At 42.8% G+C, this 143,742-nt stretch overlaps 6 protein-coding genes and 1 pseudogene across 15 annotated transcripts; 3 read left to right on the top strand and 4 right to left on the bottom strand.

Moving 5' to 3' along the window:
* Positions 1–11,366: 11,366 nt before the first annotated feature.
* LOC123567972 (uncharacterized) lies at positions 11,367–11,982 on the bottom strand. Its single transcript, XM_045367816.2, has one exon. It carries the CDS (start codon positions 11,916–11,918, stop codon positions 11,592–11,594), a length of 327 nt encoding a protein of 108 aa, XP_045223751.2. The 5' UTR covers positions 11,919–11,982; the 3' UTR covers positions 11,367–11,591.
* Positions 11,983–15,601: 3,619 nt separating this feature from the next.
* LOC123567971 (small cysteine and glycine repeat-containing protein 3) lies at positions 15,602–15,939 on the top strand. The gene has a single exon (XM_045367815.2). It carries the CDS (start codon positions 15,602–15,604, stop codon positions 15,929–15,931), a length of 330 nt encoding a protein of 109 aa, XP_045223750.2. The 3' UTR covers positions 15,932–15,939.
* Positions 15,940–22,709: 6,770 nt separating this feature from the next.
* Positions 22,710–51,324, top strand: SLC19A3 (solute carrier family 19 member 3). 10 transcript variants are annotated; one of them, XM_074010378.1, is made up of 8 exons: positions 26,064–26,237; positions 26,645–26,782; positions 27,427–27,555; positions 34,299–34,450; positions 37,362–38,190; positions 40,399–40,591; positions 48,210–48,351; positions 48,958–51,324. In XM_074010378.1, exons 4-8 carry the CDS (start codon positions 34,301–34,303, stop codon positions 49,132–49,134), a joined length of 1,491 nt encoding a protein of 496 aa, XP_073866479.1. In that variant the 5' UTR covers positions 26,064–26,237; positions 26,645–26,782; positions 27,427–27,555; positions 34,299–34,300; the 3' UTR covers positions 49,135–51,324. The 10 variants fall into 10 exon arrangements, with proteins under 10 accessions (XP_015288394.3, XP_015288393.3, XP_005574560.3 ...); XM_015432908.4 differs by lacking the exons at positions 26,064–26,237; positions 27,427–27,555 and adding an exon at positions 22,710–22,764; XM_015432907.4 differs by lacking the exons at positions 26,064–26,237; positions 27,427–27,555 and adding an exon at positions 22,710–23,156.
* Positions 51,325–72,947: 21,623 nt separating this feature from the next.
* Positions 72,948–73,316, bottom strand: LOC123568084 (uncharacterized). The gene has a single exon (XM_045368448.2). The coding sequence runs from the start codon at positions 73,248–73,250 to the stop codon at positions 72,948–72,950; it is 303 nt and encodes a 100-aa protein (XP_045224383.2). The 5' UTR covers positions 73,251–73,316.
* A 20,670-nt stretch (positions 73,317–93,986) lies between these two features.
* On the top strand, positions 93,987–138,142 carry LOC102131891 (thiamine transporter 2). Its single transcript, XM_065526193.1, is given in 10 exon segments — positions 93,987–94,136; positions 97,364–97,804; positions 97,806–98,134; positions 98,504–98,542; positions 104,346–104,537; positions 113,695–113,835; positions 118,375–118,448; positions 136,207–136,284; positions 136,287–136,333; positions 136,335–138,142. Coding segments are annotated over 10 exon segments (1,623 nt in total). The 3' UTR covers positions 136,467–138,142.
* Positions 96,923–97,269, bottom strand: LOC102131513 (COP9 signalosome complex subunit 9 pseudogene; annotated as a pseudogene).
* A 5-nt stretch (positions 138,143–138,147) lies between the features above and the next one.
* On the bottom strand, positions 138,148–139,107 carry LOC123568083 (uncharacterized). Its single transcript, XM_045368447.2, has one exon. The coding sequence runs from the start codon at positions 139,037–139,039 to the stop codon at positions 138,737–138,739; it is 303 nt and encodes a 100-aa protein (XP_045224382.2). The 5' UTR covers positions 139,040–139,107; the 3' UTR covers positions 138,148–138,736.
* Between the last annotated feature and the right edge of the window lie 4,635 nt (positions 139,108–143,742).

Below are 143,742 nucleotides of genomic sequence, written 5' to 3'. Positions count from 1 at the left end.
GCCCCAAGGCTTAAAATAGTGCCCAACACATTGTAAGTATTCAATAGGTATCTTTTGAATTAAATAAATGCCTAGAACATTTAAGGATAGTCTTCATTTCTTTATAACCATGAGAGACTGAATCCAAAGCCAGGTAAAACTCTTGTGTTTCTGTTGATACTTCTCAGTTGTCACAGGTTAGACAAAACATTGTTTTTCTCTCTATTGGAATTCATCACACAGTCTTAGGATCTATTAGAAAAAAAAAACAAAAAAACAAAAACTTCTCGGCTGGGCACGGTGGCTCACTCCTGTAATCCCAGCACTTTGGGAGGCCGAGGAGGGCAGATCACCTGAGGTCGGGAGTTCGAGACCAGCCTGACCAACATGGAGAAACCCCGTCTCCACTAAAAGTACAAAATTAGCCAGGCATGGTGGCACATGCCTGTAACCCTAGCTACTTGGGAGGATGAGGCAGGAGAATCGTTTGAACCTCAGAGGCGGAGGTTGCGGTGAGCCAAGATCGCTCCATTGCACTCCAGCCTGGGCAACAAGAGGGAAACTCTGTCTCAAAAAAAAAAAAAAAAAAACAAAAAAACAAAGAAACAAAACAACAACAACAACAACAAAACCTTCTTGAAAGAATTAGTGAAAATCAGAATCAAAAGAAAAAAGGCCAGGCGCGGTGGTTCAAGCCTGTAATCCCAGCACTCTGAGAGGCCAAGGTGGGCAGATCACCTGAGGTCAGGAGTTTGAAACAAACCTGGCCAACATGGTGAAACCCTATCTCTACCAAAAAATACAAAAATTGGCTGGATGTGGTGGCACATGCCTGCAGTCCCAGCTACTCAGGAGGTTGAGGCGGGAGAATCCCTTGAACCCAGAAGGCGGAGACTGCAGTGAGCCAAGATCGTGCCACTGCACTCCAGCCTGGGAGACAGAGGGAGACTGTTTAAAAAAAAAAAAAAAAAAAAAAAAATTAGACCAGCTACTCGGGAAGCTGAGGCAGGAGAATCACTTGAACCCAGGAGGCAGAGGTTGCAGTGAGCCAAGATTGTGCCATTGTACTCCAGCCTGGGTGACAGAGTGAGACTCCATCTCAGAAAAATAGAAAGAAACAGAGTAGGCATTTCTGAATGTATTATCTTGCACATTATATTTCGCCTTAAAACACAAATATTCTCTTTTCTAGCTCCTTGGAATTTTTCATTCACCAGAAGAATTGCTTGATCATTAAACATTCCAAAAACAAATATTGTGCTATGTGAAATCCTAAAAATACAATTATGTAGGGCCTACTCCTAAGTCATCTGCCAAGGGTGAGATTTCTGTTTGCTGTTTATCTGTTAAATAATTGGGAAAAGCAACAAAGTTTACATTTGGTGGCTGGCCTGCTCTCGTGCCTCTCTGGCATTTAAGACCCATGGAGAGGCTCCAGGCTTAGGCCTGCCCACACACTAATGGAATGTGTATTTGGAATGATCCCCTTCAGTCCACCTGACTCTACCTGTCAGGCCTCCATTTCCTGCCCCAGCTAGCCTGTGGGCGTGAGTAAGTCAGTAGGGTAAGGTCCTTGCCTGACTATCTCCAGAGTTTAAGGTCTGCCCGGCTAATCTCTGTTCTCCAGACAACTCACAGAAGAGGCTCATGCTGTGGGGACCCTGCAGTCCCTCTTGGAACTTATACTGCAGGTTCTGATCAACAATGACCAGGCTCTGCAGCGGCTGCCTGTCCCCCGGGATGTCACTGTCCGTGGTTTTACAACTGGCACCTCTTTCATAAGCTGACTTTTTGAAAGCAGAAGAAAGGCTTAAGACACCCTCCCCTGATACACCTCTCACAGGTGCGGGGCTGTGAGGATTCCTCCTGCTCTCCGTTTTGGCTGCCCAGCGCCCCACTTGAGACATTCATGTAATGTCTATGATGCCCACGTTAGAGACAACAAGGACCAGACTCCCTCAATTGGTTCCTGCTCCTTCCAGACCTGTCTGCCCTGCTGTATGAGACGGCTGTTCTTTTTGTTTTATTTTGTTTCTTAACGTTTTGACACAGGGTCTTGCTCAGTCAGCCAGACTAGAGTGCAGTGGTGCAATCACAGTTCACTGCAACCTCAAGCTTCTTGGGTTCAAGTGCTTCTCCATCCTCAGCCTGCCAATAGCTGGGACTATAGGTCCATGCCACTAGGTTCAGCTACAGACGGCTGACTCCGGACTCTGTTTGGGGACCTTGTTTTTGTGCTCTTCTGTCTTTTTTTTTCAGACAGAATTTCGCTCTGCCGCCCACGCTGAAGTGCAGTGGCACAATCTTGGCTTACTACAACCTCTGCCTCCTGGGTTCAAGCAATTCTCATGCCTCAACCTCCCAAGTAGCTGGGATTACAGGCGTGCACCACCACACCTGGCTAATTGTTGTATTTTTAACAGAGACAGGGTTTCACCATGTTGACCAGGCTGGTCTCGAACTCCCGACATCAGGTGATCCACCCGCCTCAGCCTTCCAAAATGTTGGGAGTGTAGGCATGAGCCACCGCGCCCAGCCTGTAGTGTGCTTTTGACATCACAGCTAAGAAGTATTAATGACCTCAGTAACCCCCAACCAGGCAGAGCAGTGCTCCTAATTCTTCTACTTTCCTGGACCTCTGTGTCCTCCAACACACACACAGTAGCTTTGGGGTTGGGCTGGGGGATGTCAGGCAAAAACAGCAGCAGTGACAGCACACAATGGCTGCCCTCCTCTCTCTGTGGAATGCAGATGTCTGATTTTTCAATTGGCCAAAAACCTCAATGTCTCAGGGTGCCTGTAGGTTGAAAGTGAAGTAATTTGGGGGAAATATCAGGGGATTCTTGGGCTCAAGTTTGCTCGAGCCATAGGTTTCAGTAAGTAATTCACCCTAATCTTATTCTCTGCAAGTATTCAGCATTTATTTTTATTATCATTAATTATTATTATTTTCAGACAGAGTCTCACTCTGTTGCCCAGGCTGGAGTGCAGTGGCGTGATTTCTGCTCGCTGTAACCTCCACCTCCCAGATTCAAGTGATTCTTTTGCCTCAATCTCCTGAGTAGCTGGGACCACAGACACGCAATACCACACCTGGTTAATTTTTGTGTTTTTTTTTAGCAGAGACACGGTTTCACTATGTTGGCCAGGCTGGTCTCGAACTCCTGATCTCAGTAATCCACCCACCTCGTCCTCCCAAAGTGCTGGGATGACAGGTGTGAGCCACCTCACCCAGCATGTCTTCAGAATTCTTATAGGTCATGCCCAGAACATCTTTGCTCAGGGAATTAGACCACACCTACAACCATTGCTTAGATTCCCAGGGAAACAACCTAGACGGGACACCTACCTCAAAACACGTTCACAACAGAGCTGAGGGTTGTTCCAAAATGCACACTGTGGGTAGTAACAGCACTTTCCCAAACACCTCAGAAGGTGCCACATCTAGACATCAGCAGTTGCCTCTGCCTCTTTCCTGAGTCCACGTGTTGTCATGTCAGGTTATGGAAATTGACATAGAACATTGAAAAAGAAAAATGGGGAAAATCGAGTGGTTTTTCTCTCCTCTAAGTTTTTTTTCTGAATTTAGAATAATAAATATAAGTTCATTATAAACAATTTTAAAATACAGAAAAACATAAAGGAGAAAAGTAGTAGTGCCTGTAATAACCTCTTTTACCATTTTGTCGTATTTTCTTCCATTATTTTCCTATGCCTTTTAAAAATGGAGATGGGGTCTTGCTATGTTGTCCAGGCTGGTCTTCAACTCCTGAGCTCAAGCAATCCTCCTGTCTTGGCCTCCCAAAACGCTGGGATTACAGACATGAGCCACTTCACATTGCCCCATCATTTTTCTATGTTTTGTTTTTTCCCAATATTTTTATTTTGGAGAATCTTAAACCCACATAAAATGTGCAAGAATATTACAGTAAAATCCTGTATACCATTTACTTAAGTTAACCAGTAGTTAACATTTTGCCATACATTTCATTTTAGTTATCTCTGTTTAATTTAGTTTAATTTTATATTTTTGTAGAGATGAGGTCTGACTATGTTGCCCACACCGGTCTCGAACTCCTGGCCTCAATTCATCCACTTCAACCTCCCAAAGGATTGAGATTACAGGAGTGGGCCACTGCACCTAGCCTTCTCTCTCCCATTTGAATGAAAGCAAGCTGCAGAAGTGGCATTTTACCCCTACAAATTTTAGTAAGTGTCTCCCAAAAGGGAGAGTTTCCTGTAGAACTACAATACTATTATCACACTAAATTTCCCTAATTATCCCAAGAATGTCCTATAATTCAGAATTGCATTTTTAATAATTTTTCATGTTAGATCCAATCAAATATGTATGTTTATTGAACTTTAATCTAGAATGGTTTTCCAGCATTTTATTTTTGTCCTGGAGAGTTGTTTTGCAAAATAACCCTCAATCGAGATTTGGCTGGTTGTTTCCTCATGGTCAGGTTCTGGTTAAACATTTTTGCAGAAATATTACACAGTCGATGTGTTTTCCTCAGTGCGTCACAACAAGTGTGTGACGTTAATTGATCCCATTTCTAGTGATATTAAATTTTATCACCCAATTAACATGGTGTCCACCAGATTTAGCTGTTACTAATCTACTGTTTTTTCTTTTTTTTTTTTTTAATTAATTTTTTTTTCTTTGAGATGGCGTTTTGCTCTCGTCACTCAGGCTGGAGGGCAATGGTGCCATCTCAGCTCACTGCAACCTCTGCCTCCCAGGTTCAAGTGATTCTCCTGCCTCAGTCTCCCAAGTAGCTGGGATTACAGGCATGCGCCACCAGCCCAGCTAATTTTTATATTTTCAGTACAGAGGGGATTTCACCATGTTGGCTGGGCTGGTCTCGAACTCCTGACCTCAGGCGATCTGACCACCTCAGCCTCCCAGACCACTGGTTATACAGGCATGAGCCACAGCACTCGGCCTCTTTTTTTCTTTTAATTAATATAGACTATTTCCTTGATTTTTTAATTATTTATTTATTTGTTTATTTATTTAGTTTTTTGAAACAGAGTCTTGCTCTGTCGCACAGGCTAGAGTTCAATGGTGCAGTCTTGGCTCAGCCTCCCGAGTGGCTGGGATTACAGGCACGTGCCACAATGACCGGCTAATTTTTGTATTTTTAGTAGAGAGAGGGTTTCACCATGTTGGCCAGGCTGATCTTGAATTCCTGACCTCAGGTGATCTGCCCACCTTGGCCTCCCAAAGTGCTAGGATTACAGGCGTGAACCACCGCGCCTGGCTATTTCCTTGAATTTATATGGCAAAATTAAAAGCATTGTGAATCTATAATTTTGTATCCCGGTTTTAAACTTAACATTTAATCGTATACAATTACCCTCATTATTAAATATTTGGTTTTCAGAAACTGTTTCTTAATGACCACATAATCGCCAATTACATATATAACTTCTGTAAATTACCTCATATTCAGTACTAAGCTCCCTAAGCAATTAAACATTTAGCTAACCATCTGGAAAAATAAACTTGGATACCAACCACCACGACCACCACAACAACAAAATGACAAAACGGGTTTTTTTCCTTCTTTTTTCTTTTTCTATTGAGACAGGTTGTCACTCTGTCGCCTAGGCTAGAGTGACAGTGGCACCATCATAGCTCACTGTACCCTCGAACTCCTGGGTTCAAGCAATCTTCCTGCCTAATCCTCCCAAGTAGGTAGGACATCAGGCATGAAACACCACATTCAGCTAATTTTTAATTTTGTTTTGTTTTGTTTTGTTTTGTTGTAGAGACAGGGTCTCACTGTGCTGCCCAGGCTGGTCTTGAACTCTTGGCCTCAAGTGATCCTCATGCCTCAGCCTCCCAAAGTGCTGACATTACAGCTGTGAGCCACTATACTCAGTGGGTTTTTTTTTTTTTTTTACTTATTTTAAAATTATAATAGACTTTTGGTTGCAAACATAGCATAGAGAGGGCCCACGTACTCTTAGTCCAGCTTCCGTCAAGGACATCTTACACAATATAGTATGACATAAAATGATTTTTTAAGTAAAACCCTTGCATCATGCCAAATCCCCATAAATTCCAAGGATCAAGTATTGAAATATAAAAAAGTAAGGCAACAGGGGTAGTATAAAAAATATGGGAGAATAGTACTATATTCCTGGACTGTGGAATACCTTGCTTAATATGGCAGCAATACCAAAAACCATACATGCTGATGTCATCAGACCCAACACCAGGTCGTGCGGGCGACGAAGTCCGTTGGAGTCAAAGGATTGAGAAAAAGACAGTTTGAGAAGTAAAGTGGGACCAGGGGGCCATCGTGATTGTGGAGGCTGCCGAAGGCCCCGAGCTCTGGGAGCCCACGCTATTTATTGGTAATCCAGCAAAAAAACAGGTGGTGAGAATGTGGGGATCAAAAGGGCAGGTGCATGATCTACAGCTGTGACAGTTTAGCATTTATGAGGAACATGTTCTGCTACTTGAGATAATGGGAATACAATCGATCTAGGAGCCTAGAAGCAAGGAGCCAGCCAGTCCAGATACATTCCAGAGGACATTATGTCACACTTGCAAGCCCTGCCTCGGTTTTTTCCCCAATACTCAGCTTTTTCCCAACAATACGGAAAAAAAATTGAGAGATGTGACTTATAAAATGTTTAAATTTCTGAGAAAAACAAAGCTTCGAAATTTCTAAAACTGGGGAAAATATATATGCATATAGGACAAAAGATTAATACCTTTATATGTAAGGAACTTTTATAAATTCACAAGGGGAAATATGCAAAGGAAAAATCAGGCATTTTAAAAAGAAATATAAATAACAGCTCCTTGAAAAATGAATGATTCCAGGTTGGGCACGGTGGCTCATGTCCCAGCATTTTGGGAGGCCGAGGCGAGCAGATCACTTGGGGTCAGGAGTTCAAGACCAGCCTGAACCACATGGTGAAACCCCACTCTACTAAAAATACAGAAATTAGCCAAGCATGGTGGTGGGCACTTGTAGTCCCAGCTACTTGGGAGGCTGAGGCAGGAGAATTGCTTGAACCCTGGTGGGGCAGAGGTTGCAGTGAGCCAAGATCATACCACTTCACTACATACAGCCTGGGTAACAGAGTGAGACTCCATCTCAAAAAAAAAAAAAAAAAAGAAAGAAAGAAAAGAAAAGAAAAATTAATGATTCCAGGCCAGGCATAGTGGCTCACACCTGTAATCCCAGCACTTTAGGAAACCAAGGTGGGCAGATCACTTGAGGTCAGGAGCTTGAGGCCAGCCTGAGCAACACGGTGAAACCCCGTCTCTAACTAAAAATATAAAAAATTAACCAGATGTGGTAGCCTGTGCCTGAAGTCCCCAGCTACTTGAGAGGCTGAGGCATGAGAATTGCTTGAATCCAGGGGGCAGAGGTTGCAATGAGCCAAGATTGTGCCTCTATACTCCAGTTTGGGTGACACAGCGAGACTCTGTTTCAAAATTAAAAAAAAAAGAAAAAGAGATTCCAGATTTGGGGCATAAAATGTATGGAACAAGCCTGGAATATCTTGTCACGACAGAAAACAAGGAAGCTACCAAAGGGTAATGGGTTCATATCGAGACAACAATTTAAGCATCAAAGAGAAAAATGGCTGCAATGAGCTAAAGCTTGTGTTTGTTATTCCTTTGCATTTCTTTGGACATGGTTTTACTACATCTACTTGCATTCCATTTCTGTTCATTTACTCTCCAGATGATAGGAAGTCCCGTTGTTTCCAGGTTTTTGCTATTTTTGACAGTGCTACTGTGAGCATTCTTATATGTATCTATAGAATTTACACACACTTAGGATGAAATTTCTGAGTCTGTGGAAATAAATGACAACCCACCAAATGAGTCCAGGTAAAAGCTATTTAATTATGCTTGCCATAGCAAAGTGATGGTTTGCCACAGCATCACTTGTGTTTTTGTGGACACTCAAAAGCAGGCAGAGGAATGGGAAAGCTTCATACCGGAAGAAGGGAAGGTTTCAGGTATGCCCAGATGAGAGGCTTTTGGTATAGAACATTGTAGACAGACTAACTAGAAGTGGGGCATCTTATGTGATTCGTTAGGAGTGCATATTCGACTCTCTCTAATTGGTCCTAAATTGGAAAAAGGGGATAAGAATTAGGGAAACTGCCAGTTATTAATTAAGTCCTGGCCATTTGGGGCTGATTGCCCTCGTTTGGCTTGCTGGACTGTTTTTAAGAGATAGTGGTCTGACTTCCTACAAGTCTGGTTGTAGCGAGTAGGCTGGATGCATGGACTGGTTAGGATAGATAATAGGTTGGTTTCCTGGGATGTTTGCTGCAGTTTACAGGTGAGAGATCTATTTCTATGTATGATCTGGCCACTGTTCATTTGTATGTTCTGTCTCTCCATCTCTAACATGCCATATAATATACTTATTTATGATGTGTGTTGTCTACCTCCCATGACTAAGTTACTAGTTCCATGAGGACAGATTTTTTTTTAATACTCTTTTTTTTTTTTTTGAGACAAGATCTCGCCCCTGTGGTCCAGGTTGGAGTGCAGTGGTGCAATCTTGGCTCACAGAAGCCTCAACCTCCCAGGCTCAAGCGATCCCCACCTCAACCTCCCCAGTAGCTGGGACCACAGGCATGTACCACCATGCCTGATTACTTATTATTATTATTAGTAGTAGTAGTAGTAGTACTGTAGAGATGGGTTTCACCAGTTTACCCAGGCTGGTCTTGAACTCCTGAGCTCAAGCAATCGGCCCTCCTCAGTCTCCCAAAATGCTGAGATTACAGGCATGAGCCGCTGTGCCTGGCCCATGAGGGCAGACATTTGTATCCATTTTGTTCATTAAAGCATTCTTGATTCCTAGAAAAGTGCCTAGTGCATCATAGATACTCAATAAATATTTGTAAAATGAGTGAATATCATGTATCTATAAAAATATTATGCTACTGATGCATATTTTTGGTTTTGCTGTTATCCTCACACTAAAGACTGTATCACTCGGATCCAATCCCCCCCATTAGTGCAGATGTGGTCCCAGCCCTTTCTCATTTTCGCGTGTCTTATTTTGCCCACCACAGTGTCTGATGCAAAGTTTGTGATTGCCAGATATATGCTGAAGCAAATTCATCTACTTTATATTATTACCTGGTTCTTTTGATCCACATATTGATGCTGAAGCTGACAGGCAAGAACAAGAAATAACCGCCGAGTCAGCACTGTAGCTCTTCATCTTTTAGGTCCATATGGAAACACACTTGAGTCAGGCAAGAAGTGCCCATTTTTCCTGGAGCCTTGTGAAACCCTCGTAACAGCCTCTTTTTGGAAGCATCCGTGGTGTTACTATTTACTGTAGGCTTTGAACTTGCCCCTGGACTAGCATCTTCTACAGTTCTTTTCACTGTAGCATTTCTCAAGTATCTACTTTCTGTGAGTGCTTCCAAGAATGGAAGAGAAAGAGAAGAGACCTCGTGGTCCAGAAGCAAGAAACAGTAAATCACCTTTCTCAGGCCCAGGGTGGCTGCCAACCCCACGGAGAAGTCTTCTGCCCCTTTCCCCATCTCTTGCTTTCAACAGGGAACAGAGTTAGGATCAAAATTATAATGGATATCTCATTTAAAAAAGGGCACTACATTCTGTAGATGGGTTTTTCAACATACACCATATGTGGCTTCACTTTCAGGGGACTCACAGATGTGGTCTGAAAGCCGCCCCTTGTGAACTCTGTATTTTTTTGTTCTTATAATATTCTTACTTACTTGTGATAGAATATAATTAAAGTGGGGTTGAGTGCAGTAGCTCACACCTGTAATCCCAACACTTTGGGACCCCAAGGCCAACTCACCTGAGGTTGGGAGTTCGAGACCAGCCTGGCCAACATGGTGAAACCCCATCTCTACTAAACATACAAAAATTAGCCAGGTGTGGTAGTAGGCGCTGGTAATCCCAGCGACTCGGGAGGCTGAGGCAGAGAATTGCTTGAACCCAGGAGGCAGAGGTGGCAGTCAGCCGAGATCGTGCCACTGCACTCCAGCCTGGGCAACAGAGTGAGACTCCATCTCAAAAATATATATATATTTAAAGTGGATATAGTGTTTTAGTAGGTCACAACTTTTATGAATAATTTATTCAAATATGACCACATTAGTATTTTGTGACCATAATCTGCCAGAAAGACAATTAACTAGTACTGATGATAATTTTTTTTAATTTCATTGAGCTGTAATTAAATTTTAGTCTGTTAATAGAACTGAAACCAAAATAACCAAGACCTAAATAGCTTTAGGTGTTGAATTTCATCTGGCTATAGATGCTGAGGTTAAAATCTGTTAGAAAAGTTGAATCTAAGGGTAGAGAAAAAGTGATGAAATAAAATCTTGTTGATACAGTTTTCTGAATGTTTTCTAATTCAGATAAGAGGATAATAGAAGCCAACAAACTTTACCCCTGTGTGAAAACCTGTTAGGAACAGATTGTTCATGATTTCTTTTCTTTTTTTATTTTTTATTTTTTATTTTTTTTAGACAGAGTCTCACTCTGTTGCCCAGGCTGGAGTGCAGTAGCATGATCTCAGCTCACTGCAACCACCGCCTCCCAGGTTCAAAGTGATTCTCCTGCCTCGGTCTCCCAAGCAGCTGGGACCACAGGTGCCCACCACCACACTCAGCTAATTTTTTGTATTTTTAGTAGAGACGGGGTTTCACCATGTTGACCAGGCTGGTCTCGAAGTCCTGGCCTTAACCTCAGCCTCCCAAAGTGCTGGGATTACAGGTGTGAGCCACTGCACCCAGTTTATTAGTGACCATTCTTTTTTTTTTTTTTTTTTTTTTAGATGGAGTCTTGCTCTGTCGCACAGGCTGGAGTGCAGTGGTGACATCTTGGCTCACTACAATCTCCTCCTCCCGGGTTCAAGTGATTCTCCTGCCTCAGTCTCTCAAGTAGCTGGGACTACAGGCACCTGCCACCACACCCAGCTACTTTTTGTATTTTTAGTAGAGACGGAGTTTCAACATATTGGCCAGGCTGGTCTCGAACTCCTGACCTCGAACTCCTGAACTCCGCTCACCTCGGCCTCCCAAAGTGCTTTGAATACAGGCGTGAGCCACCGCGCCCGGTCTATTAGTGATTATTCTAAATCCATCACAAACAAACATAGGGAGTATTAGTTTTCTAGATTTAATTGCATCTTTCCTCTAAACACATTAGAATAACAAAAGAAAGAAGGAGATGTCCATGAGCCTTTAATGCCAGTTTTATGTGGTTTATTGGGAAAATATTGTCTCAGGTTTACAGAAACAGAAAGCAGGAGCAGACATGCAGAATACAGAAACTACAGAATGAAGGAAAAAGGAATAGAAGCAAACATTTCAATAGTAAAATTTCAAGAAAACATAGCATGAAAAATATCCCTCTGTTTTGTTGGACTCATACTTTGATTGGTGCTTGATAGAGAAGGTTTGTGTTGGTGGTTTTCATGTGCAGGCAGGATCTCAGAGACCAGGGAATGTGGATAAAACTTCTTGTGACTTTCATATCAGAGAAGACTGGCAGGAGGGAGAGAACATTTTACCAACAGGACAGTTAGTTACCTGCAGCATCTTCCCGGAGGCCTGGGACCTGCCTAGCAGCAGCATTGCTTCTGGCAGCAGCACTTCTGCTGGCAACAGCCCTTCTGCTGGCAACAGCCCTTCCCACAGCCACAGCCACACAAGCTGCAGGTGCGGCGGCAGCAGCAGATCACGGGCGTGCTACAGCAGCCCCCACAGCAGCCGCGGCAGCAGGGGCAGCAGCTGGAGCAGCAGCCCACCCGGTAGCACCTGTAGGTGGTGCAGCTGCCACAGCCACCACCACAGCCACCACAGCCACCACCGCAGCCACCACAGCCACCACCACAGCCACCACCGCAGCCACCACAGCCACCACAACTTCCACAACCACAGCAACCCATGGTGTCAGTAGAGAGGACTCAGGAGAAGTGAGGAAGGAGGACTTGAGAGGTGAGCAGGTCTGATGCCTCCTTCTGCTGGGGGAGGCCCTTATGTACCAACTCTGGGGAGAGGAGGGGGAAGACACATGACCACTTCCTTATTATGGTTTGGGTCAATTGTCATGGGAGAATCTCATAATATATTATTTACTGCCCTTTGGAATGGGAGCTAGATTTATGAGATTACTTGTTTTGCTTATTTTCTGAGTCGAATGTCCTAAAAATTCCAGTAAGACCTCCTGAGAGTCATGGGAAAGCGGGTATTATCAACAGCCTTGGGCACACTCAGAAAGCCCGTATAGTACAACAGCAATGCTTGACTAGATGGTCCAACATTCGAACAACGAATAAACATTATCAGGAGGCTATTCCTGTACAGTGCCCAGAAATTATCTTACCAAAGTCTGGAGAAATGACAGGTATCTCCAGCACAAATGTCACTGCCAACTGCAGAAGCAGCCGGATACTCTCACTGGAGATTGTCCACCCGAGAATGTAAGATTTGGTCCCCACCACACAGTTACAAAGCCTGGCTCTATGTTTCATTTTTCAATATATTTAACATTGTGTTGGCCAGGTTTGGTGGCTCATGCCTGTAATCCCAGCACTTTGGGAGACCAAGGCGAGTGGATCACCTGAGGTTGGGAGTTCGAGACCAGCCTGGCCAACATGGTGAAACCCCATCTCCACTAGAAAAAACACAAAAAGTTAGCCGGGCATGGTGGTGCCCTGACCCCCCAAGCCTTACTTCCTGCTCTAACTCACAGGCCAAATCATGGCTCAAAATGTTCTGCTACAGAAACTTCCAGCACAGCACAGTCTTCTTTTTTTGTTTTTGTTTTGTTTTTGTTTTTTGACACAGTGCCTCACTCTGTCACACAGATTGGAGTGCAGTGGCATGTTCATGGCTCACTGCAGCCTCAACCTCTTGGGCTCAAGTGATCTTCCCACCTCAGCCTCCCAAGTAGCTAAGACTAGAGGTGCACACCACCACACCTGGCTAATTTTTTATTTTTTGTAGAGATAAGGGTGTCGCTATATTGCCCAGGTTCATCTCAAATTCCTGGACTCATGTGATCCTCCTGCCTCAGCCTCCCAAAAGTGCTGGGATTACAGGTATAATCACCATGCCTGGCCCCAGCCCAGAATATTTTACCTGACATGGGCATGATGCATCTTTGTTAACTAATTGAATAATAATTTTTTAAGGTAAATCTCAGGCAATAATATTGTTTCAAAATAATGGAGGCGAAAATGCTTTAGAAAGGGAAAACACTAAATATGACAAGATTTGTCAACTTTGGCACTACCGACATTTTCAGCCGGACAATTTCTTGTGTGAGGACTGTCCTGCACAATGTAGAATGTTGAGCAGCATCTCTGGCCTCAAGCCACTAGTTATGACAACGTCTCTGCCAGTTATAACAAGCAAAAATGTCAGGCCAGGCGCAGTGACTCACGTCTGTAATCCCAGTAATCCCAGCACTTTGGGAGGCCAAGGTGGGAGGATCACGAGGTCAGGAGATCGAGATCATCCTGGCTAACACGGTGAAACCCCGTCTCTACTAAAAATACAAAAAATTAGCCAGGCACTGTGGCAGGCGCCTGTATCCCAGCTACTTGGGAGGCTGAGGCAGGAGAATGGCATCAACCCAGGATGCAGAGCTTGCAGTGAGCTGAGATTGCGCCACTGCACTCCAGCCTGGGTGACAGAGCGAGACTCTGTCTCAAAACAACAAAACAAAATAAAACAAAACAAAACGAAACGAAAAGAAGCAAAAATGTCTTCAGATGTTGCTAAGTGTCTCCTGGGGCAAAATTGCCCCTCATTGAGATCCACTGCTCTACAGAAATATAAGGGAGAATACCCCACATCATAGCACTCAGGAAAAGAGGCCAATTTAGGAATAGCTTTTGAAGGCTGCAAAAGGGCTTTACATGAAGTTCTTCTTTTCTTTTAATTTTTTGGAGACAATTTCTAGGACATACGATTCTTTTTTTCTTCTTTGAGACCAAGTCTCACTCTGATGCCCAGGCTCTTGAACCTCTGCCTCCCGTATTCAAGTCATTCTCATGCCTCAGCCTTCCGCATAGCTGGGACTACAGGCATGAGCCACCACCCGGTTAATTTTTATATTTTTAGTAGAGACAGGGTTTCCCCATGTTAGCCAGGCTGGTCTCAAACTCCTGACCTCAGGTGATCTGCCTGCCTCAGCCTCCCAAAGTGCTGGGATTACAGGCATAAGCCACCACGCCCAGCGGGACATATGATTCTGAAGGGGTTAAGTACCTGGGGTGGTGAAAGAAGGCAAGAGTGAGCCTTGATGAAAGCTGTGGACTTTGGGTGATTATGATGTCTCACTGTAGGTTCACCAGTTGTAACAAATATACCACCCTGGCATGTGATGTCAGTAGTGAAGGAGGCTGTGTTGGGGAGGACAGGGGGTATAAGGGAACTCTGTACTTTTGGCTCTATTATTATTATTATTATTATTATTATTATTATTATTATTTTAAGATGAAGTCTCACTCTGTCACCCAGGCTGGAGTGCAGTGGCTCGATCTTGGCTCATTGCAACCTCCGTCTGCCGGGTTCAAGCAATTCTCTTGCCTCAGTCTCCCAAGTAGCTGGGACTACAGGTGCCCACTACCACTCCCAGCTAATTTTTGTATTTTTTAGTAAAGACGGGGGTTGACCAGGCTGGTCTGGAACTCCTGACCTCAAGTGATCCACCTGCCTCAGCCTCCCAAAGTGCTAGGATTACAGGGGTGAGCCACCGCACCTGGCCCTCAGCTCAATTTTGATGTGAACCAAAAATTGCTCTAAAAAATAAGGTCTTTTAAAAGAGTATACATTATTTACCCTAAGCTAAGGAAACTGGGTCACATAGGGACCATGGCTTTTTAAGGGACATGAAACCTGCTGGTGGCAGAGGCTCTTGGCTACCTCATCCACTACTCCATGTGTATAGGACAAGAGGGGAACATGAGCCAGTGTGGGAAGCTTACTTTGAAATACACCGTGACCATCAACCCAAGATGGATATCTTTCCCATATTTTGACTTGTGAATCCACAGCAAAAGTAAGTCTGAAAACAGGTGAGAAAGTCTTCTGAGATGTTAGCCAAGGGACCTTATGACACGTGAAGCTTTGCGTGTTTGCTTCTCCATGTGGGATCTCACGTTCTCTTGCATTCTACAGACAGCACCTGAAAACAGAAAGGGCTTCCTTTAGAGGAGGGGGAACCAAGGAAAGATCCTCTCGGGGCCAAGGAATTCTGATGCATGGAATATAGGAGATGGGCTTTCATCAAATGAGACTCATAGATTACACTTGCGAACTGCTAGGTTAAAACGAGACTAAATATTTAAGAAACATGTTGTTTTTATGAGAAACATAACTTGAGGAAGAAGTAAATGTGAAAATAAGCAATTCTATGAAGTCAGAGGTGTCCAGTGAGGAAATACACTCAGGGTCTTGTGAAATTCCTCCAGGGAAGCTGGAGGAAACAAGGAAGTGGCTGCCTGCCGCGTGTTAGGCCTGGAAGGGGTATTTAAGAGCCCCTGTAGCAAAGAACATCAGACCTCTTCACCCCTGCTGAGTCCTCCCTCCTCACGTCACCTGAGTCCTCTCTACTGACACCATGGGTTGCTGTGGTTGTGGAAGTTGTGGTGGCTGTGGTGGCTGCGGTGGTGGCTGTGGTGGCTGTGGTGGTGGCTGCGGTGGTGGCTGTGGCAGTGGCTGTGGTGGTGGCTGTGGCAGCTGCACCACCTGCAGGTGCTACCGGGTGGGCTGCTGCTCCAGCTGCTGCCCCTGCTGCCGCGGCTGCTGTGGGGGCTGCTGCAGCACGCCCGTGATCTGTTGCTGCCGCCGCACCTGCAGCTCATGTGGCTGTGGCTGTGGGAAGGGCTGTTACCAGCAGAAGTGCTGCTGTCAGCAGAAGTGCTGCTGCAAGAAGCAATGCTGCTGCTAGGCGGGCCAGCCTGGCTCTGCCTCTAGCCTAAGAAACGCTGAGGCTTTGCTCACAGAATTTGGTGCATCTTTCCTCCACCCTTCCTTTCTGCTTCTGTCCTGCCTCATCTACCTGTATGTATTAGAACCACTCATGCTGTCCCTTGCAGTCTGAAGTCTCAGGTTGTTTTTCTTCCTTTGTGGTGGTATGACTACTTCAATTTCTTCTCCCTGTATCTTCCAAGACTTAGCATTATGCTATTATGCTATTGTGCTATTATGCTATTATTCTCTGTCGTTTTCGTAATCTTGTCTTCATTTGGAAAAAAAGATAAAAGATTAGCATGTATTATCAACATAAGGGGTGGAAGCACAACCACTCATGTCAAAAATCTGTTTGTATTCTGAACTTAACAAAATAAAATCGTGAAAACTAATATTTTATTCTTTTGAAAAATATTTCTTATGATGGATTTATTGTTGTTTCATATTGTACATTCACTAACTTCTTTCCTGTTTCTGTGACCCTGTTAAAAAAAAAAAGGCTACTCTTCCTTAATAAAAATAACAATCTCTTCATATTCTCAGGCGTCTCTCTGTTCTATAAGATGTGCACCTTGTATTGGTGAGGCCAACAAAGCAAAAGACAACGGGTGATATGTAAACATTTGGGATGGGTTTCAGTTAGTGGATGCCAGGTCCCATACTATCCTGTAGTAGATTTTACAATAAAGATAAAAATTGGGGAGTAAATTCCAACCTTTGGTCATCAGTGTCACTGACAGAAATTCCTGTGCTCGTCTACACATCCTTCCATGCTGTGGGTCCGTGTTGGGGTCAATGCAGTTTCCCCTTCACCCTCCAAAGGTTCACTGAAAACCAACTCACAAAAATATGGCCGGGTACGGTGGCTCACACCTGTAATCCCAGCACTTTGGGAGGCTGAGGCAGGCGGATCACGAGGTCAGAAGATCGAGACCATCCTGGCTAAACATGGTGAAACCCCATCTCTACTAAAAATACAAAAAAAAAAAAAAAATGTGCCGGGCATGGTGGCGGGCACCGGTAGTCCCAGCTACTCGGGAGGCTGAAGCAGGAGAATGGCGTGAACCCGGGAGGCAGAGCTTGCAGTGAGCGGAGATCACGCCACTGCACTCCAGCCTGGGCGACAGAGTAAGACTCCGTCTCAAAAAAAAAATAAAGAGTAAATTCATTAGAGAAAAGGCATACACCCAGAACTTTGGGAGGCTGAGGCTGGCGGATCACTTGAGGCCAGGAGTTCAAAACCATCCTGGCCAACAAGGTGAAACCCCATCTCTACTAAAAAGACAAAAATTAACTGGGTGGGTGTGATGGCATATGTCTGTAATCCCAGCTACTCGGGAGACTGAGACACAAGAATTGCTTGAACCCGGGAGGTGGAGGTTGCAGTGAGCTGAGATGGCATCACCGTACTCCACCCTGGATGATTTAAAAAAAGGTAAAAGCATAGAAATATATTAATATTTGCACAGGGAGAACCACACAGTGTATCCACCTCCCAACAGGGTTCAGAAGCTTATATACTGTGGGAGAAAGAAAGAAAGATCAGACTGTTACTTCGTCTATGTAGAAAAAGGAAGACATAAGAAACTCCATTTTGTTCTGTACTAAGAAAAATTCTTCTGCCTTGAGATGCTGTTAATCTGTAACCCTAGCCCCAACCCTGTGCTCCCAGAAACATGTGCTGTATTGACTCAAGGTTTAATGGATTTAGGGCTGTGCAGGATGTGCTTCGGTAAAAATGTGTTTGCAGGCAGCATGCTTGGTAAAAGTCATCGCTATTCTCCAGTCTCAAATACCCAGGGACACAGTGCACTGCGGAAAGCCGCAGGGACCTCTGCCCAAGAAAGCCTGGGTGTTGTCCAAGGTTTCTCCCCACTGAGACAGCCTGAGATATGGCCTCGTGGGAAGGGAAAGACCTGGCCATCCCCCAGCCCGACACCCGTAAAGGGTCTGTGCTGAGGAAGGCCTCTTTGCAGTTGAGAGAAGAGAAAGGCATCTGTCTCCCGCTCGTTCCTGGGAATGGAATGTCTCGATGTACCACTCGATCGTGCATTCTATTTACTGAGATAGGAGAAAACTGCCTTACGGCTGGAGGTGAGACATGCTGGCGGCAATACTGCTCTTTTTTTTTTTTTTTTTTTTTTTTTTTTTTTTTTTTTTTGAGACGGAGTCTCGGAGTCTCGCTCTGTCGCCCAGGCTGGAGTGCAGTTGCACGATCTCAGCTCACTGCAAGCTCCGCCTCCCGGGTTTACGCCATTCTCCTGCCTCAGCCTCCCGAGTAGCTGGGACTACAGGCGCCCGCCACCTCGCCCGGCTAGTTTTTTGTATTTTTTAGTAGAGACGGGGTTTCACCGTGTTAGCCAGGATGGTCTCGATCTCCTGACCTCGTGATCCACCCCTCTCAGCCTCCCAAAGTGCTGGGATTACAGGCGTGAGCCACCGCGCCCGGCCAAGACTTCAACTTCTTCGGAAGAGACCTTGTCGGGGAGATCAAAGAGATCTTTAGGCTTCTGCAGTTCGGTATCCCAAGGCACTGTATTTTGCGGTATCGGTTTATGAGCTCCAACATCTGCAACTGAATTATGATTGGGAGCGCTGGATGGTCCCAGCATGGCAGGTCACAGCTTCACTCCAACTCTCCACGCGTTTTTCACTCATTCACTCAGCAAATATGTAACTACTCTATTAGGCCAGGTATCCAGCCGAGATAGAAATCTAAAGATAAGACCAGGTGCAGTGGCTCACACCTGTAATCCCAACACTTTGGGAGATCGAGCGGGGGCGGATCACCTGAGGTCAGGAGTTCAAGACTAGCCTGACTAACATGGTGAAACCTTCTCTCTACTAAAAATACAAAAATTAGCTGGGTGTAGTGGCAGGTGCCTGTAATCCCAGCTAATCAGAAGGCTGAGGCAGGAGAATCCCTTGAACCCAGGAGGCGGAGGTTGCAATGAGCCAAGATCGCTCCATTGCACTCCAGCCTGGGCAACAGAGTGAGACTCCATCTCAAAAAAAAAAAATAAAAAAAAAAAATAAAAAAAAAAATAAAGATAAACAAATCTTTGCCTTCAAAGAGTTAACATTTAAGAGTGAAACAGCTAAATTAGCATACTTACAGTAATCCTAATGTGAGATTTTCTTTGCCTGGCCTCCTTTTCTCCATTCCTATATCAACTATTCAAATAGCTTTTTTTTTTTTTTTTTTTTTTTCTGAGACAATGTCTTGCTCTGTCACCCAGGCTGGAGTGCAGTAGCGCGATCTCGGCTCACTGCAAGCTCCGCCTCCTGGGTTCAAGTTATTCTTCTGCCTCAGTCTCCCAAGTAGCTGGGATTACAGCGGTGCGCCGCCACGTGCTGGCTAATATTTGAATTTTTAGTAGAGGTGGGGTTTCACCATGTTCGCCAGGCTGGTCTCGAATTCCTGACCTCAGGTGATCTGCCTACCTCGACCTCCCGAAGTGCAGAGATTACAGGTGTGAGTCACCATGCCTGGCCTTGTATAGATTTTCATGGACATAATTGCAGTCACATTTTTGAGTAATAAGGAAGTATAATAGGGAGGTACACAGTGTTGAGCAACTCCCTAATACACTGTGGCTCCCCCTCCTACTGTTCTCATTCAGCCTTCCTGTAGGTTCTTTCCCAAGTTGAAGCCCCAAGCCTCAGGCTTAGTCCCCTTGTCCATCCTCTTCTCAATGGAATCCACAGCACTTATCACTTTCTAACACACTATAAAATTCACTAACTCATCATGTTTACTATTCACGTTCCTTCTACATACCCCATTCCAAGCTAGAATGTAAGTTACAAGGCAAGAGATTTTTAACTTTGTTCACAAATGCATCGCAAGCACCCAGGACAGTGTCTGGCACATAGTAGTTACTCAATAAATAAATTATTAATGAACAAATGATTTTTTTTCTTTTTTGTGTGTGGGTTTATTTGAGACAGGGTCTGGCTCTGTCACCCAGGCTGGAGTGCAATGGCGTGATCTCAGTTCATTGCAACCTCCACCTCTTTAGGCTCAAGCCAACCTCCCACTTCAGCCTCCCAAGTTACTGAGACTACAGATGCAGGCTACCATGCCTGGGTAATTTTTGTATTTTTGTAGAGACAGAGTCTCACTATGTTGCCCAGGCTGATCTTGAACTCCTGGGCTCAAGCGATCCACCCACCTCAGCTTCCCAAAGTGCTGTATTACAGGCATTAGCCACTGTGCCCAGTCAGAACAAATGATTTTAAAACTATTTTGTATTATGGAAAACAACAAACATATACAAAAGTGGAAAACAGTACAATCCATTTCTAAGAACTACCGCCCAAGTTAACAATAATCAACACATGGCCAATCTTTTGTCATCTATAACCCCATCCACACCTTTATCCCCACACGATCATATGGGATCAAACTCAAATGTCATGTCATGTAATCTGCAAATGTGTCATTTATGTTTCTACGCATGAATGCATTCAATCTCTCTCTCTGACTTAGACTATGGCTATGAGATATTAGAGAATCAGAGTAAACTTCTCAAGATCCAATTTGAACTCATCTTCTTCAAGAGGTGTGGAGAAAATCATGACACCTTCAGCCTTTAAGAAAATTTCACAACATTCTCTGGAAGAACCCAGCTATTTGCAAGGTTGCACAATGAGCAGGGCACTCCTACACCTAAGGTTCAGCTCGGGACTTTTCACAAACCAGGAAGATGAAAATAGAAAACCCAGAGCCACAGGACAGAGAACCAAGACACCTTGGGGTCTTTTAATCCATTTCACTTCTGCTGGTAGCCCTTAGAAGCCATGCAGTATTCATCTTTAGGGAGGGTTTTTCAATTCTACCAGGAGATGAACAAAAATAAAATTTTTTTCCATTTTAACCAATAAGAACCTTGTAATGCTTTTCTTAAAAATCTTCTGTTTAATAAGAAATTTCACTTTAATATATAAACTCTTTGTAGGTTGAGCGTAGTGGCTCACGCCTGTAATCCCAACACTTTGGGAGGCCAAGGCAGGAGGATCCTTTGAGGCCAGGAGTTCAAGACCAGCCTGGGCAAGATAGTGAGACTCTGTCTCTACCAAAAAAAAAAAAAATTAATGTGATGTGGTGGCACCCACCTGCAAGCCCAGCTACTTGGGAGGCTGAGGCAGGAGGATCACTGAGTCTGGAGATTGAGGTTGCAGTGAGCTCGGGTTGCACCACTGCACTCCAGCCTGGGAGACAAAGTGAGACCCTGTCAAAAAAAAGAAAAAGAAACAAAAGAAAAGAAAGAGGCCGGGTGGCCAGGTGCTGTGGCTCACGCCTGCAATCCCAGCACTTTGGGAGGCTGAGGCAGGTGGATCGCCTGAGGTCAGGAGTTTGAGACCAGCCTGGACAACATGGTGAAAGCCCATCTCTAATAAAAATGCAAAAATTAGCCGGGCGTGGTGACGGGCGCCTGTAATCCCAGGTACTCGGGAGGCTGAGGCAGGAGAATTGCTGGAACCCGGAAGGTGGAGGTTGCAGTGAGCCGAGATCGTGCCATTGCACTCCAGCCCGGGGCCAACAACAGCGAAGCTCCATCAAGAAAGAAAGAAAGAAAGAAAAAGAAAGAAAGAAAGAAAGAAAGAAAGAAAGAAAGAAAGAAAGAAAGAAAGAAAGAAAGAAAGAAAGAAAGAAAGAAAGAAGGAAGGAAGGAAGGAAGGAAGGAAGGAAGGAAGGAAGGAAGGAAGGAAGGAAGGAAGGAAGGAAGGGAGGGAGGGAGGGAGGGAGGGAGGGAGGGAGGGAGGGAGGGAAAGAGGGAGGGAGGGAGAGAGAGAGAGAGAAAGAAGGAAAGAAAGAAAGAGAAAGAAAGAAAGAAAGAAAGAAAGAAAGAAAGAAAGAAAGAAAGAAAGAAAGAAAGAAAGAAAGAAAGAAAGAAAGAAAGAAAGAAAAAATAGTTTGTATTAGAAGATTTTCAAAGTGCCAGGAAACCATCCCACTCCACCTCCTTTAAAAAAAAAAAAAATAGGCCGGGCGCGGTGGCTCACGCCTGTAATCCCAGCACTTTGGAAGGCCGAGGCGGGCGGATCACAAGGTCAGGAGATCGAGACCATGGTGAAACCCCGTCTCTACTAAAAATAGAAAAATTTAGCCGGGCGCAGTGGCGGGCGCCTGTAGTCCCAGCTACTCGGGAGGCTGAGGCAGGAGAATGGCGTGAACCCGGGAGGCGGAGCTTGCAGTGAGCCGAGATTGCGCCACTGCACTCCAGCTTGGGCGACAGAGCAAGACTCCGTCTCAAAAAAAAAAATAATAATAATAATAATAATGCAGCGTGATGACAAACACCGGCTCTGGAGCCAGAAGCCCCAACTAAAACCCAGGCTTCTCTATTTACTAGGCCTGCTTTCTTCCTCCTCACTTTCTTCATGTGTAGAGTAGGGGTCACAGCCAGCCAGCCAGCCTGCCTTCTCTCCTAAGCTTTTGGGGAGAAATAAATGGATTCATAAGAAACGACGTATTTGTAAATAAAGCAAACGATCGACGTCGAATTCAGGCCCTCTAGCTTTATTATGCTAAATGTCAGTGTACTACTTAAGTTGCTCCTTTCAGCGGAGTTCACTGTTTCTGCCCAGAAAACCGGCCCTGGCCCGGGAAAACCTGGGCTTCCACACTGGGATGAAAGGTATGGACGCGCGGATTCACATATGCAAAACGTGGGGGCGTGGCCCCGGGCTCCCGGCCAGGCAGGCTCCGCCCCCTTCCCATCAAGAGCGCTTGGATCCACCCGGCAGCCGCGGGTGAGTGGTCGTCCGGCAAGTGAGCGTTTTGGTGAACAGACACCTCCTTCTGTAAGTAAGAACATCTCGGGGGGCGAATTAATGGAAACAGCACTGTCATCCCTCGGCCTCAGCAGTGTCGCCTCTCTCTTCCCGTGTTCGGAGAGCTGGGGGCGGGGTCCTGGCTCTGCGGACCCGGGCTACACTCCCAGCTGCGTGAGGAGCTCTCCCGCCGCGCCGCAGCCCGCGTGCTGGGACTCACCCAAGTGGGTTTGTCTGGAATTCCCATTTGCAGCCTTCTGGAAAAGCAGCTTAAATAAAATCACCATTCTCGTAAAGTGCCAGCACCTCCTATGGTTACACCCCGCGTTCACAGATTTTAACTGCAAAGGCGTTTTAGCACAGAATTCCAAATTCCAATCCAAGGATGGAGAAAAGGTCCTTCACTAGTGAGAAAAAGGAAGGTGAGTTTCAATTTAAGAGAGCAGGGACTTTTTTGGGAACCACTTCAAATTTAGTTAATTGAAACTAAAAGAAAACACAACTGCGCTTTACAAAAACACTGCTGGGAAGAATACCTGTCATCAAATAATAAATAAATAGTGTGACATCTATTTACCAAATCAATGTCACCTCCGCAAATGTGCAAAAGGCTGGTACTTTCCGAGTGCTTCAAGTTTGAAAAGGGTAAAGATATAATGTTCTCTAAAAGTACTCTCAGGCCGGGGGTGGTGGCTCATACCTGTAATCCCAGCACTTTGGGAGGCTGAGAGGGGTGGATCACTTGAGGTCAGGAGTTCGAGATCAGCCCGGCCCTGCCTCTACTAAAAAGGCAAAAATTAGCCTGGCATGGTGGCGGGCACCTGTAATCCCAGCTACTCGGGAGGCTGAGGCTGAAGAATGGCTTGAACTTGGGAGGTGAAAGTTGCAGTGAGCCAGGATTGTGCCACTGCACTCCAACCTGGGCGACAGAGCAAGACTCTGCCTCAAAAAAAAAAAAAAAAGTACTATCATGTGTTTTGCTCCTATCAATATTGAAACATTGGTGTCTCCTGTGGCAAAAGGTGTTTTTCATCGAGGCACATATATTAAATAGACCAAAACATAACTTCCCAAATATCTTATAAGATTATCCTAGTAGTAGCTGAAATGAACAAAAATACCAATTTCCTTCAGTCATTATTGGTAAAACACCAACAAGACTCATAAGGTTGTATAATGGTAAATGCATACACATTTATTTAACATGCACACAGGGAGACTCAGAGTGATGGATTACCCACCTTGCAACATGTCTGGGAAGCTTATAGACTACCCTGGCAAATAAGGTTATGGGAGGGAGGAGAAGAGCAGTTCTGTTGAGGGGCCTGCTAGGGAGAATGAATGGGCCAGGGGAGAGAATAAGCTACAGTATCCTGTGAAAGGGTCTGTTCAGGTGTGGGGTATATTCTTGGTCTACCAGGGAGGGGAAAAGAAACAATTGCTCCTTTTGGTGGGTCTGGATCTTTGGCAGATAAAGGCTTTGTTGAGCTGGGAGCAGGGAAGGTCAGAGAGATCTTGAGGTCTCTAGCATGTCAAAGCCCCATATTTTGGGGTATCGGCTGCTGAGTCCCACCACTTAATAGTGATGAAACTGGTGAGTCTGTAATAGCCAGATCAAAGAAGAATCCAAAGAATGGGTATGTTTGTAAATCAGGAATATTGAATAATGAAATATATAGAGATCAGGAATATTGAAACTGGTTTTCCATGGGGGAAAGGAAGACTGTTGTCCTTCACAGGATAAACCTTATTTGCATGTCTGTAGACAATAATTATTTAACATTGCCGTCAGTTGTTAAAATTTACAGAGTTGTCAAATAGCTCCAATGACCTCTAATTTTTCTTTAATCCAATTTTTTCCCTACAATCCCACCTTCTCTCAGTGCATTTAATCAGATACTTCCACTGCATCTCAATGACTAGATGGTCAGTTGACTTTCCTTTTATGTTTTGTTTGGGGTTTTCGAAGTTTTTTTTTTTTTTTTTTTTTTTGAGATGGAGCCTCGCTCTTGTTGCCCAGGCTGGAGTGCAGTGGCTGGGATCTCGGCTTACCGCAGCCTTGACCTTTCCAGTTCAAGCAATCCTCCCACCTCAGTCCCCCAAGTACCTGGCACTACAGGCACACGCCACCACACCTGGCTAATTTTTGTATTTTTTTATAGAGATGAGGTCTCGCTACTTTGCCCAGGCTGGGGTCAGTTGACTTTCTAAGCTGCTCCCATCAGTTTCATGGTTTTCTTAGGTATATTCCTCCTGCTCTACCTACGACTAGATTGATCTGAACATAGACATAACAGAATACACAGAATTTGGAAGGGAATGATTAATTTACCAGCAAATACCTCATGCAAATTAAAAGGAATGATACCATATATGATAAAATAAAAGCTGAAGCATCTTAAAGATCACTTGGGCTGGGCACAGTGGCTCATACCTGTAATCCCAGCACTTTGGGAGGCCGAGGCAGGCCAATTGCTTGAGGCCAGGAGTTCAAGAGCAGCCTGGCCAACATGGGAAAGCCCCATCTTTACTAAAAATAAAATTTTAAAAATATCATGTTTCTGCTCTTACAAAAATAAACAACAGAACTATTCTGGCCCACATATTGAATATCTGGGTCTAGTTCATGTCTTTGGAAGTTGTGTGGAGTGCTTTATTTCAGCAAAGATTTTTTTTTTTTTTTGGTGGGGAGTATGGGGATTTACATAAAGGATTATAAATGGATGATAAGGCTGCTTTGTAGTTTTTTAAGAGTCTCGGTCACTTAGCACAAAATTCTATAGATGCTAAATTAGGTGACTTTAGTAAGAATAGTCAGGGGCAGGCCGGGTATGGTGGCTCACACCTGTAATCCCAGCACTTTGGGAGGCTGAGGGAGGCGGAGCACTTGAGGTCAGGAGTTCAAGACCAGCCTGACCAACATGGCAAAACCTTGTCTCTACTAAAAATCCAAAAATAGCCAGGCCTGGTGGCAGGTGCCTGTGGTCTCAGCTACTCAGGAGGCTGAGGTGGGAGAATCTCTTGAACCCAGGAGGCAGAGGTTGCGGTGAGCAGAGATTGTACCACTACACTCCAGACTCCAGACTCCAGCCGGGACGACAGAGGGAGACTCCATCTCAAAAAAAAAAAAAAAAAAAAAAGAATAGTCAGGGGAAGGTGTTATTCATTTGTCATTTGTTTATCTCTCTAATAACTTGTGTTTCAGAAAGATCTGAATCTGGGTGTCCGCTTTTTTTTTTTTTTTTTTTTTGAATGGGATTTCAAATGGCATTGGCTGCAGAAGAGGGTGGGCCCCGGTACATAAAGCCACCAGAAGCGGATGGGCTTCTGCGTATAAAGCTATTGCTCTTGGCAGCTCTGTCTGAAGGAGGAGGATAAGAGACTCCAAGGAGAGGAAAGCGATTTTCATAGTGGCAGGCAGCAGAAGGAGCAAAAGTTGGATCTGAAGGCAGGAAGCCAGCTTGGTTCTAGAAAGAAAGAAACCGTGGGCACAGAAAAAACAGGTAACTCAAGGGATCCTCCTGCCTCGGCTTCTCAGATTCAGATTCCATTTGTATTAATTGAAGAATGTTATATGTGGCCAGACTTACAAGGTTGATTAGCCTGTCCTAGTTTTGCTTTATAGGCACTGTTTTCATCAGCAATTTTCTGGGACAGACTCATGTTCAAAGAACCTGTTCGGTTTTCCTATTATATGGAGGCCTTGCCCTGATGTGGAATTTAAATTTAAAATAGTCATTGCACCACTAGAAAAAGTCCAGAGCTACAGAGAGTTGTGCACAGTAAAATGCTTTGAAGGCGGAGAGTAGGATGCATTTCTTTAAATTGAGGTATAATCTACATACAAACAAAGATTTTAAGTTTCAGTGTTTATAATTGTATACCACCCGTGTAACTATATCCCATCAAGATACAGGATATTTCATCAACCCAGAAAGTTGCCTCCTGCCCTTTCACCGTCAATTCTCCAAGATGACCACAATTGTGATTTCTATCAGCATGAAGTAGTTTTGCCTGTTTTGGACCTGGAGTAAATGAAATCTTCATGGTACGTCCTTTTTGTGTCTGGATTCTTGTACACAGGATAATGTTTGAGTTTGGTTTATTTTCTTCCGTGTATCAGTGATTTGTTTTTGTTTTTGTTTTTCAAATTTCAAATCATCTTTATTGAAGTACATCTTTTTCTTTTAATCTGTTTTCTGTTGCTTATAACAATACCTGAACGTGGGAAATTTAGAAATAAAAGAGCTTATTTCTTACAGTTATGGAGGCTGGGAAGTCCAAGGTTTAAGGGGCACTTCTTTCTCATACGGACTCTAAAGAATCCCAAGGGGGGCACAGGTCAGATGGCTAAGGCTGCTAGCTCAGGGCTTTCTCTTAGAAAACCACCAGTTCCCCTCCCATGGTAACCCATTAATACATTAACCTTTGACTCCATTAATTCATGAATGAGCTAATTCATTCATGAGCACAGAGCCCTTATGATCACTTCTGAAAAACCCCACCCACCCCCACCTTTTTTTTACAACAGGGTCTCACTCTGCAGCCCAACCTGGAATGCAATGGTGCAGTCATGGCTCACTGCAACCTTGATATCCTGGGCTCAAGGGATCCGCCTGCTTCAGCTTCTCAGTAGCTTGGACCACAGGCATGTACCACCATGCCCAGTCAATTTACTTAATTTTTTTGTAGAACCATGTTCTCGCTATCTTGACCAGTCTGATCTTGAACTCCTGACCTCAAGCAATCCTGCCTCAGCCTCTCAAAGTGCTGGGATTATAGGTGTGAGCCACTGCACCCGGCCTGGGATTAAGATTTAACGTGAGTTTTGAAGAGGACAGATATTCAAATCCTAGCAGTATGGTTTACAAATAAGAAAATGTATATCGTAAGTGTATAGTATTAATACATGAGTTTGGACAAATGTTTGTAATCATCACCACAATCAAGGTGTAGGGTGTTTTGGTCACCCCAGGAAGTTCCCCTGTGCTCTATTGCAGTCACTCTCTTCCCTAACTCCCACCCCAGGCAACCCCCAATCCAATTTCCATCACTACAGGTAAGTTTTGCTTGTTTTAGGACTTTATATGTTAATGGAATCATACATTTTTGTGGCTGGATTCCTTGACACAGCAAATTTTTTTTTTTTATATTCATTCAAGTATTTGCAATAGTTCACTCCTTTTTATTGCTAATTAGTATTGGTTGCCAAAGTTTATGATTGTTTATTCATTCCTCATTTAATGGACGTTTAGTTGCTTCTCGTTTTTTCACTAATATGAATATATGAACATTCTTAGATAGACTGCCAAATGATTTTCCAAAGGGTTGGTACCATTTTACATTCGTACAAGCAATCTATATGGATTCACTTGCTCTAAATCTTTGCCAACATTTGGTATGCTGGTCTCTGTAGCCATTCCAGTGCTAGTTTTCTCTCCTAGTTTTAACTTAGGATTTCTGATTACTTATGTTGAGTATCTTTGCATTTGCTCTTGGCCTGCTACATCTTTTGCAAAGTATTTAAATCTTTTGTTCATCTATTCTTATTGAGTTGCAGGAGTTCTTTATTTTGGAGACAACTCCTTTATCAGATATTGCTTTTATGACTATTTTCTCTTAAGTCTGTGGCTTCCCTTTCTAATTTATTTGCCTTTGTGTGTGTGGGGGGGGGGGGGGGTATTTTTCTGTACAGACGAAAAAAAAAAAAAATGTTGTCCAGGCTGGTCTTGAACTCCCAGGCTCAAGTGACCCTCCTGCTTCAGCTTCCCAAAGTGCTGGGATTACAATCGTGAGCCACTGCACCTGGTCTCTTTACAGTTTCTTAACAGTACCTCTTGAGAAGCAGATGTGGCTTTTTTTTTCTTTTTTTGAGACAGAATTTCATTCTGTCGCCCAGGCTGGAGTGCCATAGCGCGATCTCGGCTCAATGCAACCTCCACCTCCTGGGTTCAAACGATTCTTCTACCTCAGCCTCCCGAGTAGCTGGGATTACAGGCTTGTGCCACCATGCCTGGGTAATTTTTGTATTTTTAATAGAGACAAGGTTTCGCCATGTTGGTCAGAGTGGTCTCAAACTCCTGACCTTAAGTAATCCACCTACCTCGACCTCCCAAAGTGCTCGAACTATAGGCATGAGCCACGGCGCCCGGCCTCCTTTCCATTCAGTTTCTTAACCGTACCTCTTGATAAGCAGATGTGGCTTTTTGATGAAATCCAATTTATCATTTTTTTCTTTTAAGATTCTTTTTATCATTTCAAATATGTGCCAGTCCCTAGGTAACAAAGATCTGTTTCCTTCTGGATGGCATGCTGTGGGATTAGTATTTGTTATGTCAAATTAGTTTTTGTGTATGGAGTGAGGTAGTGATCAGTAAGATGCATTTCAAGTAAGATGAAGTTACAGCCAGAATACAATAACTCCCTAGAAGTTGGTGGAAGCACCTTCCAATTTTTTTGTTTTTGTTTTTGTTTTTTTTTTGAGACAGAGTCTCACTCTGTCACCCAGGCCGGAGTGCAGTGGCACGATCTTGGCTTACTGCAGCCTCCACCTCCTGGGCTCAAGAGATTCTTGTGCCTCAGCCTCCCAAGCAGCTGGGATTATAGGAACCCGCCACCATGCCCAGCTAATTCTTTTGTATTTTTATTAGAGATGGGTTTTCACCATGTTGGCCAAAGTCAAAAGTGCTGGCTGAATCAACACCTCTGTGTATCCCCACAGTGTCCATGGCTGTTTTCTTCAGGGCTCATGTGGTGTGCTGCAACAGGGTTAGGGGGCAGGTGCACTCTGGTTTGTTGTACCGGTGCAGCAGGGAGACCTGCCCAGGGTCACCGTGGCTCCGGAGTGGAGCAAAGGCCAAAGCTCAGGGTTCACCTCCTCAATCTGCTGTTGTAACTAACACTGTGCCTCTGCAAACTCTCCTGTGCGTCCAAGTCCACCAAGGTAAGGTCTGTTGTGGATTTAGCTGCTCTGAGTCTCTGCTAAAAGGAGCAGCTGATGAATTGACTCTTTCTTTCTACTTTCAGCATCTTCACTGCATGTTTCAAATCGTGAGAGCCCGATAGGCTGAGTTTTGTTTGGGGAAAGTGCCTTTTTGTCCTGTTGTTGTTATTAACACAGTCATTCTCTGTTGTCCAGGTTGGGGTGCAGTGGCGTGATCTCCACTCACTGCAACCTCCACCTCCCGGGTTCAAGTGATTCTCCTGCCTCAGCCACCCAAGTAGCTGGGATTACAGGCACCCACCACCACAACTGACTAATTTTTGTGTTATTAGTAGAGATGGGGTTTCGCTATGTTGGCCAGACTAGTCTTGAACTCCTGACCTCAGATGATCCACCTGCCTTAGCCTCCCAAAGCACTGGGATTACAAGCATGAGCCACTTAAAAAATTTTTAATCTACTTTTAAAAAAATTAAAAAAATTTTTAATCTACTGTTTACACAGTGTTCTTGTACCTTTTTAAAAAGTGATGGAGCTTATAGTAATGGGTGAGGATTACTGCTATAGCAGCAACTTTTAAAAGGACTATCTTGTGATTTGGAATGCATAGAAAATGAAGGGGAAAGGTAAACATCTGGCTTTCACAGGTATGAACTCAGAAAATCGAGTCAATTCATGTCCTCACCTTAGAAGCAGTGGAAGCAAAGGGACGTTTAGAGTGCTTTTTAGAGACCGATAATATTACGAGGTCAAAATGGAACGATAAATGGAAAAAGGACAAAAGGACAGTCTATTCCAGAATAGTACTTTCTTGTGGAGGATGTGATCCTCCGAGACAGCACAGGTGGTTACTGTGTTTATAAGGGACATGTGTTCACATTTAGTCCATTTTTTTCCTCTGCATTTTTTTTTTCCAGACAGGGTCTCACTCTGTCGCAGAGACTGGAGTGCAGCGGCATGATCATAGCTCACTGCAGCCTCGAACTCCTGGGCTAAAGTGATCCTTTCACCTCAGCCTCCCAAGTAGCTAGGATTATAGGCATGCTCCACCACACCAGGCTAAATCTTTGTTTGTTTGTTTGTTTGTTTCATCAACTTTATTTTAAGTTCCAGGGTACATGTGCACGATGTGCAGGTTTGTTACATAGGTGAACGTTTGCCATGGTGGTTTGCTGCACAAATCAACCCATCACCTCTGTACAAGCCAAGCATCCATTAGCCATTCTTACTCCCCCTGCCTCCTCGTTCCCCTGGCAGACCCCAGGGCATGGTGTTCGCCCCCATGTGTCCATGTGTTCTCATTGTTCCGTTCCCACTGGCCAGGTTGCCGAGAAGAAGAAATGCTTTTACATTGTTGGTAGTAATATAAATGAGTTCAACCACTGTGGAAGACGGTGTGGCAATTCCTCAAAGATTTAGAAGCAGAAATACCATTTGACCCATCATTCCTGTTACTGGGTATATACCCCAAGAAATAGAAATCATTGTATTATGAAGATACATGAATGTGTATATCTTTTTTTTTTAAAAGAGATTGGGCCTCGCTATGTTGTCCAGGCTGGTCTCAAACCCCTGACCTCAAGCAATCATCCTGCCCTGGCCTCCCAAAGTGTTGAGATTACAGGCATGAGCCACTGAGCCCAGTCTTCCTCTACAACTTGTAACTTAGTGCCATGCCCCATAGTAAGATAGTGTGCATTATGATTATGTATTTGTATTTATATATTGCTGACCTAAACAGAAGTTTCAGAAAAAAAAGCTTAGCCTTTCTCTGCAATGCATTCTGATAGTTAACATTTGTTGTACCATTAAAAAAATCCCAACACTTTGGGAGGCTGAGGTGGGCGGATCACCCGAGGAGTTTGAGACCAGCCTGGTCAACATGGCGAAACCCCATCTCTACTAAAAACACAAAACTTAGCCGGGCATGGTGGGTGCCTTTAGTCCCAGCTACTCTGGAGGCTGAGGAAGGGGAATCACTTGAACCTGGGAGGAGGAGGTTGCAGTGAGCTGAAATCGTGCCACTGTGCTCCAGCCTGGGCGAAAGAGTGAGACTCCATCTCAAATAATAATAATAATAATAATAATAATCCTGTTTGCAACCCCATACTAAATTTCCTTGACACCACAATATGAAAATCACTGTTTTAAAATAAACTGAAATTGGATTTTTGTTTTTATTTTTGAGACAAGATCTCACTCTTGCCCAGACTGGAGTGCAGTGGTGCGATCACCACTCACTAACACCTTGATCTCCTGGCCTCAAGTGACCCTCCTGCCTCAGCCTCCCAAAGTGCCGGGTACCATGCTCAGCTTAGAACGGGGATTTTGAGGATATAGCCAGGCTCTCTCAAACAGAAGGTAAGAGGAAAGATAGCTGAACTTGGAATTAGGAAACTGAGGCCAAATCCAGGCTCTGATGTTTGTTAAAGGTGAAAATCAGCACAAACCTTACTACCTCTAGCCCTCCATTTTCCCCCATCTATCCGGTGACAACCATCCCGCCTCCATGTGCCTCATAGAATGCTCAAGGAAAAATTAAATCATTTTCAAAATGTAAAAGTTATTTTAAAAGATTGTGTAAGTAATTCAATTATCATAGTCCTAGTCATAAATGGTAAAGCACTTGTAGAGCTGAGGACCTTTCTGTCCTTTAAGAGATGCAGCTAGGAAGTGAGATGCACTCAGGAAAACCAGGCAGCACTTGAATTTATTCTCAGTGGTGAGGCGTGACTCATGCCCTTCCCTCTGTAAGACTGCCTTCCCTAACTCCTGGATTCTTGCCTGTTCCTGACACTTCTTTTCACCCTTACTCTTCTTCAGGTAGGCTGTAATTGTTTATTTATTCAATTCATTCAGCATCTTCCTGCTATGTATTAGGTGCTAAGTTAGGCACTTAAGACAGAGCGGTGAACCAGGCAATATGATCTGCTCTCCTGGGCTGGCGCTTTAGTAGGGCATGTATTAGATAGGTTTTTTTTCTGCTTGACTGTCCCAACTAAATTGATTTGGACAGCAGTATTAGAACCCTAAAGAGACAAAAAGATAGATCATCCAGCAGGCTTTCAGCAGCCTGTGGATCACTGTAGCAAAGTCATAGGTCTCAGATGCATGGAGAAGATGATGACCTGGATTTAGTGAACAAATCCATGGTCAGCAAAGGTGGAGAGGAGGCTCTGGATATAGAGGCAGCAGATGCCACCGCAGCAAAACCACTCTTCAGAAGATGACCAAGCCTCCGTGATTACCTGTCCCGGACAGCCGTTTCTATAAGATCATTAACAACAAAGAAAGCAAGCACCAGCAAACCCAGCAGCGCTCCAGGAAGAAGAGAAAGCCCTGTTTTCGGGACTAAGGGAGTAGGTGAACAATCACTCTAATTTGCCTTTGGCAAAATTTTCACATCGTCAGCATTGCTCACTGATGCTGTAATGCTAGTTTCAAAATCTGATCGCCCTTGTCTCTCTACTGCTTACTCAAGGGCTTTGTTGACATAAACAGCATTTACCCTGTTAAACTTAAGAGAGGAATTATGCAGCTGTCTGGGGTCACCTTGGGAAAGGGTAGGGTGAGTGGCAAGCCGTAATGATGTGACCTAGTAGGTCCTTCCTACCTCCCCAACCCCTAGTAAAGCTCCTCACCCACTGGATACCTGGAATTCCACCCGGGTGACTTGCTATTCTGGAATGAGAATGCTTTTCCTTCTCTCTAGCCTGCTTTCAAACTGTAATTGACCCTAAAAGCTCTATACATGAAACCATAATCTTTAGTATGAATGTGTTTATAAATACACATTTTTCCCCTCACTGTGGTTGTCATTAGGTTAATACCAGCAGCTGAGGGGGCCTCCGGAATGTGGGAGAGTGGAGTGGGTGAAAGGTTCCTGACGGGAGTAGGGAGACCTGGATTCAGATCTTGATCATGTGGTTTGAAGCCAGTGTTTAGGCATCTTCCATATGCTCCTCTGGGAATGTGGGGAAATGATATCTATTTTACAGTTATCATGTAGATTTAAGGAGATAGTATGCAGAAAAGCATCATACAACAAATTAGATTCCTTCCTATAAATTTATCTCAGAGGAGTTAACCACATACAGGACCGTCAAAAATCTATAAAAGAGTTACAACAAGGCAAAGCTTGAGCTAAAATGTGGAGGAATTAGTGAATTTCCCTGTGCACATGATAATTCACATGAGATAGCAAGATGTTTTCAAATATAGCCACCATACTATGACTGTTTTTTGTTTTTTCTATGCAGTGACAAATGAGATCCTCTGTTGGGCTTTATGTCTAAAGCTTGAATTTCAAGCAATTTCCTCACTTAAGATCAGGAGTTCAAGACCAGCCTGGCCAACACGGTGAAACCCCATCTCTACTAAAACTATAAAATTATCCAGTCATGGTGGCGGTCACCTGTAATCCCAGCTACTTGGGAGGCTGAAGCAGGAGAATCGCTTGAGCCAGGAGGCGCAGGTTGCAGTGGCCTGAGATCATGCCACTGCACTTCAGCCTGGGCAACAGAGCAAGACTCCATCTCAAAAAAAAAATCAGGTTTTCATCACATCAAAGATGCTAAAAAGAATAAGCATCACTTAATTTTCTCTTTGTTTCCATTTGATCAGCCATGGATTGTTACAGAACTTCACCAAGCAATTCCTGGATTTACACCACTGTGATCCTCTGCATATTTGGTTTTTTCTCCATGATGAGACCCTCAGAACCATTCCTTATCCCATATTTATCTGGACCAGATAAAAACCTGACCAGTGAAGAGGTAAGTTAACATACATACGTATCTTAATGTGGTTTTTTAAATTTTACAGGACTTGAACAGGGATACGGGGCTTCCCTCAACTTGAAATAAGATGAACACATTAAACTCAGTGAGCCCGATTTTCATAATATGTGTCACATAAAGAACTTTTCAAACTATTTCCTCCTCATACTTGCAGAAAATTGCAGCCAAAACACATTACATGTGTTAACAAATTTTTAACTCGCATAGAGTGCTAACATTTGTGTTAATGATAGGAGCCTTTCAGGTCTCCATTGATTCTGTTATACTAATCCTAAAACAGCATCACTGGCAGGCACAGGATCTAAATCTAAATAAACTCTCAGGCTGCTGAGGGATAAGCAGGATCTCATAAGGAATTGTGGTATTTCTTTATGACACTGTTTACCAGCAGGTGAGCCATTAACAGCTTTATCTCCCAGCCCTTGCCTCCTTCTCTGGAATGCCAGATTCTTTTACTTAAAAGAGCAACGTCTTTCTTTTTTGTTGTTGTTTGAGATGGAGTCTCACTCTGTCGTGCAGGCTGGAGTGCAGTGGTGTGATTTTGGCTCACTGCAACCTATGCCTCCCAGGTTCAAACAATTCTCCTGCCTCAGCCTCCTGAGTAGCTGGGACTACAGGCATGAGCCACCATGCCTGGCTAATTTTTGTATTTTTAGTAGAGACAGGGTTTCACCATGTTGGCCAGGCTGGTCTCGAACTTCTAGCCTCAAGAGATTCGCCCTCCTCGGCCTCCCATAGTGCTGGGATTACAGACATGAGCCACTGCCCCCAGCCTCGCATTTCTTTATAAGAAGTACAACAAGAAAATGCACTGACCTAACTGTAACATTACCCTGGGCTGATTTTACAATCTCCAGCCTCAGCCTTGAAAACACTATGTAAAGTGTGTGGCTTCACCTGCAAGGCTAATTGGTGCCTCGGGTGGTGAGGTGGCAAGGACAGAAAGGCAAGCTTGTTCTGTAGTATCAGATCACTTAGGGACAACCGTGTTTCCGAGTTGCTCAGGTTGAAGCATGCCACAATGAAGACAACAAAGGACAGATGCAGGGTCAGAAGCAACTCAATGAGTCCACTGGGGTCTGCTTCTGCAGCCACTATGGACCAGTTAATAGACCCTCCTTCCAAGGAGCAGCTCAGTTGTGTGGTCTTTGCTCTGTGGTCTCCTGCTTTCTCCAGCAACCTCAGTGATCCAGGTGTCAAGGTGGGTAAGTTCAGTGATTTGAGAGGTTGCGGCACTCACCCATCATGCCCCACAGATCAGCAACTCCAGTCCTTCCTATTATGAAAATTGATATCCTATGCATTTCTGACTAAATCCGTGAGATGATCCATATTAAATTGAGGCATAGACAAATCAGCAGAATGGTTAGGGGGAGACGGGGAAAGGTTGGGAACCTAGCAAATTTGCCCAGGAAGGAAAATTAGATGCATTACTTGCTTCCACTCTATAATGTGGCAAAGTTATTTACTCTTTCCCTATCTTCCCATATCTTTCCAGATGTTGGAAGGACTGAAATATTTGACATCGTGATAGATCACATGAAAATAAAGGCTGTTGGATTCTTTTTGTTGTTGTTGCTGAGATGGAGTCTTGCTCTGTTGCCCAGGCTGGAGTGCAGTGGCACGATCTCGGCTCTCTGCAACCTCTGCCTCCCAGGTTCGACCGATTCTCCTGCCTCAGCCCCCCGAGTAGCAGGGATTACAGGTGTCTGCCACCATGCCTGGCTAATTTTTGTATTTTTAGTAGAGACAGGGTTTCATCCTGTTGGCCAGGCTGGTCTCGAACTCCTGACATCGTGATTCACCTGCCTCCGCCTCCCAAAATGTTGGGATTACAGGCTTGAGCCACCACGCCCAGCCTGGATTCTTTTAACATTATAGTCTACTTGTCTAATGTTAGTATTTGAACAAGAAGGAAATGGTATTTTTTAAGAATCTTGGGCCGGGTGTGGTGGCTCACGCCTGTAATCCTAGCACTTTGGGAGGCTGAGGCGGGTGGATCACCTGAAGTCAGGATTTCAAGACCAACCTGATCAACATGGTGAAACCCCATTTCTTCTAAAATACAAAAATTAGCCGGGCATGATGGCGGGTGCCTGTAATCCCAGCTACTCGGGAGGCTGAAACAGGAGAATGGCCTGAACCCAGGAGATGGTGGTTGCAGTGAGCCAAGATCGGGCCACTGCACTCCAGCCTGGCTGGCTGAGCAAGACTCTATCTCAAAAAAAAAAAAAAAAAAAAAGAATCTGAAAAACTTAGAAGTGTCCAAACGCTTTTTAACTCATCTACTCAACTGTACCTACTATTTAAACTTAATATATAATTCAGATTGCACAATAAGCCAATATATTCTTCTACCGGGGTTTATCTAAGTGTATAAGTTGGTTGGTTTTTACCAGTGGGAAAGGAGACTACCTTTTCTTAGTGATTTCCTTGAAAATGAGTTTTCTCGGCCGTGCGTGGTGGCTCAAGCCTGTAATCCAGCACGTTGGGAGGCCGAGACGGGAGGATCGTGAGGTCAGGAGATCGAGACCATCCTGGCTAACCCGGTGAAACCCCGTCTGTACTAAAAAAATACAAAAAACTAGCTGGGCGAGGTGTTGGGCACCTGTAGTCCCAGCTACTCGGGAGGCTGAGGCAGAAGAATGGTGTAAACCCGGGAGGCGGAGCTTGCAGTGAGCTGAGATCCGGCCACTGCACTCCAGCCTGGGCCACAAAGCGAGACTCCGCCTCAGAAAAAAAAAAAAAAAAAAGAACATGAGTTTTCTCATTATGTTTCTCCATAACGTGAATAATTTCCAATTGGATGCAGAATTTGAGGTACAAACCACAGGTAGCTTAGTAAAGTACCAGTGCTTCACCGTCATGCAGTGTACTAACTTTGCAGATGACAAATGAGATCTTCCCCGTTTGGACATACTCCTACCTGGTGCTGCTGCTGCCTGTGTTTGTCCTCACCGATTACGTCCGCTACAAGCCGGTCATCATCTTGCAAGGTATCAGTTTCATCATTACCTGGCTGCTGCTCTTGTTTGGCCAAGGAGTGAAGACCATGCAGGTTGTAGAGTTCTTCTACGGGATGGTGACCGCCACCGAGGTGGCCTACTACGCCTACATATACAGCGTGGTCAGCCCCGAGCACTACCAGAGAGTGAGCGGCTACTGCAGGAGCGTCACGCTGGTCGCCTACACAGCAGGGTCCGTGCTGGCCCAACTCTTGGTATCCCTGGCGAACCTGTCATACTTTTACCTCAACGTCATATCCTTGGCCTCTGTCTCCGTAGCCTTCCTTTTCTCACTTTTCCTACCAATGCCCAAGAAAAGCATGTTTTTTCATGCAAAACCCAGCAGAGAAATAAAGAAGTCATCGAGTGTGAATCCAGTATTAGAGGAAACTCACGAAGGTGAAGCGCCAGACTGTGAAAAGCAGAAACCCACATCAGAAATACCCAGCACTTCAGGGAAGCTGCATAAGGGCCAGCTGAACAGCCTGAAACCCAGGAATGTGACTGTGGAAGTTTTTGTGCAGTGGTTCCAAGATCTGAAGGAGTGCTACTCCTCAAAACGTCTTTTCTACTGGTCTCTGTGGTGGGCTTTTGCCACAGCAGGTTTTAACCAGATTTTGAACTATGTTCAAATCCTGTGGGATTACAAGTCACCTTCCCAAGATTCTTCCATCTATAATGGGGCCGTAGAAGCTACTGCGACTTTTGGAGGTAAGCAAATGTCACTTAATCTTCCTTTGTTGGCTTTTCCCCCTTAAGACCGTTTCTCCAGGTACCGAACTTCATGGTGCGGATTAGCTCTGTTCAGAAGGCAGCATAATTTTTTTCAATCAAGAATGAAAGTCACTGGAAAAACAAGAATACCATGATTTTCTACCATATTGTAGTTCCAACAAGTAACTCTTTTTTTTTTTTTTTTTTTTGAGACAGAGTCTCGCTCTGTCACCCAGGCTGGAGTGCAGTGGTGCGATCTCAGCTCACTGCAACCTCCACCTCCCAGGTTCAAGCTATTCTCCTGCCTCACCCTCCCAAGTAGCTGGGACTACAGGCGTGTGCCACCACGCCCAGCTAAGTTTTTCTGTATTTTTAGTAGATACGGGGTTTCACCATGTTGCCCAGGATGGTCTCGATCTCTTGACCTCATGATCTGCCCGCCTCAGCCTCCCAAAGTGCTGGGATTACAGGCATGAGCCACTGCACCCAGCCACAACAGGTAACTCTTAGGAGCTCAGGGCTTAGCACCAAACAATGAAATTCTAGTTGAATCCCTAAGATTCCAATTCATCATTAGCACAAAGGTTAATAACGTGCCCTGTTCTTTTAGGATTATTTTTAATATCAAAATATATACATATATGTGTGTATGTTTTTATTATTTTAGAAAATAAATTAAGGATTCCAAATTCTCACTGAGGGTTTCGTTAATACAGGCTTTGAACTAAGTAGCATGCACCTAAAACAGTTCTAGGCTATATACCAACAACTTGCAAAAGCAGCTTTCTCATGATATTTAAATGAGGGGTGAAAGAGATGTGAAACGCAGGATTTTAACATCAGAGGGAAATCTGTCTTTGAAGTTTAATCTACAATAAATGTTTATTTCCTAATAACTGGAAGCTTAAATGTCAAATGAGACTTTGAAGGTATTTTTTAGGAAGTGAGATTTTGCCCCACCCTCATTTACAAAAGGTTTTAGAAAACTCCTATGACCTCTATTTTATTATTATCTCCCTTTTGGGAAGCTTCAAGTTTAACTCCTGGAAACTAGGACTGTGCCAGAATTGCTTCACTGAAATTGTTGCTCCTACATTCCAAATCCATGGGGGGGAAATAATTATTTTTTTTTCCTCTGTAGTCATGATCATATGTAGGAAAGTTAGTCATATGTCTGTGCAGTACTTTGAAATCTAAATACCTTTTGTTTATTTATTTATTTTAGACAGAGTCTTACTCTGTTACCCAGACTGGACTGCAGTGGCATGATTTCAGCTCATTGCAACCTCTGCCTCCTGGATTCAAGCGATTCTCCTGCCTCAGCCTCCTGAGTAGCTGGGATTGCAGGCACCTGCCACCATGCTGGCTAATGATTGTATTTTTAGTAGAGACGGGGTTTCACCATGTTGGCCAGGCAGGTCTCTAACTCCTGACCTCAAGTGATCCACGCCCTTCGGCCTCCCAAAGTGCTGGGATTACAGGAGTGTGCCACTGTCCCCAGCCCTAAATACCTTTTACTTTTGTTGAAGAGAACCACCCACAAGTTTAACCCTAATTACTGTCAATTATTCAATTTCTTGAACTCTGTCAGTCTATACCGATGTTTTCACCCAAAGCTTCTCAAGTAAATTATGTCAGATGTTGAAGACTTTAGAGTGGAGATTGGAAATAAGACTAAGATTACTAAAGATTCATAATAAAGACTAACACTGGGTGGGGCAAGAAAAAAGACTAAAGCTATCCGTGTAACACATCTGATACTCATCGCTGAAAAAGACTTACAGCAAAAACCGAGAAAAGAAGGGCAAATAGAGAGGCCACATGTGTTCCCAGAGAATTGATTTCATCCTTTTCCATCCCTGCATGTTGTGTTGAGTGACTAGGTTAACGTATCATTTCTCCGTACACTGCCGTGGTTAGGAAGCTTTCTGGCCCCTCTGGAGAGTACAGTGCCTGGTGTATAGTTGATACTAATGAAAAGTGTGATGACTAAGTGACCGAAAGAATAGCAAGTGAAAAGAAAAGCCAGAAGAAGACGTGGTTGAGAAAAGGATAGATCCACATTCATGTCGATCACACAATTTTGTGAGAGCAATATATTTATCTTTCAGAATTACCCAAGACCTGGGTTTTTAAGAGAGGGCGTTGATGTTTTCTTGCATGCAAAGTCATTGTGTTTGATTGCCTTCAATGTTTTGTTTTCAGGGGCTGTGGCTGCCTTTGCAGTGGGTTATGTGAAAGTCAACTGGGACCTTCTAGGAGAGCTGGCTCTGGCGGTCTTCTCAGTTGTCAATGCAGGTTCTCTATTTCTCATGCATTACACAGCCAACATCTGGGCGTGCTATGCTGGCTATTTGATATTCAAGTCCAGCTATATGCTTCTTATAACCATAGCAGTGTAAGTTTTACCAACCACTCCTAAAACTGAACTGTATTACTCTCTCTTCTGTCTTCCTAAGCTTTCTCTAAGAACTTCAGAAGGATTTTAGTCAATTGCAATATTAAATGTTGACTACTTTATATTAAATTAGACACAACTAAGCCAACTTTTCGTTTAACTATTTGCTCTCTGAATATTGCTACAATATACCTTTAGTCATCAAGGGAAAAAAACTCTGCAGGTTTATAAACCAAAAGCAATGATACATTGTCAGGTTTTTCTTTTTGTTTGGTTTGGTTTGAGAGATGGTCTGGCTCTCTTGCCCAGGCTGGAGTGTAGTGGTGTGGTCACGATCACGGCTCAATGCAGCCTTGACTTCCCAGGCTCAGGTGAGTCTCCAACCTCAACCTCCTGAGCAGTTGGGACGACAAGCATGTGCCACCATACCTAGCTAATTTTTCACATTTTGTAAAGATGGGGTTTCACCATGTTGCTCAGGCTGGTCTCAAACTCCTGGGCTCAAGTGATCCACCTACCTTGGCCTCCCAAAGTGCTGGAATTACAGGTGCGAGCCACTACATCTAGCAACATTGTCAGGTTTTGATTTGTTTATCTCCAGCAACTTTCCACATAAGGTGTGATGTGATCTGCTTTTAAATGGTTAGGTTTAGATTTCATTCCTACTTTCATTTGGTTGCTGGAGAAATTCTAGGCACATACTTTTGTGACACAAAAGATTCTCAGGAAAGTTATTAAAAAGTTGGAGACTAAAAAAAGTAGATGCAAAGATAACAAGAAACCTTTAGCTGCAGTCATATATGGAACCAAGTAGTTTTTCTTTTCTTTCTTTCTTTTTGAGACAGGGTCTCACCTGGGCAGGAGTGCAGTAGTGCAAACATAGCACACCACAACCTTGATCTCCTGGGCTCAAGCAGTCCTCCCAACTCAGCCTCCTGAGTAACTGAAACCATTGGTGCACACTACCATGCCTGGCTAAATTTTCAATGTTCATTTTTGTAAAGACAGAGTGTCGCTATGTTCCCCAGGCTGGTCTCGAACCCCCGGGCTCAAGTAATCCTCTGGCCTCAGCTTCCCAAAATGGTAGGATTACAGGTATGACCCACCTTGCCAGGTCTAGTTCTTAATCATTTTCTAAAAATGATTTCTGGGATTTAGAGTTTCCTAGCATTTTTGCTTCTCAGAGATCTCTTTAAGAAAGAGATCTTTCTTTAAGATCTTTAAGAGATCTCTTTGTTTCTCAGAGATCTCTTTAAGAAAATGATTAAAAAACCATTTGGTTTCATATAAAAGTACAGCTAAAGCTGACTGCAGAAAATATGCTTTGCTATTAACCAAAAGAGATGAGAAACATTTGAATTTCAAATTGCATGAAAGAAGTGGAGACAACAGCTTCATCGAGTTTTGGTTTTAATTTGTGAAAAAAGTGTTTTATAAACAATTTACCACACAGAAATATGAGCACTCCGGGGAAAAAATCATCAAAGGAAAAAAAAATTAGTTGGTATGTTTATTTTCTTCATGGAAATGTCTTAGTTTAATCAGAATCATGCATCTTAGGTTGCTTTTTTTTTTAATGTGAGGATTTTGTTAAATGATAAAGGATTATATCATTTCTTTGCATTAAAAAAGAAATATTCATGGCTGGGCACAGTGGCTCACATCTGTAATCCCAGCACTTTGGGAGGCCAAAGCAGGTGGATCACCTGAGGTCAGGAGTTCGAGACCAGCCTGGCCAATATGGTTAAACCCCGTATCTACTAAAAATACAAAAATTAGCTGGGCATGGTAGTGAGCACCTGTAATCCCTGCTACTGGGGAGGCTGAGGCAGAAGAATCACTTGAACCTGGGAGGCGGAGGTTGCACATTCTCATCAGCATTTATTGCTTGTCTTTTGGATAATTCTAATTGAAGTGAGATAATATCTCATTGTAGTTTTGATTTCCATTTCTCTGATCAATGATGTCGAGCACCTTTTCATGTATCTGTTTGCCATTTGCATGTCTTTAAAGAGACGTCTATTCAGATTTTTGCCCATTTTTCATCTGATTATTAGACTTTTTTTCCCTATAGAGTTGTTTGAACTCCTTCTATAGTCTGGTTTTTAACCCCTTGTCTCGTGGGTAGTTTGCAGATTCGTTTTTCCATTCTGTGGGTTGCCTCTTTCCTTGGCTGTGCAGGAGCTTTTTAACTTGATGTGATCCCATTTGTCCATTTTTGCTTTGGTTGCCTGCATTTGTGGGGTACTCAAGAAATATTTACCTACTCCAATGTCCCAGAGAATTTCCCCAATGTTTTCTTGTAGTTGTTTCATAATTTGTTTTCTTGTAGTTGTTTCATAATTTGAGGTCTTAGATTTAAGTCATTAATCCATTTGGACTTGATTTTGTATATGGTGAGAAATAGGGGTCTACTTTCATTCATTCTTCTGCATATGGATATTCAGTTTTCCCAGCACCATTTACTGAAGAGACTGTCTTTTCCCCAATGTATGTTCCTGGCATCTTTGTTGAAAATGAGTTTACTGTAGATGTGTGGGTTCACTACTGGGTTTCTGGGTTCACTCTTCTGTTCCATTGGTCTACATGTCTGCTTTTATGTCAGAACTATGCTGTTTTGGTTACTATAGCTCTATAGTATAATTCAAAGTCAGGTAATGTGATTCCTCCAGTTTTTTGTTGTTGTTGTTGTTGTTTCATTTTGTTTTGTTTTGCTTAGGATAGCTTTGACTATTCTGGGTCTTCTGTGGTTTCACATAAATTTTAGAATTGTTTTTTCTATTTCTGTGAAGAATATCCTTGGCATTTTTATAGGGATTGCATTGAATCTGTAGATTGCTTTGGATAGTATGGGCATTTTAACAATACTGATTCCTCCAGTCCACAAATATGGAATATCATTCCATTTTGTGTGTGTGTGTCCTCTTCAATTTCTTGTATCAGTGTTTTATAGTTTTCATTGCAAAGATCTTTCACTTCTTTAGTTAATTCTTAGGTATTTTATTTTATCTGTAGCTATTATAAATAGGATTACTTTTTCGATTTCTTTTTCAGATTGTTCTCTGTTTGCATATAGAAATGTTATGGAGTTTTGTATGTTGATTTTATGTCCTGCAAATATACTGAACTTATTTATCAGCTCTAATAGTTTATTGGTAAGAGTCTAAGTTTTCCTAAATGTAAGATCATATCGTCTGCAAGCAAGGATAATTTGACTTGATCCTTTCCAATGTGGATGCCCTTTATTTCTTTCTCTTGTCTGATTGTTCTAGATAGGACTTCCAGTGCTATGTTGAATAGTGGTGGTAAAAGTAGGCATCCTTGTCAGTTTTCTCCCATTCAGTCTGATACTAGCTGTATGTCTGTCATATATAGCTTTTATTATATGGAGTATGTTCCTTCTATACCCAGTTTTTTAAGGGTGTTTATCAGGAAGGGATGTTGAATTGTATCACATGCTTTATTTAGCATCAATTGAATGATCATAGTTTTTGTCCTTCATTCTGTTGATGTGACTTATCACATTGATTGATTTGCATACGTTAAATGATCCTTGCATCCCTGGGATAAATCCCACTTAGTCATGATAGATTATCTTTCTCATGTATTGTTGAATTCAGTTTGCTAGTATTTTGTTGAGAATTTTTGCATTGATATTCATCAGAGATTGGCCTGTAGTTGTTTTTTGTTTTTAATGTGCCTTTGTCTGGTTTTGCCGTTAGGGTAATACTGGCCTGGTAGAATGAGTTTGGAAGTGTTCCCTCCTCTGTTTTTTAGAATAATTTGGATAGGATTGGAATTAGTTCTTTTATAGAATACAGAAGTGAAGCCATTGGGTCCTGGGCTTTCCTTTAGTGGGAGGCTTTTTATTATGTCTTCAATCTCATTACTTGTTATTGGTCTGCTCAGGTTTTGGATTTCTTCATGGTTCAATCTGCGTAGGTTGTTTGTATCTAGGAATTTATCCATTTCTTCTAGATTTTCCAATTTATTGGCATATACTTGATCACAGTAGCCACTGATGATTCTTTGAATTTCTGCAGTATTGGTTTTAATGTCTCCTTTTACATCTCTAGTTTTATTTACTTGGGCCTTCTCTCTTTTTCTTAGTCTGGCTAAAGGTTTGTCAATTTTATCTTTTCTAAAATCCAACTTTTTGTTTCATTGACCTTTTGTATTGTTTTCTTCATTTCAATTTCATTTCTTTCTGCTCTGATGTTTATTATTTCTTTTCTTCTACTAATTTTGGGTTACGTTTACTCTTGCTTTTCTAGTTCTTTAAGATGCATTATTAGGTTATTTATTTGAGGTGTCTCTTCTTCTTCTTTTTTTTTTTTTTTAAGAGACAGGGTCTTACTGTGTTGCCCAGGCTGGAGTACACTGGCATGATCATCTCTACTCACTGCAACCTCTGCCTCCTGGGCTCAAGTGATCCTCCTGCCTCAGACTCCTGAGAAGCTGGGACCACAAACGTGCACCACCACGCCTGGCTAATTTTTTGTATTTTTGGTAGGGACGGAGTTTCACTATATTGACTAGGCTGGTCTAGAACTCTGGAGCTCAAGTGATTCATCTGCCTCAGCCTTGCAGAATGCTGGAATTACACACATGGGCCACCACACTCGGCCTCTCTTCTTTTTTTATGTAGGCACTTGTAACTATAAACTTCCCTCTTAGTACTGTTTTCACTGTGTCCTATAGGTTTTGGCGTGTTGTGTTTCCGTTATCATTTGTTTCAAGAAATTTTTCAATTTCTCTCAATTTCTCAATTTCTTCATTGACCCACTGGTCATTCAGGGGCATATTGTTTAATTTCCATGTGTTTCTATAGTTTCCAAAATCCCTCTTGTTGATTTCTAGTTTTATTCTATTGTGGTCAGAGACAATGTTTGATATTAATTATTTCAAATTTTTGAATATGTTTTAAGAGTTGTTTTGTGACCTAACATGGTTTATCCTTGACAATGATCCATATGCTGAGAACAGTATGTATTCTGTGGCCAGTGAAAAGTTCTGTAAATATCTATTAGGTCCATTTTTTCTATAGTACAGATTAAGTCTGATGTTTCTTTATTGATTTTCTATCTGGAAAATCTATCCAGTGCTGAAAGTGGGGTTTTAAAGTCTCTAGCTATTATTGTATTGCATTCTCTTATCTCTTTCTAGTTCTAATATTTGCTTTATATATGGGTGCTCCAGTGTTGGGTGCATATATATTTACAATTTTTATATCCTCTTGCTGAATTGACCCTTTTATCATTGTATAATGACCTTTGTCTCTAGTTTCTGTCTTGAAATCTATTCTCTCTGCTATAAGTATAGCTACAAACCCTGTTTTTCTGTTTATTTCCATTGGCATGGCATACCTTTGTCCATCACTCCATTTTCAGTCTATGTATGTCTTTATAGGTAAAATGTACTTCTTGTAGGCAACAGATCATTGGGTCTTTCTAAAAATCCATTCAACCACTCTCTTTTTAAGAGTTTAAACTGATACGTAAGGACTTACTCCTGTTATTTTGTTATTTCTTTTCTGGTTTTGTGGCCTTTTTCCTTTTCTTTCTTCCTTTTAGTGAAGGTGGTTTTCTCTGGTGATATAATTTAATTTCTTTTTTACTTTTTGGGTATCCATTGTATGTTTTTCAATTTGAGATTACCTTGAGGCTTGCAAATACTATCTTATAACCCATGATTTTAAGCTGGTAACAACTTAAGACTATTTGCATAAACAAACAAGCAAAAAGAAAACTAATAAAAACTCTACAGTATAACTTTGTCCTCCTGCTTTTTAACTTTTTGTTGTTTCTCTTTATATCTTATTGTACTGTCTTGAAAATTTGTAGTTACTATTTTTGATTGGTTCATCTTTTAGTCTTTCTACTTACAAGAGTAGTTTATACACCTGTTGCAGTGCGATAATATTCTGTGTTGTTCTATGTGCTTATTATCACAAGTGAGTTTTGTGCCTTTACATGTTTTCTTATTGCTCATGAACGTCCTTTTCTTAGAGATGGAAGTACTCCCTTTAGCATTTCTTGTAGGACAGGTCTGGTGTTGATGAAATCCCTCAGCTTCTATTTGTTTGGGATGGTCTTTATTTCTCCTTCAGGTTTGATATTTTCACTGGATATACCATTCTAGGGTAAAGGTTTTTCGCCTTCAGCACTTTAAATATGTCATGCCACTCCCTGGTTCTAAGTCTTTTCTAAGACTGAAAAGTGTGCTACCAGACATGGGGCCTCTATTGTATGTTATTTATTTCCTTTCTCTTGCTCCTTTTAAAATCCTTTTTTTTTTTTTTTTTTTTTTTTTTTTGAGAAGGAGTCTTGCTCTGCAATCCCGGCTCACTGCAACCTCCACCTCCTGGGTTCAAGTGATTCTCCTGCCTCAGCCTCCTGAGTAGCTGAGATTACAGGCACACACCACCACGCCTGGCTAATTTTTGTATTTTTAGTAGTGATGGGGTTTCACCATGTTGGCCAGGATGGTCTTGATCTCTTGACCTTGTGATCCACCTGCCTTGGCCTTCCAAAGTGCTAGGATTACAGGTGTGAGCCACAACGCCCAGCCTAGAATCCTTTCTTTATCCTTAACCTTTAGGAGTTTGATTATTAAATGCATTTAAGTAGTCTTCTTTGGGTTAAATTTGCTTGATGTTCTGTAACCTTGTCCTCGGATATTGATATCTTTCTCTAGTTTTGGGAAGTTCTCTGATATTATCCCTTTGAATTAACTTTCTACCTCATCTGTTTCTTTACCTCCTCTTTAAGGCCAATAACTTAGATTTTCCCTTTTGAGGCTATTTTCTAGATATTGTAGGTGTGCCTCATTCTTCTTTTTTCTGTTGTCTCCTGACTGTATTTTTAAATAGCTTGTCTTCAAGCTTGCTAATTATTTCTTCTGCTTGATCAGTTCTGCTGGTATGAGATTCTGATGCATTCTTCAGTATGTCAATTGCATTTTTCAACCCCAGCATTTCTGCTTGATTCTTTTTAATTATTTCAATCTCTTTATTCAGTTTATCTGACAGAATTCTCAATTCCTTGTTTGTGTTATCTTGAATTTCTTTGAGTTTTCTTAACACAGCTATTTTGAATTCTGTGTCTGAAAGGTCGTATATCGGTTTCTCCAGGATTGGTCCCTGGTGCCTTATTTAGTTTGTTTACTGAGAACATGTTTTCCTGGATGATCTTGATGCTTATGGATGTCCATCAGTGTCAGGGTATTGAAGAGTTGTATTTATTGTAGTCCTTGCTCTCTGGGCTTTTTTGTACCTGTCCTCCTTGGGAAGGCTTTCTAGGTATTCAGAAGGTTTTGGGTGTTATGATCTAAACTTTGTCTGCATTAGGGAGCACCCCAAGCCCAGTAACACTGTGGTTCTAGCAGACTCTAAGAGGTACTGCTTTGGTGATCTTGGATAAGATCCAGAAGAATTTTCTGGATTACCAGACAGAGACGCTTGTTATTTTCCCTCACTTTCTCCTAGATAGTCTCTCTCTTTCTCTTTGCTGTACTACCTGGAGCTGGAGGTGGGTGACACAGGCCCCCCACTAATTTCTATCTTTTGAAGACTTCCACCCATGTTATGGTTAAAATGCTTATTTATGTTTAATGATAGATTTCAGATTGCAGTTAATCTGAGTGTGGAACGCTATGCCCTGGTATTTGGAATCAACACCTTTATTGCCTTGGTGATTCAGACCATCATAACTGTGATTGTAGTAGATCAGAGAGGGCTCAACTTGCCAATCAGCATTCAGGTAAGCTGTAATACTTCTGTTTTCAACTAGGTAACCTCAAAGGTTTCTCAACCTTGCTACAAGCAATATTTAAATTTCTTGAGTTCCTTGGTTAAGCAAATTTTAATATATACAACTCCTTAATTATCATACTTTAACACACCAAGTATGTTTTGAGCAATAATTGCAACTAGGACAACATTTACCTGGATAATGCAGGTAAGAAGTAACTTCAGTGCTTAAATTTATTCTTGGAGACATTGAATGTAACATTGCACCAGCCTCCAAACAAAGACATAGAGACAAATTAATGAATTTTAGTGTTTTTTTGTTTTGTTTTGTTTTTTACTATTGATGATAGTAGCTATGATTTTAACCCAAGCAACCTGCTCTGAAGCCAAGACTCTTAGTCACTGTATTGCTTACATCTTCTTACTTGATCTTGATTTCTTACTTGATCTTGATTTCTTACTTGATAGGACAGTATTGTTCAACCTAAATGACCCCACATTAAAAACCTGGGTCTCAGTTAACCCATAATCCAAGCAAACCAACAGTATTATGTTGTATTATCATTGACATAGATGGTCATATTTTATATGTGGCTAATTATTTGTTTTTCTCCAGTTTTTAGTTTATGGGAGCTATTTTGCAGTAATTGCTGGAATTTTCCTAATGAGAAGCATGTATATTATCTATTCAACCAAATCCCAGAAGGATGTACAGAGCCCTGCTCCAAGCGAGAATCCAGATATGTCTCACCCAGAGGAAGAGAGTAATGCCATCATGTCAACAAAACTCTAACCTCATTGCAATAATTGCAGCAGTGGCTTTTAAAGCTATGCAATAATAAGGAAGGATTTTAAGATGGGTGGCATATGTTTTGCCATAACTTGACATGCTTTCTGCAAATCGGGATTCCAATGGACCTTTCAAAACCACAATGAAACCTCAGCTTTAGACGAGTTCTCTATCTGCCCAATTTTACTGGATGCAATTGACAGAACCCATCGTCATAATTAAACAACCCATATTGGGGACCCCCCTGTGACCAGTAGCAGCTGGAAAATTCTGGTTTTTCTCACTTGTACGGACATGCAGATGGTGTGGAACCAAACCATGAGAAAACTCCAGCCATCCTGGAGTTGGTATTCACCATTTGTGGGGAGAAACACTAACTGGACGGACCCTATTGCTTGGCTTAAATACTTGTTTGATCTTACCAAAGAAGTCAACGCATGGGACCTTTTTGTCAAAAGATCCATTTTGTTTCTTCTTCTAATAAGTGTATTTCTGTTTAAGTTATAGTTCTCCAAGAGAATTACAAGGTTTATCCCATTTCTAAGGGCTTGTCTTCAACTCTGATAACAGCATTATTCACAAGTTATGATTTGATAGTATTATTATTTAATTTTTTATGATTATTTTCCATGTTGTGCTCTGAGTTTTGCTGTTGAAAGTCTACCTCAAGAATAGCTCCAGACCCTCTTGTGTATTTGCAGAATGACACTCAGGTCATTTCCCAGTGGCCTGGGAGAGGCAGGGAGCCTTCTCTCCACCACCATATAGAGGTGTTAATGCATCTATGGGCCAGGTGCAGTGGCTCACTCCTGTAATCCCAGCAATTTGGGAGGCCAAGGTGGGAGTTTTGCTTGAGGCCAGAGGTTCAAGACCAGCCTGGGCAACACAGTGAGACCTGACTCTACTAAAAAATTAAAAAATTAGCTGGGCAGCATGGTGTGTGCCTGTAGTCTCAGCTACTTGGGAGGTCATGGGGGGAGGATGGGTTGAGCACAGGAGTCAGAGGCCGCAGTGAGCTATAATTGCACCACTGCACTCCAGCCTGGGCAACAGAGTAAGACTCTCATCCCCCTCTCCCAAAAAACAGCACCTGTGTGATGTCTGTCTAAAATAGGAACACTTAAAGGAGGTTTCTAGAAGTATTAGAAATAAGAAAACACTGATGGAGGGAGTGGAATGAAACACCTGTTTTTTGTTTGTTTGTTTGTTTGTTTGTTTTGAGACAGAGTCTCGCTCTCTCACCCAGCCTGGAATGCAGTGGCGTGATCTTGGCTCACTGCAAACTCCGCCTCCTGGGTTCAAGCCATTCTCCTGCCTCAGGCTCCTGAATAGGTGGGACTATGGGTGCGCACCACCATGCCTGGTTAATTTTTATATTTTTAGTAGAGATGGGGTTTCACCATATTGGCCAGGCTGGTCTCAAATTCTTGACTTCAGGTGATCTGCCTGCCTCGGCCTCCCAAAGAGCTGAGATTACAGATGTGAACCATCATGCCGACCAAAACACCTAATTTTTAAATGGCAGCAATTGTGCTACATAAAATGTGTCAACATTTTAAAGAGTTTTTAACATTTTTTTGATGAATTCTGCTGAAAATTATCTGAACATACCTGTTTTTCGAAACTTCAAGAAGGGATGCATTGAGCAGTCTGACAGTGAGAATAAAGAATGCTGAGTCAAGATTTATATCAGGGCTGGCAGCTGTGGCTCACACCTGTCATCCCAGCAATTTGGGAAGCTGAGGTGAGAGGATAATTTGAGGGTCGGAGTATGAGACCATCTTGGCCAACATAGCAAGACCCTGTCTCTAAAACAAATCAAAAAAATCTTTAATTGCATTTTGATATGGTTTGGATCTGTGTCCCCACCAAATCTCATGTTGAAGTGTAATCCCCAGTGTTAGAGGTGGGGCCGGCTGGCAGGTGACTGGATCATGGGAGTGAATCCTTCATGAATGGTTTAGCACCATCCCCTCAGTGCTGTTCTCATGACAGCGAGTTATCGCAAGATCTGGTTGTTTAAAAGTGGGTAGCACCTCCTCGCTCTCTCTTTCTCCTGCTTTGGCCATGTGAAGATGCCTGCTCCCACTTTGTCTTCTGCCATGAGTAAAAGCTCCCTGAGGACTCCCAGAAGCAGATGCTGCCATGCTTCCTATATAGCCTGTGAGCCAATTAAACGCCTTTTCTTACAAATTACCTAGTCTTAGGTGTTTCTTCATAGCAATGTGATAATGGACTAATATGTTTCTCAACTATACTTCTCTCCAAATCCCCAAATTCATTCACTGGACTAAGATCCAGCCCAAGAACCAATGCACTCACTTAGTGGAGAAAACGGGTAACATTCCTACTTACATTGAAGGCAAGGAAGGAATGGCTGCTATTCTTCTTTTTTTTGATAGAATCTTGCTCTGTCACCCAGGCTGGGGTGCAATGATACAATCTCAGCTCACTGCAACCTCTGCCTCCCGGGTTCAAGCAATTCTCCTGCCTTAGCCTCCTGAGTAGCTGGGATTATAGGCGCCCGCCACCCTGCCCAGCTAATTTTTGTATGTTTAGTAGAGACGGGGTTTCACCATGTTGGTCAGGCTGGTCTCGAACTCCTGGTCTCGGGTCATCCGCCTGTCTCAGCCTCCCAAAGTGTTGGGATTACAGGCGTGAACCACCTCGCACTCAGTCCATTATCCTTCTTTTTTAACGTATTATACTGGAGGTGTTAGGCATCACAATTCGACAAACAAGAAAAATCAGAAGTCAAAAATTGGAAAGGAGGCCAGGTGCAGGGGCTCACGCCTGTAATCCCAACACTTTGGGAGGCTGAGGCGGACAGATCACATGAGGCCAGGAATTGTAGGCAAGCCTGGGAAACATGGTGAAACCCCGTATGTACTAAAACCAACAAAATTAGCCGAGTGTGGTGCATGCCTGTAATCCCAGTCACTCGGTGGCTGAAGCATAAGAATCACTTAACCCGGGAGGCAGAGGTTGCAGTGAGTTGAGATTGTGCCACTGCACTCCTGCCTGAGCGACAGAGTGAGACCCAAAGGGGACAAAAAAATGCATTATGATTCATTCCCATATTCACCTATAACAAAATTAACTGCTAAAAAATGAGGAAGATCTTTAGTGACACAGAACTCTAAGAGCTCTATTATCAAGTGGAAAAAAGTCAAGCACCAAAGTAATAATGAATGCAGCAACTCGGCATTTGTATAAAAAGGAGAAAAACATCTGTATTGGCTTACATATGCATATAACTTTTCTAAAAAGACAAATGAGGCCAGGCACGGTGGCTCATGCCTGTAATCCTAGCACTTTGGGAGGCTGAGGCAGGTGGATTGCTTGAGTTCAGGTATTCGAGACCAGTCTGGGCAACATGGTAAAACCCTGTCTCTACAAAAAATACAAAAATTAGCTGGGCATGGTGGCTTACACCTGTACTCCCAGCTACTTGAGGAGGATGAGAAAGGAGGATCGCTTGAGCCTGGAGGTGGAGGTTGCAGTGAGTTGAGATCGCGCCACTGCACTCCAGCCTGGGTGACAGAGTGAGACCCTGTCTAGAACAAACGAACCAACAATCAAACAAATAAATCAATAAACAAATGAAACTCATACCAATGATTGTCCGCTGTGTAGTAATGGGAAATGGGAGGGAGACATCACATTCTCTGGCATCTGATGCTTGCACCAAATGAATAACCCACCAGTAAATTAAAATACTACTTTTACAAAAAAGCATTTAACCTCTTGGGAAATAAATCTGCATTGAAGAATAAGGAGCTGGAGATTTGCTATGCAACCATTATAGTGGTTTTATATTTTTGGTAATGTGAATGAATTACTGAATGTGCATTTATAATTAAAAGGAACAAACAACAGAAGAAAAAAATAAGTAGGCCTGGTCAGGCACCATGGCTTATGCCTGAAATCCCAGCACTTTGGGAGGCTAAGGTGGGAGGATCGCTTGAGCTCAGGAGTTCAAGACCACCCTGGGCAACATAGTGAGACTCTGTCTCAAAAAAATTAATAATAATAATTAGACCTGATACTGAAAAATTAAAATTTTTTATTTGGTATCTCATTAATGAAAAAAAATTTTTAAAATAACGACCCCTCATATAAGCACCAGTCACTTTGGGGTGTCATTTGATGATCAATCCCAACTGTGATTCCTCAGTCAGGAAAGAGCCTCATAGGCATATGAAACTGGTTCAAAGTCAAGCTTGCAGGAAATAGTGAAGGTGCAATTTGAACTCAAGTATGTCTGACCACTGTGGTCTTTCTATGATACCACCCTGCTCTATACTCAACACAGGAGAGTATTGTATCCATTCATGAAAGATAAAATCCAGAGCGGGGTCCCTGTTTCCCCGGTCCATGGACTGGCACTGGTCGGTGGCCTGTTAGGAACTGGGCCGCACAGCAGGAGGTGAGCGGCAGGTGAGTGAGCAAAGCTTCATCTGTATTTACAGCTGCTCCCCATCGCTCGCATTACCACTTGAGCTCTGCCTCCTGTCAGATCAGCGGAGGCATTAGATTCTCATAGGAGTGGGAACGCTGCTGTGAGCAGTGCGTGCTGGGATCTAGGTTGCATGCTCCTTATGAGAATCTAATATCTGATGTCTGTCACTGTCTCCTATCACTCCCAGATGGTACCATTTAGTTGCAGGAAAACAAGCTCAGGGCTCCCACTAGTTCTACATTAGGGTGAATTCCATAATTATTTCATTATATATTACAATGAAATAGTAATAGAAATACGGTGCCCAAGGCCAGGCACAGTGGCTTACGCCTGTAATCCCAGCACTTTGGGAGGCCGAGGCAGACAGATCACTTGAGGTCAGGAGTTTGAGGCCAGCCTGCCCAACGTGGTGAAACACCATCTCTACTAAAAATACAAAAATTAGCCTAGCATGGTGGCGGGCACCTGTAATCCCAGCTACTCGGGAGGCTGAGGTACGAGAATTGCTTGAACCTGGGAGGCAGAGGTTGCAGTGAGCCAAGATCGTGCCACTGCACTCTAGCCTGGGTGACAGAGTGAGACTCTGTCTGAAAAAAAAGAAAAAAGAAAAGAAATACAGTGCACATTAAATGCAATGTGCTTGAATCATCCTGAAACCATCCCCTCTACCCAGTCTGTGGAAAAATTGTCCTCCACAAAACCAGTCCCTGGTGCCAAAAAGTTTGGGGACCACTAACCAGCAAAATGTCAACTTATAGGATTGCAGGGAAATTAAGTGTTGTGAATTTTAAAGTATATTTTAGAATAACTCAGGAGTAGCTAGAAAACATTTTGATCTAAAGGATTTTTATATTTCAAAAGTTTCTTACATAACTGCCCTTTACTGGGCACCATAAAATCAGTGACAGTTGGCGAGGTGTGGTGGTTCATGCCTGCAATCCCAGCACTTTGAGAGGCGAAGGCAGTAGGGTTGCTTGAGGCCAGGAGGTCAAGACCAGCCTGGACAACATAGTGAGACCAGGTCTCTACAAAAAACTTTTTAAAAATTTTGCTGGGTGTGAGTCTGTAGTCTTGACTACTCAGGAGGCTGAGGCAGGAGGACCATTTGAGCCCAGGAGTTTGAGGCTGCAGTGACGTATGATTTTGCCACTGCTCTTCAGCCTGGGTGACAGAGACCCCATATTCTAAAGAAAAAAAAATCAGTGAATTTAAAGTAAAAAGGATGGCATGGTCCCTCTTTTAAGGATTAGCAGACTAGCAGTAAGATAAATACGATCAGTAGCCAGACACATGCTCTTCCAGAGACAGGTTAAGGCCAAAAGAGCAGATTCCCAGATGCATGCTAGGAGGGCCAATCAACTCCACCTGCTCAGGGCAAGAAACTCATGACAGAAAGAAACTACTGATCACTGAGCTGAGTCCTGAGTGTGAGCTGTTGAGAACTTTCAGAACATTTAAGATTATCTGCGTACTTGTATTTTTTCAGATGCAGTAGGTTTTATACATTGTTCCAATGTGATTTATAACTCTGAACAGCAACCCTTCCCTTTTAGTATTTAAATTATAAATAGGGATGGTTTTTACTTTATTATTTTTTTAAGGATGTGATGCTTGGCTCTGTGTCCCCACCCAAATCTCACCTTGAATTGTAATCCCCATAATTCCCACGTGTCAAGGGCAGGACCAGGTGGAAGCTATTGAATCATGGCGGTGATTTCCCCCATGCTATTCTCATGGAAGTGACTGAGTTCTCATGAGATCTGATGGTTTGATAAGCATATGGCATTTCCGCTGCCTGCAGTCACTCTGTCCTGCCACCTTGTGAAGAAGATGCTTAGCCTTCTGCCATGATTGTAAGTTTCCTGAGGCCTCCCAAGCCATGCTGAACTGTGAGTCGATTAAACCTCTTTCCTTTATAAATTACCCAGTCTCAAGTATTTCTTCATAGCAGTGTGAGAACAGACCAATAGAGGTTGGTTTTTAAATGGAGATATATTTTGAACCTAAGGAAAAAAGTTAATTTTCAATTATTTCTTTCTCGATATGGCCTTTTGTGGTTGCTATGCTTCTTTTCTAAAAACAAAACAATGATTATCTGAATACAAAACTATTCCAAGTAAGAGACATGGCCGGGTGCAGTAGCTCATGCCTGTAATCCTAGCACTTTGGGAAGCTGAGGTGGATGGATCACCTGAGGTCAGGAGTTCGAGACCAGCCTGACCAACATGGAGAAACCCCGTCTCTACTAAAACTACAGAATTAAACAGGTGTGGTTGTGCATAGCTGTAATCGGGAGACTGAGGCAGGAGAATCGCTTGAACTTAAGAGGCAGAGGCTACAGTGAGCCGAGATCGTGCCATTGCACTCCAGCCTGGGTGACAGAGTGAGACTCCATCTCAAAAAAACAAACAAAAGAAACCATAATCCTATGGCCAGGCACGGTGGCTCATGCCTGTATTCTCAGCACATTGGGAGGCCAAGACGGGTGAATCACAAGGTCAGGAGTTCAAGACCAGTCTGGCCAACATAGTAAAACCCTGTCTCTACTAAAAATACAACAGTTAGCCAGGTGTGGTGGCATGCACCTGTAGTCCCAGCTACTCAGGAGGCTGAGGCAGGAGAATCGCTTAAACCCGGGAGGCAAAGGTTGCAGTGAGCTGAGATCACACCATTGCACTCCAGGCTGGGTGACACAGTGAGACTCCGTCTCAAAAAAAAAAAAAAAAAAGAGAGACACAATCCTGTGGATCCTGTGGTCCACCTATATTCACTTTAACTGTAATGCTCTAGAAGAAACTTTTGCCATGTCTGTATCTTTTTCTTTTTTTTTTTTTTTTAAATATTGAGTCTCACTTTGTTGCCCAGACTAGAGTGCAGTGGTGTCATCTCGGCCTCATCGCCACCTCCTCCTTCCGGGTTCATGCAATTCTCCTGCCTCAGCCTCTTAAGTTGCCAGGAATTCAGGTGTTTGCCACCACACCCTGCTAATTTTTTGTTTTTTCTTTTTTTTTTTTTTTGAGACGGAGTCTCGCTCTGTCGCCCAGGCTGGAGTGCAGTGGCTGGATCTCAGCTCACTGCAAGCTCCGCCTCCTGGGTTTACGCCATTCTCCTGCCTCAGCCTCCCGAGTAGCTGGGACTACAGGCGCCCGCCACCTCGCCCGGCTATTTTTTTGTAGTTTTTAGTAGAAATGGGGTTTCACCGTGTTAGCCAGACTGGTCTCAAACTCCTGACCTCGAGTGATCTGCCTGCCTCAGCCTCCCAAAGTGCTGGGATTATAGGTGTGAGCCACCGTGCCTAGCCTATCATGTCTGTATCTATTATCTTTTTCTCCACCAGTAATTTGACCAACCTTAAAACACATTTTAAAGAATGTGTGTATCTGAATACCTGTTTTCAATTTATCAATAGCTACAGACTATGTGTACATTTTACTGACAAGAATGGAAAGTCTCCTTCAGGGTTTAACACTTAAGAGACCTCATGACTACTAGCTTCCTTCCCTTCCTAGCAAAATTCTGTGGACTCCAGTTTGTCATTTTCATTCCCTGCTAGGAGACTGTCATGGATGCACTATGCAAAACATTATCCTGGAGTGATTATTTATTAGTGATCCCTCCATTTCACTTGTAGGTCGACAAAACTTAATCTTGACCTATAAACTGTTTCAAAATAATCATTGATTTTTTTCATGAAGAAAAAGACACACGAAGAGTTACCAGTCAGATTAGTACTATGAAAAATCAACCTGAAACCATGATCTAAACTAGGAAAGAGTTTGGAAAGGTAATTCCAGTTTTATCAAATACACTCAAGTTAGTTGTTGTTGTTGTTGTTGTTGTTTTGAGATGGAGTCTTGCTCTGTTGCCCAGGCTGGAGGGCAGTGGTGCAATCTTGGCTCACTGCAAGCTCTACCTCCTGGGTTCACGCCATTCTCCTGCCTCAGCCTCCCAAGTAGCTGGGACTACAGGCGCCCACCACCACTCCTGGCTAATTTTTTTTTTCCTGTATTTTTAGTACAGATGGGGTTTCGCCATGTTAGCCAGGATGGTCTCAATCTCCTGACCTTGTGATCCACCAGCCTCGGCCTCCCAAAGTGCTGGGATTACAGGTGTGAGCCACTGCACCTGGCCCACTCAGTTTAGTTTTTAATAAGGATATTCCAGTGGCCGATCTGCTTACCTGCTTTTGACTTTGTTTCAGTCATGGATCACTGCCAAAATTTATTGAGCCAATCTGGGGTTGTTCCTACAGTAATCATCTGTGTATATAGATTTTTCTCTCTACAGGGTGGACAGAAGAGTTTTTCTTCTCTAATACCAGAACCAGAGAGAAATGTGGCCTCAAAGAAGGATATATGCTTAGTTTACGTTTACACTCACAGACAGACATTTATGATTCTTGGAGAATAAATAACAAAGATTCACATTTTTGTATTCACCTTAACCGGGATTCATTTCAGTGAAGCTTACTTAGTGTCACCTGTTTGCTTTTCCACACACACAAAAGTAGTGGAGGAAGGCTGGGATTCAGAACACTCAAATGCTTTATTTATACAGTATCTCAAATTGTAAATTCTGACCAGATGATCCTATTGCCCTGGACCTAAAATTAAAGTCTTACAAGGTAAAGGAAGACTTGAACAAATATTTCTCCAAAGGGAGTATTTATTCTTCTTTGAGGTCATCTCACCATTTTTTTAAGCAGTTCCTAGAAGGTACATCATCTGCTCCCAGGATTTATCCCAATATATCTGCAGGTCATGGAAATACAAGCAGGAGAAGATAAGAGGCTGCAGCATTTCACTTGCTTTGGGATAGAAATGTCACTTAAATCAGAAATTTACCCTGTTCCAAGAACCATTTTCCTCCCCGCAATCACCTTCCCTCATTTAAAGAATCCACCACTTGTCCTTGTTAAAACAAAATGAGAAATTTTGTCTGTCCTAAGTGAAGACTTGAACCATTGGGCTAGTTTTATATTCTCCAAGTAAAGCCAAGAAAAGGGTGCATGGAGAATGACACTGATTGGAAGCCTAAACACCGCTACTTTTCGTGGCTAGACTAAATGCAAAATAGGGGAGGAATGCAGTTTGCCTCAGAAACACAAACGGCAGATACAGTCACATCTCAGACAGCTCTAGGGTGAGAAGGATCAAGTCAAAACAAAAGACAAGCTCTACATCCATGTATCTACGTTATTTAGCTCTTTCTTATAAGTGAGAACATGCCATATTTGTCTTTCTGTATCTGAAGTATTTCACTTAAGATAATGGCTTCCAGTTCCATCCATCTTGTTGCAAAAGACATGATTTCATTCTTTATTGTGCCTGAATTGCATTTCAGGAAGGGTGGGGGTCCTGGGAGGGGTGGATTATGAGAAATTACTTAAGATGTATAATGTATATCATTCTCGTGATGGACACACTAAAAGCCTTGACTTCACCACTGGACTATCTATTCATGTAACAAAATTACACTGTGTCCCATAAATTTACACACACACACACACACACACACACACACACACACACACACACGGGAATAACAAGCACAGCCCAAATTCAGCCCAGAAGATCCTCTGGAGCATCAATTCAACTACTCTTTTTTTAAATTTTATATTGGTAAATAGAGATGGAGGTCTCCCTGAGTTGCCCAGACTGGCCTTGAACTCCTGGGCTCAAGTGGTCCTCCTACCTAGGCCTTCCAAAGTGCTGGAATTATGGGCGTGAGCCACTGTGCCCAGCCAGTTCACCTGCTCTTAAAGGAAGACATTAGTAGACTATTGCCAGTAGCTCCTTCACTGCTCTGCCTTCTCTGTGGCTCTGCATGTGGCTTCTATTCCCCCAAGTTCAGATGGAAGGAAAGGAGCAGCCATTTGGGATGGACATCTGCACCTTCCTCTATGCCTTCTTCTGTCCATTATCTTTCTCTTTGCTAGAAATTGAGATTCAGAGAACCAAAACTCTTCTGAATCTCTTAGGCATTCCATGTTATATTGTGACCAGAGTTGACTGAAACCAGAACAGTATTATGTGGGGGAAAAGAGGGGATGTTCCCTTTGTATCTACCCAGCATATTATAATTCAAGTTTTATGGAATCATAAGACATCATCGTATAATTTTCACATATATAACAAGGCAAGAGAAGCTATTGAAGTGTAAGGTGTTTTTACTTTACCTTGTCAAAGTAAACATTCTTTAAGTCAATTTCACAAAATGGCAGTGCTATCTGTGCACATTCAGAGATCACTGTCAAGAACACGGTTTTTTTGTTTTGTTTTGTTTTGTTTTTTGAGATGGAGTCTTGCTCTGTCGCCCAGGCTGGAGTCAGTGGCACGATCTCAGGTCACTGCAACCTCCACCCCTGGGTTCAAGTGATTCTCCTGCTTCAGCCTCCTGAGTAGCTGGAATTACAGGCATGTGCCACCATGTCCAGCTAATTTTTAAATTTTAGTAGAGATGGGTTTCACCACGTTGGCCAGGCTGGTCTTGAACTCCTGACCTCAGGTGATCCACCCACCTCGACCTCCCAAAGTGCTGGGATTACAGGCATGGGCCACTGTGCCCAACCAAGAATACTTCTGATTAAGAAAGGATTGATTAGAAAGCAGGGAACCCAACAATTCTACTTTTGTTGTATCCTTTATCAAGGGACCATGTGATTAAACCTTAATTGGATGGACTAATTCTCAATCATATTCTATTCCTTACAAAGTGTGTAAGTTATATAATACTCTTTGAGGCTCCATTTAATCAGTGTAAAATTAAGAGATACCATCTATTCCATATATCCTGCTTATGTTTTATGTTTGTTTGTTTGTTTGTTTGTTTAAGACAGGGTCTCACTCCCATCACCCAGGCTGTAGTGCAGTGGCATAATCTCTGCTCACTGCAGCCTCTGCCTCTGGGGCTCAAGCAATTCTCCCACCTCAGCCTCCCAAGTGGCTGGGACTACAGGTGTACACTACCATGCCTGGCTGATTTTTGTATTTTTTTGTAGTGATGAGGTTTCTCCATGTTGCCCAGGCTGGTCTCAAACTCCTGGGCTCAAGCAGTCCAACTGCCTCAGCCTCCTAAAGTGCTGAGAATACAGGCATGAGCGACTGTGCCGGGCATCGGAACATATTACTTTTTAACAAACACCATTTGATTATGGAGATGACAGCAGAGAAAAAGATGAATACAGAGAAAGAAAATGAAAAGGTTGAATTGATGGTGGCAACGTGGTCTTAGCCAGCATTGGGACCTGGAGAAACTGCAGAAGGAAGTTCTAAAGAACGGTGGCCAGGTGCGGTGGCTCATGCCTGTAATCCCAGCACTTTGGGAGGCCGAGTCAGGTGGATCACCTGAGGTCAGGAGTTTGAGACCAGCCTGGGCAACATGACGAAATCCCATCTCTACTAAAACTATAAAAATTAGCCAGGTGTGGTGGCTGCTGCCTGTAATACCAGCTGCTCCTGAGGCTGAGGCAGGAGAATCACTTGAACCTGGGAGGCGGAGGTTACAGTGAGCCAAGATCCCACCATTGCACTCCAGCCTGAGCAACAGAGTGAGACTCAGTCTCAAAACAAACAAACAAAAACAAGAATGGATGTGAGGGTCTCCAATTTTCATCATGGTTTCCCCATTAGGGGGCTTCCTTCCTGCCTGTTGTATCCTCCCTCTCAGCTGAAGAGTTAAAATTGGCATGAGGTTGACAGGACCTTGGTCACACTCTTGCCTTTTCCTCCTGAGGCAGCTTGTGACCCTTCTCACATTTCCTTCAGAGGGCAGAGGGAAGCACATGATAAGAGTCAGAGGTTAATCTAACTATCTGCATTTATTTTCTGATAATTCTGTTTTTGAAGACATTTTCTAAGAAACTGGAGTGTTCTACACTCATGTTTGTTGACATTTTGCAAGAAAAGCTTGGGCTTACTTTCTCATTGCCTCCTGCTTGTGAAATTCCAGTCTAGCTCTAGAATCTGGCATTACTCTGGGATTTTTGTTGTTGTTGTTGTTGTTCCTACATGCAAGTTTGAAATAGGAGGTAAATATTTATTTTTATTCCTTTTTAAATTTATTTATTTTTTATTCTTTAAATGTATTTCATGTCATTCTCAATTTATTTTATTTTTTAATTTTTTTGAGACAGAGTCTCACTGTGTTGCACAGGCTGGTCTCAAACTCCTGACCTCAAACAATCCTCCCACCTTAGCCTTCCAAAGTGCTGGAATTACAGGTATGAGCCACTGCACCCAGACTTTTTTTTTTTTAATGTACCATTTTAGCTATTTTATTATATGTTTATTTATTTATGTTTTTAGAGACAAGGTCTCAGTCTATTGCCCAGGCTACAGTGCAATGGTGCAGTCACGACTCACTGCAGCTCTGATCTGGGCTCAAGTTATCCTCCTGCCTCAGCTTCCCAAGTCTCTGGGACTACAGTGTGTGCCACCACACCTGTTGTATTAGTTTGTTCTCACACCGTTACAAAGACATACCTGAGTCTGGGTAACTTATAAAGAAAAGAGGCTTAATTGGCTCACGATTCTGCAGCCTGTACAGGAAGCATGGCTGGGGAGGCCTCAGGAAACTTACAATCATGGCGGAAGGTGAAGGGGAAAGGGGCACGACTTACATGGTAGGAGTAGGAGGAAGAGAGCCAAGGGGAAAGTGCTACACACTTTTCAACAACCACATCTCATGAGAACACACGAGTATCATGAGTAAACTCCGCCCCATGATTCAATCACCTCCCACCTGGCCCCTCCTCCAACAGTGGGGATTACAATTTGACATGAGATTTGGGTGAGGACACAGAGCCAAACCATATCACCCAGGTAATTTATTTTATTTTATTTTATTTTATTTTATTTTATTTTATTTTATTTTATTTTATTTATATTTCGAGACAGAGGCTCACTCCATCACCCAGGTTGGAGTGCAGTGGCACAGTCTCAGCTCACTGCAGCCTCCACCTCTCAGGTTCAAGTGATTCTTGTGCCTCAGCCTCCCGAGTAGCTGGGATTACAGGCACATGCCACCACACCTGCCTAATTTTTATATTTTTAGTAGAGGCGGGGGTTTCACCATGTTGGCCAGGTTGATCTTGAACTCCTGGCCTCAAGTGATCTGCCCACCTCAGCTTCCCAAAGTGCTGGGATTATAGGCATGAGCCACCATGCCCAGCCTTATTTTTGTTTTTGGAGACAGAGTCTTTCTATATTGCCCACGTTGGTCTTGAACTCCTGGCCTCACATCATCTCTCACCTCTTTCTCCCAAAGCACTGGGATTATAGATGTAAGCCACAGTGCTCAGAAAATCAGTTTTTATTTTAAACACAAATACATTCTCATCACATTTTTTAAAAAAAAAGCCCTAATTGTAGTAAATGTCTTTATTAAATCAATTCAGAGAATAGATACGTGGTTTTAGCACTTCTAGTAAGTTAAAGCAGACCTACAAGGAATTGGGCTGAGGACCAATAAGCAAAGTAAAGTGTGACTGCTGTGTCATAGACACAGGCTTCCTCAGGAACTTAGGCCACTGAGGACCTGGCTACACGTTCTCTGCCAGGCTGTGTACTTCTGCTGGAGCTCGAAGTGCGCAGATCAAGAAGTGAGGACAGAAAAATGGATATAAGGGGAGGAGAGGAAGAACTAGCTGAGGCTCACCGTTATGAGCTGGGGCCCAGGAGGACAGACAGCCCCCTTTGTCAATTCCTGTTGCCCGTGACCTTGGCAGCATGGGTGTCCTGCAGGAAAAGGAACCCTTTGTTATGGAGCTAACCGTGTATGTAGCTGACCAAAAGGTCGCAGAAGCTGAAGGAAGATCCAGGAGAATACAGAGCCATTGCAGGCCTTGGCTGCTGCCTCACGCCAATGATTAAGGAAAAGGAGAAGGAAAAAAGAAGTAAAGGAAAAGGTTATTAACATCCGGTAGAACTGAATCAAGTTCCTTTTCTTTCTTTCTTTTCTTTTTTCTTTTTTTTTTTCTCAGACTTGTCTCTGACACAAGGTTGCTTTTCATCAAATCAAAATTCAAGCAAAAAAATCTGTGTTTTGCTGTAGTATGGGTATTGACAATAATGGATGTAGCCATTTCACACACTGGCTAGCAAGATACAGGTATGTTTCTTCTTTCCTTTCAGGGAACACGACTATATCTTCACAGTGGGCCACATGAAAGTTCACAGGGATCTTCTGGGAGAGTGGGCTTTGGGGAATCTTACCAGCTGTTACCCCCAGAAGTGGGCAAGCTTTGTTGGTTATTTAATATTCATTCAGGTTACAGTTACATATGCATCATCGTCCATTTAGTTACAGCCCCTAATTATATCGTATTATTTTATCTTAGTAATTTCAGTTCCAAGAATAGCATTTTATAAGATATTTATGGTACTGTATTAAATACCTCATGCTAGATACCATACTGCTTCTGAATATTGCTAGATACCATAATGCTGTCTGAATATAAGAATAGGAAACTTATATTGATGCTTATGATCACTGAGCAGTGATACCGTCTCCAGTCTTAATATATCTTTCCTGTTTACCATCACACCCAGTTTTTCTTATCTACTTTAGTAATTCCTGCACAACTATTTCTTTGAAAAACAAATTACAACATGTTCTCAGGGAAGATACAAAAAAACAAAAACAAAAAACAAAAAAAAAAAACTTAAATGCAAAGATTACAAGAAATGCTAAATTCCGTGAAAGTTTACAAAGTTCAAAAGAACACTTGTACCCACAAAGTAAAGATAAAGTCAAGTCTGAGTTAGGTAAGTAAGCTGAAGAATTAAGGGGCCCTTAGCCCACTTGGAAAGCACATGAAAGCAAAGAAGTGCCCCTTTTCTGTTAGATCCTATATTCGTAGATTAATGATCAAGCTGATTAGTAATAAAGCAACATATCTGGAAAAGTATCCTCAGTCTAACACTACAGGACCCAATCATATAGTCATGATCTGGTGCCTTTAGTTAGGAAATGAGTCCGATATTTATTGAACCCTACAACAAACCTAGTGCTGTGTGCAGAAAGCTCAATTATTTTAATCAGCTTATTTTAATTCTGCAGCAGTGAGGGAGAAAACTCTTAAATCATCTGATTTCTTTAGAAAGTACTATAAAGACACATGCACACATGTTTATTGCAGCACTATTCACAATAGCAAAGACTTGGAACCAACCCAAATGTTCATCAATGATAGACTGGATTAGGAAAATGTGGCACATATACACTGTGGAATACTATGCAGCCATAAAGAAGGATGAGTTCATGTTCTTTGCAGGGACATGGATGCAGCTGGAAACCATCATTCTCAGCAAACTATCGCAAGAACAGAAAACCAAACACTGCGTGTTCTCACTTATAGGTGGGAACTGAACAATGAGAACACTTGGACACAGGAAGGGGAACGTCACACACCGGGGCCTGTCATGGGGTGGGGGAAGTGGGGAGGGATAGCATTAGGAGATATATCTAATGTAAATGATGAGTTAATGGGTGCAGCACACCAACATGGCACATGTATACATATGTAACAAACCTGCACATTGTGCACATGTACCCTAGAACTTAAAGTATAATAAAAATTTTTTAAAAAAAGAATAACACTCCCCTAGCTTTTTGGGTTCCAGTTTTTTATTAGCCTTCACCCCTCCTTATTGCCAACCTAGTTGTTTCCTATCAAATAAATATTCCTACCGTGTAAATCCTATAATCTGGATCAACTCAAGCACTTCTCCTACCTCATCAAGTTATGGAGAGTAACAACTTTCATTCACGTGTTTAATACAGAGATTTAATGATGATTGGCTGATGCTACATTTTAAGAAATTCTTGCCTATCATAAAATATGCCTTCAGTCTGAAACAGGCATCACATATTTCACTTGACACCTTATCAGTGCCATGCTGTGAATTGTATCAAAAAGGACTTCTGAAGCTGACAGTACTGCATAGGACTTCACAGTGAAATCAGATTTCTGCTATACTAGAAGTTTCTTTAAATGTCATCATAGGTTCAAAAATTCTATTTTAGTGATATTAGTAAAGTAATACATGCTGGAGATATAAACATTTTATTCTTTCCCTTATTGTCTCAGTTTCTTTATTTGCTTTAAATTTTATATAAATATCTTTTTTTTCTTTTTTTTGAGACTAAGTTTCACCTTTGTCCCCCAGGCTGGAGTGCAATGGTGCGATCTCGGCTCACTGCAACCTCCGCCTCCTGGGTTCAAGAGATTCTTTTGCCTCAGCCTCCCGAGTAGCTGGGATTACAGGCACCTGCCACCACACCCGGCTTATTTTTGTATTTTTAGTAGAGACGGGATTTCACCATGTTGGTCAGGCTGGTCTTGAACTCCTAACCTCAGGTGATCCACCCACCTCGGCCTCCCAAAGTGCTGGGATTACAGGCATAAGCCACTGTGCCGGCCGTATAAATATCTTATAAAAGATTCAAGTGAGTGAAACAACTTTCTATGTAAATCTAGAACTAACTCCAGCTCCCTCTAGGATTACTTAGATCTTTCCTGTTTTTAAAAGAAACTTTTACTTATTTGATTTTTAACATTTGCTGTTGTATATTTTGTTGCCTCTTAGTAACTTGATTAGAGCTTAGGAGGAAGAAAGTTAAGAAATAAAGTGAAAGTCTTATCTTTTTTTTGAGATGGAGTCTCACTCTGTTGCCCAGGCTGGAGTGCAGTAGTGCGATCTCGACTCATTGCAACCTCAGCCTCCCAGATTCAAGGGATTCTCCTGCCTCAGCCTCTGAAGCAGCTGGGATTACAGGCAGGTGCCACCACGCCCAGCCAATTTTTGTATTTTTAGTAGAGACGGGGTTTCACCATGTTGGGCAGGCTGGTCTCAAACTCCTGACCTCAAGTGATCCACCGCCTAACCCTCCCAAAGTGCTGGGATTACAGGCGTGAGCCACTGCACCTGGCTGTGAAAATCGTATCTACCCATTTTGGTATTAAGTGGAACCATTTTATGAAAAAGTAGAAACTAGTATTTAAAGTGGAGTGTGATTTCCCTGACTTTCGCTTTAGCTTCGCCCTTACCACACTTAACTATAGAGTTAAAATGGCCTTCTTCATTCCTCAGTGTTTGCAGTGGAAACCCATTACAATCAGCTCTCATTTCTACGGCATTCTGATCCTGAGCCAAGTCAACACCTTTGTTCCTAATGAGTGAACAAAGAAACAACTAGAAATGTTTATACTAGAATGTTAGACCACTTCTGATATAAAAATACATACCATGCTCAGAATGTATGCACTTTCATACATACACATATTCAGGAGGTGCAGAGCTAGGCCGTAATCTGTAATCAGATACAGTGATTCTAAGTCAGTAGGATTTTACTAGAAACCCTGCTGCTCATTTTAGTCAGATGATGAGTCAAAGATGCGGTTATATTTAAAATATATCAGTCTCTATTACCGCCAATGTGAGTATGCATAAATGAAAAATTTAAAAATAAAATAAATCAGTCAAAATGGAGCTCCTTTGAAAATCAGTAAGCAGTTTTTAAGTGTTCTCGCCACAAAAAATAAGTATAAAAGGTAATGCGTATGTTAAATAGACCGATTTAGACCTTCCACAATGTATATTTCTTTTCTCTTTTCTTGTTTTGGTTGTTGGTTTTTGCGTTTTTCTGTTTTTGTTTTTGTTTTTGTTTTTTTTGAGACTGAGTTTTGCTCTTGTCACCCACGCCGGAGTGCAACGGCACTATCTCAGCTCACTGCAACCTCTGCCTCCCAGGTTCAAGCAATTCTCCTGCCTCAGCCTCCCGAGTAGCTGGGATTACAGGTGCCCGCCACCACGCCCAGCTACTTTTTATATTTTTTAGTAGAGACAGGATTTCAACATGTTGGCTGGGCTGGTCTTGACTCCTGACCTCAGGTGATCATCCCATGTCGGCCTCCCAAAGTGTTGGGATTACAGGTGTGAGCCACTGAGCCTGGCTGATTTGTTGGTATTTTAGTATTAAATTGTCTCACTTCTATAAGTGGAAACACCTAAAAACCTAAAACATACATAATGTGCCCTTTTATGAGAGGAAGTTAAATAATTTCACACTAACCTATTCCCCCATATGGCTTCAGCACCTATTCTCACATATTTTTAAAAACCAGAAGTATAAAAGGCTTTGGATTATTTACATGATTACCACCCTACATTTACTCTTGGCCTGGATGATTACTAACAGGATTTGAAAATCTACAAATTGTGTTTACAATCGTACTACAAATGTTTCCAGTATATTAACAAAAATAAATTTGCCAGCAGTAAAATTTGGAGTATTCTAGACATTACCTACCAAATGCTGAAAATGCCCATTTTAAAAACTAACCTCAAAATGAATAAGTGAATCAAACTGAGCAATGCTTTCATTTACTACTTTTTAATGACTACCAAGCAGCATCTGAAATCAGATGACAGCAAAATACATTTTTCAAGTTACACTGAGTGTTTGGAACATCAGTGATTAGTTGAAGCAATTGTTAAAATGTTTCTCCAGAAATTGTACAGTTATATACTATATCCATGGCGATGCTAAAAAAAAAAAAAAAAAAAAAAAAAAAAAAAAAAAAACCAGAGAAACAATTACTATTGGATTATATCCCTTTCATATTGTGTCTACTGCAAAAGACTTAATAGAGAAGATGTAGCATCAATAAAAACCTTGCAATAAGGTAGCTCATCACACTACTTATCACTTCTGTTTTTTAATTGGGAAGCCTTGCTTCCACCATATGAGGACACAGTAAGAAGGCACCACCTGTGGCAAAGCAGGCCTTCACCAGATACCACATCTGCTGATATCTTGATTTTAGATTTCCCAGCCTCCAGAACTGTAAGAAATAAAGTTTGTTGTTTATAAGACCCAGTTTGTGTATTTTGTCATAGCAGACCAAACTAAGACACCAGCAATTCCACACTGACACTTAACCTCAAGAAACATTCATCCTCCTGATGGCGAGTAACAAAAAAGGAGGAACAAGAGATTAGAACCAATGCTAAATGCCCATTAACAGGGAGTTGATTAAATTTAAACACAGTGTTTTTATGCCAATGAATACTTTGCAGCGATTAGTAAGAATAAAGTAGACCTTATACGAACATGGAATGATCTCCAAGACACTGCAGAGCAATAAGTGTCATACGGTGCTACTTAAGATAATAGTCACAAAAGTAAAGCCTATGTTTCTGCAGGTACATGCAAATACCTGGGAAGAGGTATGGAAAGTGACACACCAAACTGACAATACTGATTTCCTCAGGGGAGCATACTGGAATTGATGAGATACTTGTAAGGAGAAACTTAGTAGCTTTGTCTACATCATTTGAAAATTTTAAAAGAATGTTTTCATGTATGACTTTTAGAAAGAAAAATAAATGTAGAAAAATAAATAAGAGAAATCATAAATGTTCTTTGATAAGATTTAAGCTTTTGAGCAATGTCAGATCTCAGATTGCAGGAAGCCATAGCATGAAATGCTGTGTCCTGGTGTCAGGAAACAGTTATTTCACCACTGATCCAGCTGGTCATCACTTAGACTGCTTGACCAGTGAGGACAGAACTGAGAATCTCGGCTCAGGTGAGCCTCATGACCTCTGGTCTCCTGCTGTGCCTCTTTTAAAAATCTAAAGCTGCAAAGCAATTACTAAGATATTGTTAAGGTGTAATTGTTATTGCTTAAAAAAATAGATAGGGAACTTTTATGGAAGCACATGAATGCCTAGGCAAGGTAGAGTAATTCTTTTGTACATGCTTCTTGTATGCAATCGCTTTAGGAAAAGATGTTTTTCTGAGCCTCAGTTTTCACATCTATAATTTTTTTTTTTTTTTTTTTTTTTTTTTTTTTTTGACACGGGCTCTCACTCACTGTGTGGCCCATGCTGGAGTGCAGTGGCACAATCTCTGCTCACTGCAACCTCCGCTTCCCTGCGGAGATGGATAATTTGAAAAAAAAAAAAAAAATGAGAGATGACTTCCTGCAACTAGATATAAAAGCCTATTACAGAGCTAAAATAATGAAGGCAGTGTGCCCCTGGCATAAAAAATACACAGAAAGAGCAATGTAACATACTGTTAATAGAAGACCTGAAACTAATCTACTATAACTAATTCAAATGCCTAAGAAATTTGGAATAAGCAAAAATATTACTGGGTATCTCCAGCTGAGGACTACGCATCGTTTATAGTACATCTTTCTGGGTTTTCTGATGTTAGCCTTCCACTGCCTATTTCATAACTCTGTTATAGAGAACCGAAAACCATGCAGAGAACTAATGGGAACACCAAGAAATGATGATAATGCAGTTGATTCTTGTCTATGGACATGCAAGTAAATTCTGTTTTGCAGAGGGACAATCAATGACATGATTTGCTGAAATGAAGGACCATGCTTGGTAAAATTCCCAACCAACCAGAATGCAATCTTCTCTTAATTTACATAGCTATTGCTTTCCTAGAAACTTCACTGTACAGTAAGCTAATGGGAAAAATACTCTGTTTATATGTAGAGTGGAGTGAATTCTGGGTTCCAATAATTATACACAGGGGCTTCATTTATTTGAATGCCAAAGAGACTTTTGAAAATCATATGCGTCACAAAACAAGTCTTTGTTGTGGAGTTATCCTGTATATGGCAGGATCTACTATCCCTGCACCTGCCCAACAGATACCAGTAGTGTACTCCTGATTGTGACAACGAAAAACCACCTCTACAAATTCCCAAGCACCCCATGGGGGCAGTACCACCTCCTGGAAAGTCCTAGTTTATTTTATTTTATTTTATTTTACTTTATTTCATTTTATTTTATTTTATTTATTTTTTTGAGATAGAGTCTCACTCTATCACCCAGACTGGAGTGCAGTGCCGTGATCTTGGCTCACTGCAACCTCAGTTTCCTGGTTTCAAGCGCTTCTTGTGCCTCAGCCTCCCAAGTAGCTGGGATTACAGGTGCACACCACCACACCTGGCTAATATTTGTATTTTAGTGGAGACTGGGTCTCACCATGTTGCCCAGGATGGTCTTGAACTCCTGACCTCAGATGATTCGCCTGCCTCGGCCTCCCAAAGTGCTAGGATTACAGGTATAAGCCACAGTACCCGGCCTACAGCCACTAGTTTAAATAAGGAGGTATTGACTCCAAAGTTTCCGTGTATATTTATGCTAGTAAAGCATAGGGTCCTAGAAAAATTGGCTAATGGGGCTCACAATTCTTAACAGTGACACTGAACATGTCACTCATATTAATTATTTGCCCTTAGAGGTCATGTAGGTGCTCTTGGTTTCTGTGTTCATATTTGTTAACCAACTATACAACATAACAAAGGTTGCTTTGTTGTTAATATAATAACAGTCACAAATGCTTTGGTCAACTCACTTGGTATTCAAAGTCAATGTAAGTAAAAGATTGAGTAGTCAACCTTGGTCACTCCCAGTGAAAGATGCCTCATATCGCATCTTGGCTTAATTTACTAAATAAACTGATTGTAGTTCCTTTCCTCTTTGGAATACACTAGTAGAGGGAAACATGCCTTTGAAAAAGCACTAAAAACATTCTTTGTTCTATTGACTACAAGTTTTTAGGCATTTGCAGTTCTTTCACTTTTAATAAAGTTAGAAGATACTGGGCACTGTGGCTCAAGCTTGCAATCACAGCACTTTGGGAGGCTGAGGCAGGAGGATCACTTGAGCCCAGGAGTTCAAGACCAGCCTCGGCAACATAGTAAGGCCTGTGTCCGCAAAAAATCAGAAGAAATTAGCTGAGCCTGGTGGCATGCACCTGTAGTCCCAGCTATTTGGGAGGTTGAGGAGGGAGGATGACTTTAGCCCACAAGTTCAAGCCTGCAGTGAGCCGTGATCACAACACTGCACTCCAGCCTGGGTGACGGAGTGAGACTCAGTCTCAAAAATAAATAAAGAAAAGAAAAGAAAAATATAGATAGAAATAAAAAATAAGGTAAAAAAATATGAGAATGTAGGTTTGCTTTATAAGAGATAGCAGTTTTGTGGCTCATAGGAATACCCCATGGAGAAACATTTTAAGGACTTTAGTTTGTACACAGAACAACTCGGGGACAACAATCACAAACACAAGAGTTTACAGACAAAGAACAGAAATAAGGGAATAGAAAAGGCAAGAGAATAACTATCCTTATTCTCTTGAAAATTCTCTAGAAAAAACGACAGGCCATTTTTCTAGCTTGTTTAGGCCTGACTTTTGTTTACAGTTCGATGTGGACTTACGTGAAGTATTTAGATTTGTTTTGAGGAAGCTGCATCTGGAGAGGTGCATGGTTACTTTTTGACAAGTAAGCTGGTTCTTGGGGTCTTTAGAAGAACAGGGGTACGTGGCAGCAGGTGTGGAAATACCTGAGGGAAGTGCCAATCTCAAGAGATGGAGAAAGGGCAGGTGGCAGGGAGGCCAGGTCCCCAGAGGCCTGGTGGTGGCACTGCGGTCTGGTCATGGTGCCTCTGTCACTCAATTTGTTCAAGGAGATAGAAATCTCTTTTTATTTATTTATTTTTTATTTATTTATTTTTTTGAGACAGAGTCTCACTCTTTTTGCTCAGGCTGTAGTGCAGTGGTGCTATCTCGGCTCACTGCAACTTCTGCCTCCCGGGTTCAATCAATTCTCCTGCCTCCGCCTCCCAATTAGCTGGAAATACAGGCGCGCACTATCACATCTGGCTAATTTTTGTATTTGTAGTAGAGATGGAGTTTCACTACGTTGGCCAGGCTGATCTTGAACTCCTGACCTCAAGTGATCCACCCGCCTCGGCCTCCCAAAGTGCTGGGATTACAGGTGTGAGCCACCACACCCAGCAAGATAGAAACATCTTATGTTCCCCCTGTTGACATGGCAGAATAAACACAGAAGCACTCGGGGTTGTTGACATTGTTTTATTAGGGAAATAAGCAGTAGCTATGTGGTGACTGGAAACAGAACTCATAGAAAAGGTGGGAAACAGTGCCCATACAGGTGTAGAGAAGTAGAAACACGAAGGTGGAGACCACCTGAATACCCAGGAAACAGAACACTTGGGATCATGACCCTCTTGGCTGGGCTCAGCAAGGCAGACTGATCTGTAAGGATGAGTCTGGGGTTGTATTTTGGTAATGGCCATTTCCTATTTGGATTTGTTTTTTTAATAAAAAGATTTTAAACCACTACATTCAAAGAGGGGGTTATAGAATCCAAAGGAGCAAGTCCCTGGACACCCAGGTGATACCAGATAGGGAGGTCTGGGAGAGAAGCAGGCAGGGGCATGGGGGAAAGTCTCATTACTTGGAGAAAGCAGGACCCAGCATCTCAGTCTAGAAGCAGAGCCAGGCCAGCCGCCTAGCAGCAGCATTGCTTCTGGCAGCAGCACTTCCGCTGGCAACAGCCCTTCTGCTGGCAACAGCCCTTCCCACAGCCACAGCCACATGAGCTGCAGGTGCGGCGGCAGCAGCAGATCACGGGCGTGCTACAGCAGCCCCCACAGCAGCCGCGGCAGCAGGGGCAGCAGCTGGAGCAGCAGCCCACCCGGTAGCACCTGCAGGTGGTGCAGCTGCCACAGCCACCGCAGCCACCACCGCAGCCACCGCAGCCACCACCGCAGCCACCACAGCCACCACAACTTCCACAACCACAGCAACCCATGGTGTCAGTAGCGAGGACTCGAGTAAAGTGAGGAAGGAGGACTCAGGAGAGGTGAGGAAGTCTGATGCCTCCTTCTGCTGGGGGAGGCCCTTATGTACCATCCTGAGGAGGATGCTGGTGGAGTGACCCAGGGCACATGACAAATAGCTACTTCCTTGTCACTATTTATCCCAGTATGTGTAAAGGAAATGAATAAAGGAATCTAGAGTTCTTTCTCATCTATATCCACTCTGGAAACATTTGGCTTTAAAAAAGAGTTACAGTTTAGAAGAAATTTTTCTAAAATGTTAAAGCTCCTGTTTACATATGAAGAACCAGCCTTCAAAGATTAAAACAGAAAAAAACTCAGAAGGTGTGATATACAAGGAAGGGGGATATGAATGCCTTCTGACTCAGTAGGATATGGGGACAAGAAGAGAAAGAAAAATAGAGGTAGAAGAAATATGTTGATGTGTATCTTCTCCTCTTCCTGGGATGGTCTGCTCAACTTCAGAGAGTGACCCCCAAGCCTCCCTCAGATCCCATGTGGAACGGAAGAGACCCAGAACATCTCCTTGCACAACGGAACAGAGAGGACAGCCGAGGAAGCTGGCAGATGAGGTGCCAGGATGTCACCATGGCAGGAGTGAAATGATCAAGGAACCAAGGGCCTCTGGGCAGCCAGGCAGCACTAGGATCAATGGGGAATGCAGCCCATCTTCCAGGCTATTGGCAGCACCGGAGAGAACCAGATGGAGACTGTGTTCTCAAGGAAGGACCACAAGGTCTTGACTGGGGCCAGAGAAGAAATTCTACCGCTCTGTGGACCACTTAGCTATATTCCATTATCATATCCACAGATTGTACCTAAATATCCCTGTTGTCTTCTGTACCATTGTTTGGCAGATTGACTGGATAGGGAAATGCGTATTACTCAAAGCAAATTATCACCACCTTTAGACACACAGTTGAAAGTACATGTCCTTCTGACTGTGAGTAACATGGAAACATCATTCATTACACATTATATAATGCATACCTGACGTATTAACTTGCAAAGAAAAAGATGGTTCCATGGATGGATAAAATAAAACTCTAGAAATTACAGAAAAGACTTATGTAATTGAAATACATTTTGTGGTGTACCAACTAGATTTTCCTTTGAATTTTGAATTCTGTTACAGTTACCATCCGTTATGGACTGAATTGTGTCCTTCCAAAACTCGTATGTGAACGCCCCAACTCCCAATGTGATTGTGTTTGGAGACAGGGCCCTTAAGGACATAATTAAGGTTAAATAAGGTCATAAGGGTGGTGCCCTAGTCCTATAGGACTGGTGTTCCTATGAACAGAGGAGAAGATTCCAGAGCTCTTTCTATCTGACAGAGAAAGGATAAGCTGAAGACACAGTAAGAAGGCAGCTGTCTATAAGACTGGAAGAGAAGTCTCACCAGAACCGAATCCTGATGGCATCTTGATCTCAAACTCCAGTTTCCAGAACTTTAAGAAAATCAATTTTTTTGTGTGTGTTTAAGCCACCCAATCTGTTGTATTTTGTTACAGCAGTGCAAGCTAATACGCTGTCTCCCTGGATTCTCCTAAAGCATAAGCCTTGATTCAGATTATAGGGAAATCTCAAGAAAAAGTGCTAGATCTTTAATCAGTTTCTGAAGATGGACAAGACTTTGTCTGTGCCCTGAAGGTATTGAATGAAAAGAAAAAAATATTACTCTACAGCAGGAGACTATAGGAACGCTTGTCTGTTAAAAAGAGATCCTGGTATCTTTCTTAGTGACACATAAGAGTGAAGTTTCTTTTTCTTTCTTTTTTTTTTTTTCTATTGCCCAGGCTGGAGTGCAATGGTGTGATCTCACCTCCCTGCAATCTCCGACTCCCAGGTTCAAGTGATTCTCCTGCCTCAGCCTCCTGAGTAGCTGGGATTACAGGCACACACCACCACGCCCGGCTAATTTTTTTTTTGTATTTTAATAGAGATGGGGGTTTCACCATGTTGACCAGGCTGGTCTTAAACTCCTGACCTTGTGATCCGCTCGCCTCGGCCTCCCAAAGTGCTAGGATTATAGGCGTGCGCCACTGCGCCCGGCCTACGAAGTTTCTTATATAGTCAATGACATATTGAGTTCAAAGAAATAAAAGAAGATAATGTAAATATGGCAAAGGAACACAAGACTATCAATGGTGACCAAACAAATCTGCAAAGGGACCAAATTTCCCTAATTTGAAGAAATAAAAAACGAAACAATTGAAGGTAAAAACTCAATGGCCAGGTTAAACAGATTATTAGACACAGCTGAACAGAAATTTGGTGATGGAAAACAGCTTAATAAGTTACTCAGAATTCAGCACAGAGAGGCAAAGAGTTTTAAAAATATGAAAGGTAAAAAAACATAGTTGAAAAAGGGAAGATTTCTCAGAGTGGTTCTCAAGCAGAGGTGTTGCTCCTTATCTTGGGGGCATTTGGAAAAGTATGAAGTCACTTTCATCTGAATGACATTTAGTATCTGGGAACCAGGAATATAAAATATCCTGTAATGCAAGAAATAGTCTCAACAATAAAGAATTTTCCCATTGAAATGTGCAACAGCGCTTCTGTGGAGGAACGTTAACCAATGTCTAACTGAAACTACAGAAGAAGGTAATGCAATGGAGAAGATGTAATATTCAAAGATAATGGTCAGTAATTTTTCGAAGTGATGTAAGATACCAATGTTCAAATTCAAGTGTCTCAAAAAAATCAAGTTGCATAAAAATCAAGGAAATTCAAACCACACACCTTCTGGTAAAACTAAAGAACAACAATAACAATAAGAAAAATCTACAACTAGCCAGAAGGAAAAGGAAGACTACCTACAAAGGAATGAGCATTAAACCAAAAGTAGATGTCTCAGCCCAGTGGAAGTCAGAAGACAGTGGGATAGAAATATCAACCTAGAATTGTATCCAAAAGAAAGTCTCTTTCAAAGTTTTTGGGGAAATGAAAATGTGTTCAGACAAACAAAAATGGAGCATTTACCACTAACAGACCTTCTCTGAAGGAATTTCCATGAAAAGATGTACTTCAGGAAGAAAGAAATGATTCCAGAGGAAAGGTCTGAGACCTTCAGAAGGATGGTATTGAACAAAGTAACTAGTAAACCCGGTGATCTAGAAAGTCAAATAACCACAAAACAACAGTAATTTCTCATCCATGGGGTAAAGAAAAAAATAGCACTAAAATACAGGACAACCACTGCATTTCATCTTCATCGCCTGAGATGAAGCATACTAAGATCTTTGAATTATTTGGGAGGAGAATAAGCACACTGACTAACTTCAGACTTTAATAGTTAAACTTGCCTGGCCATTGGCTCACGCCTGTAATCCCAGCACTTCGGGAGGCTGAGGCAGGAGGATCACTTGAAACTAAGGTTTGAGACCAGCCTGAGAGACATAGTGAGATCCCAACTCTACAAATAATTTTAAAAATAACTTAATGAAATTGACAGGAAGAAACAGAAAGCATGAATCGTTGTGTAACTATTACAGAAATCACATCAGAAGCTTAAAATCTTTTCACACACACATGCAAAAGACAAGAAAAATGGACCTGGAAAGGAATAAAAACAAGCAGTAATCAGAAAGGATAGTTTGTTCAATTTACCAGCCTTCTGATCTCCTCACTGACTGAAGAGGGAATGGGACGGTTTGACACGGTATTTTGTTGGAGCTACAGGTGGATGTGTTTCGTCTGTGCCACTTATTTAAGAGGTATGGACTAGTGGTTCAGACTCTCCTGTCAGCCTTTCCAGCTTCAAATCCCTGCACCATACATGACTTTCCCTGCCTGACCTCGAGAAACTTACTTAACATCTTTTTTCCTCAATTTTCTGGGCTATAAAACGGGTGGTCCTACTCCCCAGAATTGTTGTGAAGATTAAAAGAGTATCTAAAAGAATACCTAGCAAAAGGCCAGGTACGGTGTCTCACTCCTGTAATCCCAGCACTTTGGGAGGCCGAGATGGGCAGATCACTAGAGTCCAGGAGTTCGAGACCAGCCTGGCCAACATGGTGAAACCCCAACTCTACTAAAAATATGAAAATTATCTAGGTGTGGTGGCACGTGCCCGTAGTCCCAGTTACTCAGGAGGCTGAGGCAGGACAATCACTTGAACCCGGGAGGTGGAAGTTGCAGTGAGCAGAGATTGTGCCACTGCATTCCAGCCTGGGTGACAGAGTGAGACTCCATCTCAAAAAAAAAAACAACAAAAAAGAGTATCATATAGATGGTAAGTGAAGCCAGAACAGTGATTAAAACCACCTAGAAAGAAGGTATAAAGTGAAAAAAAGAGGAGAGAACCAAGGATTTTTTTTTTTTTTTTGAGATGGAGTCTCACTGTGTCACCCAAGCTAGAGTCCAGTGGTGCGATCTCAGCACACTGCAACTTCTGCCTCCTGGGTGCAAGAGATTCTCCTGCCTCAGCCTCCCAAGTAGCTGGGACTGCAGGTGCCCACCACCACACCCAGCTAATTTTTGTATTTTTAGTGGAGATGGGGTTTCACCATGTTGGCCAGGCTGGTCTCGAACTCCTGACCTCAGGTGATCCACCCGCCTTGGCCTCCCAAAGTGCTGAGATTACAGGTGTGAGTCACCGTGCACAGCTCAAGGACAGACTTTTGAAGAAATACAATTATTTAGAGAAGAATGAGCATGCACGGTGGTCTAAGGAGAGGATGGGGGGAAAAGCAGGAAAACAGAAAGGGTTTGGCTGCCCAGGGAAGAGAATGTTTGAAGCAGGAAGAAGTGATCAGTAGTGGCCAATGAAAATGAGAAATCAAGCAGCAGGCTGCTGGAATGTTTTCCCTGCAGTTGCAAACATGGAAGTTATTTTGGACCTCAGCAAGAGATGCTTCTATTTAGGAGACAGGACACCTTCAGGTGAGTTTTAAAATGAGAAGGAGGAGAGCAGACAGAGACAGTCGATGTAGAAAACGTGCTCAGGAGGTTTGACTTTGATGAAGGGAAGAGAGGTCAGACTGTCATTGAAGAGCGTTGCTGGGTCAAGAGAGGATTTTCTAAACTGGAAGATGATGAATAAATTTTTAAACAAGAAGGGTCCATTTAAGTAAAAGAAGTGAAATATTTATTTTTGTAAACAAAACAAAAAAAATAAATGTAGTGCAAATGTGCTCAGAGGGGGAAGGAGCGGGAATGCCAGGTCCCGATGAAGGGACTGGCCTTAGTGAGAAGGGACAGCTGCCTCGTGTCACAGAGCAGTGACGTGGTGAGCGGAGGCAGATGGAGAGTAGTTTGCATGTTCCTGAGAGCTTGAGGGAGATGGCATTTGGTGGCTTCCTTTTTCTCGATAAAGTAGGTTATGGTCTCCAGGAATGAAGGCAGAGTAGGGGAATTTGAGGACTGAGAAATACAGACACAGTGTAAGATGGCCAAGATAGACAGTAAGAACTAGCCAGCCGCGTGCGGTGGCTCATGCCTGTAATCCCAGCACTTTGGGAGGCCGAGGCGGGTGGATCACGAGGTCAGGAGATCAAGACCATCCTGGCTAACACGGTGAAACCCCATCTCTACTAAAAATACAAAAAATTAGCCGGGTGTGCTGGCACACACCTGTAGTCCCAGCTACTTGGGAGGCTGAGGCAGGAGAATCACTTGAACCTGGGAGGCGGAGGTTGCAGTGAGCCGAGATCTCACCACTGCACTCCAGCCTGGGTAACAGTCTCAAAAAAAAAAAAAAAAAAAGAAAAGAAAAGAAACTAGCCAACTAGAGAAACCTCGCAGGACTGCCTGGTTAAATCCCACCTGAGGTTGGGAATTGTGAGCTTATAATGGAATTATTTTTGCTTTGTTTTGTGACTTTCTCTAGCAAGCAGATCAAAGATTTTTCCTGGAATTGGTTTTTTTTCCACATAAATGTGACTGAAACACAGGGAGGCCATGGAGCTTTGGGCATTGGTGTGATTGCTGTAGACGAAATAAGGGAAGTGACAAAAGGACAGGCAGAGAGGTTGGGAGGAGAACAAGGATGTCCCGATAACACTGAAGACTGGTCTGGTGGAAGTAGATGATCGAGTAAGCAAGAAGGCGAGATCCCTGTAGACAGAGCCAGGTGACACAGTTCCTTACACTGGAGGGAGGACAGGATGTGGCCACAAGAATGGGGAGCTGAGGTAGAGTGGAAAGGGAGTCTGGAAATGAGGGGACTGAGGAACAGAAAAGACAAGATGTATCACATGTGGATACTGAAAAACTGCAAGATAATGGCAGGACCTAGGATGGAGAATGGATGCCAAAGAGTTTGATGACTGAGGAAGGTGGACCAGGGAGTCAGCCGATGTCAGCGCCGAGGAGACAGAGTTCTAGCTGATTGAGTTTCAAATAGATTGACATTTTCATTTTCTCCCAAGGAGTTGGGAATAATTGTCTGGAGGCAGCAATGAGAAGCAAGGACAATATCAATGACCACATCTAAGTTCTCAAGATCATAGCTAGAAAATGATGATGCTGACATTTGAGCTCAAGAACCTGAAAAAGAGACCGGGTGCAGTGGCTCACACCTGCAATCCCAGTACTTTGGGAGGCTGAGGCAGGTGGGTTGCCTGAGCCCAGGAGTTCAACACCAGCCTGGGAAACATGATGAAACCCTGTCTCTATTACAAAAAATACAAAAAGTAGCCAGCCATGGTGGCGTGTGCCTGTAGTCCCAGCTACTTGGGAGGCTGAGGTGGGAAGATTGCTTGAGCTTGAGGAAATCCAGGCTGCAGTGAGCCGAGCTGTGAAGGCACCACTGCACGCCAGCCTGTGCAACAGAGCAAGACCCTGTCTCAAAAAAAAAAAAAAAAAAAAAAAATCCTGAAAAGGCAGCATTATTACTCTCCTTGTTAGTTGGTTAGTTGTGGGGACTGGCTTCCACCTCCCTTCTCATTTAAGACCACCTACTGCCATGTCTGTATTTTTTCTTCTTCATCACCTCCTCTCTCTAAGGAGACTGTTATTCTGTTTATTCTATGAGATTTATTTCTTCTGACTTTCTCCCACCAAACTCAGAAAACAGAAGTGCTGGAGTAGGCAAAGAGACAAGAAAAGGCAGAGGAATTTCAGCATCTCCAGGTCTCCAAAAAGCATGAGGAAGAAAAGACCGGAAGCTCAGTTCCAAGTTCAGCCTTGGAGTTGTGCAACAGCATGTGGTCAGATGAGACAGAAATATAACGGAAGGAAAAAGAGGGTGAGCTTTCCGGAGCACAGAAAATGACTGACCCCAGCAAGGCTCCTAAGAGACTCCACAGAGAGCTATTTCATCATTTATTTGCACGGGAAAGACCTAGCAAACCTCAGAAGTATCCCACAAAAAAGAGCATCTCCCCATGTTCTGTGAAGTCAAAGTAGATGGGAAGCAGCCGGTGTCAGTTCAACCACTGACAGATTTTTCTCCTTGTCAGCATTGCTCTTTATGGGTATAATTCAGTTTCTGACTGTCATTGCCACCTACTCCACGTAAGCAAGAGTTCAGTTGATATAAATTGGAACAGTAATAACTTTACTTTAAGGAAGACAAGAATTAATCTAATGGGTCGCCAAAAAGGGCTGTCTTCACCTGGGTCCACCTTGTGCAGGGCAGAGCGGGGTGACAGCCAGTGTGGTGTGATCTGAAAGGTCATCCCCCTGAAGCTGTCCCCCACTGAGCGCTGGATTCCACCCAAGGCCACTCACTCTCTCCTGATAAGCATCCAACCTTCCTTCAAAGTGACATTACCCAGAGGACTGGCCGATCGTGACCAGAGAGTAAGTGTAAATGCATTTATCAAAACACATTTATTTCTCACTAGAGACAGGACTGCCTGCCATTTAAGAATATCAGAAGGCAGGTGTTTAACACATCAGTTGTTTAGCACATTACGTTTCTTTTCAGGCTTTTTTTTATATCTAAGACCACACACACCTCCACTCCCCACTCCCACTGCCTTGAGGTCAGAAGGGGAGGAGGGGCCTTGTGGCTGACGGACAGACAATGAAACCCTGTGATCCTCAGTGGAGGAGGGGAGGGTGGGCCTTATGGAAGGTGTGTGAACTTCAAAACCTCCTTTGAAAGGTCCTGTACTTCATGTCTGTTGGCATCACCACCACCACCACCTTCTAGGGTCTCCTCCTTCCTTTATGGAAGAAGCCTGGGATGATGTTGCCTGGATTCCCTTCCCTGTATGACTGTAGGTCAGTATGACAATGAGAACATGTCCATGAAATTTGGAGAGTGGAAAATTAAAATGACCAGTACTCTCCAAGGCAGTTACCTTAATTACGGTCCAACCCAGTGTAGAATTCCTTCTCAGAGAGACCTTTGGATAAATATAAATACCCCTTACCTTAACAATATTTAAATTCAAACTCCCTGAAGCCTGAAGGATATTCTCTAATGTAACCAGAGTATATAAAAATAAAATACCAGCCAGGCATGGTGACTCACGCCTATAATCCCAGCACTTCGGGAGGCAGAAGCAGGCGGATCACCTGAGGTTGGGAGTTGGAGACCAGCCTGACCAACATGGAGAAATCCCGTCTCTACTAAAAATACAAAATTAGCTGGGCATAGTGGCGCACGCCTGTAATCCCAGCTACTTGGGAGGCTGAGGCAGGAGAATCACTTGACCTGGGAGGTAGATGTTGTAGTGAGCCGAGATCGCGCCATGGCACTCCAGTCTGGGCAACAAGAGTGAAACTCCATCTCAAAAAAATAAAATAAATAAAATAAAATAAAATATCATTACATTTAAAAGGCAAAAGATGTACACAATTTGAAGAGAAACCAGAGTATACAATATCATTACATTTAAACAATTACTAGAAAGTCAGATGTTGCACTTTTATTATTTTATTTTATTTTATTTTATTTTATTTTATTTTTTGAGACAGGGTCTCACTCTGTCATCCAGGCTGGAGTGCAACGGCCCAATCATGGCTCGATGCAACCTCAACTTCCCAGGCTCAGGTGATCCTCCCACCTCAGCATAGGTGTAGTGTAGGTCTAGGTATAATCCTAGTCCTGTAGCTAGGACCACAGGCGCCCACCACAATATCCGGCTAGTTTTTGTATTTTTTCATAGAGATGAGGTTTTACCATGTTGCCCAGGCTGGTCTCAAACTCCCGGGCTCAAAAGAGCTGCCTGCCCTGACCTCCCAAAGTGCTACGGTTACAGGTGTGAGCCACTGTGCCTGGTCAGATATTGCACTTTTAAACCCAGAAGTGCAAGTGGAAATTTTTCTGTAAATGTATATAATGTTCAGATTATCTGGGTACTGTTAGAACCATTTAATAAAAGATACCAATTTTTATCATTTTAACATATTTAACATTATATATATGTATAATGTGTTATGTATACTTACATATCAACATGCTGGTTCCATTTCTCTGGAGAACTCTGGCTGATAGAATAACCAATCTTATGTTATATACTTTGAAAATATTAATTCATCCAGTATATGTTCATTGAGCACCTACAAAGTACTAGGAATATAGCAGACACTAAGTTGGATAAAGTCCCTTCTGCTCTAGCTCTATTTTAGAGAGAAGAAGCAAACAAAAAATAATTAAGCATATAATAGGTGGTGACAAAGCAAGGTACGAAAATAGAGAGTGACCCAAGGAGGCCCATTCTGGAGAGTGGTCTGGGAGGTCATCTTTGGTAAGGTGGCATTTGAGCAGTCTGCGTGCAGTGAGGCGGCAAGGCTGCAGGTGCCTGGAGTAAGGGCGTTCTAACAGGTGGAATAGGAAGACCCAAGGCCTGAAGACGGAGTGCATTTGACTGGCCTGGGGATTGTCATTGCACACACAACTCCAGGTAGTAATATTTTGGTCCTACGGAAAGTACCTTGGGCTACAGTCCGGAGAAAGGTCCTGTCACTACATAGCAGTCATTTTTCTCTTCCAGTTTTTAATTCCTTACGGAAAAGATGAAGAATCAGGACCAGGTAGGTGTTTCCTATCCAAAGTACCCAAAAGGCATTCCTCCCACAGCAGTCCTGCCTTCCGCACCCTCCTCCCAGTGGTTTCCAATGTACGAATACAGGTTCTAAGAACATTTTAATAAAGGAGTCTGTGTAACTTTAACTCAGTGTTTCCAGCTTTATTTGGTCTCAGACCCTATTTCTATATTAACAAAACTGGAGTCACTGAAAACACGTTTAGAAATAGTGAGCTCAAAGAGCAAATTTATCTCTAATGTTCTCTGAATAATGGAAAATAAAATTGTACACCACAACAGCCTCAGCTCTCCAGCTAATGAATATATATGATGTTAAAATAAAAAGGCTGGACGTGGTGGCTCACGCTTGTAACCCCAGCACTTAGGGAGGTTGAGGCAGGCGGATCACCCGAGGTCAGGAGATCAAGACCGGCCTGGCCAACATGGTGAAACCCCATCTCTACCAAAAATATGAAATTAGCCAAGAGTGGTGGTGCATGCCTGTAACCCCAGCTACTCGGGAGGCTGAGGCAAGAGAATCTCTTGAACCCAGGAGGCAGAGGCTGCAGTGAGCCGAGATCGTGCCATTGCACTCCAGCCTGGGCAAAAAGAGAGAAACTCCATCTCAAAAAAATAAGTAAATAAAATAAAAAGACAGGAGAGAGAGAGAGCAAACTTTTAACTTGTTTTTAGCAGCAGTACCTTTTCTACCTATAAATGCCTACATGAAACATCCGTAAACAAAATAAAAAACCTCGGTCTGGATTCAGCGTGAAGTCAATCCGCTCTCCATCGCAGTAGCTGTAATCACACTGCCCTCTAGTGTAACCCTCAGGGGAATTACAGCTAAAAAGACTGCAGAAATCTCTCAAACTTTCAGCCTGAGAGCTGGCCAAGACGGCTGTGAGGCCCGCAGTGGTTCTCAAGGTGAGGTCCACAACCAGCAGCAGCAGCAGTGGCAACACCTGGGAATTTGTTAGAAATAAAAAATTTTGGTTTCACACCCTCCTAACAAGTCCCACTGAGTCAATAACTGGGGATGGGCTTAGCCAAGCAGTCCTTAATCCCTCCAAATGAGAAACAAAATTATCGCTCTGCCCAGCACCCACAGGTAATTTTTTTTTTCTTTTTTCTTTTTTCTTTTTATTTTTTAGACGGAGTCTCACTGTGTCTCCCAGGCTGAAGTGCAGTGGCACGATCTCAGCCCATTACAACCTCCGTCTCCCGGGTTCAAGTGATTCTCCTGCCTCAGCCTCCTGAGTAGCTGGGACTACAGGAGTGCGCCACTATGCCCGGCTAATTTTTGTAATTTTTAGTAGAGACAGGGTTTCACTGTGTTGGCCAGGCTGGTCTCGAAGTCCTGACCTTGTGATCCGCCCGCCTCGGCCTCCCAAAGTGCTGGGATTATAGGCGTGAGCCACTGCACCCGGCCAGGGGTAGTAATTTTTTGTACCACGTTGTATTCAATTAAGAACAAAAAAGCAGACTCAGGGCAGCCTATTGAAAACCAAAAAGTTCATAAACAGAAGCGTTTCTATGCTTAGCATTTGTTCAGCAGTTTTCACTTGATGCTGTGCTTTCAGATTCAATAGGAGTTACATCCACCCCAACAATAAATCCCACTAGACCCAATTTCATTGTAGCACTGCCAGGAATAACAAAAGGTTCTAGAATAGACTGAGTCATCTTTTCTTTGAAAATTTCTGCGGATGGAAGTAATGCTAGTTATGAAAAACAGGTTTTGTATTGAGCAGTAGAGGTGAAAATTCTGTAAAACTAACCTGTGTCGAACATATATAGAGGTTGGTATTTCCAGCTCAAGTGTTTGTTCTGGCCAGCCGTGCAGCAATTATGCTCTGTTCATGACCGGGCAGGCTGAGTAAAAGTGTGGATCAGTGAAATCTCCTCACAGCTGCAAAAAAAAAAAAAAAAAAAAGTAACTTTCTTCCTTCCAGTCATCCCTCTTCCTTCTCCAAATGCTGCCTGAGCACTTAGGGTAGATGAAGCCTGTGTTAGCTGAAAGCATGGATCCTGCCCAAGGTTCCCTTGGAACATCAGCCTCCCGCGCACGAGACATCTTCATTTCTATCATGTTACACTTGCTCCCAAATATGATAACTTGATAAAGAAGAGAGACCTGTAAAAAAGACAGCAATGGTTACAAACATTTGAATCTCAGAGGGGAAAATCCATATAAAATAAATTACAAATCGAGTAATGACTAAACTATTTAAAAATGTATACATTTGTATATGAAAATTGCCATTTTCTTAAAAAGACAGGTCATCTAAAAGGGTTAAGCACCCCTTTATCATGTCAGCATTTCATATAGTATCTAGCTTTACAAAATAACACTGTAGGTCAGGCGTGGTAGCTCATGCCTGTAATCCCAGCACCTTGGGAGGTCAAGGTGGGAGGTCAGGAGTTCGAGACCAGCCTGGCCAACATGATGAAACCCCGCCTCTACTAAAAATACAAAAATTAGCCAGGCGTGGTGGCATACACCTGTAATCCCAGCTATTTGGGAGGCTGAGGCAGGAGATTCGCTTGAACCTGGGAGGCGGAGGTTGCAGTGAGCCGAGATCGCACCATTGCACTCCAGCCTGGGTGACAGGGCAAGACTCTGTCTCAAAATAAATAAATAAATAAATAAATACATAACATTGTAGTCTTTTATGTGAACATCTAAGTTTTCAAACAACCACCATATGGGATGTAACTAACATTTATTACCTAGCTAAAGATAACAAAAACAAACTGGAAAATTTCACTCCACATGTAAATACAGATTCATCTGTCCTATTTGTATTTAACAATAATGAAAGTATTGATACATGGAAAATCAGAACAGAGTAGATTTAAATGAAATATTTTTAATGTGGCATTAATCCCACATTTTGTGCAAATGATTAAAAATTCAAATTAGGTGCACCAGAATCTGTGTCGGCTTCCTAGGGTGGCTTTAACGACGTACCATAAACGCTGGTTGGATTAAAACAACATAAGTTTATTGTCTCCCAGTTTTGGAGGCTAGAAGTCTGAATTCACGATGTCAACAGGGCCATGTACCCTCTGAAACCTATCGGGGAGAGCCCTTCCTTGCATCTTTCAGCTTCTGGTGTTTACCAGCAATTCTCAGTGTTCCATGGCATGTAGATCCATCATTCCAGTCTCTGCCTTGGTCTTCACATGGCTGTCTTCTCGCTGTCAGGTCTGTCTCTGTGTCTCTTTTCCCTTTCTTCTAAGGACACCAAGTCATTGCATTAAGAACACACCCTGGCCGGGCGCGGTGGCTCAAGCCTGTAATCCCAGCACTTTGGGAGGCCGAGACGGGAGGATCACGAGGTCAGGAGATCGAGACCATCCTGGCTAACACGGTGAAACCCTGTCTCTACAAAAAATACAAAAAAAAAAAAAAACTAGCCGGGCGAGGTGGCGGGCGCCTGTAGTCCCAGCTACTTGGGAGGCTGAGGCAGGAGAATGGCGTAAACCCGGGAGGCGGAGCTTGCAGTGAGCTGAGATCCGGCCACTGCACTCCAGCCTGGGCGACAGAGCGAGACTCTGTCTCAAAAAAAAAAAAAAGAACACACCCTACTCCACCATGACTTCACCATAACCAAACTAATTACATCTACAGCAACCCTATTTTCAAATAAAGTCATATTCTGAGATGCTGGGGGTTAGGACTTCAACGTGTCTTTCTGGGGGACACAAGCAATTCATAACAGTCTTCCCCTTTGCCCCAAAATTCATGTCTTTCCCACATGCAAAACATATCCACCCCTTCCAAATGTCTCCAAAAGTCTTAACCATTCCAGTATCAACTCCGAGTCCAAAATTTCATCTAAATATCATCAACTCGACGTCCCAAATGTTGTCATCTACATCATCAATGGCGGACTCAGAGTATGAATCACCCTGGGGCAAACTCCTCTTCATCTGTGAACCCGTGAAGTCAGACAATGAGTTATCTGCTTACACAATACAGTATCTAGGCATAGGACAGACATTTTCATTCCAAAAGGGAGAAATTGGAAAGACAAAAGGGGTCATGGGTCCCAAACAAGTTTGAAACCTACGAAGGCACGTTCCATTAGATTTCAAGGCCTGATACCTTCTGAGCCTGAAGAAAACTTAAAATTAAAAAAGAAAAAAAAGAGATTTCAAGACCTGAGCATAATCCTCTATGGCCTGATGGTCTTTTACACCCATATGGTGGTTGTTTAAAAACTTAGATGTTCTCATAAAAGACTACAATGTTTTTATTTGTTTATTTGTTTTTTTAGATGGAGTTTCACTCTTGTCACCCAGGCTGGAGTGCAGTGGCGTGATCTTGGCTCACTGCAACCTGTGCCTCCTGGGTTCAAGTGATTCTCCTGTCTCAGCCTCCTGAGTAGCTGGGATTACAGGTGCCTGCCACCACATCTGGCTAGTTTTTGTATTTTCAGTAGAGATGGGGTTTCACCACGTTGGCTAGGCTGATCTTGAACTGGTCAGGAGTTTGAGACTCGCCTCTGCATCCAACACTCCAGCCTTTAAGTCATTCTTCTTAATTTTATTGTCTCTTTCAGTCAAGAATGGCAATGTTTCTTCTGGTATAAAATTCTCAAAAGCCTTGTCAGCCTCCCAAGAAATTCATGGTGATCTAAGCCATCGGACAAGAGGGCCCTGCACAGATCTTTCTTGAACAACTACATCTCTATTCCTGGCTTCCAATGAGATAACTGATTGGATCCATAAGCCACACACCTCATTTATTTAGCAAACACTTATTGAGCCATGTTTGTGATGTTTCTACAGTATTCTATTTGGACAGTTGGAGAATTTTCCAAATCAGACACTGCTTCCTTTTTGCTTAGCAGTTCCTTCTTCAATTTATCTCTTTCTTCTCACATTTTATTACAAGCAACAAGGAGACATCAGGCTTGCCCTTTGCACACTTTGCTCGGGATTCTCCTCAGCTAAATATCCAAGTGCATCATCACTTACAAGTTCTACTTTCCTTCCAACAGCACAACATAATACAGCCAAGTTCTCTGCTGCTTTATAACACAGATCAATCACCTTTCCTTCAGTGTCCAATAAAAGCTTCTCTTTTCCATCTGAGACCTCACCAGAAACACCTTGTAATGTTTCTTAATTTTAGGAACATTCCATACATGGTGGTACATGTATTCTCTAAGACAATAGAAGCTTTCTCTGTAGCTCTCCTCCCTTCCTTCTGGGCTCTCATCAGAACTGTTTTTCCCCCCGCCCACCCCCACTCTGCCAGGAGGAGTCTTGCTCTGTCGCCCAGACTGGAGTACAGTGGCATGATCTCTGCTCACTGCAACCTCTGCCTCCTAGGTTCAGGCAATTCTCCCTCCTCAGCCTCCTGAGTAGCTGGGATTACAGGCACGCACCACCACGCCCAACTAATTTTTGTATTTTTAGTAGAGATGGAGTTTCACCGTTTTGGTCAGGCTGGTCTCGAACTCCTGACTTCGTGATCCACCCGCCTCGGTCTCCCAAAGTACTGGAATTAAGGCATAAGCCACTGCACCCGGCCCAGAGTTGCCTTTAATGTCTGTATTTCTACCAATAATTTTGGACATGTGATTTAGGCTTTTACTATGAAGTGCTTCAAAACACTTCTAGCCTCTACCTATTACAGAATTCCAAAGGCACTTCCACACTTTTACATATTTGGTATAGCCACGCCCTACTTTTTAGTACCAAAATTGCTATCAGCAATTCATTGAGCCTTGTGATTTCTTGGGTGACAGAGAAACAGGTCATTGAAATGAGTCCCTAGTCCTAGCTCATGGCATCCAAATAACAAGATCAGTGACATAGACTATTAAATGTGAGAACTAGGAGGAAATCTACCTCATCACCATTAAAAATGATGAAACTACATGGTCATTGGGTGTTAACCAACATTGCCAGGAAAAATGGGCAGGCCAAGGTTCAGGCCAAGGTTCAGATGGGAAATGTTGGGGTGGAATGTTGATTTAAGTAATCTGGATAAAAAAATACTTTTAATGCTGAAACATGAGTCATGAGACACTAGAATATAGGGATCATTTCCTTTCAACTCTTCAAAAAGTACGTGTGGTAAATATTTGCTGATTTAGACTATGTAGAGAAGAATCAAAATGAATTAGTAAAACATCCAAATAGGGGAAGTATGCATGTGGAAAGCATGTATTTTGAGCAGAATTTAATGAAGCTGACCGACGGTTCCCCATGGAAGGAACTATGGAATGAAGGACTGAAAATCTGATTAAAGAGCAGATAAGAATGATTTATTACTATTCTTACATAAGTCAGTATCTACAAAGTGCTTTCAGACAATGTAATTCCTTAAAGAAATAGTTCTCCTTGCAACCTTAGTTAAGCCATAAATTTACTTTTTCAATCTCTCCTTATTCTTACAGCACAGCCTTGAAATTGATTTTGTAAACGTTTACATTGATTTTTGTACAGATGATCAACAATCTATATTAGCTGGGTCTGACATTATGGGCTTTTATTTTATCACCAGTTCGTTGGTCCTTGTGATCTTCCGGGTGACTGGGACTAGACCAGATTTTCAAAGAAAAGCAAGGGAAAGACAGCTGTATTTATTATATCAGGTGCTGCTTGGATTCCTCCCCTATTGATCTTCTTTACTCATTACAAACAAGACAGTGGATAATTTTTATCTTCTCTTAATCAGTGGGACTCAGAAAGGTTAAGGAATCTGAGTAAGGTCACCTAGCTGTGATTAAGTACAACAGAAAAAATATCTGATGACCACATCCCAGTAATACCTGGGTTGTTTATGAAATACCACGCTGCTCAGAGCACCCACCAGCTCTGCAGTAAGCCAGAGCCCCTAAGTTCCAGGATTGCCGTCTATAGCAACACCAGGATAGACCAGTGGCCCAGACCAGAAGTCCACTGCTTTCTCTGCACCCATCTCCCTTGCAAAGGTTAGAAATTTGCATTCTAACATAATTAGGAGCAAATCAGAGCATTTCTTCGGTGACATTTTAACCAATGACCTGGAAGTAGAGGTTAAACATTAAATAAAAATTAACACCTGCTTGATATATTAAAAAGTATGCCACTGGGATAACATGGGATTGTAAATTCACTGTTTGTCTTTTTTTTTCCCCCCATAGTTATAACTGTGCCTTTAATTGTACAAGTAGAAGAATGCCTTGAAGTTAGAAAAAAAGCCCTAAGGAAGGAGTGTTTGAGTCTTTCCCGCTGAGTTTTTTGCTCCCTTCCACCTCAGAGAGACCATATAATCAAGGAATACTGTATTCTTTATGTTTTCAAAGTTTTTCCTCGGTAGACATTCGTTTTCTGTAGTCCATAAGGAAAAGCATTCAGTTCAGAGGGGCCGTGCAAGCAGAATGCTGACAGATAAAACACCATTCACCATCTTTTTACAATAAATGAAGATACCAGCAGGGGGCAAAGTTGGTGCCCATCCTAATCAGAGTTCTGGAAATCTCACACTGAAGAGGATTTGTTGTAGCTATTTCTCCATGTGATCACTCATATTCTTTGAGTCTTTTCACTGTGCTGGTAATGGACTTCCTAATTTAATTGAACCAACCCATCCAACCATCTTGAGTTAAACATTCTGCTGCTAACATCAGGGGAGGAATCGGGAGTTATTTCCAGTGTAAAAACCTGAAGTCATGATCTCTCCTGGTCCTCGAAAATGGTGAGTGATGTCTGGTCCATGCCTGATTCAGAAAGAGGTTTTGAGATTTCCTGGCTAATTTGGGGGGTTTTATTTGAGACAAGGTCTCACACTATTACTCAGGCTGGAGTGCAGTGGCATGATCTTTCCTCCCTGCAGCCTCAGTCTCCTGGGTTTAAGTGATCCTCCTGCCTTGGCCTCCCAAAACTCTGGGATGATAGGTGTGAGCCACTGTGCCTGGCCCTAGAAATCGTTTCTACTCTGTATTTTATTAGTAGTAACCCAGGAATTAATGTTCTCCAAAATACACTTGTAAAACTGCAGTGGATCTGGTGACAAGAAATTATGCATTTTTCTAAAGTATGCAATTATTTAATATCTCACTTTCCAGAGGATTATTTCTAATGAATACAAGTCTCCCCTGGCTATTCCCCCTAATTGCCAGTGGGACTGATCAGTGTAAATAACAATCTCAACTGCTAAACTCACTTAAAACTTAGTGGTTTCAGGCTCCAGCACCTGCCTGTGGCTTATATGAGCTGGATGATGACCAGTGTCTCCACTCTCTGTAAAGATGATCCTTCTCTCCTCCCTGGTCACGGAAGCTAGATGTGGATTCCCACGTAGAGGTGGCATAATGTGGAACGTAACCCACGTTATGCACCTGCTACCATGAAAGCATTAGGCCAGGAAATTTCTTCACAACTACCCCTGTATGACGTGCATTACCATCTCCCTCTTCAGGTAAGGAAAACTGAGGCCCCAAGACACAAAAAAACTTGGACAGGATCACACGACTTGAAAGAGTGGATCAGAGACTTAAATTTACTCAACTACAATGCCCATGTTCTTCCCACCAGGAAATCCTCTTTTCCTTATTCCAGAGCTGTTTTAGGAGTAAGTAACCAGCATATCCTTGAGAATCAAATGGTGGCTTGTAGTTCTCACTCCAGAGAACAACTTTAAATATGGCAAATGCTTGGAAAATTTATTATTACTTGAATTTTTTTTTTTTTTTTTTTTTTTTTTTTTTTGAGACTGAGTCTCACGCTGTTGCCCAGGCTGGAGTGCAGTGGCGCGATCTCGGCTCACTGCAAGCTCCGCCTCCCGGGTTCCCGCCATTCTCCTGCCTCAGCCTCCTGAGTAGCTGGGACTACAGGCGCCCGCCACCGCACCCGGCTAATTTTTTTTTTTTGTATTTTTAGTAGAGACGGGGTTTCACTGTGGTCTCGATCTCCTGACCTTGTGATCCGCCCGCCTCGGCCTCCCAAAGTGCTGGGATTACAGGCTTGAGCCACCGCGCCCGGCCTTTATTACTTGAATTTTTATGGTCAGTTAGAAAAGTCTGGTTTGACAACTGTACTTTCAACATGCACTTCTAGGATTTTTTTTTTTTTTTTTTTAAGATGGAGTCTTACTCTGTTGCCCAGGCTGGAGTACAGTGGCGAGATCATGGCTCGCTGCAACCTCTGCCTCCTAGGCTCAGGCGATTCTTGTGCCTCAGCCTCCAGAGTAGCTGGGACTATAGGCACGTGCCACCATGCCTGGCTAATTTTTGCATTTTTAGTAGAGACAGAGTTTTTCCATGTTGGTCGGGCAGGTCTCAAACTCCTGGCCTCAAGTGATCCGCCTGCCTCCACCTCCCACAGTGTCAGGATTATAGGTATGAGCCACTGCTCCCAGCTTGATACCTTTGATGGGTCAGACACGGGGCTAGACTCTAAGGTGATAAAGCTGAATCCCTGCTCTCAAGGAGATCCCAGGCTAGTGGTGAGATGTGTGTGTCAACACATCAATACCTTTCAAAGCCATCAGTACTGCAAATTGTATAGCTTATGATTGATGACTGCGTAGTGTGTGCCAGGCATTGTTTCAACATGTACTAGCGAATGGAATCCTCAAAACATATTATCATCCCCACTTTACAGATGAGGAATCTGAGGTATAAAGAGGTCCAGTAATTTACCAAAGGTCACAGGTTTGTAAGCAGCAGAGAAGGATTTGGAGCTGATTGTCTGACGGCAGAGTCCATGGTCTTCAATGGCATGCCAGAGCTGGACTGAGATGAGGTCTAATGGAAGGACGGGGAGGAGACGGAGAGGGTCAGGGAGCCTTCAGGAAGGAAGTGGTGAACAACTGAGGGGGTGAGATCCCACCTGGTGCTGCTGGAGACTTTCTATAATAAAAGGTGCCCTGGTCCCGCCTGCCATCAGCCAACCCGGAGGCTTCTCATTCTGACCATAAATTCTTACTTTTCAATATGGTTACAGAAGTGGGAAAAGAATCATAACGGGGGCTAAAATATCAACTCAGAAAAGTACTTCTAAGTGTCGTATTTGAATTTTATCCATGCTGTGATCTTGTTTAGGTGTCACATAATTCTTCTTCTAGAAATAAGTACTAAAAACACATGAAATCGCCCGGATGGACGACAATTCAAATTAATTTAGGCTACTTATGCTAAGCCGATGTTCACTTTGAGTTTGATGCTTAGAAAAGGCGAAGAGTCTATCTGCTTTATAAATCCTATCTCCCAAAGGCTTTTTTATTCACTATGTATAAATACTCATTAAAATTAGTTTCCAGCTTATTAATAGCTATATGTTTTAGGATGCTGGGGGAAGGGGCACGAAGCAGATGTTTGCTTAGTATCTCTTGGTAACTCTCTTTCCTGTCTAAAGTCTGCCAATGTCACTGTCTCTTCTTCCGCCCAAGATTTCTGCTTCAGAAGAAAGTCCCTGATGTTTTTCTAACTCTAAAAGATGAAAAGAGAATTTGGTTGATTTACCTAAATGAAACTTAAGAGTGGTTTTCCATCAGTGACCCCATCATTCCAGCCGAACTGAAACATAATCCTTTACTGTTTTCAAGTAGTTATTACTTTTCTCTTTCGACAAGAAATCCAAAAGCAAAGACTCAAGCCTTGTGTTTTGACCTGTGACATATTTTCAATCACAATGTTTTTTATTTTTTCATTTTTAAGACTGAAGGACAAAAGGAACATAGGGAAGAGAATGCAAGTTTCATTAAAAAAAAAAACAACTAAATTGATGACCAGTCTCCTTCCTTGCTTTTTTTTCCCTGTGACAGTTTAACCAATCATGAATTGTAACCAAATTTCACTGAGCTGTTCTTGGGTTTTTCCCACTATAATTCTCCATTTATTTGGATTTTTCTCCATGATGAAACCATCAGATCCATTTTTTGTACCTTATTTGTTGGGACCAGATAAAAATTTGAGCCTCAGCATGGTAAGTTAACTAACATGCTTATCTTAGATTTAACTCTAGCTAGAACTATCTCTAATGCCTTAGGTAGAAGCCAAATACTAATACTTCTTACACCCTCTAATGTGAACAGATGGGCCTTAATGATTTTTATGTATTTGACATATAAAAATATAAACTCTTTTTTTTTTTTTTTTTTGAGATAGGATCTCGCTCTGTTGCCCAAGCTGGAGTACCATGGTACTATCATGGCTCACTGCAGCCTCGATCTCTCAGACTTAAGCAATCCTTTGGTCCATCTTAGCCTCCTGAGTAGCTGAAACTATAGGCGTGTGCCACCATGCCTGGCTAATTTTCTATTTTTTGTAGAGACAGTGTCTCACTATGTTACCCAGGCTGGTCTCAAACTCCTGGGCCCAAGCAATCCCCCCACCTTGGCCTCCCAAAGTGCTAGAATTATATTCATGAGCCACTGCGCCCTGTCAAAAATATAAACTCTTTATGGTGGAAAACAGCCTTACCTAATCTTTCAGTTGTGCAAAAACAATACTCCAGGACTTCAATGCATATTATCATTAACCTAAAATGAAGCCATCCCCACTAAAGAGTGTAAGTCTGGCTGGGTGCGGTGGCCCACACCTGTAATCCCAGCAATTTGGGAGGCCGAGGCGGGCAGATAGCCTGAGGTCAGGAGTTCAAGACCAGCCTGGCAACATGGTGAAATCCCACCTCTACTAAAAATACAAAAATTAGCTGGGCATGGTGCCGGCACTTGTAGTCCCAGCTACTCGGGAGGCTGAGGCAGGAGAATCACTTGAACCCGCAAGGCAGAGGTTTCAGTGAGCCAAGATCGTGCCACTGCACTCCAGCCTGGGCAACAGAACAAGACTCCATCTCAAATAAATAAATAGATAAATAAATAAATAAATAGTATAAGTCTTAGAGGATAAAATGAAATTTGGTGGTGAGGGTGGGGCAGGAGAAAAGTTACTGACAACCATGTGAAAAATCCTCACAAGATTTTCCCCTCTTTATTTACAAATATTAAGGCTGTTTTTAACTTTTACTACAGTCACAGGAATAACAGTCCTAAGAAGCCTCTAAGCCAGTGCTTCTCAAAGTGTTGTCTCTGAACCAGCATATCAGCATCATCCGGAAATTTGTTGGAAACGTAAATACTCAGACCCCGCCCCAGACTTATTGAATCTGAATGTCTGTTTGTGGTGGTGGTGGTGTTTGAGACGGAGTTTCGCTTTCATTGCCCAGGCTGCAGTGCAATGGCACGATCATAGCTCACTGCAGCCTGGAACTCCTGGGCTCAAGTAATCCTCCTGCCTCAGCCTCCCAAGTTGCTAAGACTACAGATGCCAGGCTAATATTTACTTTTTTTGTAAAGAGAGGGTGTCACTGTGTTGCCCAGACTGGTCTGGAACTCCCAGGCTCAAGCAATCCTCCCACCTCGGCCTTTCAAAGTGCTGGGATTACAGGCATGAGCCATTGCACCCAACAATTTTATCTTATTTTGCCTCTCTTTCCTAGCTACCATCTACATTCACCCACCTCACACCAAGTAGATTTTGCCTTCTAAACCAATCCACCATTTTCTTCACAATAAACACCAGTACATCCCATGAGGTATAAACTGGTTTAGCTGGAAGCTATGAATGGGCTGGATTCAAACACCAGACATTGTCACAAAAAGCATATCTGGCATACAGCTTTTCCCATGTTGGTGACTATACCCAAAAGCCCAAAACAGCAAGAATAAAGTTCTACCAAATTTCAAGAGTGCTTGGGTAAAAGTCTACTTGGGAACCCAAAGCATAAGGACACAGATTAGGTCATAGCAAAGGGCATTCTCAGGCTCAGTAAATCTATGGGTTTATTTTGGTTGTCTAGAAATTCAGAGGACAGGAATTTGAGAAGGTCTACCCCAACTGCCTTTATGTCATCCTCCACCCACTGTACATTCCCCTTATAGAAAATGAAATAATCACTTACTACAGATGGGCTCAGATAATTGGCCAATGCCACCAGTTCCAAGAGAAACTGTGGCCAAAATTGACTTGAACGAGAGAGCTACTAAGTAGTTTCTTATGATTCCTCCAGGGCAGCCCAAAAAAGTAAAGCGAAGAAAACAGAAGAGTAGAAAATAAACTCACACATGTCTCTTTCTCTGACATTCAGTCTCAAACTGGTCATTTGTTCCATATTTTCCTGATCACCGAGATGGTATCGCAATGGGCTCCTCATTTTTGTACTGATGGGTATGAAAGGGAAAGAAGGCAGTCAGGTTCTCCCAGTACTGAAACATCCTTTTTGACCTTTTGGTCCTGACGGTGAAGAAGAATAAACTATTTTGTTACATGCTAGCAAGCAGCAGTGTCTGAGCAGCCCTAGCTTGTTCTGGAAATCCTGTCAAGTGTAAAAAGATTAATTTATCCATTATGGCCTCTTTTCCTAGCCTCCATAGCTTACTGCAGATCAAATTACATTTATAAAGTTTAAAAGGTAGATAACTAAGATAATAGCTGCTGTGGTTTTTACACCGGGAAGTATAAATTCACACCTTATGAATATCTGTCATTCAATTTTTTTTCCCTGAATTTCAGTTTCCCATTGCTTTCCAATGTATTGTTAGAAATTCATGTAAACCATGAAACTAGACCCACTTTGGCAAAGGCCAAGCAGTGCATCCTGGGGTTGATTCATGTCATCTTTTTTTTTTTTTTTTTTTTTGACGTTGCTTTCTTTTAATTGGAGTGAGGACACAACGTGGTCATGTTCAAAGACGAACAGCCTCATCTAGGTGGTGAAGAACACTCTTATCTTTCTTGGTTAACCAGGTCCTAAATTCAAGGGATTTCCAAGTGTTCTTTAAAACCACCTGAAACTGTCCTGCGCAGGCTCACACTGCGACTCTGTACCAAGGGCCTGGCCCCGCCTGCAGCCAGAGGTCATCTCACTGGACGTCATCATCATCGAAAAGATCTTCAAAATCATTTAAAAAGTCTGCATGAACGGCCTTTTCATTGGCTGCCAAGTCCATCAAGAGCCCAGTGCTGCCTCCCGCCTCGTCCAGGTCCACGTAAGGCCGGGCGCCCTCGGGGAACATCTCGTCCACGGCCGGCTTCATCTCGGGCCCGCGGCGCTCTCCATGTCATCTTGATAATGGTAAGTGTCAGAGGCCCAGGGTGTATTTCACGTCCTGATTTTTTTTGTCTTTGTACTCTCCCCACTTAATCTTGCAGATGACAGATGAGATCTTCCCCATTTGGACATACTCCTACCTGGTGCTGCTGCTGCCTGTGTTTGTCCTCACTAATTACGTCCGCTACAAGCCGGTCATCATCTTGCAGGGTATTAGTTTCATCATTACCTGGCTGCTGCTTGCGTTTGGCCAAGGAGTGAAGGCCATGCAGGTTGTAGAGTTCCTCTACGGGATGGTGACCGCCACCGAGGTGGCCTACTACGCCTACATATACAGCGTGGTCAGCCCCGAGCACTACCAGAGAGTGAGCGGCTACTGCAGGAGCGTCACCCTGGCCGCCTACACAGCAGGGTCCGTGCTGGCCCAACTCTTGATACCCCTGGCGAACCTGTTGTACTTTTACCTCAACATCATATCCTTGGCCTCTGTCTCCGTGGCCTTCCTTTTCTCACTTTTTCAACCAATGCCCAAGAAGGGCATGTTTTTTTCATGCAAAACCCAAAACAGAAACTCTTCAGAAGCCACCGGGAGAGGACCCCATCTTAGCGGGATCTCACAAGGATCACAAAGCAGTTCACGGAATTATCCACTGTGTCAGGGGACCTGGATGCCAGCAGTGGGGCACCCCAAAGCCAAGCAATGTGGCTTTGAGAGATTTCGTGCAGTGGTCCCGGGATTTGCAGGAGTGCTACGCCTCAACGCATCTTTTTTACTGGCCCCTGTGGTGGGCTTTTTCCACAGCAGGTTTTCACCAGATGTTAAACTATATTCAAATCCTATGGGATTACCAGGCACCATCTCAAAGTTTCACAAAACATGTATTAGTCGATGTTCATGCTGCTGATAAAGACATACCCAAGACTGGGTAATTTATAAAGGAAAGGGTTTTAATGGACTCACAGTTCAGCATGGCTGGGGAGGCCTCACAATCATGGCGGAAGGCAAAGGAGAAGCAAAGTCACTGCTTTGCTGGCAAGAGAGAATGAGAGCCAAGCAAAAGGGGAAACCCCTTATAAAACTGTCAGATCTTGTGAGAGTTATTTACTACCATGAGAACACTATGGGGGAAACTGCCCCCGTGATTCAATTATCTCCCACCAGGCCCCTCCCACAACACGTGGGAATTATGGGAGCTGCAATTCAAGAAGAGATTTGGATGGGCATACAGTCAAACCCTATAAATATATAATGGAGCAGTAGAAGCCCTTGAAACCTTTGGGTCTAGGTATATAAGACTTTATCTCATTAATGTGCAGAAAATGTGCTGCTCCATGTTTTTAAGATACTCCACGGTAAAAAAAAAATTAGGCCTGTTTGGAAGTAACTCCAATCAATGCATTTCAGTGCAATAGAGCCCTGAAAAAAGTAAGATAGTAAGAACTGATATTACAAGACCTAAGCTACGTCAACTATACAACATATATTTAACTGACATTTTTGCTGTTTATAAAGAAGCTAGTGAGTATATTTAAAACACACACACAGGGCTCAATCTTTATTTATTTATTTATTTGTTTGTTTGTTTGTTTGTTTATTTTGAGAAGGAGTCTCGCTCTGTCGCCCAGGAGGGAGTGCAGTGGCACCATCTCAGCTCACTGCAACCTCTGCCTCCCAGGTTCACGCAATTCTCCTGCCTCAGCCTCCTAAGTAGCTGGGATTACAGGTATATGTTACCACGCGTGACTAATTTTTTGTATTTTTAGTAGAGACGGGGTTTCACTATGTTGGCCATACTGGTCTCGAACTCCTGACCTCGTGATCCACCCACCTCAGCCTCCCAAAGTGCTGGGATTACAGGCGTGAGCCACCATGCCCGGCCCCTGGGCTCAATTTTTTATCTATGTTCTATCATTTGCCAAGTAGGCAAATCAATGAACATTCTAGCAATCCGTTTTCTCTTCTCTTTTTGAAGGCCAGAACAATATCTACTAGTTTATTTCACAGGATTGCTTTTTTTTTTTTTTTTGGGACGGGGTCTCACTCTGTCACCAGGCTGGAGTGTGCAGTGGCTCACTGCAGCCTCCAACTCCCTGGTTCCAGCAATTCTCCTGCCTCAGCCTCCTGGGTAACTGTACAGGATTGCTTTAAAGATCAAAATATATCATGCATTGGGAAGTATTTGTGTACTGTAGTATCTTAGGTAAAAATTAGTTGTTTTTATTTAATTTTCCTGAACGTAAAATAAATAGTACAACTTTCAAATTTGTATTCTTCAATAATCCTGCTGTAGTGATTTCAACACCAACTACCATAGTTTGAAAAAGAAGAGTTTTGTCACAAATTTAAAAGAGGCAACTAATGTAATAAAACTTTGAAAAAGATATACGTGGAAGATAAAGTTACACTCATCCCTAAAAACAGGAGCTACAAACTGGTGTCCTGCTGGTCAAATATGGTTGGACCATGCAGAGTTAGACAGTTTAAGGTTGAACTATCAAAACTCTTTTCAGGCTGGCATGGTGGCTCATGCCTGTAATCCCAGAGTTTTGGGAGGCTAAGGTGGGGAGGCCAGGAGACCAGCCGAGCCAACATAGTGAGACCCTGTTTCTATAAATTTTTTTTTTTTTTTTAGTTAGCTGGGCATGGTGGTGTGTGCATGTAGTCCTAGCAACTGGCGAAGCTGAAGTAGGAGGGTCACTTGGGCCCAGGAGTTCTAGGCTTCAGCGAGCTATGATTGTGCCACTGCTCTCCAGCCTAGGTGACAGAGTGAGACGGTCTCATAAAACAAACAGGCTGGGCAAGGTGGTTCATGCCTGTAATCCTAGCACTTTGGGAAGCCAAGGTGGATGGAGCACGAGGTCAGGAGTTCAAGACTAGCCTGGCCAACATGGTGAAACCCCATCTCCACAAAAAATGCAAAAATTAGCCAGGCATGCTGGTATGCACCTGTAATCTCAGCTACTCAGGAGGCACAAGAATTGCTTGAACCTGGGAGGCGTAGGTTGCAGTGAGCCGAGATCTCACCACTGCACTCCAGCCTGGGCAACAGAGCAAGACTCTATCTTGGAAAAAAAAATAGAAAAAAAGTCTTTTTTCTTTCTGGAATCTTTCAATAACTCTAGTCTTTAAAATGTGGTTTGAAAGGCCAGGTGTGGAGGCTCATGCCTTTAATCCTAACACTTTGGGAGGCCAAGGCAGGTGGACCAGCCTGGATAATATGATGAAATCCCATCTCTACAAAAAAATGCAAAAAAATTAGCCGGGTGTGGTGGCGTTCACCTGTAGTCCCAGCTACTTGGGAGACTGAGGCAAGAGAATCACTTGAGCCCAGGAGGTTAAGGCTGCAGAGAGCCGCGATTGGACCACTGCACTCCATCCTGGATGACAAAGTGAGACCCTGTCTCAAAAAATAATAATAATAAAAAAATGTGGTTTGCAGACCACATTACCATGAGGTGGGCACACTCAGGTAATGGTCTGCAGACCTGATATGCATAAACTGACCTAAGCCATCGGTGACCGCAGCTCATAGTTTTACCTTTTTAAGGGATTGTAGAAAAAAAAAATACAACAAGAGTTGTAAAAAAGGATATGTGGCTCATAAGCTATAAATATTCACTATCTGGCCCTTTAGAAATTATGGATCTTGAACTCAATATAGTGGGTTGCTGACCAGCATTTTTAAAACAGAGTAGACTAGTCTAATATAGAATAGGGAGTATATCAGCTTGTAAGGATACACTTTGTTTTGCAAAAATTCTGTTCACACACATATATATGCACTAATTAATATATAAAATATATTTTCCTCAGGCTATGGTCAAAGAAGTTTGAAAGCTTCTGCTTTTGGAGCTATCTTATACATATCAGGGTTCCCAGCAAGACAAATAACATACTTGCATATTTCCTTAACTGTACATACGGGGATTTGCCAAAGCTTGTTGCCCTCTGATTTCAGACTGTTCTCTACACCCAGCTTCCTCATTCTCTACCATATCCAGATATTTATTTGTTCAAACAACAGTTAACCCCAGAATGAATTCTTTTTTTGTTTTGTTTTGTTTTTTTTTTTTGAGACAGAGTCTTGCTCTGTCGCCCAGGCTGGAGTGCAGTGGCGGGATCTTGGCTCACTGCAACCTCCACCTCCCACGTTCAATCCATTCTCCTGCCTCAGCCTCCTGAGTAGCTAGGACTACAGGCGCCTGCCACCACACCTGGCTAATTTTTTTTTTTTTTTTAAGTAGAGACGGGGTTTCACCGTGTTAACCAGGATGGTCTCGATCTCCTGACCTTGTCATCCACCCACCTCAGCCTCTCAACGTGCTGGGATTACAGGCGTGAGCCACCATGCACCCGGCCCAGAATGAATTCTTATAACTGCTCATTCTATCTTCTCTCCACAACCAAGTTATTGTATTATCCTGTATAATTTTCTGTCTGGCCTTGTATGCATATTATGTTTTTATTCCATTGTCCTTAATAAAAACCTCAGACACAGCACCCCTTAACAAGTAGGAATCCTCAATTATGGTGATAATGACAGCAGGAAACAAGTGCCCTATGAGAAAGGCAAGGTGGGAGGTGGTGGATGAGGCTGGCCCTCCCAGTGGGTGTGTGTGTGCCTGAGCATCATTGCTGTCCCTTGAGTTGGCTGGTGTCTCCTTCCTCCTTATCTAAAGATGAATTTCTGATATTGTGTGTTGTCTGACAGGAGAAAGGTAGGAAGACTGAGCAACAAAGAGAAATCTTGGGAAGGTCTCTGGGGAATTGAGGGTTTTCAGCTCCCACTACTGGGTTCACCCTTCAAGACCCCTCCTGGGCCTTCTGCTTGGGCAAAACCTTCCTCCTGGCTCAGAAGCTACAGTAGTTTGGAGAGTTTTAGATAATTGTCCAGGCACTCCTCGTCTCTCACTGAATATACTTCGTGAGGTTTAAAACACTCTTCCAAAGACAATGTGGTGCAAGGAGGGAGAGGTGGGCTGACACGGGCATTAATACTCCAGGGGACAAAGGGCAGGCCCCAGAGCCGTCTTTGAAGTTAGCCCAACAATCTGCATGTACTTTCCTGACAAAACAAAGTTTTCACATCAAATGAGACTTTGAAGCTATTTATTCTAAAGCCAAGTTGTTCCACACCCACCTGTTTATTGAACAAAGCGGGGCCTATTGTTGAGCTCACATTCTTCTCACTTCCCTCCCTGAAAATTCCTAACGTTTGATTGGTTAGGTCAGGGCTTGGACTGGTGTTTCATCCTCTGCACTGCTGGCCTCTTGGGCTGGGCAATTCTTTGTCCAGGGGGACTGTTCTGAGCTCTGTAGGATGTTCAGCAACATCGTATGCCTCTAAGCCACTAGTTGCCAGGATGCACCCCATTGTGATAACCAAAAATGTCTTCAAATATTGCCACTTGTCCACTAGAAGGCAAAAATACCCCTGTTTGACAACCACTAGATAAGATTTGGATAATGGTCGGAGCTTTTTTTTGTGGGGGAGGGATTGGGGGGGATGGAATCTCGCTTTGTCACCCAGGCTGGAGTACAATGGTGTGATCTCAGCTCACTGCAACCTTCACCTCCCGGGTTCAAGCAATTCTCCTGCCTCAGTCCCCCTAATTTTTGTATTTTTAGTATAGATGGGGTTTCACCATGTTGGTCAGGCTGGTCTCGAACTCCTGACCTCGGGTGATCCACCTGCCTCGGCCTCCCAACAGAGCTCTTTAATAATCCTCATCACACTGTATTTTTTAATTTATTTATTAACTTAAATTTATTTATCTAATTTCCCCACTAGACTGTATTGTTTTCAAAGCAAGGACCCAAAGTTTACCACTATATCGTTCCACAGAGAAGCTCAAAAGTACTTGCGGGTTTAACAAATGAAGGAAAGAAGGAAGGCAGAAAAGAAGGAAGGAAGGAACAAATAAAGAAGGGCATGATCAGGCCAGGCACAGTGGCTCACATCTGTAATCCTAATATTTGGGAGGCCCAGATGGGAAGATTGCTTGAGGCCAGGAGTTTGAGACCAGCCTGGTCAATATAGCGAGACCCCATCTCTACAAATAAATATATATATTTATAGATATATATAGAGAGAGAGAGAGAGAGAAATATATATATAGAAAAGTTTGGCATCTGTCAGGCATCTTGAGGAAATTTTTTTTAATGGTGTCACAGAAACGAAAGAGAAAACAGAGACAAGGGCAAAGAGAGAGAGGCCATCCTTCCTAAGGCATTGGTAATAGGCTCACAGAAAGGGCGTGGGAGAAAAGAGCGGCACCACACATTAGGAAACTTTAGACTGCAGACCATGTGCACCTCAGTCCGATGACCGGGCATTCACAGTTCCCCATTTCTTACCCTCTGTTTGTCTTGACCAGACTTTAGTCAGGCTCCTGGCTTTCCCACAGGCCCCTAAATGTTGCTTACTCCAAACCCTGAGCAAACACAAAAAAATGTGGAATGTGTCCCCCTTATCAGCTCCAAACGGGAATTGGCTGACCACAGTGGGATATTTTCCTGTCAAACTCCGCTGACCATTTCCCCCTGGGAATCCAGCTTCCTTTACAGAGATTCTGCTTATCTCTGCTTGTACCCTCTTTACCCTATAAAAGAAAATCCTTTTTCTGTTTGATCTTGAATCATGCAGATTTCTGCAATCAGAGAGTTCTTTGTATTGCAATAGCCTTTCTTCTAAACAAAGCCTCTCCTATCTAAGTCGCATATTTTTTTTTTATTTGACACCAGGTTTCCAAGCCTGAGTTTTAACATCTGCAAAGGGAAGAGGAAAGAAAAAAATGGCCCTCTCCATGGGTCCTCTCCAGTCTATGATTTATGGAAGCCTAAATTCGGCTGGTCTATTTCAACCCTTAAGAGAAAATGATATGTACAGTTCACAGAGGTGGATCAAGCAATTTTTCATTCAAAGTACACAATAAGTCAGCATTTTTTTTTTTTTATAGTCTGAAAATGCTTCAGTGCTTCTGTAACTGTGGATTTTAACAAAACTGTGTGCTATTTTACTATACATGGATTAACAAGATGTAGTTTATCTTTTTATTTTATTTTATTTTATTTTATTTTAGGGGCCATGGCAGCCTTCACAGTGGCTACATCAAAGTCAACTGGGATCTTCTGGGCGAATTATCCTTGGTGATCTTCTCAGGAGCAGATGCAGGTTCTCTATTTCTCATGCATTTCACAACTAATATTTGGGTGTGCTATGCTGGTCTCTTGACATTCAAGTCAAGTTTTATGTTCCTTACAACCATAGCTGTGTAAGTATTTACCATCTATTTCTTTTAACTACTTAAACTACTTAAAGCAACAAAACATGTTTATTTATTCTTCCAGCTCCTTTGAATAGCATTTTGCAATGTTATACCTAAGGCTTCCTACGAGAGACAATGAAACTATATTCCCATTTGAATCAACTTTCTCTTACGACTTGACTAAGATTCCTAATCAGGAGGATAAATGAAGTTGTTACAATTCATAAGCAATAATATGTTGTTAGGCTTCGATTTTGTCTGATTTAGCAACATAGTATAAGATACGATTCTAATTTTGACTAAGTTTAGTTTTCACTCCCATTTTTCCTGCTTGAATAGTCAGAGCGTATCTATTTCTTTTTGAAACAACTTATCAAATGTTCTCAGGGCTGTTACAGAAGTGAAGCTGTTCCATTAAACTACATATAAATACTATATCACACAGTAGTTTAAAAATATGAGGTATTTGATTTAGATTAATCATAAAGTAAAGAAAATGAGCTAAGGAGGTGGTAGATACTGGTTGGAGAACACTTCAAGGAATTAAATGCTACTTCTCATTTCCTGTGTAATAATGTGTTTCATTCTATACACCAAGTTAATCAGAAATAAACATCTGAAAATATTTTCGTTGGCTGAACATTACTGGCAGCATTACTGCCCTGTGGCCTTAAAATTTTGTAGTCTATTTGTCTATAAAATGAAGATGAGATGCATTTCTTTCTAAGGAGTATTAGTAATAATGACATGTGAATTTTCAACAGAAATACTGGAAACCAGAAAACAATGAAACAACATTTTAATTTTTATTTCTATTTATTTATTTATTTTGAGACGGAGTCTCGCTCCGTTGTTCAGGCTAGAGTGCAGTGCACGATCTCAGCTCACTGCAACCTCTGCCTCCCGGGTTCAAGTGATTCTTTGCCTCAGACTCCTAAGTAGCTGGGACTGACTACAGGTGCATGCCACCACGCCTGGATAATTTTTGTATTTTTAGTAGAAATGGGGTTTCACCATGTTGGCCAGGCTGGTCTCGAACTCCTGACCTCGTGATCCGCCCACCTTGGCCTCCCAAAGTGCTGGGATTACAGGCGTGAGCCACCACGCCCAGCCTACTATTTTTATCTTTTAAAAATAATTGCACCTTTTAGTTTAGATTCAGGGCGTACATGTGCAGGTTTGTTACGTGGGTATATTGCATGATGCTGAGGTTTGGGATACAATTGATCCCATCGCTCAGCTAGTGAGCTTAGTACCCAATTGGTAGTTTTTCAACTTTTGCCCTCTGCCCAAGAACATTTTTAAAGTGCGAAAACTAAAAAGCTGCTAGCCTAGAATTTTATACTCCGCAAAAATATTCATCAAAAATTAAGTCAAAATAAAGATATTTTTAAGACAAAAATTAAGCAAAATTATTGTGGTGTACACTAAAAGAAATATAAAGGGAATTCTTTAGGCAGAATGAAAATGATCACCATTAGTATTGCAATAATATAGGAAAAATAATACTGGAAAAAATAAATATGTAACTAAATCTAAGCAAATCTTGGTTTTTGAGACAGAGTCGCACAGGCTGGAGTGAAGGGGTGCAATCTCAGCTCACTGCAACCTCTGCCTCCCAGGTTCAAGCAATTCTCGAGCCTCAGTCACCCAAGTAGCTGGGATGACAGGTGTGCACCACCATACTCGGCTAATTTTTTTGTATTTTTTGTAGAGAAGGAGTTTCACCATGTTGGTCAGGCTGGTCTCCAACTCCTGGCCTCAAGTGATCCACCCGCCTCAGCCTCCCAAAGTGCTGGAATTAGAGATGTGAGCCACCGCACCTGGACTAACGTTTCTAGTTTTAAAAATGTATGTAGAGGCCAGGCGCAGTGGTTCATATCTGTAATCCCAGCACTTTGGGAGGCCAAGGCAGGCGGATCACTTGAGGTCAGGAGTTGGAGACCAGCCTGGCCAACATGATGAAACCCTTTCTCTACTAAAATACAAAAATTAGCTGGGCGTGGTGGCAGGTGCCTGTAATCCCAGCTACTAGAGAGGCTGAGGCAGGAGAATCACTTGAGCCCGGGAGAGGGAGATTGCAGTGAGCCGAGATCCCACTATTGCATTCCAGCCTGGGCGACGGAACAAGACTCCATCTCAAAAAAATAAATAAATAAAAATATACATAGAGTTAAAATTTATGATGGTAATAGCACAAAAGGAAGGGGAAATAATAGATTTAAAGTATTGCAAAATCCTTATATTGTCAAAGAAGTGGTGAAAATACTATTTTAGGCTAGATTCTGCTAGGTCAAAACTTCATGCTGTAATATATATGGTAACTACTAAAAGAATAATACAGTAAGATAGTACTAACAAGCTAATGAAGGGAGGGAAAGTGTTTTTAAACTTAATTAATGCAACAAAAGACAAGAAACAGATCAAGGAACATAAATCAGGCAGGACAAATAAATGGTAAATTTAAAATCCCATATAGCAGCAAAATCATTAAAATGTGCCTGAACTAATTACTCCAATTATAAGATAAAAGTCAGCTGAATGGATTTTAAAACTCAAAACCTAATTATGTTGCTTTCAAGACACACTTCTTGAAAATAAGGGCTCCAAAGTTTGAAAGTTAAAAAATGGGAAAAAATATACTGTACAAACGCTAATACAAGGAAAGCTAATTTAGTTATCCCAGTATCAGATGAAATAAGCAACAACACCAGAGTGATTTGTCTTTTCATTATAAGTTTCATAGTCATTTCATAATGATAAAAGTGTTAATTAACAACTAGGTAAATAAGCTATTCTTTTTTTTTTTTTTTTTTTTTTTTGAGATGGAGTCTTGTTTTGTCACCCAGGCTGGAGTGCAGTGGCATGATCTCAGCTCACTGCAACCTCCACTTCCCGGATTCAAGCAATTCTCCTGCCTTGGCCTCCCGAGTAGCTGAGATTACAGGCGTGTGCCAACACAACTGACTAATTTTTGTATTTTTAGAAGAGATGGGGTTTTGCCATGTTGGCCAGGCTGGTCTCAAACTCCTGACTTCAAGTGATCCCACCCACCTCGGCCTCCCAAATTTCTGGGTTTACAGGCGTGAGCCACCGTGCCCGGCCAATAAAGCTATTCTGAATTTGTATGCACAAAAATCATAGCCTTAAAATGTATTGAGCAAGGCCGGGCGCGGTGGCTCAAGCCTGTAATCCCAGCACTTTGGGAGGCCGAGGCGGGCGGATCACAAGGTCAGGAGATCGAGACCACAGTGAAACCCTGTCTCTACTAAAAATAAAAAAAAAAATTAGCCGGGCGCGGTGGCGGGCGCCTGTAGTCCCAGCTACTCAGGAGGCTGAGGCAGGAGAATGGCGGGAACCCGGGAGGCGGAGCTTGCAGTGAGCCGAGATCGCGCCACTGCACTCCAGCCTGGGCAACAGCGTGAGACTCCGTCTCAAAAAAAAAAAAAAAAAAAAAAAAATGTATTGAGCAAAATGCCAAAAAAAATTTAGAGAAATAAAAAAGTCCACCCTCACAGTTGCAAATGTGAACACAGCTTTCTCAATAACAAGCAGACAAAAAACATCAGTGAGGATTAGAAAGATTCAAACTACATGTCGAATAAAGTTGCAATGATGGATATGTGGAAACTGTACACACTGCAGGATAAAGACTATTTTCAAGTGAACATAGAAGAGTGACCAAAAACAGGCTTGAACTGGGCCAAAAAGTAGCCCTCAATAAATACCAAAAGATTGAAATCATACGGAAAAAGTATTCTGACAACCATAATTAAGCTAAAATCATTAGCAAAATTGTAATTTAAAAATACACAAATGTTTTATAATTAAAGAAAGAACATGGTCAAAAAATTATACTTGGAGTTAGAAAATAATTTGAACTGAATGACAATGAAAATATGAAAAATCACAACTTATAGGATGCAGTTAAGCAGTGCAGGGAGAGAAACATACAGTCTCCAATGCATTTATTTTTTAAACAGAGAAAGGACACAAATTAAGTTATTTAAACATTCATCTTCAGAAGCTAGAAGAGAACAGCAAATGAAACTCAAAGAAGAAAATGTTAGAGATAACAAAAAATAAAATCAATGGAATAGAAAACAGTACAATAGGAAAAATTACCAAAGCCAAATTAGTCATTTGAAAAGTCTAATAAATGTGAGAGAGAGTGCTCATGCATAGAATGGAAAAAATACAAGTTATCAATATCAGAAATGAAAAAGGGGAGATGATTACGTATCTTTCTCAGTTCACTGCAACTTCTGCCCCCAGTGGTCAAGTGATTCTCTCCCCTCAGCCTCCCAAATAGCTGGGACCACAGGTGCGTGCCACCACACCCAGCTGATCTTTTTTATTTTGTAGAGACAGGGTTTCATCATGTTGCCCAGGCAGGTCTCGAACTCCTGAGCTCAAGCAAGCTGCCTGCCTCAGCCTCCCAAAGTGCTAGAATTACAGGTGTGAGCCACCATGCCTCACCTCTTTTGCCCACTTTTTAATCAGGTTCTTTGATTTTGGCTCATGAATTTGTGTAAGTTCCTTATAGATTCTGGATATTAGATTTTTGTTGGATGCATAGTTTGCAAATATTTTCTCCCATTTTGTAGGTTGCCTGTTTACTCCATTGATAGTTTCTTTTGCTGTACAGATGCTCTTTAGTTTAATTAGGTCCCATTTGTCAATTTTTGTTTTTGTTGCAATTGCTTTTATTTTTATTTTAATTTTTGTTATTTTTATTTTTATTTTTATTTTGAGACAGAGTCTCACTCTGTCGCTGGAGCTGGAGTGCAGGGGCACGATCTCAGCTCACTGCAACTTCCACCTCCCGGGTTCAAGCAATTCTCCTGCCTCAGCCTCCCATGTTAAGTGGGATTACAGGCACCCGCCACTATGCCCAGCTAATTTTTTGTATTTTTAGTAGAGACGGGGTTTCACCATGTTGGCCAGGCTGGTCTCGAGCTCCTGACCTCGTGATTCGCCCATCTTGGCCTCCCAAAGTGCTGGGATTACAGGAGTGAGCCACCACTCCCAGCCTATTTATTTATTTTTTTGAGACCCAGTCTCACTCTGTCTCCCAGACTGGAGTGCAGTGGCACAATCTTGGCTCACTGCAACCTCTGCCTCTCAGATTCAAGCGATTCTCCTGCCTCAGCCTCCTGAGTAGCTGGGACTACAGGTGCGAGACGCCACACGGTCTCCCCAAGTGTTGGGATTACAGGTGTGAGCCACTGTACCCAGCCTGCAATTGCTTTTAGATTTTCTGTTTTTATTTGATTTTCACCAGTTTATGCCTATTTTTTCTTTATGGAAAAATATTATTTTTAGCTTACCTTGCTATTTTCTTACTGTAACAGGAAGTAAATCTCTATCTTCCCCTAGTATTCATGCTAAATATTTTGTTTTCTCTTAGCAATCTCTTGATTAGGAAAAAATAATTCTAGCCAAACCTAAATCAGTTTCGTTTCATGGTCAATGGCTATACTTAGGAAGGAGAACCTGAAAGTTAGTAAAAATAATAATAATGATTTTTCAGTCACTTTTACTATTCCTGACTATAACTTCCACGTTGTGAAAAGATAAATGTATATTAGTCTTGAGTATTTCAGAACATATTGGTTCACAGCCATATTGCATTTCTACTGCATGTTAACCTCATTCTACTGATGGATGCAACTTAACATCATTCTACTGAGGAAACAAATAGGGAAATTAGAAAAATATTAATAATTAACTGTCAGGATGTAAGATATTTAGAAAAAACAAAATCCTTTGATGAATTAAGAAATGCTCAGAATGTTTTGTTATGGGCATGAAAGTTTAAGCCACATGAATAGTGAGAATTCTGAGATTCTAAGAGGCCGTAAAATGAGACTCGTTATCTAACTGTTAGGGTTCTCCCAGAGAAAATGTTCAGAGTTTTCTACCAAAGGCCTGCACAGCCATCTTTTATCTAATTTGTCAATTCACTCAGATGGTCAGTAAGTTTAGTGAAGAGAAAAATCATTTCAGACATAATTAATTTGGGATACATTTTTAAAAGTAATTACTGGGCAAGGATTGAATAAACCTAGTATTTTAGTGTCTGGAGACATACTCAGTAGAGGAACAAAAGGAACTTGACCAAATAGATGTGTGAACTTTGGCACTAAATAAAATGATCATTTACATATCTAACTCAACATACTGACAAAATATCATTTTCTACATATGTGAATTCAATTTCTGTAAGTTCATTTACATCTAATTACTGCTCCAACTTCTAGGCAACTTACAAATTTAGCAAGTGTAGAATAAATTTATCTCATGCAAATGGTTAGTATTCAGGTTTAGAAGAAAAGTCTAAGACTGTTGACCATGCATGATTTCAATCATTGTGTGATAGAAGTTTACATAAAATAATTTGTGATTTCTTGATTTTTATTTATTTATTTATTTATTTTGGAGTCTGGTTCCATCGTCCAGGCTGGAGTGCAGTGGTGTGATTTCAGCTCACTGCAACCTCCACCTCCCGGGTTCAAATGATTCTTGTGCCTCAGCCTCCTGAATAGGTGGGATTACAGGCATGCGCCACCATGCCTGGCTAATTTTGTATTTTTAGTAGAGATAGGGTTTCACCATGTTGCTTTCGCCATGTTGGTCAGGCTGGTCTCAAACGCCTGACCTCAAGTGAGCCGCCCGCCTCTGCCTTCTTAACTGCTGGGATTACAGGCGTGAGCCACTGCGCCTGGCCTAATTTGTGATTATTATATAAAAAGACACTTACTTTGCATTTTTTTCATGACATAAAAACTGATCAATTTAATTAAAAATTAATCAAAGCAGTTATCTGGTACTAATTTATTCCCTGATGGGGTGCAAGCTCCGTGGGTGTCCTCATTGTCTAGCTTGTTCCCTGTTATGCCTCTGCTGTTTCCTCTAGTTCTCGCTTTATGTAGGCACTCGGTTAGTATTTCCTCCAAAAAAAAAATACATACATACAATATGAAAATAAAACTTTGAGCTATTGAAATTTTGTGTGTGTGTGTGTGGTGGAGTCTCTCTCTGTTACCAGGTTGGAGTGCAGTGGCATGATCTTGGCTTGCTGCAACCTCCGCCTCCTGGGTTCAAGCCATTCTCCTGCCTCAGCCTCCCTGGTAGGTGGGACTATAGGCATGTGCCACCACACCCAGCTAATTTTTGTATTTTTAGTAGAGACGGGGTTTCACCATGTTGGCCAGAATGATCTTGATCTCTTGACCTCGTAATCTGCCCGCCTCGGCCTCCCAAAGTGCTGGGATTATAGGTATTAGCCACTGAACCCAGTCTGAAATTTTTTTAATTTAACCATTTCATTGTTATACAGGCACAACCTAATTTTTTTATGCTTTAGCATATGTTCCTATTACTTTCCTTTAAGTTATAGAGTAAATTGGGAAATGCTAATCTCATACTTCCGTAATATACAATACATAAATGATTGAATACAGCTTCAAGGTAGTTCCATTTTTTAAATTACAGACAATACTCCAGAGACTCACCTGTACTTAGTGCCAAATACGCAATGGAAGAACATAAATACAACAATTATTTTCTAAGAACTTGCTAGTCCTAGGCAGTGTTCTCTGCATGGTAGCTCAATGTCTCCACAGCAACCAAGTGGAGGCCACCGTGAAATAACCCAGCCAGAGGTTCAAGATAAGATTTTAGATAGTATGATTACATGTAATTTCAGGTATCTTGAAAATAATTTGGGGTTTGCACTAAAAATCTTAGGATTCAAAGCCACTCTGAGCCCACCATCAGAACTGTGTTTTTTTCTAATCCATCACATGTAGAGGTCTTATCCAAAACCAAATAAATCACTGTCAAGCTGCTTAGGCATCTGAACAGATTAAATCAAGATTCCAACATGAAATAATTTGCATACTAAAAGGAGGAAATCTGCCATTTGATTTCATCTAAGTTTTAAAAGCGTCAATGCAGTTCCACATTTGTTCAAGGGAAAAATTGTTAGCTGAACAAGAAAGACCTGAAGTTACAAGTCCCATTTGGACCACCTGTCATGTTCACTGTGTGGGACCTAGGGTCATTTATGGGGTTTGCTATGTTTAGTTAGTAGTATCTTGCAGGGAAATAATGCCTTTTCATTAAATCACACAGTTTTAAAATGCTTCTATTTGTTTTTTTATGTAAAGAATTTTGGAAGGGACACAAAAATAGTTCACATTTTTCATTTGGTTCTTTTTGTAAATAGATTCACATTACAAATGTTTTAGCTAAATTGCATGGAAGAACTTTAACTATGTATGTCAATCTTGACGGACTAAATTTAACATCCCAGTACAATTATTTAAAATGAATTAATTACCAGATTGAATAAACTATGAAAGGAAATAATTTGTGGATTTTGCAGAAAAATATTGACTAATTAGACTCCGAAATTGCTAACTCAATCAATAATCCAGTGATTAAATCTTTAAAAAAGTAAAAAATTCATCATGCTGACCTGTTTTCACATATTGATAAACTTAGTTTTTGTTTTTTTTTTTTAACAGAGTCTTCCTCTGTCTCCCAGGCTGGAGTGCAGTGGCATGATCTCGGCTCACTGCAACCTCCGCCTCCCGGGTTCAAGGGATTCTCCGCCTTAGCCTCCTGAGTAGCTAGGACTACAGGCATGCGCCACCACACCCAGCCAATTTTTGTGTTTTTTGGTAGAGACAGGTTTCACCATGTTGGCTAGGCTGGTTTCAAACTCCTGACTTCAAGTGATCCGCCTGCCTCGGCCTCACAAAGTGCTAGGATTAAAGGCACGAGCCACTGTGCCCGGCCTGATACGTCTAATTTTAAAAGTGACTTGCTAAGCCGTATTTATCTCAAATAACGTTCAATGTTTTCTAGTTGCAGAGTATTTTGAAAATTTGGTTTAATTTTAGAATTGGTTAACTAGTTTTAAACTCTTACCATACTATATCCCATCCCACGGAATGTTAAAATACATTGCACCATCCCATTTGTCTATTTCTTCAGGCTCTCTCTGCTAAAAGAGCTTTTAGAAAGAAACTGTCAATAGAAACCTGGGCTTCCTCAGCAGAGCAAAGCCTTGCGAAGAACACCATTTGCTGTTTTGTATTTGAATGCGCATGTGTGCATCCTTTTAAAACTCTTTCCATTTGTACAATGACAGATTTCAGATTGGAGTTAATCTGAGCATGGAAGACTATGCCCTGGCATTTGGAATTAAACCCTTCATTGCCTTGATGATTCAACCCATCATGACTATGACTGTGGTTGACAACCAAGGACTGGGGCTTCCCTTTGACATTCAGGTAAGTTCATGGCCACTGTGCTCTCATGGACAAAGAGGCATATTTTCAAAAGTATATATCTATATCTATTTATCTTTATCCTTTTAAAAATCAGATTTGTTGATAAATAATATATATGCAGTAACTTCACACTTTTTATGTACAGTTTCATGAATTTGTACAGCAAATGTACAGCTGTGTGACCACCACCGCAATGAAGATAAAGCAGAATTCCATCAGCCCAAACAGTGCCCTTATGTTTCTCTGCCACCAATCCCCTGTCCCCACTCCTCGTCCCTGGCAACTACTGATTGGTTTTCTACCCATATAGTTTGTCATTGGTTTTCTATCCATATAGTTTGTCATTATAGAATGCCAAATCAATGGAATTATTTTTTTATATAGGCTTTTGCTTCTGGTTTCTTTCCTTTAGCACGATGTCTTCAATAGAATAATTTTGTATTGAGAAATGGAAATACGGTGTAGTTAAGGTTCTATTTCTTCAGAAACATTTTCATTGAACAGGTGACCTTTTCACTAAACAGGTGAAGGAATGAAAGACCTGTGTAAAATTAAAGCCATGAGGTCATTCCAGTGGAAGTGGTTCTCATTAGCTACCGCTAGAGGTTTTTCCTTGCCCTAGCTAAAGTTCAATCTTATTAGAGCTTAGTGTACAAATTCTGTAAATCTACTCTGTCTCATGGGAAAAATTGTCATTCTTACCTATCTATAAATAGATAAGAATTCCTACAAAATATTTAGAAGCTATCTTCTTTAAAAGCAAAAAGGCAAAAAGAAATCATTTCAGAATACAAAATTAAATGAAGTAATGCCAGGACATTTTTTTAAAATCTATTTTGTAGTCACACTTGTTCAACAGAGGAAAGGATTGCTTCCATTTAAGAAATGTTAGCACTAAGATTCATATAGATTCAGTACTACACACTTGTTCAATACAATATGCTTGTTTGAGGCTATTCAATGTGCAAGCATTACTTTCTAAAATAAAATTTAAATTCCTCATTTACTATCTGGTTGGCAAATTGCTCTTCAGTTTTTCAGAAATTATTCTCTGTATCATATGTTAGCAAGAGAACAAGCTTGAAATCAGCAAAATCTGGTTTTGAATCTTGATGTTTATAGTGATGTGCTAAAAACTTTTCATTTTGGAAAACTTCAAATACATACAACATTTTGAAAAAATAGTAAAATGAAACCTCATTTTCTCCTTACTCAACTTTAACAAGTATCAATTTATGGCCAATCTTGTTTCATCTGTACCCCACTCCCCATGAAATTTCTCACCCCTGCTTCTAGATTATTTTAAAATAAACCCTAAAGATGTAATCTTTTCTTAATATCTCAATTTTCTTATGAATAAAATGACTATAAGAATATAAATGAATATAAGACTTACTGTATGAGTTCTTACACAGGTTAAGTGCTGGCCTCTAAACCACACTATTCCTGGCCTTTAGTGTTGTCAATATACAAACATCTCTCTCTCTTTTCCTAATTGAAAAAATAACATCTATTTACATTAATCAACATGGTTAGGAGGCACTTACCTTTTCGAAGGACTTTTACGTTAATCAGCTCCAGATATTTCCGTTACTTTTCGACAAATGCATTATATCCTAAGTTGAAATGAATGAATTCCTATAACTGAATTAGTTAAAATATGACTAGAAATAAAAATGACCCATCAATCCTTCTATTCTCTTTTCTGCCACTATTTTGTGTATCCTAATTTAAAATTTAAGTGTCTTCTTTGTTGGCAAATCAATACCTTTTGCTCTTTCTTCAAAAGGCAGGGGGCCACACAACCATTAAAACCTGAAAACAAGTCTAAAATTTGGCAGAAAAATTCAAGTTTTACGTTTTGTATCCCTTGATACTTCAATATTTCCGAATCCTTTTATCTTCTTGGCCAAGAGGAATATATTTAAGTCACTCCTTTAAAATATTTGTATTGCCACCATATCTCCTCTGCTAGTCTCTGCTGACATCCTCAATGCTGGAACAACTTTCAGTTTGGTTCTTCCATGGAAAGCTATTTTTAAGCTCAGTTGCTAAAGAAGAAACCAGTTTACCCAGGTACAGAGCAGGATGAGCAAAAACATACAGCTCAAAGGCATAACAGAAGACAAACCCTATTCCTATATACAAAGAAGAAAAGATGTTATTACGAATGGCTGGTCTTGAAAACTGTGCTTCTTAAAAATTGATTTTTTGGTAGGAATCTAATTAAATATGCTTTCACTAAGTTTTTAAGAGCCAGTAATATGGAAGTGCATTGATTAGTAACTCCCAAATCTCAATCATAATTGTCCATTTATCATTGACTCTGTCTGCACTCATGATATTCCACTAATAGGAGGCCAAATGCCATTTTTAAAAATTGGGATATAAAAGGTAGAAAGTGCAAACTGAATCAGCATTTTTCTCTGACACAGAGATTCAGCAAAGAGTAGGATGCAGCAAGACTTCCAGAAGCGATTCCTTCATTTTCCCAGCATCTCTCAAACTGCTATCACAACATGAACTATTTATGGATTTTAAAAGATCTTAATGGATTTATGAAGATCTTAAAAAGAGGTTTTAAGACACATCTTTGAAGATGACTGAAAGACTAGGGGAAGAGGCCCATGAGAAAAGCTAAAAGAAGCATTTTTATCTCAACTAGAAAAAGCTGAAGAGTAATTTAATAATAATCACCAAGCCGGTTATGGAGAGAGTGGTAGATATAATCATCTTTACTGAGGGCGTAAGAATATACTGTGGTTAACTAATGATATAAAATGATTTTCTGGCAGAATCTTATTTCCAAAAACAGATGAAATTCACAAGTTTGAATATAAGAGGGATTTGGAGGGGATGGGTAAATAACCATACAACATCTCGAATAAGGTTAATTTTTTAAAGTAAGCCTTTAATTAGGTAAACGAAGTAATAACAACCCACAAGTTTTACACCAGAACACCCACCTCTTGGTTACCTGTTACCAGACCTCTTCATCCCTCTCATCAGCCCCCACTTCCCCACTTTCACCCCCCAGTTTGCAGAGATAACTTTTGGAATGAGAAACAGAATGAGTAAGCGCCATTTCTTCTTGATCAAGGGAGTTGAAAGTAAGACGCCTCCGTCATTCACTAATTTCTTTGCCTTCACCCTTCTCCTCCCTGGATGGTCTTGAGGCTTAAGACATGAAAAGCAACTCTTATCACCAAGTTTGGGGAGTATACACAAAAAGAAAAGGGAAAGGCCAGTGGCCCCAAGTGCCCCCTTGATATCACAGAAACCACAGCTGCTGTGCTGCTCTGCCTTCATTTTCCTCACTGGGAAATACACAGAGACCCTGCCCAGCGCTCACAACCAGCAGCCGTTGCACTCAGCCACTCTGGGACCAGCTGATGGCCTCTGATTGCACCCTCCATTAGATTAACCAGCTAGCATAACTGGTACTTTAATCTACCTTTAATTAAATAAAAGTTAGAATCATGAAAACGCATTTTTAGTTGCAACCTCAAAGGGATTAGTAAGGAGAGGGGCACTCTGCGTAGAAAGATTACCTCCCAAAAAGTCAAATACAGTGATGACATTATTTTAAGTGCATGAAATGGGGATTTGTCTGGATTTGGAATAGGCTCACATATATCAAAATGGATATTTTTCAGTGTGTGTGGAATATGTGGTATTTGACAGTCCAGATAGCCCAGATGAGTGTTCTCACTTCATATTCATGGACTCAAATGCAGGATGTGTGTGGTCCATCAGCCTTAGGTTCCACTATTTCATAAACTATTTTTTGGTGTCTTAACTCAAAGGACAGCTGAAGTCAAAGGCCAGATTTTCTTTCTTTTCTTTTCTTTTTTGAAACAGTCTTGCTTTGTCGCCTATGCTGGAGTGCAATCTCGGCTCACTGCTACCTCAGCCTCCCAAGTAGCTGGGATTGCAGGCACACGCAACTACACCCAGCTAATTTTTGTATTTTTAGTAGAGACGGGGTTTCGCCATGTTGGCCAGGCTGGTCTCGAACTCCTGATCTCAGGTGATCTACCCCCACCTCAGCCTCCCAAAGTGCTGTGATTACAGGCCTGAGCCACCGTACCTGGCCCACATTATCATTATCAAACAAAATAAACTCCTTAAATGGATTTTCAGTGAGTTTGGGTCCTGATCATTTAGACATTGCCTTGTTTTCTTACTTTTCTATCCTAATGGAGATGGTCTCCATGCAATTACCTTAGGGGGAATGGGATTGAGGGGTTGAACTTAAAGGAGAAAGGGGTGCCATGGCTGGAATACGACACCAAATCTCGTGCTGAGGCTTGGTCCCTAATGTGGCAGTGTTGAGAAGTGGTGTCTTTAAGAGGTGACTGGGTCATTCAAGAGGGATCAATGCCTTTCTCCTGAAAGGAAGCTCTTGCTCGCTTGGGAATGGATTAGTCACCACTCCAGTGAGTTGTTATAAGCAAGGCTGCCTCCCATGTTTGGTCTCTGCACATGCGCTTCTCCTTCTCCTTCCTTAATGGATTTATGCGCTGTGTTATGACACGGCACAAAGCAAGGCCCTTGCCAAAAGCCAGCCAGATGCTGCCCCCTGATCTTGGATCTCCCAGCTTCCAGAACTGTGAGCTAAGTAAGCGTCATTTTTTAACAAATGTTTTAGTCTCAGGTATTCTCAGTCAACAGAAAATGGACTAAGAAGGGGACTTTAGGGTTGTTTGAAGTTTAAACAAATTTCAGTCAATGTTTTTAAATTTTTTTATTAAGAAAAGCTTATTTATTAAAGGCAACAGATTTTTTAAAAAACATTAAAGTAAGAAAGGCTTACTTGCATTAGGCAACAACAGACTGGATATCAGAAAAATCTTTACACCACAAAACCCTTGGATTTCATGGATATATATTTAATTTAAAAAAAAATAAATGGCTGAACTGGTAAGAAACTAAGAAAAATCCTCAGATGCCAAAGCAAGAACAGGAGGCCAGATAGCTAAGGAAGCATTGACTCTGCTGTGTGCTCAGGGCATCTGCTGGTTCCCCCAGAACCTAAAGTTTTGGTTCTAGTGACAACCCCAAAGGGCCACATCCTCAGTGAATGATGAATCAGAACAAAATACAAAATGACAGGGGGAAATCCCTCAGGAAGAAGACTAATCTGGGTGGAGTCTGGAGAATATGCCCTCAGCATTTGTCTTTATAAACCAGCACTCACATAATTCTGGAGTCCTACTCCTACAGGCTACACTTTTCTCTTTTAAGCTGAAAATTTAGTTTAAAGTGGTCCTGATTGGCAATGTCTCCAGGCACCTATATGTAACAAAGGCAAATGATTTCTGAAAGAATGTACCTCAATACAGGAATCAAAATATTGCCACACATAAAATTCCATCAAATATGAGATTATGAATTTTAAAAATTCAGAATCATACAAGGATATAAAGTTTCAGGAACAAGCCAACTGAAGTAATAGATAGCGAAATCAGACTAACAACGATTTGACATAGAAGAATGATCAGTATTCGAATATAAAATGTTCAGTATGTTTACACGTGGAGGAAAATAACATCATAAGAATAGAACAAGATACATAAATAGAACATCCTATGAATAGAACAAAATAATCAGGAATTTGGGGAAAAATAGAACTACAGTCATGGGAAGCATAAGTATGTTTTGGTTAATGATGGACCGTGTATATCAGCAGTCCCCACCCTTTTTGACACCAGGGACTGGTTTCGTTGAAAACAATTTTTCCACAAACCAAGGTGGGGGAATGGTTTCAGGATTTCAAATGCATTATATTTTTGTACATTTTATTTCTATTATTATTGCATTGTAATATATAATGAAGTAATTTTACAACTCACCATAATGTAGAATCGGTGGGAGCCCTGAGTTTGTTTTCCTGGGAGCCAGTGACAGATCATAAGGCATTAGATTCTCATACGGAGTGCACAACCTAGATCCCTCACATGCAAAGTTCACAATAGGGTTCACGCTCCCATGAGAATTTCATGCCGCTGCTGATGTGACAGGAAGCAGAGCTCAAGCAGCAATGCGAGCAGTGGGGAGTAGCTGTAAATACCGATGAAGCTTCTTTTTTTTTTGTTTTTGTTTTTGTTTTTGAGATGGAGTCTGGCTCTGTCTCCCAGGCTGGAGCACAGTGGCCGGATCTCAGCTCACTGCAAGCTCCGCCTCCCGGGTTTACGCCATTCTCCTGCCTCAGCCTCCCGAGTAGCTGGGACTACAGGCGCCCGCCACCTCGCCCGGCTAGTTTTCTGTATTTTTTAGTAGAGACGGGGTTTCACCGGGTTAGCCAGGATGGTCTCGATCTCCTGACCTCGTGATCCGCCCGTCTCGGGCTCCCAAAGTGCTGGGATTACAGGCTTGAGCCACCGCGCCCGGCCTGATGAAGCTTCTCTTGCTCACCCGCCACTCACCTCCTGCTGGCGGCCTGGTTCCTAATAGGCCATGGACCCTGGTACAGGCCCTTGGACTGGAGGTTGAGAACCCCTGACGTATATGACAGTGGTCCCATAAGATCGTAGTGGAACTGAAAAATTCCTATCACTGGCCGGGCGCAGTGGCTCACGCCTGTAATCCCACCACTTTGGGAGGCCGAGACGGGCGGATCACGAGGTCAGGAGATCGAGACCATCCTGGCTAACACGGTGAAACCCCGTCTCTACTAAAAATACAAAAAAAAATTATCCGGGCGTGGTGGCAGGTGCCTGTGGTCCCAGCTACATGGGAGGCTGAGGCAGGAGAATGGCATGAACCCGGGAGGCGGAGCTTGCAGTGAGCTGAGATCCGGCCACTGCACTCCAGCCTGGGTGACACAGCGAGACTCCGTCTCAAAAAAAAAAAAAATTCCTATCACCTAGTGGCATCGTAGCCATCATGATGTTGTATAGCAAAGCATTACTCATGTGTTTGTGGTGATGCCAGTGTAAACCAAACTACTGCACTGCAAGTCTTGTAAAAGTCTAGCACGTGCAATTACGTACAGCATATAACACTTGATAATTATAATAAGTGGCCAGGCACGGTGGTTCACACCTGTAAAATCCCAACACTTTGGGAGGCCGAGGTGGGCAGGGCAGATCACCCGAGTTCAGGAGTTCAAGACCAGTGTGGCCAACACGGTGAAACCCCGTCACTACTAAAAATACAAAACTAGCCAGTCGTGGTGGCAAGTGCCTGTAATCCCAGCTACTCAGAGACTGAGGCAGGAGAATCGCCTGAACCCGGGAGGTGGAGGTTGCAGTGAACCGAGACTGTGCCACTGCACTCCAGCCTGGGTGACAGAGCAAGATCCTAAAAGAGCAACTTCCAGCCCTGGAGCTCTGTTCACGTAAGTGCCCTGTACGGGTGTACCATGTTTTATCCCTTATATGTATTTTTACTGTATCTTTTCTATGAGTAAATATGTTTAGATACACAAATGCTTACCATTGTGTTACAATTGTCTGCAGCATTCAGTACAGTAACAGGCTGTACAAGTTTATAGCCTAGGAACAATAGGCTATGCCATTTAGCCTAAGTATGTAGCAGGCTATGCCATCTAGGTTTGTATAAGTCTACCATATGATGTTTGCACAATGACACAATCACCTGGCAGTGCATTTCTCAAGAAATATCCCTGTTATTAAGGATGCATGACTGTAGTCAAGAATAGAAGCTTAATAAACAAGAGCTATGGAGAAGTTAAGAGCAATAAAGAAGAAAATATTAAACTGGAAGAGCTCATTTAGAATACAGCACAGAGATGAAAGTGAAAAAATTATTAAAACATATGGAGATTAGAGTGAGAAAGTTCCACAAAGGTCTATTTGAAGTTCCTTGGGGAGATAATAAGATAGAAATGACAGACAGACAAAGAAATATCCATGGAGAATTTTGCAGACGAGATGAAAGGCATGAATTAGATTTAGGAAGCCTAACAGCTCTCCAAAGGAGTAAATGAAAAGAAATTAAAATCTAAACACACCATAGTGAAACTACAGAATACCAAAGAAAAAGAAATCTTATAAACTGTCAGAAGAATAAAAAGAGCATCGCCTACAGAAAAATGATAATTAGATTGACAAATGACTTCTCAATGGCACACAATGGAAGCCAGAAAGGTAGTGGAATAATGCCTTCAAAGTGCTGGAGAAAATAATTGCCAGCTTAGGGTTGTACACAAAGAGGAAAACGTTTCAAAAAATGAGAGTAAAATAAAGACATTTTCAGACAAACAGAAATGGAGTGAGTGAGACACACTCACTCAGTAAGGGTGTAACAGACTCTTCCAAAAGCAGCTGCTAAAGGATGCACTCGAGGAAGAAGGAAAATTACCCCAAAAGAAGGCATATGATGCAAGAGGGAGTGTGAAACAGAAAACACGTGAGTAAATCTCAACACTGGCCATGTCAAACAGTAGTTAACTTTTTATATCTTGAAGAGTTTTCAAAAACATGAGACTAACATTCTGGACAGTAATAAATTAGAGATTAGAAGAATGTTCAAAACCAAAGATTTTTGTGCTGTTCTGGAAAAGGTAAAGGTGATTAGTTAGACACTGCCAGGGTGGCATGCCAAGCCGGGAGGAGTAGCAGCCCACCTGGTGGGGAGCATAGTTTATCACCATCATTATTTAGAATTGCTGGTACATGGCAACAATAAAATACAGACAGGCCCTTCATCAGTTTTACTATTGCTTTTAAATTCTCTACAGGTAATTCTCCTCCTTACTGCCTGTACCTAGGGAAGACCACTTGGTCACCACCACTGTGGTCCTAGCTAGTTGGGAGGCTGAGACAGGAGGCTCACTTGAGCCTAGGAGTTCAAGGCTGCAATGAGCTATGGTTGTCATAAGGAGTGTGCAACCTAGATCTGTCACACGCACAGTTCACTATAGGGTTCATGCAGCCTGGGCAACAGAGCAAGACCCTGTTTCTAAAATATAGGTATATATGTGTTTATACACATAGACATACATAAAAATATTTTATATGAATATAGTTGGGCATTCTTACATCAATTGTTTTGCTTAACATTATGTTTGTGAGATTAAGTCATCTCTTTGCTTCCCTTTAAGGCAAAAATTTATGAAAGTGTAGTCTATTTCCTGTCTCTCTAATTCCTCTCCTCATACTTTTTCTTAAATCCATTCATATCCATCTTTTGTCTTCAATACTTCACCAAAACCATTCCTGTCCAGATCACCGGTATCGATCCAGCAGTCATTCGCCAGTGCTCACCTCACTTCACGCATCTCGCTTTACCCGTTGGTAACGTTGTCACCATTGTCACTCTCTGCCCCTTGAAACAGTTCCATACTCACTTCCAGGACACCATGCATTCTTAATTTTACTCTTTCTTCACTGGGTGCTCCTTTCTGTCTCCTTTGCTGGTGTCTCCTCTTTTTTCAGAGGTGTTAACCCTAGAGCTCCTAAGGTTAAGTGCTTAGAAACTCTTTTCTCTATACAGTCTTTGATGGTTTCATGCAATCTCTATATTTGTATACTGATGATGCCAAAAATGATAGCTCAGACCTTGACTTTTCCCCCTGATCTTCAGACCGCTGTATTCAGCTGCCTACTACTCAGCATTTCCATTGGGATGTCTAGTGGACATCTGCAGTTCAGCCTGCTCCAGGTGGAATCCTCATCTTGCTCAAAACGGTGCTATCTGCCATTTTTCCCCATCTTTCAAGTTGCTTAGGCCCAAAACCTTGAAGTCATTTTTGACTCCTCCTAGTCTCTCTCATCTCAAATGTAACGTGTCAGAAAATATTCTTTTCTTTATTTTCAAACTAAATCTAGGAGATAGTTACTTCTCACCACCTCCATGGCTACTGCTCTGGTCTGAGTTGTCACTATCTCATCCACGTGGTTTATTGCAAGACCTTCTAACTCATCTCTGCTTTAATCCTTTGCCCTCTTCAACCTAGCCTCAAAATAGCAGTCAGAGCTCTCTTTATACAATATACAGGAGATCATGTCACTTTTCTGCTCTGAACTCTCCAATGGCTTTCCAGTTCATACACAGTAAAAAACCACAGGCCTGAGGGTAATCTGCAAACCTTACCTGGTCTTCCTGCCCTCCCCTTTACCTATCTGGTCTCATTTTCTACTCTTCTTCCTCTCACTCAGTTCAGCTACCCTGGGCTCCTTGAGCATCTTTAAATATTTCAGAAACCATCTTTGGACTTTAGCTTCCTTTCCCTGGAATACTCTTTCCCCCAGATATCCACATGGCTCGCTCTGCGACTCACTTCCTTTAAGTCTTTGTTCAAATGTCTCCTTTTCAATGAGGCCTGCCATGATGATCGTATTTAAATTTACATCTCTTCCCACCTTGTAATACACTCTTTCTGAATCTTTATTTCTACATTCTGGGTCCTTATTTTTAAAAATACAAACTGAAATATTTATTAAATATTAAACATTAAATTAAAAACTAGTATTAAATTATATGATACGGGATTCAAATTAACCCATGGGGGAAGGGTAAATGGTTGGGGCATGGATGAAACAAGATTGGCCATGAGTTGATAATTGATGAAACTGGGTGCCTTGAAAGACTGGACCATCATGAGCCCCTTCAAGACCACATCCATTGGCCAGTGAACTGGGTACCATCAAATTATTTAATTGAACAGATTGAAACAAACCATCTACATGGCCTCAGTGAGCAACTGAAACCCAAAATGCTGTTTCAACACATTCAAGTCCACCCCCAGAACAACATGGAAACCGAAAGAGTGGGACATGTAAGGGCACGATCCTCGGCGTTGCTGTGAAGCGTTTTACAGATGTGATTGAAGTCCATAATCAGTTGATTTTCAATACAATCCTGGCTGGGCACGGTGGCTCATGCCTGTAATCCCAGCACTTTGGGAGGCCGAGGCGGGCAGATCACGAGGTCAGGAGATCGAGACCATTCTGGCTAACATGGTGAAACCCTGTCTCTACTGAAAATACAAAAAAAAATTAGCTGGGCGTGGTGGCGAGCGCCTGTAGTCCCAGCTACTCGGGAGGCTGAGGCAGGAGAATGGTGTGAACCCGGGAAGCGGAGCTTGCAGTGAGCCAAGATTGCGCCACTGCACACCAGCCTGGGCAATAGAGCAAGATTCCGTCTCAAAAAAAAAAAAAAAAAAAATACAATCCTAGAGGAACTGATTCAATAATCCGGGTAGACCCGATTCAGTCAGGGGAAAGGCCTTACCAGCAGTGCTGAGGTTCCTCTGGAGACGGAAAGTCAGTCTGTGTTCAGGAGCTTCAGCCTATGCCTGTGAATCCTAGCCCACCCCTTCTGATGGCCTGTCCTGTGGATTTTGGACTGCCTTATCAGCCTCCAACACCATGGAAGCCAACTTTTTAAAATTAATTTCTTAATTTATATCTCCTATTTGTTCTGTCTCTCAGGTTGAACCCTGACTGATGCAGATTTAAACAAGTAATATACTTTTTTCTCTTAGTAGTAGTACTGCTTTTGTTGAATAACCCATCAGGTTTGGGAGCTTAGGTAGCCAGCAGCAGTGGATATGTTCCACTATTACAGCTCAGATTCTTAGCTGTAGGAGACCGTACCCCCTCAGGTCACAGTGATGGTCTGTGCCACAAGCAGCCTACGTTAGTGCATATAATACATTAAGTGGTAGGAACTGTGGTCTCCAGCACCCAAAATGGCCCGAGGGCACCACCTGGAAACAGATAAGCACCACAGGTCACCATGTTTGTCCTCAAACCTCCCAACGTCACCAGGTTAATTTTTCCCCTAAGGGGACCTGGAAATATTGCCATATGGATTCCAGTAGCCAAGAACCCCAGAAATGTCTGAATTCCCCTTCTTTCCCTTTCTGTATGGACAGGAGTATAGTGCCACTGACCTCCAGTGGAGACCCAGAGACGTTGGCCTCATTCCAACCACACCGTTCGGCCCAAGACATTGGGTCTGCAATGTCTTTTTATCAAACAAACACATCAACCAGGCCACATAAGGCATCTCTGAACCATTTCCATACCTGTCCTTTAGCTAGAAAGTCTCCCTTTCTGTGGCAGCCTGCATTGCATAGTTGGTTCCTGCTCAGATGCCTCAGGACCTGAGTACCTCTTTCCTCATCCTTCTCAGGTGCTTCAGGGTCCATCTGAGCATTCTGTTCCTGAGCTCTCCAGCCGCAGGAATGAAGGATCGCATCAGTGCCCAACAATCAGGGGCCTGTGCGCCACGATCTCGTTTCCACATTCCTTTCTGGCAGCCTTAGTCCATGGCCAGCTCACTCACATCCAGGAGTCCCACATATAACCCCTCCTGACCCATAAGATGTCCAGCAGTACCGTCCAGCTCTTGTGCCCCCAGGCTGACGTCTCCACCTTCAACCAGGTACTGGGAGGTTTTGCCCCTTGCTTCACCAATGAGCCATGATTCTGTCAGACTGGACACTGCCTGCTGTGTCAGTTTTGGGGAACAGATTCACTGTGCACTGATTACCAATTTGTCTGAGTCCAGGGAGGCTCACACCCACACACACAACGAATGACATGAAGCAGGTTGATTACTTACAGGTAGGCAGCGAGGGGCATCAGAAGCCTGAGATTCACCATGATCAAGAAGCCGGGCTCAGGAAGCCATGCGGGGCCGATGAAGTCCGTCAGTGTCATAATTTTCAGTGCAAGGTGTTTTTGTTTCCACTGCTGTCACTTTCTCTCCTCATCCCACTCACACACACACCCTGATCCAGCACCACCTGCCTCTACCTGTCTAGCAGTTTCGCAGTTGTCTTTTCCTGTCCCATCCCCAGGCCCCATCCCGTAGTGTTAATGGGGATAATAATAGGTTATTCTCAAGCCTGCAGAGGATTTAGGTCAATCTGTAGTCTAAAGACTGTGTCTGGGCTGGGCATGTTGGCTCATGTTTGTAATTCCAGCACTTTGGGAGGCCAAGGCAGGCGGATGACCAGAGATCAGGAGTTCGAGACCAGCCTGTCCAACATGGTGAAACCCCAACTCTACTAAAAATACGGGAAAAAAAAAAAGTTAGCCAGGTGTGGTGGCAGGAACCTATAATTTTACCCCAGCTACTCAGGAGACTGAGACAGGAGAATCACTTGAACCCGGGAAGCAGAGGATACAGTGAGCTGAGATCCCACCACTGCACTCCAGCCTGGGTGACAGAGCGAGACTCTGTCCCAAAAAATAAAAAATAAAAAAGACTGTCTGTATCCTCCAGTCTCTCTAAGGCAGTGGTCCCCAACTTTTTGGCATCAGGGACTGGTTTTGTAGAAGACAGTTTTTCCATGGGAAGTGGGGAGATGGTTTCAGGATGATTCAAGCACATTACACTTACAATGCATTTTATTTCTATTATTATTACACTGTAATATATCATGAAATAATTGTACAACTCATAATTGTAGAATTAGTGGGAGCCCTGAGCTTGTTTTCCTGCAAATAGATGGTCCCATCTGAGGGTGATGAGAGACAGTGACAGATCAACAAGCATTAGATTCTCATAAAGTATGTACAACCTAGATCCCTCACATGTGGAGTTCACAATAGGGTTTGTGCTCCTATGAGAAGCTAATGCTGTGGCTGCTAATCTGACAGGAGGCGGAGCTTGGGTGGTAATGTGAGCGATGGGGAGCGGCTGCGGCTGTAAATACAAATGAAGTTTTGCACGCTTGCCCACCGCTCACCTCCTGCTGTGAGTCCTGGTCTGTGGTCTGGTGTTTGGGGACACCTGGTATAAGGGGTTAGCAGTTCAGAAGCCACAGCCCCGGGCACCAAAGGACAGCAGGTTTATTCCAAGATGAAGGGGGCCCCACTCTGACACGTATCTTCAAAAGCAAGACTGGCTCTGATCCCCACTCTCATGGGGTATTTGGCCTCTCTTGTATCCTACGCACGTCATGTCTGTGACCCAGAACCCAGCAAGCCCACAGCTTCAGCCCCGCATTTTACATTTTCAGTCTGTGGCCCCCAGAGATAGATGTCTTGTTTTTGAGTTCAGCTATGTTGTTATTTTATTTTTATATGTTATATACACATATCTATCCTGTGTATGTAACACAAAAACAAGCTTTCTTTTTCCTGTTTTGAACAGAGAGGCCACATCAATGTGTGAAAACATGAAACCATCTTGATCCCAAATCTCCTCAGCCTAAAGTCTATAACAAACAAAACCATAGAACCTCAACAGTCAGAAAAAGTGTGGAAGCTGGAGAAAATAATCAACAAGAAAAAAAGAAGGGAAAGGAAAGAGCAACATGCTCTTCATTAAATTAAAGCAGTTGAAGAAAATACTTCCTCCTTCAAAGAAGCTTGAAAATCCCCTTCCCATGGGTTTTCTTTTATTAGGCCCTGATTTCATTTCTTAATTTTACTAAGGATAGTAGAGAAGACGGTGTCACTGGGAGAGTTTTTTCACAGTTGAATGTATTTGGTTCTAAAATGTTTCAATAAATATTAGCCAGGTATGGGGGCAGGTGCCTGTAATCCCAGCTACTCAGGAGGCTGAGGCAAAAGAATCGCTTGACCCTGGGAGGTAGAGTTTGCAGTGAACCGAGATCGCGCCATTACACTCCAGCCTGAGTGACAGAGCAAGACTCTGTCTCAAAAATAAATCAATAAATAAAATGTTTCAAATGTCTTCCACGAAATGTTGCAGTGTATGGAAAAAAAGGAAAAGAAGAAAGCCTCACACACAGGAGAAAGGGAGGAAGAAGAAAGAAGAATATGAAATATATGAATGAAAGAAACCCATCAAAACCCAGCTGAGCTTACCCCACCATTAAATTCCATATTTGTTCTTGATTGGAACGCCTGAGTTTGGTATGTGGGTCTGTTGCTGAAGGACTGTGTCATCTTACATCAATAAAACAGAGGCCCCAGGCAGGCTCCTGTGGCTCACGCCTATAATCCCAGCACTTTGGGAGGCTGAGGCGGGTGGATCACTTGAGGTCAGTAGTTTGAGACCAGCCTGGCCAACGTGGCAAAACCCTGTCTCTACTAAAAATACAAAAATCAGCTGGGTATGGTGGCTCATGCCTGTAATGCCAGCTACTTGGGAGGCTGAGGCAGGAGAATCACTTTACCCAGGAGGCAGAGGTTGCAGTGAGCCAAGACAGTGCCACTGCACTCCAGCCTGAGGAACAGAGTGAGACTCTATCTCAAACAAAAACAGGGACCCCGGATCTCTAAGGAGGAAGACACATTTCAGGGCAACGTGATGTGTCTCTGAGCAGGGCTGGTCCCCAGAGGCCTGGCCGCAGCTTCTTACATGATCCTTTGCTGCATTGCTGCCATAGCAAGTGTTTCTCATTTTTTTCTTTTTTTTTTTTTTTTTGGTTATTGTTTGTGTGTGTGTGTGTGTGTGTGTCAGGGTCTTGCTGGGTCACCCAGACTGGAGTGCAGTGGCGTGATCTCGGCTCACTGCAGCCTCAACCTCCTAGGCTCAAGTGATCTTCCTGCCCCAGCCTCCTGAGTAGCTGAGACTACAGGCACGCACCACCACACCTGGCTAATTTTTGTATTGTTTGTAGAGACGGGGTCTCACTATGTTGCCCAGGTTGGTCTTGAACTCCTGGACTCTCCTGCCTTGGCTTCCCAAAGTGATGGGATTACAGGCATGAGCCAGGGCGCAAGTGTTTCAAAGGCTTTGTTCAAAGATAAAAAAGATAAAATATCTCTCCAGTTTCTGAACAGACAAACCAGAATTCAGTGTGATTAAATGGAAGAAAGGCAAAAAAGAGAACTTTTTATGGGCACTTAGTTTATTTTATTAGGAAATTTGGACAAGGTTACATGATAACTAAGAACACAAAAGCAAAAAACAAAGAAGCATCGCATGCCGATGGGAAGAGTGGAACTAAGACGGAGCTGCATAGGCGTGAGTATGTCCGTCAGACCAAACACGAGGAGTTGTGATTTCATTTTCCTGAGGTCAGTTACTTGGACAGTTACACAGGTGCTGCGCTGCTCTCATATTTTTCCATGAGATGGTTCCTATTAGTTTGGTAGCTTTTCAGATGGAAAGACATGAAACACCAAACAAACACAGCAACAGAGTTCAAGACCATAGAGGAGGGAGAGACCAGACAGGATGGGAAGGATGGGAGTCTTACCTACAGGACAGATACCTGCAGCCCCTGCCCAGAGGCACGTGCCCTGCCTAGCAGCAGCATTGCTTCTGGCAGCAGCACTTCTGCTGGCAACAGCCCTTCTGCTGGCAACAGCCCTTCCCACAGCCGCAGCCACACGAGCTGCAGGTGCGGCGGCAGCAGCAGATCACGGGTGTGCTACAGCAGCCCCCACAGCAGCCGCGGCAGCAGGGGCAGCAGCTGGAGCAGCAGCCCACCCGGTAGCACCTGTAGGTGGTGCAGCTGCCACAGCCACCACCACAGCCAACACAGCCACCACCGCAGCCACCGCAGCCACCACAGCCACCACCGCAGCCACCACTGCAGCCACCACAACTTCCACAACCACAGCAACCCATGGTGTCAGTAGAGAGGACTCAGGAGAAGTGAGGAGGGAGGACTCAGGAGAGGTGAGCAGGTCTGATGCCTCCTTCTGCTCGGGGGAGGCCCTTATGTATCATCTCAGGAAAAGGAAGAGGGAGTGACCCGGGACACATGACCAGTGGTCACTTCCTTGTTGCTGCTGCAGTTTCCATGATAAGGTTATCTAGGATTATTCTTTGTTTACATCCTTATGGGCTATATTTGACCCAAAACGTTTGCTCATTTTCACTTGTCTCTGTTAAAACCAGATGAAAAGCAAGCCAAGAGATGCTAACATTTAGGAGAGGATCTTCCTTTTCTCAGAAACCAGTTGAATCCTTGAGACTTCGGGTTAAGCCGGAACCCAAGGTTGCTGCCAGCTGCTTTTCCATCTCTCTGCAATGGCTTCTCTCCAGGAAATCACCCCGGTTTCTTGGAAACTCCCGAGATGCAAAAGAGTAAATAAGAGCATCCAAATAAAACATGTCGTTTTTGCAAAAGTGCTCACTTCCCAGCTATATTTCTGAGGGGATCTTTGTAGTAAATGACTTTTTTCTTTTTTGTTTTCCTCACAATTTTCTATGATAAGGCTTGAAGCAACACTCCCTTCTCTTCTCGCTCTGTCCTCCCTCCCGGATTGTTCACATTCACACCCACGGTGTAGATTTCCACATGTGTATTCCCTGGTTAGTTTCTCCATGGAGAGCCTCCAGCTCAGACTCTCCTGCAGACTACAAAATCCATCAGTAGCCACTCCCCATTCCATCTTCTCCCCTTGGGGTTTCAGAGACATCTCCAGTGTCACATGCTCCAGACTCAAGTCATAATTCTCCCTGCCTGATCACCAACTATCCACCAGAAAAAAAAAACTGCGTTTTTCCTGCACTGTTCCATATCCATCAAGGTACGAATCCATGTTAAAAATTATCTTTGAATCTTTCTTTTCTCTTAATTCCATTTCTAGTCTTTCACCAAATTCTGTTGCTTCTGCCTCATTAATAACTTCAAACCTATTCAAGTATCTGTAGCTCCACTGTCCCCACGATCCCAGTTCAAGCAACTCCCTGACAAGTTGAAAATGCTCTGTTTACTCCAAATACCACAGGGACAGCTTGCAGTCATTAATAAACAACTCTAATCAGCCATAGGGACGTGGCAGCACTTTCTCTTGCTCAAATTTCTGAAGAACAATTTTACCAAGTCGGGAAAACAGGCTTTGGGCAGCGAGCCTGTTACAAAATGAATTGGAGGATGATCTCGTCTGCAGCAGAGATGCTGGCTGCTGGCTGCTGAGCACTGACTGATTGCCAGAAGCCTCTACCTCAGCACGCATGGAGAAGACCCTGCTTGCACTCGTATTTTTCTTGCCTTTTTTACAGACTTTTTGTTGGTCACAAACTCTCATGAAGTTTGTGATCCACAAACCGTGTCCACAGACACAGGCTTCTCCTTGGAGCCATAAACTCCTTTCCTTCCCATGCTGGGCCTTCATTCAGCTCAGCAAGCTTCTCTGACCTCTGGACCATGCGTCCCTCGATGTTCCCACTCTGTGCTCTCTAAATAGCCCAAAAGCTTATTCTCTAGGGAGCCCAGGCCAGGCTGTTTAGCACAGACTTGTTTCTGTTAGTCATCAATTGACATCACCTAATCAAGGACAAAAATGAATTCCTGGTGGGGCACAGTGGCTCACGTCTGTAATCCCAACACTTTGGGAGGCCGAGACAGGAGGATTGCTTGAACTCAGGAGTTCGAGACCAGCCTGGCCAACATGATGAAACTCTGTTTCTACTAAAAATACAAAAATCAACCAGGTATCATGGCACATGCCTGTAATCCCAGCTACTCAGGAGGCTGAGGCAGGAGAATCGCTTGAACCTGGGAGGCAGAGGTTACAGTGAACCAGACCAAGAATTACATCACCAAAATGCAGACTCCTAAAAGGATTGATTTCTGCTTTTGAAATAAGCATTAAGACCTCGTGTGCAGAAGACAAATCACAATGATGTGCTTCAAATGAGGAGGGAAGGAGCAGCATCGGTGCCTTCACTGGCCAATAAATGGGACGATGGCATCTGACTTTGGCAGTGACTTTTGAATCTGCTGCCATTTACACCTCCCAGCTAGCGGGGTTACTTACTATTGCAAGCCCTTTGAAGTCAGGGACTGTGCCTTCAATATCACTGCACCTGTCGCTGAGAAGCTCTCGGATTGTTTGGTCCAGGGACTGCCTGGTGCTTTGTGGGGTTTGTAAGCCCTGTAACAACTCATGGACCTATGCACTTGCCACATAATCCCAGGGCATCTTAGGAAGAAGGAGAAGGCCGTCATGGCTAAGGACGCCTCACCACACCTCAGCTCCCAGAATGCGTCCCTAGAACTTTTAGGCCTTTTTAACTTATACTGGAATACAGTTTTACGAAAAAAATAAACAAAACCGAAAATGTAGTGAAGACAAAGATGTCTGAAAGGAAAGTCAATATGAGATGGAGAGATTTCTCCATGTACATCAAGTCAAATGACAACAAGGAAGTGGTCATGTGTCTTCCCTCTCCTGTCTCCAGAGTTGGTACATAAGGGCCTCCCCCAGCAGAAGGAGGCATCAGACCTGCTCACCTCTCCTGAGTCCTCCCTCCTCACTTCACCTGAGTCCTCTCTACTGACACCATGGGTTGCTGTGGTTGTGGAAGTTGTGGTGGCTGCGGTAGTGGCTGTGGTGGTGGCTGTGGTGGCTGCGGTGGTGGCTGTGGTGGCTGTGGTGGTGGCTGTGGCAGCTGCACCACCTGCAGGTGCTACCGGGTGGGCTGCTGCTCCAGCTGCTGCCCCTGCTGCCGCGGCTGCTGTGGGGGCTGCTGTAGCACGCCCGTGATCTGCTGCTGCCGCCGCACCTGCAGCTCATGTGGCTGCGGCTGTGGGAAGGGCTGTTGCCAGCAGAAGGGCTGTTGCCAGCGGAAGTGCTGCTGCCAGAAGCAATGCTGCTGCTAGGCGAGGCACCTGCCTCTGGCAGCTGCTGCAGGTAACTGCTGTAGGTAAGCTTTCCCCTTCTGTCTGCCACTGACTAACAGGACACAAGCATGACCTGAACCTGTCACCTGCCTGTGAGTATTTTACATTCCTACAGTTTGTTTGTGATTCTGCCTGCATTTAATCATCACCAACAAAAATGATAACCATGCAGCCTTCTATGTTGATTACAATTCAAGTCACGACCTCAACGAAATGGAGTCAAAATAGTTAGACCTTCTTGAAATGCCTCTAAGGTTGCCTTCATTTCCATGCTGTTTTTACCGCTGCCTGGGTATATTTGTATACACAAAGCAACACTTATCTTAATAAGTTATACTAAATCATTCTCAAAGAGCTATCTCTTTTGTTCTTTCCAGTCTCTAAACTGTCTGTCCATGGGGAAAAATGAGTTTTATCCCAAAAGATAAATCAAAGAATAAAAAACTAGATGAATTCTTGACAAAGACACAGATTCATGGATGATTAATCCATTGTGGGTTTGTAAAGAAGGAAGGGACTTGGGGGCACATCCTCAGCCTGACACTTCATTATCATAAACCAAAACTTTCCCCAAATCTCTCTCTTGATAGAGTCTTAGAAAGAGAAGTCTGGAGTCATAAATACCTGTTCAGACTGCAAATGGTCATATGATCATTCAGGAGCCTGGTCACCTTTGGGCAAAGATGAAATTTGGCTCTTAGCCATGTCAGGTATCATAGAAGTCCGTGGTATCAACCACTTCGAACTACAAAATTAGCTTTCACTGTAATGGGAGAATATCAGCATTAGAATCAAAATAATCATACGCCCTACTGAGAGTGTCTTCATGCGTAATAAAAAATGTCCCCGAACACCCCTTCTGCTAATTTTTCATAGAGATTCCCTGATTCTTTTCTTTGTAGACTCCAGATTCTTGATTTATTGTGGCTGGTTTAGCAGCAAAGTGAGAAGGAAACGAGGTAGAGAGTGGGGAATCCCAGCTTGGGCGAGCAGTGGGGCGGGGGCCGAGGGAAGTCAAGCTCCTTGGGTGTGTCTCTAGGAGAAGCTGGTTCTTGCTGCAACCACACCAGGGCCACTTAGGGTGTTTCCTTGTTACTCTAAGCAGAGCTTGGCTCTGGATAGAAGCTTAAACAGGTTGAACTGACCACATGAATGTTATAAACACAGGGAACATGGGTCGAATAACCATGTCAAATAAGATTTCCAAAGAGGGGAAGATGTTGTCACAGAAAGACAGTTTTCCTTCCACCCTGAAATCCAGAAGAGCGGATTCGGAGGCGGGTGCGAGATGAGCCTCCCGATGTCTAAATTGACAAGGTGGTTTTGGGCACTCATCCGGCTCTGGCTCTATTCCCTTTCCAGCTCCAAGAGCCCTGTGCCTCTAGGACCCTCAGGCTACCCAAAGCCCCTTAGTTACTCTCAGCCTTTAGGATTTACCTCTGGGGTCCCACCCTCTCACTCATTCTTCCTTCCCAGTCTTCACCCGTAGAACTGCCCCCTCCTTGTGATGGTTCTCAGCTGGAAGAGTGGGGTCAGGAGAGAAGCATCAGTTCATCCATCTTACGCTAAGGCAAGGGGCATCCACTTTTTCTCATGAGGGAGGACCCCTCAAGTCGCTTTTCCCACACAGTAATGTGGACCAACCCAACGGGCAGGATTCTGGGACATGTGGCTTTTCCAGACACCAAGACCCAACACTTCTTAGGCACTTGCTCCTCCTGTCCCACTCGTTGAAAGTGTGAATTTGTTTCCAGTCAGTGTAAACAGTGGCTGTCTGCCAGGATTTGCTGGGTGTCACTACTCATGTTGACACAGATTCCTGAAAAAAGAGCCCAGGTGGCCTAGTGTAAGGTTTGTGTTGTGCGTGTGTGTGTGCATATATATATACACACACACACATATTATGAGATAGTCAGATGGTCCGTCAGGCATGGCCACAAGAAGAGGCAAAGGAGGCTGGGCGCGGTAGCTCATGCCTGTAATTGTAGCACTTTGTGAGGCCGAGGCGGGCGGATCACCTGAGGTCAGAAGTTTAAGACCAGCCTGACCAATATGGTGAAACTCCAGCTCAACTAAAAAAAAAAATACACAAAAATTAGCTGGGCGTGGTGGCATGTGCCTGTAGTCCCAACTACCGGGGAAGTTGGGATAGGAGAATCACTTGAACCCATGAGGCAGAGCTTGCAGTGAGCTGAGATCGTGCCACTGCACTCCAGCCTGGGCAACAGAGCGAGACTCCATCTCAAAAATTTAAAAAATAAATAAATAAATAAAAAGAAGAGACAAAGGAGAGGTTCAGGAAAACAGTGTATTCCAATCACAGGTCCTAAGGAGATGGAGTCACCGCGTGCCAAGAGGGGGTCACATAGGAGGCGGCACCGGGGGAGTGGTCTCAGCCAGGCAGACAGGGAGAGAGGACCCACGGGCTCGCTCACAGGTGTCAGGGTGGAATATACGAGCAAGAGGTGCAGGGGTGCCCATCAGTGCATCTGAATGTTCCTGGGGCTCAGTCAGGGAAGGACAGGGAGGGGAACCTGTGGCAGGGGCTAAACATGTCACGCTGGGGCCCACCTGGGAGAGACGGGCAAAACTCACCATGCAGTGCACCGGGGACACCCGTCTGCATCTCACCTCAGCAGAGGAGTAGCTGGAGGCACCTCCCTGTAATCCAGGTGTGAATTTGAGTCTTGGTTTAGGTTGTCTGAATAATTAGCACAAATGTAGTCAACTATCCCTTACTGTGGGGGAATTTATAGGCAGGGCTTATAGGGATTTGTGAACCAAGTGACAATACTAGTAGACTGAAAAATGAAAACAGTTTGTTGGGAACAATTGAACTACAGAAATATCTTCTTTAAATTCTGACCATCTTTTTTTCTTCTTTTTTTAGTATTAAGTCCATCTGAGAAACTAGAGCCTTGGGACCCAGGGATGAGGAAACTTACCGTACAGACATGCGTGCTGACCTTCGCCCTGCGGGCCACGGCCTCTGCCATGCAACTGCACAAGCTTCAGCCTGAAACTCTCTCTGGCACCGCCCTAAACAGACCAAGTGTGAGGGAGGGAGCATGTAATGCAAAGTCCACAGAGAATAAGAAGCCACAAGATTCAGTGCTCTGAAGTCATTCTAGATGGTTTCAGGGAAGCTAGCTTCCCACCTCTGATAGGGATACCAATGGCAAATACCACACTTTGCCTAGGATGATCATTCTTTGTGCACAATGCATCCCATCCCAAAGACAGTCCACGGCAGGACTTGCTCCATCTCTGAACTGGTCTCACCCCCTTAAACCTGCCTTTATATCTAGGAGTTTATTTTATTTTATTTTTTTGAGACAGAGTCTCGCTCCATTGCCCAGGCTGGAATGCAATGGCGCTATCTCAGCTCACTGCAACCTCCACCTCCTGGGTTCAAGCGATTCTTGTGCCTCGGCCTCCCAAGTAGCTGGGATTAAAGGCATGTGCCACCGCGCCTGGCTAATTTTTGTATTTTTAGTAGAGATGAGGTTTCACCATGTTGGCCAGGCTAGTTTCAAACTCTTGACCTCAAGTGATCTACCCGCCTCAGCTTCCCAAAGTGCTGGGATCACAGGTATGAGCCAGCAGGCCTGGCCTACATCTAGGAGTCTCTTGATGAGTGTTGGTCAACAGAAAGAAGTCTCTTCTAAAAATTGTTAATGCTTTTATAGACTACTCATGGTCTGAGTCATAAAACGTCATTTGCCTTTCAATTTATACCTTCCAAGTGAATGATGATTATTGAGGATTATCTAATTATTATCTACTTTTCTCTCTGGGTATAAAAAACACCATAGATCCTATACACACAAAAATGGTTTTTCTATCAGAAATTGATTCACTTGTCCGGCAAAAGGACACAGATTAGATTATTCTAATCTCAAGTCCCCTTAGGCTTATGAATTCAAAAAAAAAAAAAAAAAAACAGAAGAAATGAACGAAAACATAAATCACAGTTTAAGTTATTAAGTAATATCTGAAATGAATTAGAAAGAAACCATAAGCCTTAACAATACTCCAATCATGGTTAAATTAATTTAGACAGAAAAGCAAATAGCAACTGACTTGAAAATAAGAAGTGGGGCCCAAGGTGGATACAAGAAAGCCAGGAGGGCTAAGATAAAGCCCAAATCCAATGTTCATCAATGCCTACATAGTCAGTAAAACCTGATGGCATTAATTTTGTGGTTAGGGAAATGTGAAAGCTAACTCGATAATACCACAGTTCTAAATGTGCACTGTTGGCTGAATTTATGGTGTGGTGGGGGGTGGTAAACATTAGGCTTCTAAGAAAGGATGGAACTCTGCCCTCCAGGCAAGGAGTAAATGGCCCCAGTAGATGGAAATCTAAAGCACATGTAGTCACCCGCATTTTGCAAAGAGGTGTGTTTCTGAAAATTTGTTCGAATTAGTTCTTTGTGAATAAAACAGGATTTTGAATGCATTCAGGAAGCTTGTCTTTTTTTTGAGACAGAGTCTCGCTCTGTCACCCAGGCTGGAGTATAGTAGCACGATCTCGGCTCACTGCAACCTCTGTCTCCCGAGTTCAAGTGATTCTCCTGCCTCAGCCTCCTGAGTAGCTGGGATTACAGGTGTGCATCACTGTGCCTGGATAATTTTTTTGTATTTTTAGTAGAGATGGGGTTGCACCGTATTAGCCAGGCTGGTCTCGAACTCCCAACCTCAGGTGATCTGCCCGCCTCGACCTCCCAAAGTGCTGGGATTACAGATGTGAGCCACCACGCCCAGCCCAGCTTATCTCTTTTTAAAGGAACCTCCCATCTCAAAATTGAATACAAACTGTAGAGAAATGCTGGACATTCAAGTATTCTGTTTGGTAACTGGAGGGCACAAACAACAGAAGCAGGAAGCTACTCTCAGGGTCTTTGACTCTCTCCACTATCACTGCCCATCCATGAAAGGCTTTCTAAGAGAGATCAAGATTTTCTAGAATGTGAGATATATTCAAACCAAAATAAAGGCAAAGATAAACTTTTAGTGATATGTTTTTAGGAGATTCAGAAAGTAGCTATTGACAAATAGGAATATAAGAGAGAAAAGAAGCAGAGAAAAGCACGCACATGGAAATGAAATGATCATATACATCAAAAAGTCTGTTGGGAATCATAATCCTCATTGAGCTCAGTGATGTGGACTCTTCCTGAAGAGGTAGGTTGTCCTCACATCTTTGTTTTGGCTGCTTGATATTAGAGAGGAAACTTTTCATGTAGGAAGACTGAGAACACCCAAAGCAGAAAATACAGGAACCCAGATTTCAGGAGCAAAGTCACAGTCCAAGAGCATAAGTGCTAGGATACCCAGAGGACAGGTAAGGCAGGTGAATGGGGTGAGGGAAAGTCCCCAGCATATCCTGCCACAGGACAGAGGCCAGGCCAGCCCACCTAGCAGCAGCATTGCTTCTGGCAGCAGCCCTTCTGCTGGCAACAGCCCTTCCCACAGCCACAGCCACATGAGCTGCAGGTGCGGCGGCAGCAACAGATCACGGGCGTGCTACAGCAGCCCCCACAGCAGCCGCGGCAGCAGGGGCAGCAGCTGGAGCAGCAGCCCACCCGGTAGCACCTGCAGGTGGTGCAGCTGCCACAGCCACCACCACAGCCACCACAGCCACCACCGCAGCCACCACTGCAGCCACCACCACAGCCACCACCGCAGCCACCACAACTTCCACAACCACAGCAACCCATGGTGTCAGTAGAGAGGACTCAGGAGAAGTGAGCAGAGAGGACTCAGGAGAGGTGAGGAGGTCTGATGCCTCCTTCTGCTGGGGGTGGAGCTTATATACTAACTCTGGGGAAGAATGTTGACCTAAGACTCAGTGCTACTTCCCTGTTGTTTATGCAAATCTCCAAGGCAGAATCTCACATGATCTTTTGTGCGCTTCCTTAACGGGTCCTTCTGACTTCAAAATCTTGCTAAATTTAGGTTTCACTTGTTTTTTTAAAGCCATCTATAATATAGAACAGTAAACATCTAACAACTCCCTTTTCTTTTTTTGGTAATTGTAAAAGTCACAGTGGGATTACAATTTCCCTAGCTATTGTACATTTCTCCATTGTATCAGCCCAGGACAAAGATCTTTCATTCCTACATTATTTGTAACTATTTATTAATTTGCAAAACATCCCTTTAGATGGAGGAGAGCACTTTGAATACAGAAAAGAAAAGAGTGGTCTCAGGTTATGTTATTTTGTCCTCCCTAGGCAGAGCTCCTCGGCTATTTGCTAACCCTGTACCATTAGTCAGGACTCTCTGACTCAGAGGAGAGGGGATCCTGCATTATCACAGGTTATGACAGGGCATCCTTCGTGTTGTGCAGATGATAAAAGCACATCCTGAGCAGAACGTTGCCAAGTCACTTGCCAAACTCAATGAGGCTTCTGTTATCATCAGCCTGTTAAGGAAGGAGGATAATGCTGAAGGCATGTTTCTGGTAGTCCCCTGGTGCCTGGTTGATCCTGGACCAGTCCCCCATGGAATGCTTACTCGAAATGATTAGTTCTAGTTGGCCATCCCTATACAGACTACTCTTTCCTGTAAAAGGAAAAATGAAAATGACAAACAGAATAGTGAAGGCCATCAATGAAATCTACAGGTTCTAGCCCTGTGTGTCTGTTCTCAGAATACGGCGCTCTTATCAGTCACCCCAGGCCATGCCAAGGAGCACAAGACAAGGAGAACCCAAGAGTCTTCTCAGGTCCCCGCAGGACCCAGAGTTGGAGGAACTATGGTTCCCCTGAATGATGGCAAATTTTGTGTGTCCACTTGACTGGGTTAAGGAATGTCCTGATAGCTGGTCTCTGGATATGTCTGGGAGGATGTTTCTAGAAGAGATTAGCTTTTGACTAATGCTGTGTACTGAGGAAAGAAGATCACCTTCACCAACATGGGTGGGCATTGCTATGGTCTGAATGTGTTCCCCGAAAGTCAGGTGTTGGAAACAATCCCAATGCAACAATGTTGGAAGGTGGGGCTTAATGGGAGGTGTTCAGATCGTGAGGACTCTGCCCTCATGAAGGAATTGATACCACTATAAAAAGGGCCTGTGAGGCCATGTGTGGTGGCTCAAGACCGTAATCCTAACACTTTGGGAGGCCGAGGTGGGTGGATCACTTTAGGACAGGAGTTCGAGACCAGCCTCGCCAACATGATGAAACCCCATCTCTACTAAAAGTACAAAAATTAGCCAGGCATGGTGGTGGACGCCTGCAATCTCAGCTACTCAGGAGGCTGAGTCAGGAGAATCGCTTGAACCTGGGAGGTGGAGGTTGCAAGTGCACTGAGATTGCACTCCAGCCTGGGTGACAGAGCCAGACTCCGTCTCAAAAAAAAAAAAAAAAGACAAGGGCCTGTGAGAGTGAGTTCAGCCTCTTCTGCTCTTCTGCCAAGTGAGGACACATAGTTTATCTCTCTCTTGCCCTTTTGTCTTCCACCATGTGAAGATGCAGAAAGGCCTCACCAGATGCCAGTGCTTTAATCTTGGATTTCCCAGCCTCCAGAGCTGTAAGAGAATAAATTTCTGTTCTTTATAAATTACCCACTCTCAGGTATTCCATTATAGCAACAAAAAATGGACTAAGACAGGTATCATCCAGTCCATTAAGGGCCCAAATAGAACAAAAAGATAGAGTGAGGGGAATTCTCTCTCCCTCCTCTTAAGCTAGAACATCCATCCCCTGCTCTCAGACATCAGCACCCTGGTTCTCGAGTCTCAGTCGGACTCTGATTGGGACCTACACCATTGGCTGCGGTGTTCTCAGCCCCTCTGACTCGGACTGAATTGCACCACTGGATTTCCTGGCAAGAGCGGATCATGGGACTTCTTGGCATCCATAATCACATGAGCCAATTCCCATAATAAATCTCATTTATCTATTCATGTTTCCTACTGATTCTGTTTCTCAGAACCCTGATTAATACACCCTAGAATAATATTATGATCTGGATTTTTTTTTTTTTTTTTTAAGTTGGAGTCTCACTCTGTGGCCCGGACTGGAGTGCAGTGATGTGATCTTGGCTCACTGCAATCTCCGCCTCCCATGTTCAACAATTCTCCTGCCTCAGCCTCCCAAGTAGCTGGAACTACAGGCGCCCGCCACCACACCTGGCTAATTTTTTGTATTTTAGTAGAGATGGGGTTTCACCATTTGCCCAGGCTGGTCTTGAACTCCTGAGCTCAGACAATCTGCCCGCCTCCCAAAGTGCTAGGATTACAGGCATGAGCCACCACACCCAGCCATATGAGCTCGATCTTTAACACCGGCCTTTCTTGAGATTAATTTTTAGATACTGTACAAGAAGTCTTAAAGATGACTTTTTTGAGAGTGCAACTGTGTACTACTTTTCAAACCAGAAAGATAATGAAGTGGTTCAGCACTGTGGTTCTGTTGCACAGTCCTCTAAGGCCTGCCTACACTTAGTTGGCTTCAGGTACCATGTTGCAACGATGAGCCCCTGTGTAAAATTGTCAGTTTTTGGTTGATATTTTTCCAGCCAATTTGGGAATGTAATAATTTCCTGCCAATGTTTGGTAATTTTTTTCAATATTCCAGATTAAAGACAGAACAGTTAAATTGCTTCAATAACTATATTGTAAAACACACATTGAACAGGCATTTCTTCCATGCCTTCACCTGGTATACATTTCTTTCCGGCTCTCTAATCTCCAGGATTGTCTGTTTTTACTTAAAGAGGCCCATGAACCTCTACTTTGATACACCATAATACTTTCCCATCATATAAACTTGCAGAGAGCAATTTAACAGTTGTTGGATTTGTCCTCCTCTTAACAGAAAGTGGCTCCGCAGGGCACTGTGAGAACCTAACAAGATGAATCCACAAGCTCCCAGTCTGATAAGAAATGCATGAAAAGAAATTCCAATAAAAGCACCTGCAACAAGAACCCTACCGATTGATTTTCTTAGATGTATGGGGAAAAATAAATCAAGTCTGAGTGTCTATGGGAGAAGGGGAATTGGAAGGACTCTGACAGGGACTGTCTATCACAGGAAAGGGCTTCGGTAAAGATTGGAGACAGGGGGCTAGGCGCGGTGGCTCATGCCTATAATCCCAGCACTTTGGGAGGGCAAGGCGGGCAGATCACCTGAGGTCAGGGTTTGAGACCAGCCTGGCCAACATGGCAAAACCCCGTCTCTACTAAAAATACAAAAAATAGCCAAGCATGGTGGCAGGTGCTTGTAACCTCAGTTACTTGGGAGGCTGAGGCAGGAGAATCAGTTGAACCCAGGAGGCAGAGGTTGCCGTGAGCCAAGATCGCACCATTGCACTCCAGCCTAGGCAAAACTCCATCTCAAAAAAAAAAAAAAAAAGACTGGAGACAGGGAAATATGAGTAGTCGTCGAGAATCACCTACTTGCCATTGCTCACTGTTCTCCTACCAATCCTCCATACAATTAGATCAAAATGTAAATTTCTACATGCACTGAATGTGCTAAAAAGTGTATTTATTACAAGTCAAGTAGGGAGAATTGTTTCATTAGGTTTCCCCACCCCCACAGCCAACTTTCAAACCAGGTATTCAGATAATTAATGAGGTATGAACAAGTATCACAGTAATGTGGAAATTGCCATTCAGAGGCTGCGCTCTTGATTGAATTGATCTCGAATGGATTAACAACAATTAAAAGTTTCTTGTCTCTAAACAAAGTTGAATTATTTGTTTGTATCTTTAATATTGTAACTCTGTACTTTTTCTATATTTTGTAAGTAGTGGGAGAGCACGCTTATTTAAAAAAAAAAAAAAAGTAATCTGCTTCTCTTTCCTTCTTACAGGAAAGGAAAGAAGGTTTCTGTACACTGCTACACTGCCCTAGAGGAAAACTAGACATCAATGGACGTGGCAAAAGATGTCCATTAAAGACACTTTACAGAGCCAAAGAATGATGGATTGGATGGGTTAAGTTGAGAAAAGATAGACAGAGGTTGAAGGAATCTGGACTCAGGGCACTCCAACATTCTGGTGAATCCTGAACCACCATGTATATATATATAATATACATTATATGTTATACATGTTATATAAATGGGGGTGTGTGCGTGTGTATATAGATATACTTTTTTTTTTTTTTAAGACAGAGTTTTGCTCTTGTTGCCCAGGCTGGAGTGCAATGGCACAATCTCGGCTCACTGCAACCTCTGCGTCCCAGGTTCAAGCAATTCTCCTGCCTCAGCGCCATGCATAGATGTTTGATTTCAGATGGAGGGGGTACATGTGTAGGCTTGTTGCATGGATATATTGCCCACCACCATATTAGTACTAACAACAATGCCTTCCATTGTAAGAGGAATCCAAAGACTAATGACCCAAAGACTAGACCAGACTCCCACACAGATCACACATACCGTCTAATAGGTTCTTTGCTTTTCTTGA

This window comes from Macaca fascicularis, chromosome 12 (genome assembly GCF_037993035.2).
Source record: "Macaca fascicularis isolate 582-1 chromosome 12, T2T-MFA8v1.1".
In the NCBI taxonomy this organism is placed as follows: domain Eukaryota; kingdom Metazoa; phylum Chordata; class Mammalia; order Primates; family Cercopithecidae; genus Macaca; species Macaca fascicularis.
This window is presented reverse-complemented; position numbering and strand designations above follow the sequence as displayed.

Bases quoted from the DNA above. Each gene is read 5' to 3' on its own strand.
- LOC123567972 (XM_045367816.2), bottom strand. From the start codon at position 11,918: ATGGGTTGCTGTGGTTGTGGAAGTTGTGGTGGCTGTGGTGGCTGCGGT.
- LOC123567971 (XM_045367815.2), top strand. From the start codon at position 15,602: ATGGGTTGCTGTGGTTGTGGAAGTTGTGGTGGCTGTGGTGGCTGCGGT.
- SLC19A3 (XM_045367811.3), top strand. From the start codon at position 23,120: ATGGAGAAAAGGTCCTTCACTAGTGAGAAAAAGGAAG. The intron at 23,157-34,298 runs GTGAGTTTCAAT...CCATTTGATCAG, and splicing joins CACTAGTGAGAAAAAGGAAG to CCATGGATTGTTACAGAACT. The intron at 48,352-48,957 runs GTAAGCTGTAAT...GTTTTTCTCCAG, and splicing joins ACTTGCCAATCAGCATTCAG to TTTTTAGTTTATGGGAGCTA.
- LOC123568084 (XM_045368448.2), bottom strand. From the start codon at position 73,250: ATGGGTTGCTGTGGTTGTGGAAGTTGTGGTGGCTGTGGTGGCTGCGGT.
- LOC123568083 (XM_045368447.2), bottom strand. From the start codon at position 139,039: ATGGGTTGCTGTGGTTGTGGAAGTTGTGGTGGCTGCGGTGGTGGCTGT.